This window comes from Ambystoma mexicanum, chromosome 12 (genome assembly GCF_040938575.1).
Source record: "Ambystoma mexicanum isolate Mex_15411 chromosome 12, UKY_AmexF1_1, whole genome shotgun sequence".
Classification (NCBI taxonomy): domain Eukaryota; kingdom Metazoa; phylum Chordata; class Amphibia; order Caudata; family Ambystomatidae; genus Ambystoma; species Ambystoma mexicanum.
Genome location: NC_090936.1, coordinates 1193517233 through 1193661411, shown reverse-complemented (window position 1 = coordinate 1193661411; position 144179 = coordinate 1193517233). Strand labels below are relative to the sequence as shown.

The 144179-nt window shown below is 47.8% G+C and overlaps 1 protein-coding gene across 1 annotated transcript; it reads right to left on the bottom strand.

The window, feature by feature from the left end:
- Window positions 1–140206: 140206 nt before the first annotated feature.
- Window positions 140207–141949, bottom strand: LOC138514748 (zinc finger MYM-type protein 1-like). The gene has a single exon (XM_069630132.1). It carries the CDS (start codon window positions 141947–141949, stop codon window positions 140207–140209), a length of 1743 nt encoding a protein of 580 aa, XP_069486233.1.
- Between the last annotated feature and the right edge of the window lie 2230 nt (window positions 141950–144179).

Below are 144179 nucleotides of genomic sequence, written 5' to 3'. Positions count from 1 at the left end.
AAACAGAGTGACTCTGCATGTGCGGAAACAGCATATTAGCGTGTAATCAGAGGAAAGGCCCTAAGCGCATAAGTGACATAACATGCCCTGGACGTTGGGCGTTGCCGTTCAGTATCGGGTTAAAGGTCTGTGTAGGACAACAGTGCACTCTACGTGCTTTTCGTGGGGATGGACGCATGAACTTCTTTGTGGGTTTGCACGCAAATACTTCACTACTGTGTTAGTGCGTACTTCTTGTTTTGGCGCGGGAGTTGCCTATGCGCACACGCGCCTGTGTTTTCATTCTTTCTACGAGGCAGACAGTGAGTCACGCACACATTTTTCATTCTGTGGTTTCAGCTCATAGTAGCCTACGTTTTCGTCTCATACACATTTTTTGTGTTGCTGGGTGCCACAACATACTGCGGGACGTTTTTCCATCACACATGGGCTACCAAGGGGTTGTGTGCACATTGTTTTTTGTTTTTGGCGTGCCTGAGCATTGTGTGACCCGTCCATTTTCCACCGGGGTCGCACTGAGCCTTGCTGGGGCAGTCATGTACATTTAACATCACGTACCCTGCCCACTCACTCAATTGCCAAGGTCAATTATCTGCTGCACCCCTCATTGCACCATTCCATCTGTGCCATGACTGGGAGGGGAACAAGTGGGAAGGGAGGCAAAGGTGGCCGAGGGGGCGAGGTGCTGGAGGTGGCAGAGGTGGACGAGGGATCTGGGGTTCCCAGGTCCAGGCAGGGAGGGACATGCCCCCTCTCAACAGGGTATGGTAGCTGCAGGGGCAGCTGCAACACCGACCACCCAGGCTCAGGGTCCTCATGTTATGTCTGTTGTAGTCGCGGCCCCGGCCAAGGGAGACCAAGGGGCACATGTCCATGTTGCCAACAGGCGTGTGCTGCAAGTACCTGCCACCAGCGCCAGCAAACCTGGGCCAGCAGTTCCATCTGCTGGCATGACCAGCCAGGGTCCGGTAGCTGCAGGGGCAGCTGCAGTGCCGGCCACCCAGGCTCAGGGTCCTCCTGCCATGCTTGTTGTAGTCCCGGCCCCAGCCCAGGGAGACCAAGGGGAACATGTCCATGTCACCAAGGCCAAGAGGCGTGTGGTACAGGGACCTGCCACCAGCAGACAGGAACACATGCCTACAGGGCCACCTCCACTCACACGATCAGTGGGTGATGCCTCAGCCCCAGCCACCATTGTTCCAGCCCCTACTGACCCAAGTGGTCCCAGCCACATAAGGACTACACAACCCTGCAGGAAGGGTAAGCGGGCAGTAGGCAAACAGGCGCAGTCCTGGGGCACGGCACAGGGGACTCGCACGGTGAGGAAGAGCAGCTTCAGTGATGCAGAGATCCAGATCCTCTTGGACTACGTGCGGCAACACAAGGCTGACATGCTTGCGCGAGCAGGTAGCACACATTCCCAGCGTATGGCCCACTGGCAGTTTGTCGCCGATCGCATCAGCGCCCTGGGCATTGAGAGGTGCACAGCTTCTGAGGTAATGAAGTGCTGGAATGACCTCCGACGCCGAGCCAAAGTTAAGTTGGGTGCCAACTACTCCTCCTCTCTGGTGACTGGAGGTGGACCAGAAGTGGAGGAAGAAGTACTCACTCCACATGAGGACATCGCTAGTCAGATGATTGATGCAGAGCTGATCCAGGGCATGGGGGATCTATCAAATTATGAGGCAAATTATGTGGCAATGTCTGGCGAGTGGTGATGGGTGTGTGTCAAGGACATGTGTATGTTGCGTCATGGCTGTGTGTTGATTGTTTGGCAATTCTGCATGCATTCACTTGACTACTATGGTGTACCATGTCATGGTGGTCTGACACATACTTGTTGTCCTGCATCCTACACATGTACGATGTGCTGCACTCCCTGACAATGGACATCTGCACACCTGCTCATTCCTCCAGTTACACCGTCTGTCCGGGACCTCTTGGCCCTCTTCCTGAGCAAACCCATAATGTCTGATGGGCTGTTACCAAATGCCACTCAACATTGTCCCTCTCTCTGCTCATCTCTGACATCTCTAAATGTTCACCCTGCCAGCGTAAACTCCGCTGGGTTGGCCTCCCTTTCCCCACGGCAGCCCGCAGTCTCCAGGGGACTGGTCATACATGTGGTGTGATAATGCTAGCAAATTATATGTGCTCCTACTCACTGTGCTCATCCTGAGCTGGACTGTGTGGGTTATTATTTTGTCTTGGGGGCAGTTGTTGTATCTCCATAGGACTGCAATATTAGCATTGGTTCACAGAGGGTACGGCTGTTGATTTCCTTCAAGGTAGAATGTCCACGGCACATTTGGGAGCTGTGGACACAGTTACTGCAAATCCATCTTCCGCATTGTCTTACCTATCATGGACTGTGATCATGCCTTCACTGTACACTCAGGGTCAATCACTTCTCACATTACAATCAAAGTGTGGTGAGGGTCTCTTCTTGGCAGTGGCCTCACTCTGGTATGGGCTCCATGTCTGGATTGGACTGGAGGTGATCCTTATCCAGTTCAGGTGCCACATATGGTGATTGGACATGTATTGGACAGGCTGCTCTCCACTGCCGGACTCGAGATCTTCTGGCATTGCTACAGCCCACCGGAGCAGGAGCCTCCCCCGACCTCTGCAGGAGCAGCAGGCTGCATCCGAAGGGCAGCCTTTCCACCTAAGTATGCTGATACTGCTACCCCTTCGAGCATTTGTTTTATTTGAATGAGATGCTCTTAGCGCACTAGGCACAGTATCTGACTCCATTTTTCTGGATATCGAAGCGCTTTAGCCTGATAGCGCTTATTTGCCTCAACTCGCCCTTGCAACTCTGATGTCCACAATAGCGCCATTGATTAACACGAGGCTCTAGCCAATCCACGATGGCCGCCTGTGTAGCTTTAACTTCTTGGTGCCTCCCTGCACCTTCCATCTGAGGCCATCACCTCCCTGATTGGCTGTATCACGAAGGATACTAGCCAACCCAACGCCGGGAGGCGTAAGCCGGCCCTTCCTGGAAAGGCCCTGAGGGCAAGGCCAGCAGCAACTGTCCTGTGACTGTCCAGTGCTGACAGGGCCAAGGGCCAGAACCCATGCTCGTCTGCATACAACTTCTCCGATCACCCCTGCTACCCACCAGACAAGCGGTAAAATACTCAGATCGACTCCATTCCACTGGGAATTACCCTACGTGCAACGCACTCTGACCGCACTCTGCACTTATTCTATCTAACCCGGCATTTCTGCGCCATTCCCGAACCCTACAACGACCTACTTGTATTCCCACCACCCGCTGGGGCTGCCCGTCATCACCGCGGGAGTCACTCTGCACATGCACCACTACGTTCTCGCTTCCACAATGACTTGCGATGCCACCGAACTGCTAAACGGCATTGTCTACATACTAAGAATCAGCTCTAAACCAACTTACCTGCCAGGTATACCCTCATGCTGCTCAGCACCTCTGTCTGCACGTTGCATCTAATTTTGTTGCGACACACGTATATAGACGAACAATAGCAACTGTTTGAAAATGCTAATTAAGCACTCACTGTGAATATTCGAATTTAGGTGGCCTAATGCTCTCATGCATCTGTTTGAAAAATGCCAATTAAGCCCTCACTGTGAATATTCGAATTTAGGTGCCCCCCCTACTGCAACTGCAACGGCTAGCGCCTATGCTCGCTCTTTGAACACTGTGCAAACTTGTTGTGCCTTATGGTCGTTCAATGACCACCCTGCATTTTTGTTGTGCCTTATGGTCGCTTATTGACCACCCAGCATTTTTGTTGTGCCTTATGGTCGCTTATTGACCACCCTGCAATCTAGTTGTGCCTTATGGTCACTTATTAACCACCCTGCAATCTAGTTGTGCCTTATGGTCGCTTATTAACCACCCTGCAATCTAGTTGTGCCTTATGGTCGCTTATTGACCACTCTGCATTTTGTTGTGCCTATGGTTGCTTATTGACCACCCTGCAATTTAGTTGTGCCTTATGGTCGCTTATTGACCACTCTGCATTTTGTTGTGCCTTATGGTTGCTTATTAACCACCCTGCAATATAGTTGTGCCTTATGGTCGCTTATTGACTACTCTGCATTTTGTTGTGCCTTATGGTCGCTTATTGACCACCCTGCAATCTAGTTCTGCCTTATGGTTGCTTATTGACCACCTGCTATCCTCCTGTGCCCCACCTAGCACACAATCATGCCCATAGCCATCTGCAAGCTCGCCGCCACCACCACCACACTGCTCACTCTCCTTGTCACACTCATTGCTCACCAACCCTACACATCATCCCGCTCCCAACTCGCACTCATGACACACAGCCCACCCCCCAATCCAACACAACCCACTGCCCCGGATACCTCACAAACTCACTCACATCGCAGTAACACACCCCCTGCACCTTGCACTGCCAGAATGTATAGACTGGATAGACTCAGAGCTCGCACACAGACCACAATATTCAGCACACAACCCCCACCCATTGAACTTAGAAACTACAGATTAAGCTCCCGCATCCTCTCCAAACACATCCCCCACATTGAATACTCTCTCACCCACAAACAACCACACACTAACCAAACCACACTCCTCAATATAACCATACATAACACAACAGTCACATCTACCACCCTCACCTCCATAATCACACCTCACATTAAATGTGCCCTCCTCAATGTTCGATCCCTCACAGCTCACGCATCTGATATTCATGACCTCATAACTAATAACAACATTGACCTACTAGCCATCACAGAAACATGGTTACACGAAGCATCAGGCCCAGCCGTCACTCTTGCACTACCACCTGGCTTCACCATACTCAGACAAGACAGACCTGAATGAATAGGTGGCGGAGTAGCCTTCATCTACAAGGAGAATCTTCAGCTCCGGCTTGTTAGTCACTCCTCGACCAACAACTCTGACCTCTTATCGACCAAACTCACCCTGTCACCCAACAGCACCATCAACATTCACCTACTATATCGCCCCCCAGGCCCCACCCCTGACTCTCAGGAAAGCATCATCCACATCCTCAGCAATAATATCAAAAGCTCCACCAAAACCCTTCTCCTAGGAGACCTCAACCTGGGATTTAATGATGCTAAAGACAAATCCGCAGTCGCCCTCTCCAAAGAACTTAACGACCTAGGCTTCACCCAAAAAGTAGAAACTCCCACTCACGCCAAAGGCCGTATTCTAGACTGGGTCGTAGACCATAATTGTCACTCCACTATCACCTCGATATCATCATTGCCATGGACCGACCACAACTGCATCGAATTCTCGATTCCTATCACCAAAAATCAAAAAACCTGCTATCGCTGCACAAGTCAGAAGCTCAAAACAACTCAAAGAGGACAACCTGCGCCCATACCTCAACACCCCCAAACTAGCACCCCCTTTCTCTAATGACCCCAATATTTTGGCAGACATCTACAAAGATGTCGTCACTAAAGCTATCAATGAAATAGCACCACTTGAATGGAAAAAAGAGAAGAAATCTCTACACACCAGCGCCTGGTTCACTGAAGAACTGCCCTCAATGCGATCCCATAAAAGAGCAGCACTAAAAAGCTGGCAATCCAACCCATGCAACAGCACCAAAAATGAGTTCAACTCAATCTCCAAGCAATACAAAACAGCTATCACTGATGGTAAAGCCAAAGCATTCAACGCACAAATCTCCAATGCCAAATTGCACACTAAAGAGATCTTTGCCATCTTCAATGAGCTCATCTCCTCCCACAATACCCCAGATGAAATAATCAAAGATGAAGCGTGGTGTGCCAGCATTCAATCGGCCATGCAACACAAAATTGACCTTCTCCAAAAGAAAATCAAAGACCTTTGCAAAGCACTACCTAAACAGACAGGTACCAAGCTTTCTAATGCCTCACCCTCCTCGTCGAAGCCAACCATACCTGACTTCTCTTTCAGGGATGTCACTGAAACAGAAGTTATCAATCTACTAAAAAATCTCAAACCCTTCCCCTGCAAAGGCGATATCTGCCCACCTAAACTTGTCAAAGACTGCGCAGATTGCTTTGCGCCGCTCTTTACAGCTTTTATCAATGCGTCTTTTAAAACAGGCATTATCCCTGCTAGCCTGAAAGAGGCATGGGTCCGGCCCCTCCTAAAAAAAAACTACCCTCGACCCCCTACAACCCAACAACTACAGACCAATAACCACAGTGCCATTTCTCCTGAAATTATTGGACAAAGCTGCATCTTGCCAAATCCAGCACTTTCTGGAAACCCACTCCATCCTTGGAACAAGGCAATCAGGCTTCCGGAAAGGACACGGCACAGAAACAGCCCTGGTGGACCTAAAAAATCAGATCACCCAAATCATGGACAAGGGCAAGCCAGCTCTCTTGCTCCTTCTAGATCTCTCGGCCGCTTTCAATCTAGTTGATCACAAGACCCTCACCTCACACCTCACACACTCTGCCAACTTCTCTAAAGAATCAGCCCTATGGGTCACCTCCTTCCTAGAGGGTAGAGCCATGAAAGTCTTCTCGGACATCGCCAACGCCACTCCCACGACAATCCACTGCGGAGTCCCTCAAGGTTCCTGCACTGCTCCCACACTCTACAACCTGTTCACTAAACCTCTTTTTGACAAACTCGACTCCTACGGCATCACATCCACGAATTACACGGACGACACACAAGTGCTTCTACCCCTCTCAGGGTCATACCACGACGACGCAAAGGCACTCCACTCGATCTACGCCATCATCCAGACCTGGATGGCAGTAAACGGCCTCTGCTTAAATGGAGACAAGACGGAAATCATGATATTGGGTCAACAGAGCACCCTAGACAAACTGGACACACTGTACGCTAACTTCTCCATTGACAACTCCATCATCCCTGTCTCCACAGCGGTAAAGACTCTGGGAGTATACATAGACTCCTCTCTATCTATGAACAGACAAGTCAGCGCTATCACCTCCTCATCTGCCCACACCACCAAACTCATAAACGCCATCAAGCCTTACCTTTCCAAACCCAACTGCCTCTCCATAGCCAGAGCAACCATTGGAGGGAAACTGGACTATTGCAATGCCCTCCTAGCGGGCACATCAGAAAAAAACCTAAACAGACTCCAAGTCACACAGAACAATGCACTCCGGGCTGCTCTCAGCATCCCAAGAAGAGAGCATATCTCCCATGCCAGACTTTCAGCCCAATGGCTACCGGTTAAAGAACGAATTACACTCAAAATCCTCACCCTCACCCACAAATGCCTCTCTCTCTCTGCCCCGTCCTACCTATCAGAGACCATCTCCAAACCCTCCTCCGCCTGCCCCACCAGAACGCAATACACCAACCTACTCTGCATCCCACGCATCAAAAAAGCCAAAGCCGGTGGCCTAAGCTTCCCCTACATTGCCGCCAAGACCTGGAAAGCTCTCCCTGCAGACATTAGGGCGGAAAACTCGCTCCCGATTTTTCGTAGGAAACTGAAGAGCTCTTTCCTTGCACAATAATGTGACCCCTGCGAATCCATGTAAATATACTGCATTGCTACTGTACAAATACCATATTCCCACTGAAAATAATGTATTCCTTGTTAACATTGCTTTATCTGTATTGTATTATTTGTAACTAAGACATGTCTGTAACAAGCGCCACGATGCCCCCGGGCTGACGTGCGCTCTACAAATCTGAATAAAATAAAATAAAATAAAGTTGTGCTTTCACTACTCCTCACCCCTGCTGATGTCCACGATGAATGATGGAATGCACTAGTCACCTGCCCAAACTCTGTCCTCAGGCACAGGCCTCTGAACCGACAGATTTACATGTGCACTGCATCCACGCCATACTCCACACTCGGGGGTTGGGAGTTGGATGTACACCTACAACCCACTTCACGCTATTGACACATGTTGTATGCACTTCCACTTCCACCTGGCCGCTACATACTCATGGGTTGTCAGTGTGTTGTGTTTGATTTGTGTGACGTTCACATTTGGTGCAAGGCACAGTCCCACTTACATCCAATAGGATCACCTCCAACGTGCATTTTGACTTGACTGATGTCGATGTGACATGGACTCATGGGACGTGTGTGTCCACATTCAACATTTCACTACAGCCTTGCATTTTGCCACCTTGAGGGACTTGTGTGTATGGAGTTTTTGTGTTGCATGTCATGTCATGTCACATCCCTAATTCATGGCTATGTGACAGTGGTATGCATGTTACTTCTGATGCAGTTAGCAGATGAAGGCAAGGCTATGGTACGTGACATATGTGTCTTTACATCATGGATGTTGGTGTATGGACTATGACATTCAGGTGCTCCATGGTTGGAGCAGGTGCTGGGCACCATGCACCAAATGTGTTTTTGCCCTTCCCACACATGTCCATGTTTTCTTTCATGCTGTCCATCACTTACATTGACTGGAGGCAGAGGAGGAGGTGGAGGAGGTAAAGGATAGTGAGCAACGACCAACCACCATTGGAGGACGTGTGGTGGTAGCCCATGACAATCCACTGGTTTTGCAAGCCATCCTGGACGTGACTCAGTCTGAGACAGTCTCTGAAGATGCCTATGGCTCCGGTGGTGAAACAGACATGGATGCCTCTGTGATGTTGCAGGTGAGTGCATGAAGTGTGGATCCTGTTGCATTCCAAGCGTCTGAAGGGGGGAAACCCCTCACAGGGCCAGTCTGTGTTGGTGCATCCATCTGTGGTGGTTATGGCTGCAGGGCCATGCTCCACAGTCTTCACTCCCGGGCCTGGGCCAGCTGATCAGTGGAGAGATGCAATCCTGCAGCCACAGGCAGCACCATCACATGAAGGGCCAGGTTAACTTGGCCAGGGCAGGCGTGGGGTCTGCCAACGCGGTGGCCGTGCATCAACTGGCTTTACTGTGTGGGAGCAGTCCATGTATGCTGTTGCATGACAACAGGCTGCTTCACAGCAAATGTTGGCTCAGGACATGGATAGGGTGGCCAATTTCATGATCCCCCCAGCTAGACCGGTGGAGCACCAGCAGCAGGCATTGCGTTCCACATGCCGCTCACACAGGCTGAACATGCTGGCCAGCAACAGGAGCCGACGGGCGGACCTGAGGGATCTGCGCGCATCCTTGTCTGCAAAGGGTCGGGCCCACATGGAAGCCCTGAGTTTGTAGTATGGGTCCCTCAGGACAACACTGGCTGCACATGAGTCATCTAGCAGTAGGCGGTCTGAAGAGCAGTTGCAACTGATGACTCATGCCATGCGTGCATTCCGTGATCTGTTGCATGGAGATCTCTGAGCCGTCAGGTTGCAGATGCAGGCATCTCAGTCCTGCATGGCCACTGCCATCGAGGATCAGACCAGGGACATATGTGGTGTACCTCCCTCGCCACTTCCACATTCAGATGCACCACCAGAGTATGACGACAACAGCGACAGGTCTCCTGATCCCTTATAGCCATGCGGCCCATTAACCCATGAACGGGTTTATTTTTTTACACATAATCCACACATGTGGGTGTTGGTGTGCACCCTGCATCTTCTCCGTCCTGGGTGCCCCCCACCCCCAAAGTCCCACATGGGCAATTTTGATTTTTCTCTTTATCTCTTTTTTTATTTTTGTGCCTATTGTGCATTTATGTGACAGTGTGTTGCTTTGTGTAGCATCCGAAGGCATCCGCTGTGGTTTCCAGCTGGGCCCATGCAGGCTCGTGTCTTGTCTCGTGTTGGTACCCTCCTTGTTTGTGCCTTGGGGTCCAGACACATGTGTGCCTTCTGCTTCCCCTTTCCATGGGCTTGCAAGAAGTGCATCGTGTGAAAGTAACTTACACATTGGGAATGGGCTGCCATGATATCTGTGGGCAGTCTCAAATCCAACATTTGTATACACCCCTAGTGGGAATCATGATTGTTTGTCCCTTTTGGTTTGTGTATTTAGTCCCATACTTTGTTGGTGTGTTAACTTCATTTATATGCTTATCTGTCTTCATTGGTGTTGGCCTTACGGCTGTATACAATTTGGTGATCCCATTGGTTGTCCGGAACACACATATGTCCAAGGGTGACATGCTCAAGTTGCTGCACATTGTAGCACGAGTGCAGTTGTGTGTGGTCACGGGAGGAGGGCTTCACTGTTGGGTGCTGTGTGTCTGGTATGTAGTACTGGCCAATTGTTGTTCCTGTGTACATTGTTGGGTTTAGTTGGCATGGTGGGTTGATTCATGGACTTGGTCCATTGATTGTTGATCACTTTGTGGCAGTGGTGTTATGTGTTGGTTATTTGTTTCTCTGCTTGGGAATTGCATGTCATGCAACGTTGTGTGGGACAGATGACATGAATTGTGTGGGGGTTTGGGTGACATACTTGCATTTAGAAGGTTGCTTTGGCATGGTGGGGGTTGGAAGCTCCTTCTTCCATGAGTCCCTTTTGTACACGCCAGATTTTGTTGCTTTTAGTGCTAGGGAATGCACACAATTTGGCACTTCCGAGGCCACATTCTCATGGTAGTAAGGCTTGGACAGATGTTTGTCCCTTTGTCATCATCGATTGTGCCTGGCATGTGCCAGGGCTCTGTGCACTGCATGGGAGTTGGATTTTAGGTGGATAATTGTGCCACAAGATGGGTACGGGCAGCCTCGCCATGTGCCCTTTCCCCTCCCATGCACAGCAGCCATGCATGTGGTTGAGGATGTGGTCCCCGCCGTGTTGCAACATTGTGCAGGACACATGCTGCCACAATGATCCTGCACACTAATGGTGGTGCATATAGTAGCTGCCCACCAGAGTGGTCAAGGAAGCGAAAGTGTGACCTTAGCTCTCTGAATGTGTGCTCCACTATGGCCCTAGTTGCAATATGGGCGGGGTTGTATCTCACCTGGGGTGGGGTTCCGTATTGGCGTCATCATGTAGGTGCTCAGAGGGTAGGCACTGTCCCCTGTGGAGGTGAGATGGGTTGTCAGTGATGTGGGTTAGTCTGCGTGAGACATGCACGCAATTGGCGGGCCATTTGTACTCACCAATGAGCCATGTGTCACCATGCCTCCCAGCTTCCAGGGCCCGGTGTAGGGGTGACATTCTCTAGATGAAACTATCGTGGGTGGACCCTGGATAGTTAACATATACAGAGGTGATGATTCCCTTGGCATCACATACAACCTGCACGTTGATGGAATGCCAAGGCTTGCGATTGTGATAGATGTGCTCTGTGGCCCTAGGTGGACGTAGGGCCACATGGGTGCAATCAATGGCACCAAGCACTTTGGGGAAGTGTGCCATCCCATAGAAGCCCTGGACCATGGCCTGCCTTTCTAAGGGTGTTCGGGCATGTATATGTATATGTGCCTGGGGACTGAGGGGCGTTCACTCATGATTGCCAACACCTGGTGTAGGCAGCGTGACTGCGCGGCCTGTGAAACACCCCCAACTATGGCAGTTGTTCGCTGAAATGACCCAGTGGCCAAAGAATGCAGTACATTGAGCACCTTTTCCAAGTGGCTCAGTGCTTGGGAGCACAGGGTGGGTGTGTGAGGTCATCCTCCCACTCAGTGACCAGGTCTAGGATGATATGAGGTGGAAACCTATACCTGCCATAGACCTGGTCATCAGGCATCCCAAAAAGGCTGGTCCTGGGTAAAAGAAATGTGGGGCCTTGCTGTCCTCTTCCTCATGCAGTGTCCCACGATCACTGCTGCGAGGAATGGTACATTAATTGTAGCTGTATACACGTGTCTGTGTTCGTGCATGTATTGTTTTAGGTGCGCGGTGATGCTTAAGCCTGCTTTTGCTTGGCGGATGTGTTTCCGGATTAGCGCGTCTTCTCCTGCGTCCACCCACAGAATGCTGCATCAAAATAGCTCTGTTGCAATCCAAAATAGAAGCTAAAAAGCAAAGTCTGACTATGAGCACCAACCTCAGCAAGCCTCAAGACTCACCGCCTATACCGTGTCACCCATTACAAATCTCCCCTGTCACTAGTAAGGAGGTAGAAGTCATCATAGCGAGCATGAAACCTTATAAGGTCAGGGGGATATTTGGAAATCGCTCTGTTCATCACATCCCTGATTAATGCATCCTTTGAAACCTGCTCAGTCCCAAATAATCTTAAGGAGGCATAGGTCATGCCTTTTCTAAAAAAAAAAAAACCTTGATTCAAATAACCGACCAAGTACAGACCTATAACTATAGTGCTGTTCCTTCTGAAAATCCTAGATAGGGCGGCTTACCTCCAAATTCAAAAGCATCTAGAAGACAACAACCTCCTAGACCTGCATCAATCAGGATGCAGGCCAAGACATGGCACTGAAAATCCAAATGGATTAGTTAAAAGATAAAGGAAATCTGGCCATCCTCCTGCTGCTGGATCTGTCATCAGCTTTTGATTTAGTTGACCACAATATCCTCACCAAACATCTGACTACAGCAGCCTCTTTCTCCCTGAATGCCGCTGTCTGGATTCAATCCTTTTTAGCAAACACAACTAAGAGGGTTTTTGCACCTACAGCATCTGCCAATCCAGTAGCAATCTTGTGCGGAGTCCCGCAGGGTTCCTGTGTCTCCCCCACATTATAAAATATATATACAAAGCTCCTGTTCGACCACCTTGATGACTTGGGTGTCACCTACACTAACTACACAGATGACACCCAAATCCTCATCACTCTTATAGGCTGCTATGACAAAAATACAAAAATGTTGAACAAAATCTATCTTCACATTCAGGTATGGATGGCCACCAATGGCTTTTGCCTAAATGATGATAAGACTGAGCTACCTATCATAGGCTCACAATCTCATATAAACAAGCTAGATACTCTCTACAAAACTTTCAACATTGATGGGAACATCATTAAAGTCTCATGCAAGGTCAAAACTCTAGGCATCTACCTAGACTCCACCCTCTCGCTCACAAGGCAAGTCAATGCAACCGCCTCAGCAACAGGATACACTACTAAGTTGATTAATGCCTGCAAACCTTTTCTATCTACCAATACCTGCATTACTCTAGCCAGAGCTCTGATTTGATCTAAGCTGGACTATTGTAACACCTTATATTTAGGCTCCTGTAAACGAAACCTGAACAAATTACAAGTGCTCCAGAATAACGCACTTAGATCTGCCTTAAACATCCCACGAACCATCCACGTTTCAGCAACAAAATGTGACACACAGTGGCTTGCAGTGCGAGACAGAATCACACATCGAACCCTAGTAATTATGCACAAACGCCTTTCCCACATGGCTCTAAAATACCTGGTCGACAAATTCATCTGGAACCAATCTACCAGACCTACTAGATCAAATTACTTACACTCCCTCAACATTCCTAAATACAAACTACAAAAAGCTAGCGGGTCTAGTTTCTCGGTGCTAGCAGCCAAGCTCTGGAAATCCTTGCCTACAGCACTTAGAGCTGAACCTTCCTTTTGGACTTTCAGAAATAAAGTAAAAGCGTGGCTTTTCCCCAGCAAAACTAAAATATACAAATCCCTCCAGTTCTGCTCATCTGTACCGCTTGATTAAACGCATATATGTTACAGTATGCTTTTGCGATCTGTATCACCTCAACTGTATCTTTAGGTCACATTGTACACTTTGCTTCTGTCTGGTATGCTGACTTGATATGTAACACAAGTCAACTTCCATTTGTTTCGCTTCTGTAACCGCTGCTTCCTTTTCAAGTATAAGCGCCCAGATACCCCAGGGTTAGGTGTGCTCTATAAATAAATAAACTAAACTAAAGTCCCAAAAATTTTAATAGGCCTGGAATGGAAATAAAGAATGATCCACTGAACTTTGCCAATCAGCTTCTTCAAGTCCCATCCAGCCGCACAGTGGGTTGGTATGTTTTACACCCAGGGTCTAAACTGGGGCCACCTTGGAGTTGAATTTAGAGTACAACATGTTGTTCTAGAAACTAACAGGCAACATTGCCCTTTGCTCTCCAAGGTTTGTTCCCCGAAACTAACAGGCAACATTGCCCTTTGCTCTCCAAGGTTCGTTCCCCGTTGCTGTTTTCCACCAGAAATATACTATGGCTACTTCTCACCTTTTTATTGATATTGGGGCACCTGTATCGTACAGGGAAGAAACAATATACAAAAAAAACAAAAGGTATCCAGTCTACCCGTCCCTATTCCACATATTCATAAGTGCCATGGTTAAAAAATCCACTGCAACCAACCAGAAATCTGTTAAAAAACAGGTTAATATTTCATCAAAAACATTTTATTAAAAAAACAATTCATATTACAGAACAAAACACCAGAGGTGACGTCCCTTTATCAAGTATCATGGATGCCCCAATACATTTTTTTGAATTGGGTCACATTTTGAGTTTAGTATATAAAGGTGACAATGGCCCTCATTACGACCCTGGCGGAAAGTGACTGACCGGACCGCCACAGCGTAAATAGCGTTTCCGCCATTGCACGAAGGAGCAAAGTGCGGCCCATTCCGACCCATCGGGCACGAGCACCACGGCATGGCGGAAGTGCAAAGTCCGCGATGGCGGAAATGACCCCAAAACGGCCCACACCGCCGCCGTACGGCGCCCTAGGTGCAATACCGCCACCCATCACAGCGGACACCGCAGTGTGCGCCTACCGGAAAGTACGGTGACCGGAAATATACGGAAACGGAAGTAAAAACATGGGCCCGGAACGGGAAACATCCCGCCGTACACCTATAAAACCACTAAAACCACACAACCACTAAAAACACTACCCTGAGACACACCCCAACCCGTCATCCACCCTAGCGAAACCAAGAAAAATGGGAAAAGTAGCGAAGAAAGCGTGCGACCGCAAGCGGCAGGTCCACTTCTCCCGTGAGGAACTCACCGTGCTAACAGAGACCCTCCAGGAGAATGCTGCCGTCGTCTTCTGCACACAAATGACCAGGACGGCACTTGCAAACAAGAAGGCCATATGGGCTCTGGTGGCACAGCGGGTAAGTGCGGTGGGGACCGCACCCCGCACCCCACAGCAATGCCGAAAGCGATGGGACGACCTGCGGATACGCGTCCGCAGCATACTCTCTGCCAACCGCAACATTGCCACAGCCACCGGGGGAGGTCCTGAATCACCCATCAAGTTGACCCCCTGGGAAGAAATCTGTGCCTCCACCATCGGAATGGAGAGCATAGAGGGAGTCGGAGGGATGGAGAAAGGAGTGCAGACATCCGAAGATTCAGGTAGGTGGGCCAGATAAAACAATGCCAAATCCACAAAGTCCATCCATGTGAAGTACCATGTGTCCACATAGTGCAACAGAAACACATGTCCAGGAGAACGTCCACACACATCGGCCTGATAGCGCACGTTAAAACCCACAATAAATACATAAATAATTAAAAACCCCTAAAACACGCACTACACGTGCAGCAGGTACACCCTAACTGCAGGCTGCCAAACAACTGCACCCTCACTCCACACACAAATGAAAGCACCTCCAAGGCCCCGACCCAAATCACCCTCAGGTACCACCCCAATGCATGTGATACAATGCCATTCCAATTCCCACAGACCCATCAATAACCCTCGCCCTCCTTTACTCCACCGCAGGGTCCGATCCAAACGACGAGCTTCAGGACACCCCTACCAGCACACCTGCAAAGAGGGCCAAGACCAACGGCCAAAGACCCTCCACCTCAGCTGCACGCATCAAGACACGGCAGCAGCACAAATCAGGTGGCAGCACAGAGGAGGGAACATCAACAGGCACCCCAGCAGCCAGCATGCCCACACCACCACCACCACAGGTCCCCCCAACGGATGCCACAGAAGGCACTGCCTCTGGTGGCAGCAGCACCATAGGTGACACCCCATTGATGGCAGCATGCTCCGACACAGAAGACGGGGATGTCGAAGTCAGATCCATCCATGACCTGTCCCAATCCCCCTGTCTGTCCCATCCCGTACAACATGAGGATACCACGCAGGGGCACCCACAAGACGACGACTGGCCATCCCCCACAAGCCCTGTGGCAAGGCAACATGAGGTCAACAGCCCCTCTGTGACACCCCCGCAAATGGCCATGGCCCAGCAGAGGCAACAGTCCCTCGACAAGTTAATCGTGCAACAGCAGCAACTGGCCACGCTCCTCAAGGACCATGCCGATGAATGTGGGGGCACTAAGGCAGACATAGAAACATCAACTGAGACACTCAGGGCAGAAATGGAGAGAGGTACAGAGACACTAAGGGCACAAATGGAGAGAAGCACCGAGAGCCTGGGAGTCCAAATGGAGAGAAGCACCGAGAGCCTGAGGGGGGAACTGCATGCGACGTCCAAGGACGTATGTGCCGAACTTGCCGCAGTGCGCCGTGTGCTCACTGAGCTCTCGCAAACCCTTAGGGACATGCATGGACGTGAGCAGGCAGAGACATCATCCATTGCAAGTTCCGTCCAGGGCAGCCCCCAACGTAGATCTGGGAGGAACCTGCGCTCCACAGGCAGGGGTGCCCCTGATACCCGCAGAGGGGGCTTGCAATAGCGACTGCCCACTGACAATGAGCATCTGTGGACACTGGTGTTCGGGGGGGAGGTAGGAGGGTGGAGGGGGTGTGTTGGGCTCACTTGGGTGGCGGGTCGATAGGGTGTACAACATGATATCACATATGCCATAAACAGTGCACGATCAACCAATGAGATGTGTGGACATTGATCTTTGTGTACTAGGCCATCATAGGCGTACAGTCCATATTGTGCATGTCCCAGACACACACGCACGAGTCCCGTGTCCATGTATCAGCCACCAGGCGTGAGTGCTAGAAGCATACATCAATGAGATGCTGACGAATGTCACGGCCCTCCGGTGCCTCGCAGACTCCTTGAGGTGCTGCCACATCCCCACCCTCATCATGACCATCATCAGGTGCTTGCAGTTCTGCGTCAGGGGGCATGGGCACATTTCTACGTACGCACATGTTGTGGAGCATGACACATGCCATCACCATCTTTGCAACCTTCACATGGCGGTACAGGAGTGCCCCGCCAGACCTGCTGAGGCAGCGGAAACGACCCTTCAGTAGGCCGAATGCCTGTTCAATGACTACACGGGTACGTGAGTGGGCATGGTTGTAGTCCTCCTCATGCTGGTCCCGTGGGTTCCGGACTGGTGTGAGGAGCCATCTCTTCAGTGGATATCCAGCATCACCTGTATGTGGACGAGAAACGTATGATGTGGAATGCCATTGCTACGTACGCACCCCCCCCCTTCCTGCCAGGTCATTGCCGAATCACATACCCCACATTATCATGCATGTAATGAGACTCACCGAGTAGCCAGGATCTGTTCCCTGCGTGTCGCTCCATGTAGCGTGGTATTGTAGAGTTCCTCAAGACCATAGAATCATGGGTTGATCCAGGGAATCTGGCACAACAATGTGTAATGATCCTGTTGGAGTCACACACCATTTGTACATTCAGAGAATGAAATTGTTTTCGGTTGCGGTACTGGGCCTCCATGGCATGTGGGACGACCAATTCCACATGGGTCAGTCGATGGCACCAATGCAACCCGGTATGCCGGCAAGTGCATGGAATCCCACTTTTGTGTTGGTAATTTCCTGCTCCGAGCGTGGTAGGGAGATGTAGTCGTCTGCGTGCTGCAGGAGGGCATCGAGCACTTGCAATAGTGTCCGTGAGAACAGTGGCTGAGAAATGCCATGCAACTGTCCGACTGTGTGCTGGTAGGTGCCTGTGGCCAGGAAGTGGAGTACAGACACCACCTTCAGTAGGGGTGGGATGGCGGTTGGGCTATCTATCATGCTGACAAGGTCAGCCTGTGTCATGTCCACAATGGCGGCTATGGTGTCCCGGTCCAGACGGTAGAGGGTGTGGATCTGCTCATCAGTGAGGTTGAACGGATGTGCTCGGAGGCGTGGGATTGCGGGCTGCCTGCGTGGTGGTAGTGGCTGTGCTGGCGGCCCTTGCTGGCCCTGCCTTGCCCTCCTCCTCCTCCTGCGTCTCCTCCGTGCGGCCGGTTGTAGTTGGTGTTCGTCTTCTTCTTGGAGTTGGAGTACTTGCAGTGCTATCATGTCCCCCAGGGCCAACATCGCGAGTCCTGCCGGTAGCATTTCGGTGTGGTTGTGGGAGGAGACTGGCTGTGCAATTTATGTGTTTTCAGGCTGTATGGCCTCCACCTGTGGTGATTCATTCCACCTGTGCAAACTGCTCTCCCCTTTGGCCGAGCACGTCCCGCACACAACGCTGCAATTCGGGGAATGGCATCTTGCTATTGCAATCATGTATTTGTACCCGATGGCCGTGTAACATTGGTTGATATGTTCATTCTGCTGTGGTCCCATTGTTTCACATACTATCTGTGCAGTCGCGAACAGACTTGTGAAGGGTCAGTGGTACGTAGTACTCGAGTAACGGTGGGCCCTCATGCATCACTGTACCGAGTTGCAACGACGGGCGGGGCGTCCCATTTGTGGGTGAAGGCAGTTGCCATTTTCACACACAGCCGCACTAGATGGATTAATTAGTGATTTCAAACGGCCACAGATGCCTCTTCGACGTGATGTTGCAAATGAGGAATTCGAAGGGCGGCGCTTTCGGTTTTCAGCTAGCGGCGAGGAAATGCCCACAGGTCTGACTGCAAATATAACGTACTATTGTTCAATGTCCTTGGGACAGGGGCCATGGCGAGGATGCAATGATTGATATGAATGGTTTGGGATGCGCAATAGCGACGTGGGCGATGAGGCCGGACGTTCCCAAATACATGTTACTTCACAACACTGGAATTACGGGCTGGGGCACTGTGGATTTTGCAGGCTGCATAACGCACAGACTCAATGGATATTTCTAATGTTATGTGAGTAAATATTCAGGCGTTTTAATCCCGGGATGAGGGAATGATGAATGGATGCATGGGCAGGTGATTTGATACAGAGTTTGCCATGTACAGGGCTTCTTGGAATCTATCCGCCTCCCCTACGCTATGTGATGCAGGGCTGCCATAGTGGGACCATCGTCTATCTGGCCTTGTTGAGCCCTCCCTGTCTCGACGCGCCCTCAGACACTTGTGTCCATGCACGTTACCAATCCCATCTGATGGATTCTGTTTTGACAGACGCATGCACAGGTACACTCGTTTGTGATGGTGTTTACACCTCGATATAGATAGTTATGAGTCGCAAGTGGTTTTTGGGTGGTGATGAACCTTTGGAGTGGGCTAGCATGCATATGGCTGTGGATTTAGTGTGATCATTGAAGTGAGTTGTTCGAATGTAGTTCTGATGGCCATTCTGTTCTTTTTCTTTTCTTTTGGTTGACAGGTATCTCCTCCCCTTTTGCCACTGCCATCTGTATGCCACTCCTGCAGATGGGTTTTACTCCCGACACCTGCTGCTTCGTGTTAATCAGTGGAGCAGCATTACGATCTTATGGGACGATCGCCAATGGGCCACATGCCCTTACGCAGTACTGGTGGCTCGGAGCAACATTTCGGCCTTTCAGCTGGACTAGTGCCTCCCCATTGGGACGGCCCTGCGGTTCTGTGCGCTTCCATGTTGCCTTTTCGTACGTGAATGTGGCTCTGTGTACCATGATGGAACAGGGCGTCACACAAGTAGTGGCTGGTCATTTCTTGCGGATGCAGCCCACAATGGTGAAATGTGTTTTGGAGTTCATGGCCTGATGGCTGTATGGGCTTGGTGATTTTGTTGTGCATTAAATTTCTATTCTGATTTGGCCCGTGTAGCGTTCTTCTTTGCAAGTGATGTGGCATATTCCTATTTGGGGAGCGATGTATTGTGAGGAGATCTGCATTGGGTTCCAGCTTCGGAGTTTAGTTGCGTGGTACTGTACTGGACGCGTTTGCCTACGAAGCCCGTGAGGTCAGGGATGGGGGCTGCCAATATGACTGTTTGAATGTTGTCATGCTCAGGGGCGGGGGATTGGGTTTTGTGTAACAGATGCCGGTCAGCCAGGTGGACTGGTGGAATGATGTGATTTTCGGAATATTGCTGGTCACAGGTGCCTGTGTTTGCGTGCGTTTCTTGGTGGGGGACTGTGGTCATGTCCATTGGGATGGCTTCTGTATTCGTGCCATCTGTGCCCTGCAGCTCCCATTGGCCCCTCTTGTGTTTCATTTGTTCGTTGGCATGCATGGGTGACTTGTACATTTCAATGGTTGCATTGTGACTTCATTGCACCTACGGGGAGTTGTACTTTGTGGGCAGGGAGCGGTGTACAGGCACTCAGTGGGGCCGTTTACGGTTGATTCGCGATGCCGTACTTCTCACCATGGCGGAATGGTACATTCCGCCATGCTTGATGGCGTTAGGTACATGTCCGCTAGGGTCGGAATTAGCGTACCCTTGCGCCATGGTGGTGTTTACGGTTTGGCATGGCGCGCGCACGCGTGCTTGGTGCAGTTAGCGTTGGCGTTCACTACGGTGTCGCTAATGGCTTCGTACTTTGCGGTGACGGGTCATAGTCGCACCGAGCGCTATTCGATGGCGGTATTGCATTTCCGCCATCGTTTTCCGAATTCCGCAAGGGTCGTAATGAGGGCCAATATCTTATACTACAACAACACTGAAAAAGAGAGAGACTTGTTCTGGCACAAATTCAGCCTAGAACTATCGAAACACACGTGCCACCCTTCGTGTATTTTCAGAGAGTAATTCAAATCCTTATAACAATGTAATCACACTCAATCCAGGTGTTATTTGATGATATATAATATCTAACACAGAAGAATTACTCGTTGTGAGAATGACCAAATCAAACAAAAAGAAAGTCTGACTAATGTGTCTATTTGGTCAGGCTGTAGGTCGACACATTGTGTTTCGGCCCCTAATATGATATATGTCTGTCCTAGGCATTCTCATATGATTGTCAACGGGGCCTTCATCAGGACATAGAACATTTTGTGGTAAATGTATTTTGTTGTAGATTTTCAAAACCCTTTTTTCTATGTTGGGAACTCTTTATTATTTCCACGTGTTTAGGGGAAATTCCTTTATATATTTTCTCTCTTAATAGATTAAATCTCTGCCAACATCAAAGACTTCACCTTCTTTTCTCTTCACCACATTACTCTGTGTATATATATGGTGGGTTTAAGTAGGCATCCTTCCTTACAGAAAGCTGGACACTCTTATGGTATCAAAGGAATACCTCTCACAGTATTTTCAGAGAAATGTAAAACAACTGGATGTCGATAAGAATCAGCACAATTGCGGTGAATAATTAAACCACCAGACTAGACAAGGTCAGGAAAGCCTAGTCCATACTTTGCATCCCTTTGTTTTCCTTTTCCCACTGTGTTCTTCCCTCGCTTAATTCTTGTCCCCTAGATCCTGACAGTCTGGCTTTGCAAAAGTAGTGAGCAAGATATGTATGTGAAGCCCCCAGAGAATGAAATAAAGCTTTCCAATAGATTTGCATGTTCAAACCTATTGGCTTAGCCATTGCTTACTAGTGTGGATTTGCTGTTATGTCCAATGCTTCTTTTGTCACTGTCTGGGAGTTATTACCAGGCGTGTACTGGGAACCAAAAGAGGCTCTGGAAATTATTTTAAAAGTGGCCCCATTTTACACATTTTCAGCAAGCCCAACCGGTTTCCCATGAGAACACGAGGAAATAAAATATATTACCACACAATAAAGGCCCAGCGTGCAGAGGCCTACCGGGAAATCTCCAGAGTGCCCCATAGGCCAGTCCACCCCTGGTTACTAGTATGTTTGTTGGAACACAGTCCAATCGGTTGGCATTTAGTATTAATGCAAGGCCCTGCAAGAGATGTTAGGGTCGGTTTGAATATGTGAGAGGCACATCTTCTGCCACTTTCCAGAATTGATGCACATGCCTCAGTAACAGTCAGGCAATGGAGAAGGTGCCAGACCTGGTGTACTTTAACATAACAGGTGTATTTGTAGAGCGCACATTCACCTCCAGGGGGCGTCTTGGTGCTTTTGACAGATAACAGATGTTTATTGTTAACCAACTTAATGGTACTTATTTTATTGATCTAAGAAGGCTGAAAGGTTGCATGGACCTACCGCGATTCGAACCTGTGACCATGAGGTCAAACACAGGTCCTTGTAGTGGGTGCATTAGTCCACTGAGCCACAGACCAGGATTGCAGAAGCTGGAAGGAGTGGCCCAGTCCAGGGGCTTGGATGGCAGGAAGAAGGGTGAGAAGAGATAAGGCAGAAGGAAATGGGGTGGATTAGGAATTTTGGGTGAAGAACCCGTGCTCCTGTGTGTTTGAGATAGTCATATGGCCCATGATTATCCTGTGACAGCAGGGCTGCACTTTAGGGAGCAGATGGTCCCCTCTCTTCTAAAGATGGGAGGGGTCCCAAGTCATGCTCTCTTCAATACCAGAATTCCTGGCTCTAAGTGTGGTGGTTGCTCCTTAGAGAGAGATGGTTAGGATTAGCTCTGCCAAGTCTCAGAGGGATTTAGGGTGCTTTGCCGCTTAGTGGAATTGACAATGACCTGACAGAGTTCTACAACCCATGAGCCGTTTCTCAGGCCGGTCTGCTGCCATTTTCTTGAACAGGGTCTGGAAGCACCAGTGTCCCATTATCCTGCTGAAAAGGGGAGCTGCTTGTTACAATTCTCCTCTAAAGTTCAATCGCAGCAGCATCTGCGTTGCTTAATCTTTCCCGAAGGGCAGTCAATCAGATATCCCCCAATTGGAGTCTGCTTGTGGCTGAGCCTGCCCCGGGGTATATACCGCTTATCGTAATCCCGAGCTCAGAGATCCATACAGTGGCTGTTATAAGGGGTCAAGTCCTAAAAGAAAAAGTGGGGAGACTCATTAACATACCAATTGAATGTGCCGTCACCAGAATACAGCATATCAAGATGCCCTCTGAAAAAAAAGGGGACTCCTGAAAAAAGTGTGGGGTCCCCGTCCACTCGTGTGTATCCTCGACTTCAGCCCTGTTTTACGGATACCAAAGATTGTGACCTTCCACACTGGAAAAGCCTGTCTTCTCTTGTGTGTGTCCTGGGTAGACTAGATCTCCCCAGTGGTCCCCAGATAGACAATAAGTAGATACCTATGGGTTAAAAGGAAGTGTAGCTCAGAGGGCAGGACAGATCTCCCAGAGTGGTTGGCAGGTGAATAAGAATGAGTTGCCTATATCTAATAGACTGCTATCATAATATATAGGTATTTATTTTGTAGAGCGGCAGTCACACCCTTTTGTTACAGTGAAACCTATGAACCATTGACTTTTGCAAACATTCTATTTTTAATAACTTTTGACTCGTTGGATAAAAATGCCTGAAATATATAATTGCCTAGCAAGCTCCCCGCCTAAACTGTACAATTTCGTGCAAATCTATGAAACGGTTCAAATGTTACTAAGCGCAGAAAAAAGAAATCTGTTTTCAGACCAAGCTCATTAAATTTACCATAGAAAAAAAGGGGACTTTGTAGAGTAATATGCAGAGCGAAAACAGCTGATGCTCCTTGTGCCATATAAGAATCAAATTGGGCAAAAAGCGGTTCAGACCCGTCTTTTGGTGTTTCGGTGTAGATGTATCCAGAGGTTATGTTCAAATTTAATGGGGAAGGGCTTCCCCAGGCCCGCCAATCATTGCTACATCTCCCATGGTGCACTGCAGCACAGAGGCTTTTCAGAAATGGTTGGATGCTATGGCCAGTTGGACATGGTCATTTACTACTGAAAGGGACATGGGCTTTGCTCCGTGGGACACTGACTGTTAGTCTATTTGCTGTGAAGTGGTTTACATCCTTGAACTTCCTAAACTGCAACCAAAGGCCATGGCTATTGTGTCACTTTTTGTTATCCTAATTGGTACAAAGTGGGCAGCAACCATTTTGGGTGTAAGGAACACTTAACGTGTTTCAATTATGAAAGGAACACTGTCCACTCAACAGAGGAGTTGCTAACTATATAGCGCATAGAACATTGAGTAAGACAGAAGGAGGACCCTCCAGATAGGGCTAGTGACAGGGGACTTGGAAATTCAGGAGGCCATTAACCCTGCAACCAGTCTGCGATTACACAACACTGGTAGTCCATAGAATACCTGAAAACAAGACTGCACTCCCACTTCATGATGTATGTGTGTGGGAGGAGGGGTCCCAGAACCCCAGCCCCATCGATTCCGAGTCAATACACACTTCCTGGTTGTATTTTGGCGCGGCTGCTCTGGGCACAGGGCCCCGGCCACGGGGCACCCGCGCAGGAATGCCCCCAGTGAACTGTGGCCCCCGAGGACGGCCCAGACTAGAACCTATTAAGACTCCATCTTGTGTGCCCACCAACTCCATTTTGTTTTCATACAATGGCAGGCCCAGCCATGAAACTAGAACGCAGGCCTGCAGCTCTCCCCTTGAGACGCACACAGCGAGTGACATATTCCCTCCCCCCACCTCCTCCCCTTTGTCATCCCTGCAGCTGTCCGGTTCTCATGGGAGACTGGCCGCGCGAATGAAACAAACTTCACACTGTATCTTCTGTCTTCTGTTTTACCTCATTGACCCAGCCGCGGCCCAGCTCAAGGCCTGGCTGCAGAAAGTCGTTTGTCTCTATAAACCTGCCCCCAACATGCAGACACAGGCCATCAAGAAAACCACCCCCATACTCTTTGAACATGCCTGAATAACTGATCGCGACCCTCAAGTGTAGTATGCCATCAAGATCCATTTTTATAAATTTGAGATATAACAGAGTGTAGTACAATGTATATATTAGATGTGTGATAGAAATATATTATAGTAGTAAAACGTAGAAGCAAATATAAAACTGGAAGTGTAAGCACAAGCTACCTCATTTTAGTTTGAAGTAACCACATGCCGAGAAGTGTGAAATCATAGCCAAGTATTCACATGCCCTGTGTGGTATAATTCCACTGTAATGAATGTGTGCAAAGCCTGTAAGTAAAGAAGTTGTGTAAAGAATCCTGTCTCTTCGTGCAACATAGGGCTGCATCTTAAATGAGCCCAACTGCCCTCCACTCAGCCCACCATGCCAAGATGAACCAAAGGGTATACAGTGGTGTTTGGATAAACTGACCCATACCCCGTAGTAAAACCTGCTACCACCATGATATATATTGCTTGCGACCTGACGTTTATCTGTGATGCACACCCCATTCCTGTGTCCCCATTTGAAGTACCAGATGAACATTCCAAGTGAGCCCGTTATTCTAACCTATGGGCCTTTTGAATAAATATGTCTTAGAGTGCAATCACTTGTTGTCGACCTGTTCACTAATAGATCTAACACCAGACCCATCGAGGAACCCTTAACCTCTAACCTGGGATAAATAACCTGAACTATGCATTCTATTCACTTCTGATGTTAGATTAATGGATTTCTAGATTTGCAGGACATAATGATTCCTAATTGTCAGATGAATCAGTATGTGTGGCCACAAGGGCAAATGTTAGCAATTGTTAGATAACTCAACATGTATCATTCTGAGAACTGTCTGGAACAGCAAGCCAGCCCGATGAGCCCAGCTGACCGATTGACCCAAGAAGCATCATCACAGCATGGCATGAGCCTCCGACAATCACCAAGCACTGACCCTATAGAGGCCATAAGTGACAGCCCTTAGCAACCAATCCCCACTTTCCATGTGCCCCCTAGGCCTCCCCATCACGGATGATGAAATTATGTCTTAAAACTGAACGGTAACATGTTTTCGGCAGAGTACTCTTGGAGGTTGCAAAGTAGATTTTGCTTACCCTAATTTAGATAAAAGATTTTTGTTATCACATGCACTTGGCCTTGGTCTCATTCCTTTCGGGGGGGTGTCCTATTTGACTCTCATTGGGAGTGTTTAAGTGCAATTTGGGGACCTCTCACTTTCATATGTCAGATTAGAAAGTGCCCTGTCTGTTGAGCTCTGTCCAGAAACAATCATGAATGCTCCAGAAACCAGACAGGTCTTATTCGCAAAACCATTGATCCTGTTGCTTGGATTAGACACTGTTACTGTTGGGGTTGTCAGGAAAGGTCCCTGTGATGAAAAGGGGTTCATATTGCATGTGCCATATTTGTGACGGGGGGTGGCGAACTGGGTGCTATGTCGCAATTTCATATGTATCCAGTGTAGTTAAATGTGAATGAGATATGTTGCTTTAGTGTTACTTTTTCTATAAATTGATACAAATTAGATTTGCATGCACGTAGAAAGATAACATGTTAAACCCACCAAATGAGAGATAAACGCGATTCAAACATGGTGTGGTACGGAGTGTCGTTTCCAAATGCACATGCGAGAAAGGGAGCCTGTCCTGATTCACCCGCTCTAATGGAAAGATATTATTTATTAAACACGCATGCACACTGAGGAACATACAAATGGAATTCATGAATCTGTATGTAGCAAGCTTCTATGAATACATGTAGAATTTGCAGCCACCAGTTTGTGCAGTGAATTGCAGGTGGCTGGGGAAATCTAGTTCTTCAGGATTGAGGGCTGGGGGAGGAACAATGATTAACCAAGCAGATGGTCAGCCGTTGAACAGAACACAATGTTTAATGCTTGGTACTTCCGCAGGAGGCATATGTAATGTCTTTAAGTGCATTGAAGTTTTGCAGAGAGACCCGGCCTTTTGTTTTGACCAGCAATAAACCTGGGGTGAAGTAACACTTGAGGCTTAAGTTATCGATACCCAGGAGTTTCAGTTGTATTCTCAGATGTGCTGTGCATGCTGAAATGGTAGTCATTTAGATTAGAATGTTCCAATGACACCAGTAAGCCAGGGCAGATGAGATAGATATTGCTATTTCAAAGAGAACCTGTTTATTCAGCCTTCCTCATGTCATTTGAAGTATCCATGCAAACCATGTGCAATTAGGAGTAAATGTTATGTTATGTTATTAGGCATTTATATAGCACTCCATATATCATTGGTGTGATCTCAAAGCGCTGGTAGGTTGAACGCCCTTGGGGACTGTGGTCCAGGTCAGTTGAAAGAGTAAGGTGGCATAGGGTATGAGATGATATGATTGGTTATTCATGACGCGCTTAATACCCAGAGGTTTCTAATCACGGAAGCGTGTATCGAAACTGTGTTACTCTGTGTCATCTTGCTTCCAAGGCGAGCATGTTGCCCCTGAGCTATCCTCCCAAGACCAAAGGCTTTAAGGGTGAATCGATTATGTGTGCAGCTGAAGTGACTTTGTGATGGTAGCTGCATCCTTGCAATAGGTGTGGTGGTATTTTATACCAGTAGAATATGTGCAGTCAGAGCGAAGGTCACCAGGACTGGGTTCTGGCTGCGTTAGGCCTGTTTAGGATGCTTATGTGTGCAGGTATGCCACATTCCAGGTGTTTAGCCTCGATTTACAGAGTGTTGAGGAGTTCATGGGATAATTTTCGTATGTGAGGATTTAGGCCGAAATTGACCAAGGGGTGTAGCTGCATTCTAGTTGTGTGTCGGTGTAGAGAAGAGAGTGAGCGTAGCGATATGAGAGGTGAGTGTTTGGGGCAAGGATTTGATCTAGCGGATTCGCTGTTCCAGAATGAAGGTCTGTTTTTGCGATTGATGCCTTCAGAGTGCACTTATTTGTAATGTATTTTCTGTCTTTGGTAGCGTTATTGCTCAGGGTTTTAGAACATTTGTCATCCGGTAGCAAGGTTTCAGCAGTCTTAGATGGTCATATTCAGCATTTATGGAAAGAGCCAGGTTTTTAGAACTTTGCGAAAGGCCATGAGGTTGTGGGTGTGTCGAATATGAGCGGGGAGAGAGTTCCACAAAGTAGGGGCTAAGGGTGAAAAAGCAGATCCTGGAAGAGTTGGAGGTTGGGATCGCTAGGAAGAGGGTAGGCCTTGATCGGAGGGTGTGTAATGGGAGGTAAGGTTTTATTGTTTCTTGCAGGTATGTTGGGCCAGTCTTGTGCACTGCTCAGTGGGTAATGCATAGGGTCTTGAAGGTGGCCCTTTGTCTGGCTGGTAGCCAGTGGAGGGTTCGAAGAGCGAAAGAGATGTGCTCTATGTGTCCCAGGGCGAGGAGCAGTTTGGTGGCAGCATTTTGGGCTCTTTGTAGTTTGTTGAGTTGGTATGCCGTTGCTCCCAGGTATAAGGTGTTGGCATAGTCCAGTCTCGACATAACAATTGACATAAAAGTGACGAGTCTGTTGGGGTAGGAGACGTAAGGAAAAATGCATATTAGAAGTTTGAGGTGGTAGTGACAGCATTTTGAAACAATATTGATCTGGCGGGAGAGGGTTAGGCCTGAGTCCATAGTGCTGCCGAGGTTTTTGACTGTATCGGAGGGAGGGGAGGTGGCCCGAAGGATGGGGGCCATGGGAGAGGTTGTGGGAGAAGGACAGTGTTGCCGCACACCATGATTTCAGTTTTATTGAGGTTCAAAAGGAGGTGGATACAAGTCATCCATCGGTCAATATCAAGGAACAAGCCTCAAGGTCAGGGCGTGGGGTGGAGTTAGTCTTGGGGATTCTTAGGATAATTTGGGTATCGTCAGTGTAGTTGTAACAGGAGAGGTTGCGTGCGTGGATGATTCCAGGTAGAGTGGTGAGATAGAGGTTGAAGAGGAGAGCAGACAGGCATGCACCTTGGGGTACTCCAGTGTTGACGAGGCAAGCAGTTGAGACAAAAGGGGGAAGGAAGACAGGTTGTTTCCTGTTGCTGAGGAAGGAGGCAATCCATTTGAGTGCTGAGCCACGGATTCCTAGTGAGTGGAGGCGGTCAAGGAGGATTGAATGGTTAACAGTGTCAAAGGCTGCAGAGATATCAAGAAGTATCAGTGCTGCGCATCCTTCAGAATCTGCTGTGACCTTGAGATCGTCCCAGATCTAGACCAGAGTGTAGTTGAGCTGGGAGTATGCAGTCCGGTCAATGAGTTTCACTAGAAATCTGGTGTTGGAGATCAGTCTGAAATTCGTGGGTTCATGTGGGTCGAGGAATGCCTTTTTTAGAAGTGGCTTGATGTGCGCAGTTTTAAGGGCTTTAGGGCAGAGGCAAGAGGTGAGGGGGTCGTTAAGTATAGCTCTTGCATGTTCTCCTGTGCATGTAGACGAGAATATTTATTTCAGAACAGAGGCGGGGCAAGGGTCGAGGGGTGATACGGAGAGTCTGCTGGCTCTTAGTATGTCAAGGAACTCGTTTCTGAAGATGGGTTTGAAAGAGTTGAAGGTTGGTCGATGTCAGGATTAGTCAGCGAATATGGCAAGGGAAATGTGCACTAAATCACACAGTGAATAGCTTCGAATTAAACTACGTGCACACAGGAACAACGACTCATGTATGCTAGAACCCAGGAGTGCAAATAGAGTGTGACAACAAAACCAATATATGAAAAGGGATGTGGGGTAAGCACCTGACCGCGAGGAAAGTCGGCAAGCGCCTTACCCCCAATTGCTGTTGCAGGTACTGACAGCGCTAAACCCACGTGGAGGGCAAGCAATGACAGGATCTGTGAACTAACACTCTTGATGGTATTAAATAAGGGAACTAAAGAACAGTACTCACGAGGATGAGATAAACCTCTTGAATGTCAGCTAGCCCACGAATCCTGTTGATGAAACTGGGACCCAGAAAGGCTATAACAGCAATGGGAGGAAAACTAAATACCTAAGTTGGAATAGTGATTACAAATTAGTGAGGAAAACATAAGCATTCACACAGGAGCTAGCTACAACCGCACACCACACCTAATAATCAAATGGGAAATAAATGCAGTAGTGCAATGGAAAACATGGAATGGATCCCAATAGAAAGTAAGGATCAGGAGCAGGGAAAAACGAAATAACCAATGCAAACTTCCCCCTACCCCTCCAAGGAAAAGACAGGAAGCTAATCTAAGAGGAAGGCTAAGGCATACGGGTTTACAGCAGCAAAGGACAGAGTCAAAGAAATATAGAACACAGACAAACTGGGCTGCATCTAAAAGGGGAAAGCACTGAGGAATGCTGCCTGCAAACAGAGGAAGACAAAAAGGGAATCAAGGGAGCAGAAATCAATTAGCGCATGAATCCGAAATCCAGGGCGGAGGAACAAGAAAACAGGAACTAGGAACTAGGTACAAAAGCTAAGATCAAGGAAAAAAGGGACTAGTCACAACAGGAAACACTGCAACGATGACCAGCGCTGGACTGAAGTAAGACTGAGGCTTTTAAAGCTGCTTAACGAGCACACACCTCATGTGTGCTGATTGCTGCACCTGCAGCCACAGGTGTTGCCTATCCTCCACCCAACCTTGTCCTGCAAGGGTGGAGGTGAAGCAGTGGGCCAGGCATTCTGGGAAGCATAGTCATTTGGTTAAAGAAGCATGCTGGCTGCCAAAAACCTGGAATGGATCCGGAAGGGAAGTAGCTTGGAAAATAGGGATTTAGCGCTCCCAATTCATCACAGCACTGTAGCATAAGGTTCGGAGGAAAAGTCCAGTAGGGAATAAACCCCAAATCATGCCCCCAAGTGGTGGGAACGGGAGCAAAGGGAGCGAGTCGTGACAGTATACCCCCTCCCACGGCCGTCTTCTGGTGCCCGCCACCCGCACGAGACATCTTCTTTCCATGATGGGAGTGCTTTTTCTTTGGAGGTGGCACTGATGGAAATGGTGGCCTGTGGGCAAAGGCAGATGGACTTCCATGATAGGAGCGTTTTGTCTTTGGAGGTGGCACTGATGGAAACGGTGGCTTCTGGTGAGGAAGAGACTCATGGTTCGAAGAAAGGCATGAAGGACTTGCAGGACCTGAAGCAGAGTTGGAAGGTCCAGGAAGCTCAGTCACTGGGAGTGGACACTTATAAGTCTTTGAGGAGGGAGGCAGGCTGGTGCAACATGCCTTAGACAATGGTAGAAGCCCTGTTAGCCTTTCTGCCGAGAGTGGACATGCGGGAGGTGAGGATATTGCTGGCTTCAGGAAAGGTTTATGTTCAGCCATTAGAGAAGGTGGCGGCTGAGGTAGAGATTCAGATTTTCTTCTGTCATCCATCTGGGAAAAGGCTTGTGGTTGAAAGTGACTAAGGTTTGACTGCACATGTTCTACGCCTTGGAGACCTGGAAGTCCAATGGGTTGTACAAGGCTGGTACTCCTGGTGACAGTCGTGTAGCCACTTTGTTGCACGTGGGATACAACAGCAGGGACGTTTGGCATACTGATAGGAGTGATAGACGCAGTACTTGGTATTTCAGGCACACTCGCAGAAGGAGCAATAACAGACACATTTTGAACTGCAGCAGTCATTCCCTTCCTTTGGCTACTAGTACCCAACTGGTGCTTCTTGGCGGAATTCTGTTGCACAAGTCCTGTAGGTAATACGCCGGTCTGCACCACCCCCTGTGCACACCCAGGTGAGTGGTTCTGACTCATCACTTGGTCCAGCTTGATGACTCTGAAGCGGGAGCTGGCAAAAGTCTCAAACTCTGATGCTGCATATTTAGGAGGCTCTGATGCTAAAGTGAAGCAGTTGGGAGAATCGTCTTGTGGAAAAGGCAGGCATTCTGGTGCTCCTCCTGAAGCAAAAGAAAGGCAGGCTAGACGTTCATCGACAGTAAATGGTTGGGATTCAGGAGGAATCGCTGGAGCAGAAGAAAATACAGCAGGATCTGATGGTGTAGACAGGTATACCTCTGATATTGGCAGCGAGGCTAAGCAGGATACAGGCGTCTCATGAACTGAAGGCAAATACTCAGTATACTCCGGGACTGAAGACATGCACTTATGATGGACTACCGGAGGCTCTATGCTGAAGGATGATCTGCAGGATGAGTCACTGTAGCTGAAGACAGGCAGGCCAGAGGAAACCTTGAGGCTGAAGGCATGCAAGCTGGAGCAATCTCGGTTGCTGGATACAAACATGTCCAGGTCTTTGGGACTGGCTCTTGAATAAATGGCAGACATGGCAGCGGTTCATTGGGTGAAGACACGTGTGCCAAAGATGACTGCAGGGCTGTGGGTTGGATCATAGAAGAGTCAATGGTTGTAGGAGGACAGACAGAAGTCTCAGAAGTTGACAGACACATTGGTGGCTCAGGAATGGAGGGCACCTTTAGGGCAGTAGACTCCTTGGCACCAGTAACCAAAGACTGAGCTGTACCCTTGCAGTCCTTTTCTTTAGTGGGTGACACAGAGTCTTTTTCTTTGTAGAAGTCAAAATCAACCAGTGGAATTACCATAGTAAAGTCTCTGTTAATCAGGATTTCGTCAATTGTCCATTCCTCTGTCTTAGCTTCTGAAAGAGGCAGATTTACAATCAACAGTTCAGGAATCGCCTGCCGGTTTTTTGGTTCTGTATACTGTGGAATGAGTCCATCAGAAGATGAAATCTGTACTGTTTCTGACTGTTCGTATTGATCAGAATTGGCAGAAGGAAGAGTGAACCCAGAGGTAACATCGTTTTCCACATCAGCTTGAACATCTACTTCAGTCTCAGCAGCTGTATCAAGAGCAGGGCCTAAGCCTACTGTAGTGACTGAATCTGTGTATGCCACCATTGTGGATTGTGTTTGGAAATCAGAAGCTTGCATGTGTGCTAGCTCAGAATTATGACAACCTGCTACACAGGAAATTGTAGGTAAAGGAGTGGCTTGTAAATCTTCTGCTAACTGCAATCCCTGACAAACAGCAGAACCATTGTTAGAAACTGTGCCCAGATTAAGCGCTGTGCTAGAAGAAAGACTTTCACTCCCAATAGATCTAACATATTGACAAATATCATGGTTTACCAAAGTCTCTGCACTCAGGGGCTGAACAGTGTTCACTTCATCAACATCAACGGATAAAGTCTGAGGTGTATTCAGTAAAGAGTGCAAGGTTTTATTCTCCTCTTGTAAAGAAATGAATTCTTGTCTTAACTCCTCAAGCTTAGCTCTTAGCATGCCCTGCATTAACTGTACATCACTATCAGTAGGCACAGGGGGAGGCATAGTGGCATCAGGGCTGGATCCTGCACTAGCAATCTGGATGTGCACCGATTGTGCATTGTCCTCTACTGCTTTCAGGTTCTGAGATTTATACTTTCTCTTACCAACTTGGTCTGTGTTTCCCTTAAGCAAACTATTGACATTAGACATCTTGGCATTAGGGACTACAGTATGTACTTGTGCAAAGGAGTATGCTTTAGACTGAGGGTAGAAAACAGAAGTTATGCAAGGAACCCCTCCATTCTTTATGTTTGTACCATGAAACTGTTCTATCTGAGGTGAAGCACAACTGGAATCATGGGATTCAACAACAGAGGTACTCTTGTATAATAAGTCTAACAGTGTGTTGTTTTCTGCGGCTAAGGCTTGCGCTGACATAGAATCTGGATCAAAACAAAAGACAGAACTAGGATCAGGCAATGTAGGATGTGCCATCCTATGGGAAAAATACTTTGCACGTAAATGTCCATTCGTGACAAGGAGTTCATTTAAGTCAGGACTAGTGATTTGATTGTCACAGGTAAATGTAGGGGAAGCTTTCTGTACAAACATGTTAGAGGCCTTGCTGCCTTTCTTTCTTAAACTTGCCATATTCAATGGGAATTTTGGGCTGGTCATTCTGTCAGGATTAGTCAGGCGAGTACAAAGGCAGCGAATATGGCAAGGGAAATGTGCACTAAATCACACAGTGAATAGCTTCGAATTAAACTACATGCACACAGGAACAACGACTCATGTATGCTAGAACCCAGGAGTGCAAATAGAGTGTGACAACAAAACCAATATATGAAAAGGGATGTGGGGTAAGCACCTGACCGCGAGGAAAGTCGGCAAGCGCCTTACCCCCAATTGCTGTTGCAGGTACTGACAGCGCTAAACCCACGTGGAGGGCAAGCAATGACAGGATCTGTGAACTAACACTCTTGATGGTATTAAATAAGGGAACTAAAGAACAGTACTCACAAGGACGAGATAAACCTCTTGAATGTCAGCTAGCCCACGAATCCTGTTGATGAAACTGGGACCCAGAAAGGCTAAAACAGCAATGGGAGGAAAACTAAATACCTAAGTTGGAATAGTGATTACAAATTAGTGAGGAAAACATAAGCATTCACACAGGAGCTAGCTACAACCGCACACCACACCTAATAATCAAATGGGAAATAAATGCAGTAGTGCAATGGAAAACATGGAATGGATCCCAATAGAAAGTAAGGATCAGGAGCAGGGAAAAACGAAATAACCAATGCAAACTTCCCCCTACCCCTCCAAGGAAAAGACAGGAAGCTAATCTAAGAGGAAGGCTAAGGCATACGGGTTTACAGCAGCAAAGGACAGAGTCAAAGAAATATAGAACACAGACAAACTGGGCTGCCTCTAAAAGGGGAAAGCACTGAGGAATGCTGCCTGCAAACAGAGGAAGACAAAAAGGGAATCAAGGGAGCAGAAATCAATTAGCGCATGAATCCGAAATCCAGGGCGGAGGAACAAGAAAACAGGAACTAGGAACTAGGTACAAAAGCTAAGATCAAGGAAAAAAGGGACTAGTCACAACAGGAAACACTGCAACGATGACCAGCGCTGGACTGAAGTAAGACTGAGGCTTTTAAAGCTGCTTAACGAGCACACGCCTCATGTGTGCTGATTGCTGCACCTGCAGCCACAGGTGTTGCCTATCCTCCACCCAACCTTGTCCTGCAAGGGTGGAGGTGAAGCAGTGGGCCAGGCATTCTGGGAAGCATAGTCATTTGGTTAAAGAAGCATGCTGGCTGCCAAAAACCTGGAATGGATCCGGAAGGGAAGTAGCTTGGAAAATAGGGATTTAGCGCTCCCAATTCATCACAGCACTGTAGCATAAAGTTCGGAGGAAAAGTCCAGTAGGGAATAAACCCCAAATCATGCCCCCAAGTGGTGGGAACGGGAGCGAAGGGAGCGAGTCGTGACAGTCGAGTGGGTGTGGGGGCAATGGGATCAGGAGGGGTCAGTGTAGGGTAGGGTTTCAGTAAGGTTAGTTTGGAGTCAAGGGTTGCTGTCTGGTCAAGTGCGATGTTGTACAGATGAAGCGAGAGGGACTCTCAGAGTGATTGTGTGGGGTCGATTGGGCGGAGGTGCAGGCAGGTTTCACGAATTCAGAGATGATCTTGTGGAGTTCTTTACTGCTGTGCCACAGTTCAGAATTCGTTAATGTATTAGGCTTTTTTGGCCTTAAGGATCTCAGATTTGTACTTACGGTGGTGGAGGGCAAACAAGGATCTGGAGGGGTTGGTTGTACAAGTTTGCCATTTGCGTTCAAGAGAGTTATTTTGTTTTTTGAGTGTCCACAGGAGGGGAGTGATCCATTTGGGGGATGGTCCTTTACGTGAGGTTGCAGGGCATGAGGGGGTGAGTGGAATTAGAGATTCTTCAAGGCAGGAGCATCAGCAAGGGGAATCCAGCACAAGGGCCATCAAGAGCTTTTGCAAAGGAATCCAAACCAAGATGTCGACACAGCATCAGCAACTGCAATAGAACCGATGCTCAAGCCAAAGTAATAGGAATCACATCGCTGTGGAAGAGGATTGATTAAGGTGAGAGGACTCAGGCCAGTTGTGACTTGTCATGAATTATGTTTGTATATGAATGTGTATCATGTGCTGATGTCATGACCTACCATGAACGAATCCCAAAGAGGGGTGTGCTATGAATATGATCTGAAGATGGTAGTTAAGAAGATAACAATGGCCAATGGGAATGGAAGAATTGAAGAAAGAGGGGATTTCTTTGCATAGGTTTTTTTCCAATCACCTGTGGGGGGTGGGTTGCAATAAAATAGATGGGAGAGTTTTAACTGTTGGAAGAAAATGTATATAATGTGTCAATTTATGTGGTTCGGCAAGACTTGGGTTAGTTTTACTTGACAGGGTCCTCTGCGGACAATTGTACAATAAACTTGCTTTACGTACAAAATGTACACTCGCTTCTTTAGTGGTGGGACTGCCTTGGGTTAAGGTGATTTGGGCCCCACTCCTGCTCTACTTTCTTCCTGTAAATATTGTTACGTTTACACACAAGTTGGATTACAAGGGATTGAGTAGGAGAGGCCCTTCAGCGAAAAAGCTGCACACAGCCACAGCGCCACATAGAAGACATTTCTGTAGGTTCACGTTTACTTCAGAGCCACACCACAATGTACTATGAGGATGCAAATGAGCTGAAAGGCTTGCTTTTTGCTCCATAGGAAATTACCATTGTTTTATAGGGCTGTGCTATTGTATCAACCCAAGATGGACAGCTCTCAAAGTTCCGACACCAACCGCAGATATGTTTCAACCCTAAGGCTTGACTTATAGGTAAATGGACTCGTTGAGCATAAACAAGTTCATCCGAACTCTGACAGTTTTCATAAATAGTGCTATCTATGCACACACCAATTTGTTCTACTTTAGAAAAGCTCATTCAATACAAAACACTGATGAGAATAATCACACAATGCTTTAACCAAGCATCTCAGGGTGTACTCATCATCCGCACCCCTTCCGCGGCTTTGTAAAATGGCATAGCATAAAATAGGCAAGGAGGGCACGCAGGTTTTGTTCCAGGGTTGAATCTGACTTAAAAGTCTTCAATGGTTGGTCCAAGTGTTCAAAAGGCAGTCTACTGGGCTTCATGCCTTCAAATCCACCTTGAAACCTGCTGCAGTAAAAAGGAAAGGACCAGAAAACAAGCCTTCGCAGCCTCCTCCCCAAGACTATGGAACCTCCTCCCCGTCAGCATCAAACTCACCCCCCGGCTCCTACAATTCAGAAAAGAACTCAAGACCCGCCTCTTCGAGGAGTCTCTCCTCCTCAACAACTAGGCCATCACTTCGCCCCTCACGCCACCTGACTCGCGAGCCACTGCCCCCTGTACTCCCTGCCACCCAATACAGCTGTACCCTTCCTCTGTGCTCCTCTGTATCCTGGCCCCCGCCTGTTTATCTGTTCTGTGGTTACCTCTGTAAAGCGCTCTGCTGCTTCTCGAAGCTAGGGCCACACCCAATGAATTCAATAATAATAAGAATGACCTGAATGAAATAAAAGGCATTTTTAAATGTGCTTCTTGAAATTATTGGTCAATGTTTTATGTTAAAATTGTGTTGTAGATTAATATGAATTTAACATGTTGTGAGAAAAATGAAGACTTTTTCATTGGGACATAATGAACCCATGCCCTGATCTAAGTGACCAAGGAGCACTTGAGGTCTCTGATAAACGCAGTTTACAATTGATTGAGAGCCCCCCCCCCCCAACCCCCCCCTCCGGATAGTTAGTATTTGCCATAGGCCAGCAGCTTTCAGCAAGTTAAAGATCAGTTTATGCCAGGTGTGGGCAGGAGGGACTGCCGGCCATTTTAAGTGACAGGCGGAAGTCGGGGCGGGGTCAGGGCAAGTGGCAGCCCCATGCCTCCTCTCAGCTGGCAAGACCCCGAGCCTTGAGACTGCAGTGAACTCTGAACTCTCTCAGTGCCTGGCACTTTCTACGGGCGCCTGGAACCATGTGAAAGGTGGGTTATTCGGGGTGAAGCGTGAAGCTGTGGAAGAAAGGTTCCTGAACAGTGCTGCAGGCCACGCGCCACAATGGATGAAAACAGGAAGGGACACTGGCGTTCCTCAGCCATGATCAGTCTGGCAGAGCCCAAGCATGCTGCCAGCAAACATTACATCCATTATTAAGGAGGCCTTTAATGAACGCTCATAGGCCGGGGGAACCAATAAGTTCTCGTCCCTGGGGATTCGGTGGGCTTATTTAACTCTGAAAACAGATTTCATCTGTGAAAAATATCTCAGCATTTACACTCAGACAGGAACATGAGGTTGAAGAAACACCACTGGCACCGCCAGCAAAGCGATGACACAATACAAGGACTTGCCGTTGCCCTTTTTTTGCAATGGTTCAATTGAAGCCCTGCAGCATGTTTTGTTTATCCGTCCGCAGATTGGTCTGATTCGCTGTTAAATGATGGTGCTAGCCACCTGATTGGTGCAGAAGATCTTCGTAGAACACCTTCTGGCCCTGATGTAGAATATGCTGTTTCAGATCTGCTTGTAAAAGGCCTGGAGAAATGGGAACTGTAAGATTTTGAGAGCATCTGTACTTAACTAAAGTCTATTTTTAATCCTTGCAATGATTCCAAAAACAGGACAAGTTAAAATGTTCTTAAATGTTCCGTAATGACGAATTGATAGTCATGTGCTTATTCCTTGAGATTGGTGTTGTGTATATTCAATATGTTTCTATTTGAATTTTAATGTGCTTGCGTATTTATATGTTGCTGTTTTGAGGGCATATTGCCGAAATCAAACATTATTTGATTGAGCAAATCACTTACGGTTGCCCAAGATCACAAGACTACTCTGTAATAATGCATGCAATTCCAATGCTGATGGCTTCCCGTCTTCCCTTTGGCTGTGCTGTTTCCACTAGATAACAGTACCACACTGGATCCCTCCAACCCAGCACGGGCTGCAGTGCTGATTGCTTCCTGTCCTCCCTTTGGCTGTGCTCTTTCTACTAGATAACAGGACCACGCTGTATTGGATCCCTCCACCCCAGCACGGGCTGCAGTGCTGATTGCTTCCTGTCCTCCCTTTGGCTGGGTGCTGTTTCCACTAGATAACAGGACCACACTGTATTGGATCCCTCCAACCCATTACTGGGTGCAGTGCTGATTGCTTCCTGTCCTCCCTTTTGCTGGCTGCTGTTTCCACTAGATAAGAAGACCATACTGTATTGGATCCCTCCACCCCAGCACAGGCTGCAGTGCTGATTGCTTCCTGTCCTCCCTTTGGCTGTGCTCTTTCTACTAGATAACAGGACCACGCTGTATTGGATCCCTCCACCCCAGCACGGGCTGCAGTGCTGATTGCTTCCTGTCCTCCCTTTGGCTGGGTGCTGTTTCCACTAGATAACAGGACCACACTGTATTGGATCCCTCCAACCCATTACTGGGTGCAGTGCTGATTGCTTCCTGTCCTCCCTTTGGCTGGGTGCTGTTTCCACTAGATAACAAGACCGTACTGTATTGGATCCCTCCACCCCAGCACGTGCTGCAGTGCTGATTGCTTCCTGTCCTCCCTTTGGCTGTGCTCTTTCTACTAGATAACAGGACAACGCTGTATTGGATCCCTCCACCCCAGCACGGGCTGCAGTGCTGATTGCTTCCTGTCCTCCCTTTGGCTGGGTGCTGTTTCCACTAGATAACAAGACCGTACTGTATTGGATCCCTCCAACCCATTACTGGGTGCAGTGCTGATTGCTTCCTGTCCTCCCTTTGGCTGTGCTGTTTCCACTAGATAACAGGACCACACTGTATTGGATCCCTCAAACCCATTACTGGGTGCAGTGCTGATTGCTTCCTGTCCTCCCTTTGGCTGTGCTCAGGGGCGTTGCTAGGGGGGGGGGCTAAGTGGGCTATAGCCCCTGATCTTTTGGTTGTAGCCCCGGATAGAATCTCCGGAGCTACAGCCAAAAGACTAGCTAGCCCCCAGTCCCAACAGTTCTGATATCAGCTTAGCCCCAGGTCTTTTCCAGACCTAGCAACTCCCCTGGCTGTGCTGTTTCCACTAGATAACAAGACCACGCTGTATTGGATCCCTGCACCCGAGCACGGGCTGCAGTGCTGATTGCTTCCTGTCCTCCCTTTGGCTGGGTGCTGTTTCCACTAGATAACAGGACCACACTGTATTGGATCCCTCCAACCCATTACTGGGTACAGTGCTGATTGCTTCCTGTCCTCCCTTTGGCTGGGTGCTGTTTCCACTAGATAAGAAAACCGTACTGTATTGGATCCCTCCACCCCAGCACGGGCTGCAGTGTGATTGCTTCCTGTCCTCCCTTTGGCTGGGTGCTGTTTCCACTAGATAACAAGACCACGCTGTATTGGATCCCTCCACCCCAGCACGGGCTGCAGTGCTGATTGCTTCCTGTCCTCCCTTTGGCTGGGTGCTGTTTCCACTAGATAAGAAGACCGTACTGTATTGGATCCCTCCACCCCAGCACGGGCTGCAGTGCTGATTGCTTCCTGTCCTCCCTTTGGCTGGGTGCTGTTTCCACTAGATAACAAGACCACGCTGTATTGGATCCCTGCACCCCAGTACTGGCTGCAGTGCTGATTGCTTTCTTTCCCATGGCTGCAGCAGAAGCTGATAGAAGATACTGTCCGTCAAATATCACGCGTGTGCACTGCATTGAATCCCTTCACCTCTATGTACTGATTAATTTCCCGTCCTCTCTGTGGAAATTAAAACCTTGCCATACACTGCCTGTCCAAAATCACAAGGCTCTGCTGAAATGAATCCTTCCATCCACCAATGCAGGTTGTTTTTCTGCTCTCCCCATAGAAGCAGAGAGCTCAGCATATACTCCTTCACAGAGGTCAGAAGGATAGGCTGTAATAAGAGCCTTTATCTCCCAGTCATGATGTCTTCCTTTCCTCCTTATTGAGCACTCATGCTAAGTGGGTGTGATGTTTGTCCAGGATCACAAGGATGCGCTGCAATTGATCCCTCCATCTCCAAGTGATGATTGCTTCCCATCCCTCTCTATGTACCCATAGAGAGGAAACTCTGAACACATAAGATCCCCTGAACATCACAGGGCACTGCTTGCTACAGTTAACCACAAGGCACCCTCTTGGACATCATCCCTTTGCACAGCTGCCGTGGTGTGTTTAAGTGCCACATCAAATGGCAGCTTTTGTTGCATAGCTCAGTTGTGGGATCTCAGGAGTACTGCTCTCCTGTCTAATTCAACTGATTACTCCCTGTCTGTTAATGTTTTGGGAGGTTTTAGGAATTAAGTGTTCATTACATTGCAGTATTACCTAAACAATATCAAACATCTGTTGCCCAGTTTCATAGCGACAGCAGTAAAAGTAATTTCTAATTTGTTGAATGAGTTTGGGTAGCCTATTCCGACAATATTGAGCTACTTGATTACACCATCATGGGGCTCCAGAGTTTGCTGGGCGCTTTGGGGGAGTATGCAAGGGGGAGCGATCTTGTGATAAACCCCACCAAATGAAGGATTGTTGCATTTAAGAGACCATTGAAGAGGGAGCCTTCGTGTATCTGACGGCTAAATGATCAGGTGTTACCGTTAGTCAATGAGGTTCGTTATTTGGGGTTCAAATTGAGGTCCTTTCCATCAAAGAGATACGTAACATCAAATATGGAAGGGAACATAATGCAATTGGTTTGCCAAATGAAAACATTCTGGGGGTAATTCATAGAATTCAGCGCACAAGTGGCGCACGCGGCTGGCGCACAGTGTGCGCGTGCGAATCCCTGCGCCAGCCGCGTGCGCTAAAATCCATTTCCGCGCACAGCGTATTCATGGATTCCAGCCACCAAAACCAGCCGTGGCGCACAGTGGCGCAGCGACCCTGCAGCAGCGCCAGTTACGCCCCCAAGAATGCCTCTCGTGCAGGGAAAAGCCATCAATATACCCAATCCAGCGCAAAGGGCTGCGCTAACCCTGTACCAGCACAGCAAGCGGGCTATGTGTATCACTGGGGTGCGCGGGAAGTACCTCACGCGATTCCATCAGGGTACGTGTATTTCGGGGTGCTATCAGCAGGGTTCGTGTATTTCAGGGGTGTGCGGGAAGTTCCACACGCGAATGGCCTGGGTGCGTGTATTTCAGGGGTGCGCGGGAAGTTCCACACGCGATTGGCCTGGGTGCGTGTATTTCAGGGGTGCGCGGGAAGTTCCACACGTGATTGGCCTGGGCGCGTGTATTTCAGGGGTGCGCGGGAAGTTCCACACGCGATTGGCCTGGGCGCGTGTATTTCAGGGGTGCGCGGGAAGTTCCACACGCGAATGGCCTGGGCGCGTGTATTTCAGGGGTGCGCGGGAAGTTCCACACGCGAATGGCCTGGGCGCGTGTATTTCAGGGGTGCGCGGGAAGTTCCACACGCGATTGGCCTGGGCGCGTGTATTTCAGGGGTGCGCGGGAAGTTCCACACGCGAATGGCCTGGGCGCGTGTATTTCAGGGGTGCGCGGGAAGTTCCACACGCGAATGGCCTGGGCGCGTGTATTTCAGGGGTGCGCGGGAAGTTCCACACGCGATTGGCCTGGGCGCGTGTATTTCAGGGGTGCGCGGGAAGTTCCACACGCGATTGGCCTGGGCGCGTGTATTTCAGGGGTGCGCGGGAAGTTCCACACGCGAATGGCCTGGGCGCGTGTATTTCAGGGGTGCGCGGGAAGTTCCACACGCGAATGACCTGGGCGCGTGTATTTCAGGGGTGCGCGGGAAGTTCCACACGCGATTGGCCTGGGCGCGTGTATTTCAGGGGTGCGCGGGAAGTTCCACACGCGAATGGCCTGGGCGCGTGTATTTCAGGGGTGCGCGGGAAGTTCCACACGCGATTGGCCTGGGCGCGTGTATTTCAGGGGTGCGCGGGAAGTTCCACACGCGATTGGCCTGGGCGCGTGTATTTCAGGGGTGCGCGGGAAGTTCCACACGCGAATGGCCTGGGGGAGCGTGTGCGTGTATACCAGGGGTGCGCGGAAAGTTTTACACGCGATTTCAGCAGGGTACGTGTATTTCAGGGGTGCCGGGGAGTCCTACATGTGATTTGACAGTGTGGGTCCTCCCAGGTGTTCCCTGTACACCCTCCACGGCCCCTGCAGGCAGCCCACACCACAGGGGACTACCCTGCATCCCTGGTCATGTCCCGCAGGCAGCCCACCCAACATGGGCATGCCCCCCACCAAAGGCACATGTCTCCTTGAACTAATGAACACCAACTCATGTCCCCTTGCACCCCCACCCCCCAGCACTGTGGGGCACCTGCCAGCAGGCCCCCACCCATGTCCAACTCATGTCCCCTTGCACCCCCACCCCCCAGCACTGTGGGGCACCTGCCAGCAGGCCCCCACCCATGTCCAACTCATGTCCCCTTGCACCCCCACCCCCCAGCACTGAGGGGCACCTGCCAGCAGGCCCCCACCCATGTCCAACTCATGTCCCCTTGCACCCCCACCCCCAGCACTGTGGGGCACCTGCCAGCAGACCCCCACCCATGTCCAACTCATGTCCCCTTGAACCCCCACCCCCCAGCACTGTGGGGCACCTGCCAGCAGGCCCCCACCCATGTCCAACTCATGTCCCCTTGCACCCCCACCCCCCAGCACTGTGGGGCACCTGCCAGCAGGCCCCCACCCATGTCCAACTCATGTCCCCTTGCACCCCCACCCCCCAGCACTGTGGGGCACCTGCCAGCAGGCCCCCACCCATGTCCAACTCATGTCCCCTTGCACCCCCACCCCCCAGCACTGTGGGGCACCTGCCAGCATGCCCCCACCCATGTCCAACTCATGTCCCCTTGCACCCCCACCCCCAAGCACTGTGGGGCACCTGCCAGCAGGCCCCCACCCATGTCCAACTCATTTCCCCCACCCCTGCCACCCCCCAGCACTGTGGGGCACCTGCCAGCAGGTCCCCACCCATGTCCAACTCATGTCCCCTTGCACCCCCACCCCCCAGCACTGTGGGGCACCTGCCAGCAGGCCCCCACCCATGTCCAACTCATGTCCCCTTGCACCCCCACCCCCCAGCACTGTGGGGCACCTGCCAGCAGGCCCCCACCCATGTCCAACTCATGTCCCCCACCACCCCCACCCCCCAGCACTGTGGGGCACCTGCCAGCAGGCCCCCACCCATGTCCAACTCATGTCCCCTTGCACCCCCACCCCCCAGCACTGTGGGGCACCTGCCAGCAGGCCCCCACCCATGTCCAACTCATGTCCCCTTGCACCCCCACCCCCCAGCACTGTGGGGCACCTGCCAGCAGGCCCCCACCCATGTCCAACTCATGTCCCCTTGCACCCCCACCCCCAGCATTGCGGGGCACCCTCCACCAGGCCCTCGCCCATGTCCCATCCATGCCCCCCTGCACCCCCACCCCCCAGCACTGTGGGGCACCTGCCAGCAGGTCCCCACCCATGTCCAACTCATGTCCCCCACCTCCCCCACCCCCCAGCACTGTGGGGCACCTGCCAGCAGGCCCCCACCCATGTCCAACTCATGTCCCCTTGCACCCCCACCCCCCAGCACTGTGGGGCACCTGCCAGCAGGCCCCCACCCATGTCCAACTCATGTCCCCTTGCACCCCCACCCCCCAGCACTGTGGGGCACCTGCCAGCAGGCCCCCACCCATGTCCAACTCATGTCTCCTTGCACCCCCACCCCCAGCATTGCGGGGCACCCTCCACCAGGCCCTCGCCCATGTCCCATCCATGCCCCCCTGCACCTGGGTCCCAACAATCCCCAATCATGTCCGTAATGGCCATCCTCCCCTGCCAAAAGGCCCAACCAACTATCACATCCACCCACATATCAAAGGCAATTACATGTTACACACCCAATGTAAATAATGCAAATGAACACATGTCTGTCACACACAATGGCTGCAAGTGAATGTTAAAACACCCAACATGACATGCATGAAAGTAATGAGATGATACGACACATTGAAGGATGAAAATAAAAATGTATTGAAAATCAACTAGAATGGAAATGAAATGAGAAAAACCACAAAGCAAAACAACAAAAAGAAGATGAATGTCCATGAAAAAAATCCAAAAAATCCAAAAATCCATAGAAGAACTATTTACAAGACAATCCCGGGTCCATGAGCCCAACCAAATAAAACCTAACTATGTCAACTAACTAAAAACTGAACTATATACAAAAAAGTGGCGCATTGTCCAATCGCAACCAAATAAAAAAAAAATAATTTAAAGGAAACCCACCACTAACTATATAACTATATACAAAGGCAGCGGGCTAGTCCGACGGCTCACTGGTTGCTGTCATGGGCCAGGGCATCATCGAACTCCCGTTCAATGGCTTGGAGGCGGGCATGTTCCCTGGCCCCGAGGTCCCGCAGGGATAATGCAGTGTCCAGCTCCAACTCCCTGCGAAGACCCTCGAGGCACTCAGCCCGCCTCAGCGCCCTCCGCATGGAGTCCACCGCCCTGACCATTGTGAGCCGTTCCTCCTCTGCCCGCTGCCGCTCCGCACCTATCTGCTGGCACAAACGCTCCCACACGGAAGCCACTCCCATTCCAGGGTTCTCCAGCCCTCCGGCCGATGCCTGAACCCCTGATGTTGATGGCCCCGAGCCATGATGCCTCCCACGTTAAGCACGACGGCATCCAGGCTGATGGAAACCACCGACGCCGTCGTGCACATGCCCTGCCCGATGATGCCGTCACATCCTCCATCTGCTGGGGTCCAGTTGCTGGTGTGTCCACCCCTGCTGGACCTCTGACTCCCAACTGTGGCAGGGATGGGATCCCCACCGAGCTGGCTGCATTGGTCAGGGCAGGTCCACAGGGGGCCCTGGTGGCATCTGGGCCGGAAGACGGCAAGGAGAACGACTGGCGTATAGTCTCCACAGAGGAGGAGAGGGCCGCCAGATTGGCCGACACATGCAGGAAACCCCCCAACATGGACGATCCCAATTGGGCCACGTCGGCACGGTGCTCTTCGTGATGACGTGCGTGCTCCTCCTGGGAAGCACGCACGGCATCACGAATCACAGCCGTGCGCATCGCGACCCCAATCAGGACCTTCTCCATACGGTCAGGGGTCCCCTCGTCCGCAGGTGGAGGGGAGTCAGATGACATGGACATCCCCTCTACCTGCGGACGGGCCTGGGACGGGGTATCCCTGCTGGTGCATGGTGGTGCACCCACAGGGTCAGGGACAGCGACATGCACAGGCCCCTCCACGGTGACCTGTGCTGCCTCCTGCCCCTGCCCCTGGACTGCACCACTTGCACCAGCAGGGATGCCCCCACCAGGCCCCATGTGCGCCTCAGTGGCGGCCTCCTCCTCCTCTGTGGAAACCACCAACCTGGATGGCTCCTCACCGTCTTCCGCCGTTGCAGGCCCCTGTGGGGGCTCACCCACCCCTTCCGCTGCAGCCGTGGGGGCATCCCCGCCGCCTTGCTCCACAGCGCCGTCTCCGCCCTCTTCTTCACTAGCCGCTGCGTAGAGGGAGACATAAAACACAAGCATCAGGGTACTGTACAATGGTCCCCTAGACAGGAAGCAATAGCAGATGAGTGCCACTGTCAAAGTACACTTCCATCATGTCCCTCCACAACACATGTGTCAGTCCAGGCAAAACACACACAGTGACAGTCATGGTGCATGCCATGGACATTTCCATACATGTCCAATGGACTCTCGAAACATACAATGTAATGGTACTCACATGCATCATGGGTCATGCCTATCACATGCACACCCTTCACCTCAGTCACATCCATCTGGCCCCGTACACCCCAATCACAGTGGATACAAGGAAGACTAGGCTGTATCAGTGAATCTGTACATTGTCACAGACATGTGTCATGCATCCATGGCATTCACAAGTCACAGACACGCAGGTCAGGCACACAGACATGGATACCATATATGTACCTGGCATCAGCACCCATCCCTCACCCCCACCCATGTCCAGGAACAGAGACTGCCATGCTCTCATGTGTACAATCTGCATAGGGCTCCCCATGTCGCATTTAAACACATGCAACGACCGTGCGGTTCACACATTGCTGATCGCACATGCATTACCATGATGTCCCTGCACACATACATGCGTACATGGCCTATGTCACACATACAGGCAAGTATCAGACAACCAGCACACTGCAACATGCCCTGTCTCACACAGCAATGCTTGGCCACTTACCGCTCAACTCCAGATGGGTCTCCCTCTCAAGGACCTGGGCGTGGAGCGCTGGGTGTACGCGTTCCAGGACCCTCATTTGGATGGAACTCATGCGGCCCCGGCCCCCCTCCACGAGGCGCCGGGCCTTTATGAGGGTCCTGGACCTCAAGTCTTCCCAGCGCTTCTTGACCTTCTGGATGGTGCGGGTTGCCACCCCCTCCGCGTTAATGGCAATCACACAGTCGGCCCAGATCCTCTCCCGTCCTTCCTTGTTGGCGCGGGACGATCCGAAGAGGGCATCATACTGCCCCAGGACTTGCTCCACCAGGACACCAACTTCGGTGGCAGTGAAGCTGGTGCCCCTCTGCCCCTCTGGCCGGGGGTTGCCACTGGTGCCAGATGTGGATGTGCCCGACATGGCAACCCCAGGGGCAGGAGTGGGTGGGCAACTGGGTCCTGGGGCTGGGCTGTGGAGCGATGTTATCCGAGTCGGGAGTCTTCTGTTCCAGCAGGGGTGGACACAGCAACTGGACCCCTGCAGATGGCTGATGTGCAGGCACCAAATGGCAGGGCACGGTGGCAGCAGGCAGGCAGGCAGGCAGGCAGCAGCAGATGGCACGTGGGAGGCTGCTCGGGGTACTGGGGGGCAGTAATTCGGCCTTCTGGGCAGGAGCGTGGTCTTCCGTGTGTTTTCGCGTGGCCAGCTTGATACGGAGTGATTTGGCACGTGAAAATCCTGCACGTCAGCGTGAAAATCGAGGAAAGGCCCTTAGCGCGTAAGCGCGTCAGCACGCGTACGCGATTTCATTGGACCAAAGGCCCTTACAGCGTAAGCGCGTCTGTGACTTGGAGATCCTGCGTGCCTTTATGTTCTGTACGTGCTTTTCGTGCGGTGCGTGTGTTTTCCATCCGTTGGGGTTCACACGCTATTACTTCACAGCGGGTGTTGGCTACGCGTTCTTCTACACGCAAGGCAGACGGTGAGTGGTACCCCGCTCCCCCAGGCCCGATCGCGTGAAAAAGTTCACGCGAACCCCTGATATACACGTAGCCCGCTCCCCCAGGCCCGATCGCGTGAAAAACTTCACGCGAACCCCTGAAATACACGTAGCCCGCTCCCCCAGGCCCGATCGCGTGAGAAACTTCACGCGAACCCCTGAAATACACGTAGCCCGCTCCCCCAGGCCCGATCGCGTGAAAAACTTCACGCGAACCCCCGATATACACGTGCCCCGCTCACACAGGCCCAATTGCTGTATGTTGCCACTTTTGTAATGCGCAGGGACGCTACCCCTGCCTTCGTGTGGCGGACGTGTTTCGGCTTGTGCGTGTCTTTCGCTGTGCGTGGCTTTGCCCTATTCGATTCCATGAATACGTGTGGTTCGGGTGCATGTGGGCGTTCCGTCTGCTTCCCTGCAGTACATCCCCAGTTACGCCCTTGTTTTCGCGAGTTGTTCCCCATTCCGCGCGTTACGCCCCGTGTTCCGCCCACTTTCTAGTGTATGCGCCGAGGTTGTGCGCTTTCACTGTGCGCGTCGCGCACGTCTTTCGGGATGTTGCAGTGACATGTGCGACATGCACGGGTTTGGCGCACATCCCGAGGTAAACACGCGCAGGGACTTCCATGAATCGCACGCGTGCGCATGCGCCTGTTTTTTTCCGCTTGCGCCTGCTTGCGCCTGCTTGCGCGAAGATTTTCGGCGCACGTTTGTTCCATGAATCGGCCCCTAAATCATGTCTATTGTAGATTTCCATTGACCCCATTGACAAAGTTTAATATTGGAAAGGTGATCCTTTGCCTCATTTACGGAGCAGATATAAACCCAGTAACAAAAATGTTGGACAAGGATGGAGGGTAAACTATGGAACAGGTACTCAGACTCAGAGGCTGCCTATAGCCTGTTTAAGGTGTTCATTGCGTCTGCAGTCACTGCGACACCACATGGAATGGAGAGTAATATCGTTGGATAGATTGGTTTTGGTCCCAATGCGGAATTCTTTATATAAAGATGTGAGAGCTATGCTAGAAGAGAGGTCAAGTCCATTTTTACATGATTTGAAAACAACGCTCAAGAAATCTTGCAGGACTGTAAATGTTTGGAAAGGGACATGGTATCCAATCCTATGTATGTGAAAAGATCACTGAAAAGAACGGATTGGATACAAACTATATATTAATTGAGCAACACATTATTTCAGTCATTGCCTCCTTATGAAAAACTGCAAGGTTACTTGTTGCGATACTTAAGGCGTTTCCCTAATTCTCATTGGAGAACAGATTTTCTCAGGGTTCGACTTAATTTACTGGCAACTAGACAGATTCTGCATGTCAGACACAAGGAAACAGTATGTTGACGATTTATGCACACTGTGTGGGAACAAAGTTATGCAGACTCTACATGTTGATGGACTGTTGGAGGACCCGGACATTGAGGGTAAAGCATTTTCTGAGATTTGTGGAAATGGGGAGATGGTTGGGTCGCAATCTTTCTGGGAAAGATTGATTTCTGGGCATGAAACTCTACTGACACTCGAGGTTCTGACATTTCTGAAAGAATTGGACTTGAATATCAGCTGAATTTAGGATACTGTCAGCCTCATTACGACCCTGGCGTTAAGGGTTTAACGGCGCCGTAAAAGGTGTCGGCGCCGTTAAACCCTTAACGCCTGATTACGAGGTCCCTTTGCGGGACCCGACCTTAACGCCTGCTTTTAGCAGGCGCTAAAGTAGGGTTCCGCAAAGGGACCTTAGTGCTAAGTACGGTGCCGCAATTTGCGGCACCGTACCTAGCGCCTTCCCCATTCCCATTGAGCCCTATGGGGCAAAAATGGGAATGGGGAAGGGCCCATGGTGAATGTGGAATTACCGCCCCGCCAACCTTGGAATGGGGCGGTAATTCCGCCATTCACCATGGCAGACCCCGGCATGGACCATGGTGCTAACAGCACCATGGTTTAGCGCCGGGGTCGTAATGAGGCCGATTGGGAATGAATAGTTGTAGATATACAGGAAGATTGTCTTTCTTTTTTTAATTTTATTAGTTTTATATCATATTGGTTATATATTGTGATTATGTAATATATTGATTATTGTAAAGGTTAAACTATGGGCCTCATTACACGGTAGGCGGAGGACCAAGGTGCTATTAGCACCTTGGTCCATGCCGGTAAAATACCGGCACCGCCTTGGTGGAAAGGGGAATTACCGCCTTGGTGGAAAGGGGAATTACCACCCTATTCCAAGGTTGGCAAGGCAGTAATTCCCCCTTCCCCCATTGCCCTTCCCCATTCCCATTTTTGCCCCATAGGGCTCTATGGGAATGGGGAAGGCGCTAATTACGGTGCCGCAAATTGCGGCACCGTAATTAGCACCCTGGTTGCTTTGCGGGTTGGTTTTTAACGCCTGCTAAACAGCAGGCGTTAAAGTACCTACCTGCAAAGGGACCTCGTAGTAAGGCGGTAAGGGTTAACGGTCACCGGTACCATTACCGGTGACCGTTAACCCTTACCGCCTTCCGTGTAATGAGGCCCTATGTTTAACTATATGCAATTTAAATAAAACAAATTTAAAAAAGAATGAATTTGGATGAAGGAACGTAGTTCTTGTTTCTTAATGCCATTCATGCAGTGCTATTACTTTTATTATCTTAAAGAAGTCTATATACACAGCCCCAACATCTGGCAACACGAGCCAGATGTTCTAAGAAGCCCACCTGGAAGGATCGTGTCCCCTACTTTTCATCGGCCCTGCCAAGAAAAACAGAAGCAAGAAGAGGGAAGAAGAGGAAAGGAAGAAAAGGGAAAAGTGAAGAAGGGAGAAAAGATCAAGCAAAGAAGAGAGACAAGAGAAGAGCCTTGCACTTACCCGAAAAACACCTTCTTGCCGTTGCCGCATCTCTCCTAAGCTCTCACCGCTATTGTGGAAGAACAAACACACAGGGTCGCAAGACGTCGCCCGCTCTGGGGAGAAACTTACCTAAGGTACACGACTCCTGTGGATGGGGTTTCCTAGGAACCCCTTCACCCTGGGAAAAAACATGTAGTAATGAAGTGCCAAGAAGTATCAATATACATTGGAGCAAAGAGAAATTACCCATGCACATGAAAGCAGTGGCATACCTTCATGGGACTACTTTATGATCAAAATACTTGAGGTCAGATTCACAGAATTCTTAGCGTGGTGCAAAGTGACTTCGTACTGGTGCAGCGTGACTTTGCATTGGCACCAAACGCCTTGATTTACAGAACAGTGCAAAGGGTGCTTTTGCATTGAAAAGTCACTGTGCACTGCAAAAATGCACTTTGTACTGTTCTATAAATCAGGGCGTCTGTTGGCAGTGCAAAGTCACGCTAAGTCAGGTCCTTGGCATCAACAGAAGTTATGCAGAAAGATATAGGGTGCCGTTTAACCACCGAAATTGCCAATAGGTTGTTGAGTGAATACCAACTCTGCAGCTATTCGGCTGCCTTTGGAGTTCTTCCAGTAGTTGCTGAACAAGAATGGGAGCTGTGGAGTGACCTCTACCCTGGCCGTTGAAGTAAACAGTAAGACAGGTACTTTTCTGAACCACTGAATTGCACTATCTTTTAGGAACACTAGTCTGGAGGGGATAATGTTCATTTAAAATACAATGCAGCGATTAATTTACTATAATGGATCGTGCCAATGCAGCTGAAATTCAAAATGGGCACAGTAAAACTGCTTTTCTATAATATACAATGCAGAAAGGCTTTCACTAAAGGTATTGCTGCATGCTGCACCTCAAAGTTGTCACACACAGCAAATACACACTGAGTAGAAAGATTTTCACACAGCTACCATTCTCAAATGTGACCTGTTCCACTTTGTTGGCAGAAAACAAAAACAGCTCTAGTTTAAGATGCAGTGGCTAAATGGAAGACATAGGGCCTCATTCTAACGGTGGCGGCCATGTTATGAACGGTGCCTGTGAGGCACTGGCACCGTTCATACCGGGCCGCCATATTACGAGTTGTGCTTGCGCGTTCCTGACAGCCCACCAGGTCTTACCTGGTGGGCTCTGCGGCACCCGCGAGCAGAACTGGTGATTTCACCGGCGTCGTTATCAACGGTGCCGGTTCAACCATGCTCCCCACCCCCATTCTGCCATATGGGGCCCTATGGGGCAGAATGGGGATCGGGAGCCCGGCATTAACACCTCCCGCGAATGGGCAATTACCAGCCCATTCATCTTGCAATGGGGCGGTTATTGCCCAATCGCGGGAGGCATTGCCGGTTGCGAACATGGCGGTACACGCCATGCTCGCAATGAGGCCCATTTTCTGCTTTATGGAGAAAACGATGATTATTGATTGGGGGCCTAATAACTTTATCAATTCCTCCAGTTCCGCAAAACACTACAAACGTGGCTCGTTCAACAATACCAGCTGGACGAACACAAATTCCTCTCTCCCTCTACGAACAGAACTGCACTACTGTTTAAAATATCAATGCCAATTCTTACACCCTCATGTTGTAAAGTGCCCTGCTGCTCTTGAGCTAGGTTAGCACTATAAGCGATAAAATATATAAAAAATAAAAAAGAAACTACGCTGTAAGGAGGAGAAAGCATCTGTATATCAAGAAAAGTGGACAAAGAAGAAACTCTTAGAATCAACATTCGCAAACTCTCTCTCCAAACATATGCTTCTACAAAATGGTCAACACTATCACAGAACTTTGAAACATAAAGTTCTCGTTCTTCATCACTGAAAACATGATTGAATCTGGGTCTCCTTTGCACATGGCAGCAAATGCTCTGGGAGAAAGCCAAGGCTTCCGCTAGCTGCACCTAATAATAAAGCTCACAAGAACACCTCAGAGGGCAATGGCAAAAGGGTGAGCAAAGCCCAGTGGGATCAGAAAGCTGGGTGGCATATGATAAAGAAGCCAACATTAAACACTTAGGAAGAGGACAGGTAGCTGTGGCAGGTCTCCCAGTCAACAATGAAAAACAACCTCTAGAAAGGTTGCATGATCTGTGTGTTGGCGTAATACTAGGCCATCATTGTGTGGGTTACACATTTTGAGGCCAAATTGGCCTTCAGTTGCTCACATACCTTTGTACAGAGCATGAATGAGGGCTGAAAGCAGGCTCTAGGCCACCTCCATCAGCAATGATAGATGGATTATGGGGGTAGGCAATGTATTGCACTTAAATGTATTTAGGGGGTAGGCATGGTGTTACACATAGGGGATTTTTGAGGAGGGCAATGTGTTGCACTTGGATGGATTGTGGGTGGTTGGCAATGCATCGCGCAGGAGGTATTTATGAGGGTGGCCAACAAGTTGGACCGCATCATTAGAAAGGAGGCCATTGCTCCTGCTCTTAGATGATTTATACGCATAGCTAAGGTTTATGCTCTGAATATCCATTAGGGTAGCCAACATTTTACACTTAGAAGACTTGTGTGGTTGTCCAATTTGCAGAACCCAAGAGGGTGACCCAGCTGCTGCTCTCAGAGGATTTTGTGAGGGTAGTCATTGTATTGCACAGATTGTAGCCTTGCACCAGCGGATCTCTTGTGATAAGACCTTGTATAGCACTTGGAATGGTTGTGCAATTAACCAGGGTGCTGTGCTTAGTCGGGTCCATGAGGGCGAACAAGTTATGAATTCTGGGCAATGTAGAATGGGTTACACCACATGGGATGTAGGTCCTGGCAGCAGGCTTCCTGAACGAATAAGTACGGACTTGAATTTTAGCCACTTCATGATAGCTCGAAGCATTCACCCACCATAATTTCCAAGTCTTATGTTTCAGAATTTGCAGACTGTAGAATTTCTAGGATTTCACTTGATTGTAACAAATGCGTTATTTCCCCTCGCTTTGGAATTAGCCAAAGCATAGCCATGCTCCTGCACATATCTCTGACGTCTCTAAGAAGTCAAACTATCAGCTGGCCCTCCTTAGAGGTATTCTTCCTTTCCTCACTTTCCCCCAGAAGCTCACTGTCTCCAGAGCTTTGGTCCCCTCTAGGCTGACTACTGCAACAGCCTCTTTCTAAATCTTTCAGCCTCTTCCCTCTGACCTCTACAACTTATCCAGAACAGGACTGTGAGACTTGCCTTGGCCCCAAGCCCATGGATCGTATCTCTCCAGCTCTGAAATCTCTTCATTGGCTCCCTGTGGCAGCTAGGATCAAGTTCAAGACCCTCTGCATCGTTAACAAGGCTTTCTGGGACCTGGGACCACACTACCTCAAACTCGCTCTTCCTAACCATATCCCTTCTCGAGCTCTCGTCTCATCCACTTCCAACTCTCTGAGGATCGGTCTCTTCTCCAAGCAGAGAGTTGGGGCAGATCTCTATCTTCGGCTGAGGGCTCCCTCTGGAACAGCCTCCCTGCCTCTCTGAAACTTGAGCAGAACCACCTCCGATTTTGGAAGCAACTCAAGACATTCCTCTTCTCTTCCTCTTTCTCTCTTCCTCTGCCCTGCTGATGTCCCGATTGCTCCAAGCACTGGTCACCTGGCTACCCTCTAAATTTAGGCCCAGGCTCCTGCATGTCCAGTTGCACCTTGCACTGCCTCCCAGGTCTCGCAGCATTTGTGGTCTGTATCTGCAACCCTACAGTCCCTTCTCTCTGCACTTATGAGCCACCTGTTGGCTGCACATAGCCACACGATGGCTGCACTTATTTTGTGTTATCTGCACTTCTCCCCCCGAAACCTCCTCGGCACTTCCCCCTTACACTTTCCTGCACTTGCTCAATCTGAATGACACAGGGCCTAGTAAGATTGTTGTTTTGTCCTCCCTATTTCCCCCTGCTTTTCTTGTCGTGCCTAGAAACACTTGTGTACAGGCACGTTATAAATGCAATATCATATCGTCTGCTTTCACATACAGCTGAAATGACACTTTGCACAACACTTCTGCCATAAGAATGTAGCTACCTTTCATGAAAAAAAAATGTGAACTCTATCTACACACATAATTGACTCTTCTCTTACACCCCTCCAACTTATTTCCCCTAGTGTATCTCTCTCCACCCACACCATTGCCAATTAGACATGGGTGGCTAGCAGGGACTCGGCCAAGCCCCCATAGCCTTTAGTGGCCATTATGCACACACGCATACTAGCACCTCCCAACTTTCCCATATTTCGGACTTCGGGCCCTCTGAGGGCATTCAACCTACAGCGCATTGGGACAATACCCATGGTCAACAAATGACAAAATTAAATGAAATTAAATTAAATGCCATTTAGACAGGACTTCTCATGGTGTAAGACTACAGGCTCAGTAACTAGTTTTAAATCAAAATAATAAGAATAGCGCTGTGAATGACGTCTACGCTACTGTTGTGAATGCTTGAATGAGTCATACAACATTGACATATTTGCAAATTATAGGATGTCCCAAATCACAGCCACGCCTGTTGAGCTCTTTTTTCAGACTGCAAGTTTCAGTATTATTCAAGGATACACGGTGAGGAGGCTTGTGCTTTCTTTAAGAGGCATTTGCATATGGATTTCTCCCTTTCTGAAATGGCAGGAGAGGATGAAATACAATGGTGGTTTAGAAATGTGCCTCGGGCATTGCCAGATTCAAAACTTCTCACCCTGCACCTTTCGGTGTTGTCATGCGGAACGTCTGCATGCCTCCCCAAGATGGTGCCCGCTGTTCTATCCGCCTCATTTCCGCTTCCGGTAGTGGAGACCTAGACCCGCTTTCATAGGGACCAGGATCCCAGCGCTCTGTGCGTCGCAACGTTCAGGTAGCCTTCCTGTTCGTTGACGCCCTATGTTCCTTCCCCTGGCACTCCTAATTTCTTCTGCTGCTTCTGCTTAATCCTTGCTGGGTCTGCTATGCCTTGTCCGTGCGCCCCCTTTCTCCTGTGATCCCTCCTTGTTGTTCCTTGGTCTTCCTGCCATACTTTTAAATCTTTCATCCTAGTCCTTCCATCTCGGACCTTCCATCCTGGTCTTCATCACCTTGGCCTGCCTCCATCCTGACCTCCAGACTCCTCATCCATCCTTCTTCCAGCATCTGGACTTCTTCTCCATCCAGGCATCGTGGAGAAGGGTTTTCTCCCCAAGAGGGTTTCCCTTCCAGAGGCTTCCCTGGAGGGCACTCACCTACCCGTTCAGCAGAGACAGGTGGTGAAGTGGCCTCCAGTGGAGACCGGCCATTATTCAGCAAATCCAGGAGCAGGAGAACCACCAAGGTAGTCCAATCACTGACAGGTTTTGCATTCGTCATCATAAGTGGGAGAGGTACACACAGGCATGGGTTCCTTTATTGTACTTCAAGACAAAATGCGCACCTCACTGATGATGCTCAAATAAGTCTGAAACAGGTCTGGAGTGGCTTATGATGTCACGCTAATGGATGTGACCTTGCTTATCTGAAGGATTGGATTGACCAAAACCAGTGGTCATGATTAATCTGAAACCTTCCATCCAAGACATGAAAACTAGTCCATCCCTAAGTACTGAACACCCTCTTAGCCGCCCTCTTTGGACGAGGCACTCCTAAGGGATCTAGGAAAAATATGATGTATTTTGTTCATTTGCTAGGACACGGACTAAGCCTGAAACGTAACTGCAATACAATGAAACTGCAACTATACTCGCATCGTAAACTTGGACTAAGCATGTTAAGTAACTGGACGTAACTAATATGTTTTTGCGCCTACATGTGGACTAAGCATGATAAGTAATTGGATGTAACCAATATATATTTGTATCTGATTGTGGTCTAAGTATGAAATGCAACTGGATGTAACCATCTTCTTAAGCACAAGACTAAAATGTAACTGGTTGTAACCATATTCTTAATCATAAGCGCCCATATGCCCAAGGGTTAGGTGTGCTATATAAATGTAATAAATAAATAAATAAATAAATAAATACATCAAGCGTATATTTTCTTTTCTTTAAAAGTGACCCTGTTTCAGAACAGAATGTAGCTGCCATGGTGCTTTTAGTTTAATGGCAAGCATATATGAATGCAGATCTAGAATCCCACTGGTCGTTATCAGCATGTGCTCTTAGCAGGTTTTGTTAGTGTGAGGTTTCCATCTGGACTCTTTGACAAAAGCCCATCCTCATCAACAAACATTATCATAGTCATTTCCGCTTTGCTCTCCTTCATACATGCAGTCAAAACCATCTTCCTCAATCAGCATCCCCAAAAGGCAGTAATCTGTCACATGACCCTGTGGTGTGACCCTTGAACCTTACCGCAACCTGCCAGACACATTTACGTAATGCCTGAGCCTCATAGCTCTGCGCTTCGCCTTCAGAGGACTCAACATGTGATGTGTACATACAACTGTTACAAAAACATTTCTGACCCTCCGCGTGGAATGGCTGGACAAGAAGGACATTTGATTCACTAGGACTGACACTTCTGTGGGAGCCTTTGCAGAGATACACATATATGTAATGACATGTGTCGTATGTAATCACTTACATTTTGAAGAAGAGTCTCACGACATGCTCCGTGGAAGATTTATGCTTATTCCTGTGATGTATTCGTTTCCCCATCTTCACATCACGTTATGATATTCGACAGCACATTGCAGTCTTTGCTCAGTCAAAGAAACTGGAATTCAAGTCAGAAAACATGTGTCTCCCGTGCATTTCCAAGAAAGATTGCCTGTGACAGAGGTTAACGTTCAATGTCTCATCTTAACAAGCATTCGGTGTGCAGTGAAAGATTCAGAGCATTTTATCTTCAGGCTTTCATCCATAAGTGAGTGGGCATACGGAGCGTCTTAATCAAACACCGAACAAACACCTGCAGTCTTTTGCTGCTCAGCATCAGGATAGTTGAAAGAATTTCCTTTTACTGAAATATCTGTAGATCATTCTCTCTAACTCACAGGAGCATTCACCAATGCATAGAATGTATAGTACAGTGTTTACCCAATATTGCATCCTCACCTGCACCGCGTTCAGCCAGATCTATCCTAGAGCACATAGCAGAGGATCCTGTTCACATGAATTAAAAAGTGTTCTGTCAAGCAATGTCATCAAACTGTGTGCTGTATCGATCATGCAAGTGTTATTTCGAAGCAATTTTTTGAGATGTAATGGCTTAATTGCAGCAACAAACGTACTATAAATTCATGACAGATGTAAAAAAGCAAAACATAACACACTGACTCACTTATTTTACACTCTAGTTTGTAAAATTGCCAAGCACGTAATCATTTATTACAAATCATCTAAAAACTCTTGATCCCTTATTATAACTGGCATGTAAATAAAGGTCAGGACAACATGACAAACATGGTCAAAATATTTTCATTAACCATTAGTGCAAATTATGCTCCCACCAGTCACATTAACAATGCAGTTAAGATGGATTTCTAAACTCTGACCTGGTGGGCAGAAGTTTGGGAGGACACCCCAGTTTAGTGGAACAGGGGACAAACCAGAACAATCTACGGTAGTTTGGCAGGCGGTCAAGACGGTAAGGGCCTCCTTATAACTGTGCCGGTCCGGTAACAATGGTGCCGGTAAGCCTACCGGCACCGTTGTTACGGGACCGGCACAGTACAACTCTGGTTTGGACCTGCCAGGTGGAATGGCACCCGGCCACAGAGTTTCACGGAAGCACCAGCGCCGTTATTAACTGTGCCGGTGCTTCCGTGGTCCCCATTCCCATTGAGACTGGGACTCAATGGCAATGGGGGCTTACAAAATGACTGGCACCTGAATTCCCGGCCGCTGGGTTTGTAATACTCCAGTGTTACCAGGAATTCAGGCACTGGTCTTTTTTTTGGTATCAGGTAATAATATCCATATATATATGGTCGCTGTATATAATGTCGCCGGGAAAAGGTCATGGCGACATATATGTGACCATATATATAAGGACAAGGGCAGTGGGGGTTGCAGGGTGTCCCACGCTCCTCATGAAAAATAAAAAAGGCTGTGGGGGTTGCAGGGGTGTCCCCCGCATATTCCATGTAATAATGTCCCCGCAAAAAACCATTTATTTCGGGTCCTATAATGAGGCCCTTAGTCTCAGGAGGGGTGAGAGTGATTGGACAACAAGCACACACAGTAAAACTCCACAGAATACACTTAGACAAGTGTATATCAAAAATACATGTATTATAGGCCTTATAACTAAACACGAATAAACCACAGTAATAATAAAGTGTTACCACACACCCCTTACACTATTTATCATATATACAAACGTGTTTCATCTAATGTGGGTAAGGGGGAGAACACAACCACAACCTGTCACCAAAGAGGTAAGTAAACACACTTATCACATTAAGCACTTCTTCAGAGTCGATCCCTAACATATGCAGTCCAGCCCTATGAGGAGGGGCGCCTTGTGCTCAAAAGTACAGCAGTGCTTTAACAACACGCCGTTGTGCATAAAAGCAAAAGTGGGTCTTCTTCAGGGAGCTGTAGCAGTTCAGGAAGGGGCTTTAGGCAATGAAGAATAATGACCTATTATTCAAGGAGGGTCTACACTTGCAGGTAGAGTGACTTTTGGATTTCAGGACTCGCTGGGGAGAGCAGGCTAGCCCAGCTAAAGTGAATATCATTTTAGGGATTCTCGTGCGTAAAGACAATTGGCTGTGCCAGGGGGCCACGGGTAAGTGATGCAAGTACTCACCGACCCTTGACACAGTATGGCCAAAACTTTAGCAGTCTAGTCCAGTTTTCTTGTAGGTTTAACCCCTGCAGTTACACGTCACTCCGGCTCTCAGCGGCAGTGGGACAGGACCATCATCCATGGCGGGACAGTAGCCTATTCTCAGCTCTCAAAGAAGAAAGCAATACAGTTCCAGTGTAGCACATCTCAGGGCACAGTGGGGCAGGTATGCCAGGCTCATACAATGACCGTCACTACAGCAGGGCAACACAGGGACCACAAATACTTGCGTCATGGTGCACTTCATAAATCCTGACCCAGAGAAGCTAGGACAATGAGTTTTGGCAGGACAGGGCCCAGGACCACAAGTTAACAATTAAGAAAGTCTTGAGTGCCAATTTGGGACAAAAGCGCTCCTATACGATACCCCGGGTTTGATCTGGTCAGTTCGCTGGATGGCCTAAGAACACTTCGAAAGAGACACTTCTCGAGGTTAAGCAAGAGGTGGTGAGAGTTGTTGGTCCCACTATGCCAAAGGGTCGAAGCGCCCTTGCAGGCCTTCTGTGATCAATGCAAAAGCAGGGGTCCGAGAGACAACATTGGGGTCATGGTGCCAAACCTTCCAGCACGTTTCCGGCAGTTCCACAGGTCTTCTGTTTCGTTTCAGGATACTTGGCTCCTTCTGTAGTTCGGTGTGAACTTCAGTTGATCGTCCTGGAATGGTAGAGCCCCTTCTCTTATCCAAGATAAGTTTTACGCTCAAATCTGGGATAGCTAATGGAATATCTGTTCTCTACCATGAACGCCAGGCGTGGGCCAATCGTGGCACACAGTGGTTCCAGTCATTCAGGCATACCAGACATACTGGCGCAGTAGTCTGGATTGGGACCAAACAGTCTGTGAGAGGCTGCATGCCCAAAGAAGGAATACCTGTGTCTCTCGACCTGGGGGAAGGCAAAGGGACAAAATGGCCAAAGGACAGAGCAAAAGACTGTGTGATGGCCATTTTTGGCACTGGCCACAGTCTTGGGCCAAACGTGGCAACGCGTTATGGTCTATCAAAAAGAAGTAAAAATACTTTAAAAGTAAACTGCGGTCACCAGTTCATCCTAGGCACACTTGTACAATCACAGAAAAATCATTAAAGGGCCGTAGGGCCATTAAACATGAGTGCCAATATGCGCGGTACTGTAAGGTACTTGGCACATAGATAAAAAGTTACCAAGAAATGGCAACATAGTCAAAGACTAAGGGAAACATAGTTTCCTGTTACTGACAGCCTGAAGGACGTGCAGTTCCCCCATAACAAATTAGGAAAAGCCCAGGGAGTGTAGATGAAGGCTGTGCTCCACTGGAAAAAGTCAGGTTAGTTTAGCCAAACAAAAGCAAAAAGTTTGGGGGGGTCCATAAATGGAGGAAAAAGTACACCTAAGGGAAATCTTTCCTAACAAAAACCATGCTAACTATGAGAACGTATACAGACCAGGCCCTACATGTTTCGGTCCAACACACAACATTCATGGACCTTCAAAGGGGCTACTATGGGATCAAGACCTATAAACTAAATTGAATGCTCACACTCACACATAGACACAATGGGCCTGATTTACAAACAATCTTTTAACATGGGAAAGTCCCGTTGAAAACATTTGTGTAAATCAGGCCGTATGACAAGCACGCTATACACACAACCAATTCATTTACGTTTTCCACCAATACTCCAACAACAAAACACTAACACATCATTGCTTCCAATAGAAACCACCAAATCGATCAACAAGTGTCAATTCATTTAAGCACAATAATCCAACCATTTATACGAAATGCACAGATGATATCACAATGCACAGTTAGGTATTACTGCACTTCAACATGTCAAGTGTAGTACATGTTGCCCACATGTTCTAATACCCAGTCTTTATCATAAAACCTCCTTAGTTAATTATTTCGATGTTAATAGTGTCCGCCATCTCTGTTGACATGTCCTTTCTTATTATTTTCCATTCCAACCGGGCTCCGGCAACCCAGCTACAAGCAGCATATATCTACTGGCGTGGGCCATTGCGGTTCCTGCAGCAAAATTGCCCCAGCCAGTTTATGGGTACACAGCGGTCAGTGGATTGATATGCTGGTAGCAATACATTGAAGAATCTGGTTCAAATATATGATCCCACTGACCAGACGGTTTAGGCATGGTCCGGACAGATGGTAATCCCGGGAGGATAGCTCAGGGGGCAACGTGCTCGCCTTGAAAGCAAGACTACACGGAGCGCCACAGGTTTGATCCCCAGGTTTGCGCTTAAAAACCTCTGGTTATGAAGCATGTTATAAATAACCTATCATAATCATAAGCTTTGAAGGTTTAAATCTTTGCCTGAACTCTTTTGGATTCAAGTGGATACACTAGACGATCAAAGCTCTTATTTTTTTCAGTGAAAGATGTTACTCTACTACTGCAGTTTGTAACTCATGGCTTCCCAGATGCTTTGGACCACAACTCCCATCAGCACGAGGCACCATATTCAGTGGTGAGGGATAATCGGATTCAGTGTCCAAAACATCTGGAGACTCCGGGTCTACCAACATTTTAGGCCATTGAGAACTTTGAGACTCTAGAATCATTTTGAGAATAACCGAATTTGAGAAATATACTGGATTTTTGGAACTACCATTTGGTAGTGACTGGATAGTATTTGTGAAACATGTGACATAAGTCAGTGCAAGTTGCTTAGTTGCAGTGCTCGAGCACACATCTGCAGCTGTGGCTGCCGGCAGCCTGTGCGGGCACTGCCACTCCTGCTTTAGTAGGACAAGACCATCACTTCTACCGGCCTCAGATCTTTTTGCTTCTGGGGTACAGAATTAATTCCCACTCACTTCATCAGGGTTTCAACTTTTGAAAAGAAATGGTTGCCCGTCCGCAGAGGTCGCTTTGCATCCTTCCCAAATCTGCAAGTTTCAGTTAATGAGGAACTGTGGAAAATACCCTCTCCTGCAGTGTTCTTACCCTCACTATGCAGATGGGACTGATATTTAAGGAGATGCCAGCCTCCTCAACCTAAGGCTTGTCCTGGTCTAATTCCACACACAAATAAGACGTAGAACGCCCAAGGTGTTACATTTAAGTTCAAGTGTGACAGTTAACTTGCACTTGAGGAAATGTGATTTTGTTCTCAAAATGTAACCCTTATAGGGACGGTTGGCAACCCTCTTGGCGGCCAAGTGGAGTCCTGGTTCTTAGAAGAATCCATTTGCGTTCCCTCAGACTGTCATAAATGCTGAAAAATTGAGTTTCATAATTGATACAAGTCTCGGGAGGATAGGTCAGTGGCAACGTGCTCGCCTTGGAAGCAAGACGGCACGGAGCAACACAGGTTATATCCCCAGTCCGTGCTTAGAAACCTCTGGGTATTAAGCACGTTATAAATAACCTATCATAGCATATCATATATCATATCAACCACCTGCAGTAGCCAATCAGAAATCTCTCTTAACTGGTTCAAAGTATCTTGATGAGAACTTATGGAGTATATACATCATCACCATAATAGGAGTTTTCCACTAAGATGGTGCCTCCTGAGCGCTCCCCTGTGGTCTAACGGAGGAAAATACTACGGCCAATACTCTGGCCAAGAACTTGAAGAATTGTGCCCTACGTTAGTTGCTGCAACAAAACAAAAGGGGTGATGGCTGGAAGGTTTAGCAACCCTCCAGAGCACCTTTGTTCACCTGCCAAGCCCTTACAAAAGGAAAAAGACCATATGCATGAGGCTTGGACCCACCACATAAGGGTCTGTCCAGCCCAAAGTGCATGGTCACATGCCTTCTGCTTGAGACCACAAGCATTCCCGTTAGGTGCTGCCAGAAGGAGAAAGTGGGATGCTGGGAGACCTCTGTGTGGCCAAATAAAAGGGCTCATTGCCACAAGGAGAAAGGAATGATGTTTATAAATATAGGGCCTCATTATGACCCTGGCGGTAGCCGTGCCCTTATTAAGGGCGCGGCTGCGGCCGGTAATTATTTTTTACTGGGCCCATGGAAAGGGCAATTACCGGGTCATGCCTACCAGACAGAAAATTCAGCCCAATCTCCAATATTCCATAAATAGCAAAACACAATTGAATTAACTTTGCTACAACTCACCAAGAACATTCAACAGCATGACGTGCCCACTCCACACCCAGTTACAGAGCACAGACTCTGGAACGACTTCTATGATGGACAACTCGAGGAATTTCAATGGATTTAGGAGGAGTGGGCGCTGACACATCACTGGACCTAACCGGGGTCTTCAGAGTGGTATCACGCCAAAAACAAACTATCCGAAAAACTGAGGCCGAAAACATCTCATTTGTTTGTCAGAATTTGTAACTTAAACAATGAATAGATAGTGGGTTGGCTAAGGGTATAAAAGAGGGTGGTGGTTGTAGGGGATCTTGGGGGGGTCTCCCCCTACATAACAAAAAAGACAAAACTGAAGAAATGTTGTTTTCCCCCACTATTTTAAGGGGGATGCATTCAGCACCGTCGATCATGAGATCTTTTTGGATAGATTTAAGGTGGCTAATTGTGAGCAAGCCGTCAGTCAACAACCCTGGCACTTGGAATTCACCACATCCGATAAGCCACCCAGCAGCCGGTCTAGCAGTAAACATTAGGTGCTATAAAGACTTGGCCACTCTGGCTCTTTGAGAATCGCATTATGTTCCCAGCTCTGGGTATCAGTGGTGGGTTGATGTTTACTCTTCATTTAGACCCCAATTAGGGGTATCTGGGCACAGCATCCACCAGTCATCCCCAGAGCTTGGCCCTCTCATGTTCACCTGCCTCCTGGAACTGTCATACATGTCACACAGCCAGGGGTCCAAGTATCACACTATTGCATGCCTCACTCGGTCATCACTTACACATTCCACACAGCATAACAGACAGCTCACACATAAAGCACCCACTTCCCAAGCAACAACAATCCAGGCAGTAACTATTCAGCCATTCTCCCTTCCAAGGTCGATCAATTGCAAACCTTTAAATTGGATGATATTATCACCTGCTAAACAAATCCAGTCTGGATCAGTCCAGCCCATGGACCACAGACATAGGGCTCCGCAAGACCCTCCCAAATGACCATCACCAAGAATGACCATGAAATGGAACCAAGAACTGCAGGAAACTTGACATCATGGTTAAGACCACCAGTACAGACAGTAGTGCTTACCTTTAACCAGTGGTCAGACTGGATCCTCACTGGCCCCTCACTGCATGGGTCTATCCCATATGTGGAGAATGAAGGAGACCTCAGGAGACCTCTGAATCTCCCCAACCACTCTGCTCACCGTTTCAATCTCTTACACTCTTGCACAAGTCTGCAGGCCCACTGCAACCTAATTCTTGCTAGCAACCCCACCACACCAAACACCTCTCCCCTATTGCAGTAACCCCACCGTTAACAAGATTAGTGGCTCTTCTGGGAGTCCCAGCACTGCCAGCTAATGCATGGCTGCCTATCTCCTCTCTACAAACATACTAGCAGGTGTCACTGCAAACGACACTGCAAGAAGCATGCTGGCACGCCGTGCGTGGGTATTTCCAACCTGTACCCATCAGCCTCCTCTGGTTCCACACCAGCATCTCTGCTGCCCTCCCATTGAACCATAACCCTTGTCCACCTCTCTTCTGAAATCATGCACCGAGAGCTCCCTCAAATTGATAGAAGTGTGCTATATAAGACAACTTAACATTACCTTATCTAGTGTTACAGCGCATAGAAGGGAGTATGGAATCCAGCATGCAGCGCTGTATAAAAAGTGATAATATTATTATTCCATCCGTGTCCAGAGGGCGATAAAATGAATATTTTTTAAATATGCCTCTGACCGTAGAGTGGCTTCTCCTCACCCGCTCTCTGGTGCTGTGTAGGTGCTGTTCGATGTGATGTGATATGGCATTTATAATGCGCCTATACACAAGTGTTTCAAGGCGCAATGCTGTTTGGTTTGAGTTGCAGTGCTCCTAGCTTCAGGGACGTCATTTCACCACAATGTTAAAGGCAGTGGAAGTGACATCACACAAACCTTAACCCCGGATGACATCCTGTGATGACATTTGACCCAACCCCGAAGTGACAGCACTGGAAGTGATGGAACACCACCTTTCTCCCCTTGACGAAACAGGAAGTGACATCAATATCCCCTACACAGAGCATATCACTAAATTCAGAAAAGAGACTCACTGGTTAGAAATAAAGGACAGAATCTTACTCAAAACAGTGTCTCTCACTTCCAAATGTCTGAACAATCTAGATCCTCCCTACTCCCAAGACAGAATGTTCGGAATACAGTCAATACCAGAAGCTATTGACTACACTGTAAACATTCTGATTGGCTGAGAGGAAGTAAATGCCAATTTTAAATATACATTGGCAGATGGACGTATTTCAGCAATGTGGTATCTTTCTTATTAACTATGTTGACGATACTCAAATGAGGGCAAATCTTTTAGCAAGTAGCGATATACCAACAGTGCCAGGAAGGGAATGCCGAATGTCTATAAAGAAGTGTTCGGGTTAGAACTATCCAAAGGTTACTCCTGATAAAAGCAACATTCTAGCAGTCAAAACCACCCTGGAAATCAATCTCCTGGCAGTCCTCTTTTGGTTCCTTCATCAATCCAGCCTGCGAGGTTAGCAGTGTAGGAAGTTTGAGAATGACTCTTGATACAGAACTTACCTTAGACACACAGGTATAGCTGCTGTATCTAAGTCCTGATTTGTTTTCCCTTGTTAACTTTTACCTGACCAGTATTGGCACTGAACACCTTTGCTCCAGCTCAGATTTGAGCAGCAGCATTTATCTTCGACTCTCAGCCAAGCTGTTGCTACGACTAGAGAAAGTTCAGGCAATGCGGCATTGAGGATTCTACTTACAACAACATGAAAGGGATCACACATCACCTGGTCTGGTCTCTCTTCATTGAACCCCGATCAAAAAATGAATCATCTTGAAGGCCATGGCCCTCATTAAGAGTTTGCCGGTATCCTGCCAGTATTATTATTATTCGAATGTCACATGCAGACTGGATGACATAGAATTAGTAAGGGTACCCTCTTACAAATACTAAGGATTGCATGTGGAACATTCCCTGAAGTGGGCTAAGCATTGGACAGAAACGAAAATGAAATGCAACAGAGCAGTCAAAGCAATTTACCACCTGAAAAAAACGGACAATGATGAGTTAAAACGACAATCTTAGCTTCCTGCAAACAAAACACAGCAGTGAGTCATTTTGTGAATATATTAGTACCCGCCTGATTAAACCGGAATAGGACAAAATGGCCGAGGGAAAAAAGTCTGAAGCCCAAAAGTCTGACCCCTATGTGTTTGTATTTATATATATATATGTGGCGGGTAAAGTTAATAAAAATGTATAGGTTTAAGGTGGGGGGGTCTATGGAGAGTCTCCCCTACATATAAATATGCAAACAAATAGGAAAGAAAAAAAAACAAAACCGACTTTTGGGACTCAGACTTTTCCATTCGGTAATTTCACGCAGATCCATTAAACCAACCTATCTGACATCTATTCGACCAATCCGACCAATCTAATCCGATGTCTCCTACTCTGAGGCCACGAGCATCGGACTGTTCTACTGTGCCGTGTCCTCTGCACCTACTCCCATGGAGGCCCCCAACTATCCTCACTCTCTCCACACTCCCCCCTCCCACGAACTGTTCCATTAAAGTTTCTCTGCCACACTCCAGCGTCCTCACAGGAAGAACCACCTCACTTCTTTCTCCTGCCCAAGCTACCTCCTTGCCAACCCAGCATCAACTTCCAGCACTACCGATACGCCTTCACCTGCTCCTTTTGCTTCACCAGACAACTACCACTTCCCTCCACTCTCTCGCCCCACACTCTACTCCTCTTCCCGGCCCCTCCTCAAAACCCTCTGCTTCATCATCATGACCATCTCCACACTTAACCTTCCCTCACCACCCCATCCCTGATTGTTCCATCACCCATCTACCACAACCCACCACCCCAACCTCATCTATCCCCTAACTGTTGAAACCTCCAGCGTCATCGACATCGCCTTATGGAATGCACGATCTCTCTGTAACAAAACAGCCGCTGTTCTGGACCTGTTGCTATGGTTAAACCTTCATTTCCTGTGCATCACCAAAACCTGGATCCCAACCTTCAATTCAACTGCACCTGCTTCACTCACTTCTGCCTCCTCTTCCTTTACCTACGTCCCCCGCCCCTCTGGCCGTGGCGGCGGCATCAGTCTTCTCTTTCTCCCCAAGTGCCTATCGACCCCCTGTCCAACACCTCTCCCAGCCTTCCCCTCTTTTGAATACATACCTGTGTAAAATCCCCCCCCCCACGTTATATCCTTTCTCATCATTTACCATCCTCCTTGTCCCCTTGCATCCTTCTATGATGACTTTGACCACCTTCTCTCCCTCATCTCCCCCAGACCCACGCCCCTAATTGTACTTGGCGACTTTAACCTCCATCTCTCCACCACCCACCAAACCTCCCCCCTCTTATCTATACTTGACTCCTACCTTCTTACCCCCCTCCCTATGTCACCTACTCACTCTTCTGGCTCCACTCTTGACCTCATCTTTGTCTCTTCTTTCTCACCCTCCTCGGTTTCCAACCTCCCTAACTATCTATGCGACCATGCTCTACTCTCCTTCTCCCTCACTCCCCCTGTCTCTCCTCTTACTCCCCCTTCTTCCTCCATCTCTTTCTCCCGGCGTGACCTGTGTAACTTTAACCTCTCTCACTTCTACGACACCTGCAACTCCTCCCTCCCCCTCTCTCCCACTTTTATTCTCTTTCTGCAAATGACACTCTCTCTACTCTATCCTCTTCCCTCTCTTCCAGTCTTGACCAACTATACCCTCTAACCCCCTTAGGCCCCTCCCGCACACCCGCCCAACCCTGGCTTTCCTCACATTTTCTATCCATGCGTCACCTGCTCTGACGTCTTGAAAAACGCTGGCTCAAACACCGCTCACCAGCAGACCAAGCCTCCTACTTCTCTTACCACTCCCACTACAACGCTTGCATCAGCTCAGCCAAACAATCCTAGTTCTTTAACCTCCTCCATTGGCAATCCTCCCACCCCCACCGAATCTTCCAAACCTTAACTAACCTTCTCTCTCCTCCCACCCCTGACCACTCCGTTGCCTCTCCTCTTTCACCCTCTGACTTCGCAGACTTCTTCTTCTCCAAGATACTCACCTTACGCCAGAACATTTTAAGTTCCCCTTCTTTCTTTCCCCCTTCCCCATCTCCCACTACCCCACCCGCTGTCACGCTCACCTGATTCCCACGGAGGCGCAGGTCTGGCTTCGAGTGCTGATGCTTCTTTAATGGTGAAGCGCAGGACTCTGAAGATGGACTCTCTGGCTTGCAGGAATATTCCCCTGTGCGTATAAAGGGAGTATTACCTACTGACGGAATAATGCTCAAGCCTCCCACTCCCTTCCAACCCTCCATGATCCCCTTCCTCGATTCCCCGTGAAGTCTCACCTTAGGGTCAGGAAGGATGAGTTCTCCATCCTGCTTCTGATGCAGGGGCGCGTTGAAACCCAGTTACTTCACTGGATTGAGATTTGATGGGAGTTCAAATAAGCTTGACTATTCAGGTAAGGCGCTGTAAGAGTTCTGTAGCAAGTTCAAAAGTTAAAGCTTAATAATAATGTTCATTGTCTTTTTGCAGCAAGCGCTAACGCTTATGTCTTTTTCCCCTTAGGGGCCGGGGTTCGGAATGCCGGAGATATGGCGCCAACCCGAAGTGAAACGTGCAGTTCCAGTAGATGACAGGTAAGTTCTGGATGAGCGTTCGGGTAATGTCTTTGCATTCGCTCATTCAATGTCTTTGTCTTTTTTCCCCGTAGGGGCCGAGGTCCGGAATGCCAGGAAGCGGCAGGACCCGAAATGAAATGGGAATGACCCAACAGGTAAGTCTTAGAAGGAAACTGAGCTTTTCCTATTCCCTTCCTTCTCTCACCTTGTGTTCTTGTCTTTTTCTCTCTAGGCTCTGGGAAGTGGCTGCGGATCCGGATGATCGCTGCTGAAGATGGAGGTGCCCAGGAAAGGTGAGTGAAATGCAGCGCTGCAGCGATCGAAGCGAAATGCTTTTAAAATGATGTCTTCCCTTTCAGGATTGTCGGTGTGATGTCTCCGTGATGCAGCTTTAGCAGGTAAGGTCTTCTTTCTCTCCAATTCCCTCTTAGCAGGTGACCCAGGATGCTGACAGGCGTGGCTGAAGTCCAGATGCAGGAGCTGACACGGTAAGCGTCCAGCTGCGAGGAGCAGAACAACGCGAATCGTGAGTTGCTGATCGGGCGTGGTTTAAATAGCTTTGGAGGAAGTTCCAGGTATGTATCCTTCCACTGATCAGGTATGTATCCTTCCCCGACCACACCCAGGGGAAAGTAGTCCCACGGGTAAAGTAGTTCCATTCAGGCCTCAAGAGGGCCTGGATGTAGCAGCAGGGTCTGCATCAGGTAAGTGCACATTAAAACACTTGAACACATGTCTAGCTTTATGAGCCTGGCGCCTAGGGCGCCAGGAAAGGGGTCCAACATGAGCCTGGCGCCTAAGGCGCCAGGACTGTATCCAAAGGGCCCGAGCTTGGGCCCGCTGGCACTTCCCTGGGGGGAGTGATGCCTGCCTCTGGGGTTGCTGGGTCGGACCTGGCTCCTTGGAGGTAGGCATCATGACAGTACCCCCCCTCAAGGCCCCTCCCAAGGTTGATCCCTCCGGGGGTTTTGGTTTGTTCGGAAATCTCCGGTGGAACCTTTGTATTAACCGAGGTGCGTGAACATGGTTACTAGGCTCCCACGATCTCTCCTGAGGTCCATATCCCTTCCAGTCAACAAGATAGAAGAGTTTGGACTTTAACACCTTGGAGTCTAAAATGTCTTTAACTTTGAATTCTAATTCCCCATCAATTTGAACTGGGTCTGGAGGCTTGGACAGTCGGGTCCCTGGTTGTACTGGCTTCAAAAGTGATGCATTAAAAACTGGATGAATACGCATGTTCGACGGTAAATCCAGTTTAAAGGCCACGGGATTGATTATAGCCTTGATGGGATAAGGTCCTATGAATCTGGGATTGAAGGTTCGCGGGCCCTTGAGGGGTAAATGTTTCTTTGCTAGCCATACCTGGTCTCCTACTTGGTAAGGAGGAGTTTTACTTCGGTGCAAATCAGCGTTTTCTTTATACTTTTTCTTGGCTTGCTGTAGATGAGTTGCAGCTTCTTTGAAGGCTTGGGTTATTGTGGAATGCAGATGATTTACTGCGGGCATTTCCAGGGTCAGAGGTGGATCTAGATCAGAGGTCCGAGGATGGTGACCATACAAAGTATAAAAAGGAGTTTGTCCGGTTCCAGAATGCACTGAATTGTTGTATGCATATTCTGTGATCCAAAGGATGTCTTTCCAATTTAACTCGGATTGGTGTAACATGCACCGAAGATATTGCTAGAGAGTCTGATTGGTTCTTTCAGTTTGTCCGTCGGTCTGGGGGTGGTGGCTGGTGGATAACCGCACATCTATTTGTGCTAGTTGGCAACACTTCTTCCAAAAATGGGAGATAAACTGACTTCCACGATCCGAGACTAATATGGAAGGGAAACCATGTATGCAAACTATATTCTCCAGAAATTCCTTGGCCAAGGTGGAAGCTGAAGGCAAACCTTTTAAAGGGATAAAGTGGGCCATTTTGGAGAATAGATCCACAATTAGAAGGATAGTGTTGTAACCAGCACAAGGAGGCAGGTCAGTTATAAAGTCCATTGACAAGGTGTGCCATGGTGCCAGTGGAATATCCAAGGGTTGAAGTAGGCCGGCTGGCCTTTTCTTTTGACCCTTGTTTTGGGCGCAAATTCCGCAAGACAATACAAAAGACTTTATGTCTTTTCTCCAAGAAGGCCACCAGAAGTGGCGTTTGATTTTTTCCTCCGTTTTAGCGATACCAGGGTGTCCTTAATAGTTTGCAATGAAGTTAGGCCTACGATTCTTTGTTCAGGTATGATTGGCACAGGTTCTAAACTCGAATTGGGTTCTTCCATGCCAATCCGGGATAAGGCGTCCGCTTTACCATTCTTGCAGCCATAGGTAATTACAAAATCAAATTCCGCAAAGAATAGAGCCCATCGGAGTTGTCGTGAAGATTGAGCTTTGGCCGTCTTAAAATACTGTAAATTTCTGTGGTCCGTAATTACGGTGATGGTGTGTCTTGCCCCGAGAAGGTAGTGACGCCAAGCCTTGAAAGCAGATTTAATAGCCAGCAACTCTTTGTCGGTAATTGCGTAGTTGATTTCAGGAGGAGAAAATTTCCTGGACCAAAAGGCCACAGGGTGTAGTTGGTTAGTTTCTGGGTCTCTTTGCGACAGGACAGCTCCCATGGCCGAACTGGATGCGTCGGTTTCCACAATGTAAGGGAGATCTGGGTGCGGGTGCTTCAATATAGGTGCAGAGGTGAATTTGGTTTTCAGGTCCTGAAAGGCTTGTTCGGCCTCAAGAGTCCATTCAAAGCGTTTGTTTTTCTTTGGGAGAGCTGTGATGGGTTGGACTGTTCGGGAAAATTCCGGGATGAATCTTCGATAGAAATTGGCGAAGCCGAGCATGCTCTGAACTCCCTTCACCGAGCTAGGAGATGGCCACTTGAGGATGGCGTCCACCTTTCGCGAGTCCATTCGGACTCCTTGAGGTGTCAGGATGAATCCGAGAAACTCCACTTCTGTGGTATGAAAAACACATTTTTCGAGCTTTGCAAATAGTCTGTGCTGGCGCAATTTCTCAAGAACTGCCCTAACATGTTTTCTGTGATCGGATTCTGAAGAAGAGTACACCAGGATGTCGTCAATATAAACAATGACACAGACGTCGATAGGTTCCCGAAGAACATCATTCATAAAGTACTGAAAGGTGGCAGGTGCATTGCACAAACCGAAGGGCATCACCTGATATTCGAAGAGCCCAAATTTGGTGCGGAATGCAGTCTTCCATTCGTCGCCTTCTTTTATACGCACCAGGTGATAAGCTCCTCGGAGATCTAACTTGGTGTACACACAAGCGTCTTTCACCTGATCGATAAGCTCAGGGATCAAGGGCAGAGGATAACGATTCTTAATCGTTATTTGATTTAGGGCGCGATAGTCTATACATGTTCTAAGGTCGCCCTCTTTTTTCGGCACGAAGAACAGAGCTGAGGAGACAGGAGACTTGGACGGGCGAATAAAACCATTGGCTAGGTACTGATCTAAATACTGACGCAAATGTAGGTTCTCAGGTTCCGTAAGAGCATAAATCCTACTACAAGGTAGTTGAGCATTGAGTACCAGATCGATTTGGCAATCATAAGACCGATGGGGAGGTAACGTGTTAGCCTGTTCTTTCTGAAAAACGTCTTGGAATTCTTGGTATTCTGACGGTAGCTGTACAGGGGTGGAAGTTGCTGAGGCTAGACCCATAACTGGATTTCTTGGGTAACAAGTTGGTTCACAATCAGGAAAACTTATCTTCTTTGCTCGCCAGTCAATTCTGGGATTATGTGTTTCTAACCAAGGAATTCCAAGAATTACTTGAAATTGTGGGGCCTTGATCACATCAAACACGATTGCTTCCCGATGTCCATCCTGACCCACCAGTGTCATTTCAACAGTGGAATGCGTTACAGGCCCTGAGGCTATTTCGGTTCCATCTACTGTAGTAATGACATCTTGGGTTACTTTCGGGGGGAGAGGGAGCTTAATCCTGGAAGCCAATTCACGGTCTATGTAATTTCCAATAGCTCCACTGTCGATGTATGCTTTTATAGCATGCAACAGCTGAGGCTGTTTTGGGTCCACGAGCACCATTGGCATGACAAAATGCGAGGTCAAAGAGTTTGTTTTCAAGCTCGGCAAGCGGACCCCTACGCTTGTCGGGCTAGGTCGTTTCCCGAATCAGGTGTCAAAAAATCGTTATCAGTGGCTCCAACCACCTTCTTAGGTGGTTTAACCGGACAATTTCGAAGAAAGTGACCAGAAGTCCTGCAATACAGACAAAGTTGCATTTGCCGCCTTCTCTCTCGTTCCTTCTGCATTAATGGTCCTTTAACACCGCCGATTTGCATAGGTTCGGATACGTCGGTACTCTTGGAGTTAGCGTGGGTTTTGATCGGTACTCGGGTTTCGTACTTGAACCGATCTGCTTTTCTATTTTGAAGTCTGTGATCAAGTTGAACCACCAAGTCTATGTAGTCTGCGCAGACCTGGGGTGGATCTACTATCTGAGCTAGAACATCCTTAAGCTCTCCGCGCAGGCCTCGATGAAACAATGTGATCCTTTTGTTTTCTGGCCATCCAGTTTCCACAACCAGTCTATTAAAGGTGGCAACGTAGGACAGGAGATCCTGATTACCTTGTCGTAAGGATAGCAGTTCGTTATCAAGGGCCTGTCCTTGAGAGTGTCGAGCAAACAATCTTTCCATGCTGGCCTGGAAACCCTGAAATTTCTGGAGAATGGGATCATCCTGATTTACCAATGGAATAGACCAATCGGCAGCACTGCCACTGAGGTAAGATAGTATAAAGGCTACCTTGGTCTGGTCGTTAGGGAAGGCCCCGGGTCTGCATAGAAAGTGTAAACGACATTGGTTCATAAAGACGGCATATTTCTTGGGATCCCCCGCAAAACGATCAGGCGGGGCCAAAGGCATGTGTCCAGGTAGATTGATTTGTACCGCGTTATTCAAACCCATTGATGTGGAAGTACCTCCGGAATTAGGTAAAGGAGTGTGCCCTGCCTGGGCCTGCAATAACCTTTTGGCCAGGTCATCTGTTCTTTCCTTGGATAGGATCAGTTCCCTTTTGAGAGCGTTAGTCTCCTGGCTGGCTGAGTGCACTTCTGCCCGTAATTCCCCCAAAAGCTGGGCCAGCTGATCTGTCTCGGAAGTCTCCATAGCGCCCGGGTGGGAAATTGTGGGTAGGCTTCGCGTTCTGTCACGCTCACCTGATTCCCACGGAGGCGCAGGTCTGGCTTTGAGTGCTGATGCTTCTTATGATATGATATGATATGATATGGTATTTGTAACGCGCCTATACACAAGTGTTTCAAGGCGCGACGAGGCAGGGAGGGAGGGAAACAAGGGGAAGACAGACAAACGATCCTACTAGGCCAGGTGTCATTCAGATCGCGCAAGTGCAGAGGTAAGGGGAAAAGGAGAAAGTGCAGGGGGAGGAGGTGGGGGGGAAGTGCAGTACAAGGTAAGTAGCGTAATAAAATAATAAATAATAAATAAAAAGGGCCAGCTGGTGGCAAGTGCGAGGTAAGTGCAGAGCAAGTGCTGAGAAGTGCTGGGAAGGGGGGCTGTAGGGATACAGTGACAGTCCCACAGTGCAGGGGGAGCCAGGGAGGCAGTGCAAGTGGAGAGTGGCTGGGCCCTGGACCGAGGTCGCTGAGGGTGGCCCAGATGCAGGTTTAGTGCAGAATTCAGTGGGGAGTTAAGCAGGTTTAGCAGGGGAGAGGGAGAGAGAAGGCAGAAGCGAAGAGGAAGGTTTTGAGGTACTTCCGGAACCGGAGATGGTTCTCCTCAAGTTTCAGGGAGGCAGGAAGGCTGTTCCAGAGGGAGGCCCCTGCTGCGGAGAGAGATCTACCCCCAGCTCGTTGCTTCGAGAAGCGGCTGACCATGAGGGAGTTGGAGACGGATGAGCGAAGGGCTCGTGAAGGAAGATATTTAGGAAGAGAGAGTTGAAGGTATTTAGGCCCCAGGCCCCAGAAGGCCTTGTGGACAATGCAGAGGGTTTTGAACTTAATCCTCGCAGCCACTGGGAGCCAGTGAAGAGATTTCAGTCCTGGAGAGATACGGTCCCTGGGCTTGAGGCCAAGGACAAGTCTCGCAGTTCTGTTCTGGATAAGTTGCAGAGGGCGGAGAGTGGAGGCAGGCAGATTAAGATAGAGGCTGTTACAGTAGTCCAGCCTTGAGAGAACCAGGGCTCGGGAGACAGTGAGCTTCTGGGGGAAGGAGAGGAAGGGAAGAATACCTCTGAGGAGGTGCAGCTGGTAGTGTGACTTCTTAGAGACGTCAGATATATGAGGAGAGAAGGAGAGTGTGGAGTCGAAGATGACCCCAAGGTTTTTAGCCTTGCAGGTAGGGGCGGGAAGGGGGCCAAGGGAGGCCGGCCAGAGAGCTGCAGGGAAGGAGGGAGTGGGTGTGCCGATGAGTAGAATCTCAGTCTTACTGGCGTTAAGGCAGAGGTCATTGGCAGCACACCATTCCTGGATAGCAGACAGACAGTCGGAGATGAAGGAAGGAGAGGAGGAGGCCGAGGGTAGCCTGAAAATGAGCTGGGTATCGTCCGCATAGCACTGGAAGTGGGGGCAGAGAGCGGCGATGCGGTGGGCAAGGAGTGCCAGATACTGGTTGAAAAGCCAGGGAGAGAGGTTGGATCCCTGGGGGACACCACAGGTGGAGAAAAAGATGTCAGAGAGGAAGGAGCCCATTTGGACCTGGGAGGGTCGACCGGAAAGGAAAGAGGTCAGCCATGCCAGAGGCTGACCAGTGATACCCAGGTTATCACGGAGACGGTTGAGCAGGATGGCATGGTTGACAGTGTCAAAGGCAGAGGAGAGATCGAGCAGAATGAGAACACAGGGAGTGTTGGAATCGAGGTTAAGGAGCAGGTCCTCACGGATGTTCAGGAGAGCAGTTTCCGTGCTTCTGGCCGCTCTGAAGCCGGATTGATGGTCATGAAGATTACCAACAGATTCAGCATGGAGGTTAAACTGGGAGATGGCCAGTTTCTCCAGGAGTTTGCCCAGGAAGGGAGTAATGGAGATTGGGCGATAGTTGGCCGGGCAGGAGGGGTCGGAAGAGGGTTTCTTGAGGAGGGGGTGCACAAGGGAGTGCTTGAGGGGGGATGGGAAGACTCCAGAGGCGAATGAGTGGTTGCAAAAGTCAGCCAGGGCAGGAGCCAGGGAGTCGATGTGGTCCTTGATGGTTTTGGAGGAACAGGGGTGAACCTGTTTAGACGAGGCTTTCATAGATCGGACTTGTCTGGAAACCTCATCAGCAGAAAAAGGTGGAAAAGCAGAGAAGGAGGGCGGAGGGGCTGCTGCAAGAGAGCAAGAGGAAGAGCCGGGAAGAGAGGGAGGGAGGAGAGCAGAGGAGAGCGAGGACAGGATGTCCTGAGTTTTTGAGATGAAGTGCGAGGCCGGTGCAGTGCAGAGGGCCTGGGAGGGGACAGGAGAGGTAGAGACTGCAGCAGGGTTGGCCAGCTCCTTGCAGATTTTAAAGAGTTCGGCCGAGTTGTTAGATGCCTCAGAGATGCGGGCTTGGATAAGGGCTCTCGTCTTGGTGAGAACGGAGAGCCGGTATTGCCTTTGGAGCAGGCGGCAGGCCAGTTTGTCAGAGGATGAACATGAAGCACGCCATTTCCTCTCTGCCACCCTGCACTTGCGTTTTAGGGTGACGAGATTTTCTTTATTGGTGAAGCGCAGGACTCTGAAGATGGACTCTCTGGCTCGCAGGAATATTCCCCTGTGCGTGAAAAGGGAGTATTACCTACTGACGGAATAATGCTCAAGCCTCCCACTCCCTTCCAACCCTCCACGATCCCCTTCCTCGATTCCCCGTGAAGTCTCACCTTAGGGTCAGGAAGGATGAGTTCTCCATCCTGCTTCTGATGCAGGGGCGCGTTGAAACCCAGTTACTTCACTGGATTGAGGTTTGATGGGAGTTCAAATAAGCTTGACTATTCAGGTAAGGCTCTGTAAGAGTTCTGTAGCAAGTTCAAAAGTTCAAGCTTAATAATAATGTTCATTGTCTTATTGCAGCAAGCGCTAACGCTTATGTCTTTTTTCCCCTTAGGGGCCGGGGTTCGGAATGCCGGAGATATGGCGCCGACCCGAAGTGAAACGTGCAGTTCCAGTAGATGACAGGTAAGTTCTGGATGAGCGTTCGGGTAATGTCTTTGCATTCGCTCATTCAATGTCTTTGTCTTTTTTCCCCATAGGGGCCGGGGTCCGGAATGCCAGGAAGCGGCAGGACCCGAAATGAAATGGGAATGACCCAACAGGTAAGTCTTAGAAGGAAACTGAGCTTTTCCTATTCCCTTCCTTCTCTCACCTTGTGTTCTTGTCTTTTTCTCTCTAGGCTTTGGGAAGTGGCTGCGGATCCGGATGATCGCTGCTGAAGATGGAGGAGCCCAGGAAAGGTGAGTGAAATGCAGCGCTGCAGCGATCGAAGCGAAATGCTTTTAAAATGATGTCTTCCCTTTCAGGATTGTCGGTGTGATGTCTCCGTGATGCAGCTTTAGCAGGTAAGGTCTTCTTTCTCTCCAATTCCCTCTTAGCAGGTGACCCAGGATGCTGACAGGCGTGGCTGAAGTCCAGATGCAGGCGCTGACACGGTGAGCGTCCAGCTGCGAGGAGCAGAACAACGCGAAGCGTGAGTTGCTGATCGGGCGTGGTTTAAATAGCTTTGGAAGAAGTTCCAGGTATGTATCCTTCCACCGATCAAGTATGTATCCTTCCCCGACCACACCCAGGGGAAAGTAGTCCCACAGGTAAAGTAGTTCCATTCAGGCCTCAAGAGGGCCTGGATGTGGCAGCATGGTCTGCATCAGGTAAGTGCACATTAAAACACTTGAACACATGTCTAGCTTTATGAGCCTGGCGCCTAAGGCGCCAGGACAGGGGTCCAACATGAGCCTGGCGCCTTAGGCGCCAGGACTGTATCCAAAGGGCCCCAGCTTGGGCCCGCTGGCACTTCCCTGGGGGGAATGATGCCTGCCTCTGGGGTTGCTGGGTCGGACCTGGCTCCTTGGAGGTAGGCATCATGACACCCACCTACTTGTCTAACTTAACTCTTGTCTCTCACTCTGTTGTTTCCCTCCTCCTGTCCAAAACACACCCAATTGCTGCCCCCTCTGACCCTCTCCCCACCCCTCTGATACCCAAAATGTACCCTCTCCTCATACCTTATCTCACCTCCTTCTTCAACATCTGTCTCACTATCGCTACCTTTCCTTCACCCTTCAAACACGCTACAATCATCCCTATCCTGAAAAAACCCTCTGCTAAGCCCCTCTTTGCTTCCAACTTTTGCCCCATCTCCCTTTTACCATTCCTCTCTAAACTCCTGGAACACCTCGTCTACTCCCAACTCTCAGCATTTGTCTCCAATCTCTCTCTCCTCCCCCCCACCCAGTCTGGGTTTCACCCCAAACACTCTACTGAAACTGCTCTCACCTCCGTTCTTAACTCCCTCCTCACCGCTCGCTACTCCAAACACTCTTCCATTCTCATCCTCCTTGACCACTCAGCCACCTTTGACACCGTTGATCACCCCTTACTCCAAGCCACTCTTTCCTCCTTTTGTCTCAAAGGCTCTGTCCTCAACTGGTTCTCCTCCTACATAGCCAACTGCTCCTTTGCTGTCTCTTGGGGCGGTCGCATCTCCCCAACCCACTCCCTCGACTTTGGCGTTCCCCAAGGTTCTGTACTTGGCCCTTTTCTCGTCTCGCTATATACCATCTTCCTAGCCCCTATCATCTCTTCCTTCGGTATCTCCCACCACTTCTACGCCGATGACACCGAACTCTTCCTCTCCTTCTCTTACTTCACTCCTGACATCCACCTTCTACTCTCTTCCTGTCTCACTGCCATCAAATTCTGGATGTCCTCCCACTTTCTCACCCTAAATACTGACAAAACCAAAGTTGTATTCCTTCCTGCCAACACACTACCTCCCCCCAAACCGCCTCCTTTCATCCTCTTTCCCCCTGCACAACTCCCCTCTCTGCCTCTACCCACAATCTCAGCCTCCACTTCAACTCGAACCTCTCCTTTACTCACCACATCTCTCTCACCTCTCGTGCTTGTCGCTTCCATCTCTATAACGTTTGCAAAATTTGATCTTCCCTCACCTTTCACGCCACCAAACTCTAATTTCCTCCTTCTCTCCCACTTTTATTCTTTTTATAGCCTCTTTGGCCTCCCTGCCTCACATCTACCCCCCCTTCAACCCCTCTACCATTCTGCTATCCGTACTCTCTGTTCCCTCTCTCCCCATGCCTCCATCTTCTCCTCTCTCTCCTCACTTGGCTGGCTCTCCTTTCACTCCAAACTCAAAGTCAACTTCCTCTGTCTCATCTTCAAATCTCGTCATGATCTTGTCCCTCCCTACCTGTCCGCCCTCCTCTCATTCTACTCCCCCTCTCGCCCCCTCGGTTCTGCTGATCACTCCCTACTCACTGTCCCACCTGCACCTTGGACCCCTTTCCACTTCCGCTCCTTCCAGCTCCTTGCCCCTCTCCACTGGAACTCTCTGCCTCTCCCTATCCACTCCATCTCCTCATACTCATCTGTCTGCTCCTCCGTAAAATCCCACCTACTCCAACCTCCCTCCTGACAACTCTCTACTACTTCTCATCTGCTTTATCCTACTCAGGTTTTATTCCAATGATCTCAGAAAATTGTTCTGCATATTGTTCTTGGTTCCTTGGCTCATATGTATTATATTGCTTCTTATGTATTCTTGTTGTTTCATGTAAAGCACTTTGGCTTAAAGCGCTATATAAAATTTCATAAATACAAATACAAATACAAATCTTGTAGTCTACACTAACAGTGCAGTACAAGCTTTTGAAATTTTGCATTAGTGCAGCTTTGATCGCCCTTGGTGCCCACAGGAGGTCTTTGACGTGAAGCACGATACTGTCGCTTATGTGGTTCTGAAGCATTAGAAACTATAGAACATTTATTAATTGAGTGTGAAAGTTTACAATGCTTACGATATAGTTGTGTCAAATCTTTCAATAATCGTATCAACCTTACTGCATTGTGGGAATTGTTCATGAGTGGTTGTGACCATCATTTGATTCACCATATGGTAACATTTTATTGGAAATAAATTGTATCCAATTGAATTCTTATTTATTACCAATGTATTTTAATCTCATCCATCAAATTATTTGTAAGTAATTTTATCTGACTTTTTAACACATTGTACATACAGTACCAGCGATGACTTTGTAATATAGATGTAATTACCAATTGTGCTCTGTGTATTGTTACTATATGTACTTTTAATGTTAAATCACATGTTATGTTTTATTCTTTGTTGTATATACAAAAACCTTTTTGGTTACAAGTATATACTAAACAAATGAATAAATAGTGGCAAACTGCCCTTTCCATCTCTGCCTCCCAATATCCCCTGTATTAACAGGAGATTACGGGGGCAGAGAGCCGATAAGTTCCCATTCCCATGGAATCTCATGGGACTCCTTAGAAGGGGATTGTATGAATCACCGGCACCGTTTTTACCGGTGCCGGTGATAGAGGCATTTCTTTGCCATTAGGGGGGCCTATTCTACTGGCAGGTCGGGTCTGCCAAGATATCCGTGGCCCCACCAGCACACTTTAAGTGTGCTGGTCAGGAATAAACTGCCAGAATTACTGGTATTGTTTTTCCGGACCGACACACTTGTAATGAAACCCCAGGAGATTGTTACAGAAAGCTCTGCATGATCCGACACTGGCCTTTCGCACACACAAGTTTCAGCCTTACCTTTAATTTCGATCCTGAAGACCGCAAGTGGACGGAAAACTCTGGCAAGCCATTTATGGAAAAGGCGAGTCGGACTAATGTTCTTTCTCTGTGCCCACCATGAAAGAGTGGAATTCCATACCTCCTTCCTATTGGAATGAGAGGGGTCTTCTTTCCTTTAGGAAGTAGTTTTTGAGAGTAGCAGTTGGATGTATTATCCCTAACTCCCACCCCCTCACTGCTGTCCTACTGGAACAGTAGGAGAAAAGCTCTGCATGTTACCCCCTGTAGTGTTACTATACAGCATCGAGTGTACGAGAGACGATATGCACTCACACAGCCGTACCGAATGTACCCTCATACTGAAAGTGTGGCATGATGCCATGTGGAAGGATGTCAGCATGCACCATTGGACATCATGGAGCTCTGAGTGAAACCTGATGAAGGCAGGGTGATGTCATAGCACAAATATACGAAACATTACTGAAATAATAAGAAAATACTTAAGAGAGGCGATGTAACTAAAGTGACAAGAGAAACTTGTACGAAATGATAAAGTAATCATGAATGCGAAAGAAGACAAAGTAACTTTCTGAACAATAAGTGTAAATGTGCAGTAACGCAAGATAGAAAAGACATATAGAAGCTTGCTATAGTGGCATATATAACATGGCTAGGATAGCCATAATTGGAAAATGGACGCCATGTTAAGAATCAATTCAGCCACCTCAGAAACAGATCAGGGTTGAAGAGTCAGGAGACGCTGGAAGAACAGCTTTGTGTGCAAAACAAAGAGGAGTCTATATTGTCTTGGGATCAAGAATGCTATTTTTAAGGAATATCTGCAAAGCACAAAGGGAGGCAGCCATGGACAAAACATATTTCTTAAAGAAGAAGAAAACATCGGCAAGATACAAGTATTGGACAATTAAACATTTGTAAAGTCTATACAAGGTCGAGTGAGGAAGTCTCTAGAGGTCAAGAAGAGCAATGACACTCAGTATAATTAAATCAAATAGTAGAAAATAAGTGGTCAAAATGGACAAATTCCTGGTCTCTTCACACGTAACTCAGAACTAGAAAACAATGAATATTCATAAATCCTCACATGAAGATAACGATGTGCTTAGACTCCATTGAATGTCCCAGGACAGAGAGCGGGCTGCAAGGCCTTCTAGAGACGGGAAACTTTGGCTCATGGCCAGACTGATGAGAGATGACGGACTAATTATTGGGAAAGTGGGGAGTAATCAGACATGATTCAAGGACCTGGATTTCAGTTTCCTTACGTGCTGCTAGCCGAGCCGAAAGTCCAAAGTTGGGTGGAAATGCCAACCAATCAGTGGGTCTATGGGGCAAGCTGCTTTACAATGTTGCACATACCAATCCGCTGCCAGTTTGTTCACTACAATCAGTATTATGCATATTCAGAGGTAGATCGAGGTGTGTCTTACAAATAAGAGATAACCAATGAAGTACTAACTCATATACATTCTATAAGTAGATATGTTCCCCTAACCAATACCTCTGATAGGTTTTACAGTTTGCCACGTAGGATGGCATCTCTGTGTAATCAAGTTTGTGTGTGAGTGTGCTAGCATCAGTCCGATGTCTTCCAGTTGACCCTGCTTTATTAAACTGAGAATAAAATAGTACTTTGCCATATTCTTTGAGTTTGTGCAGTTATTTGGTCTGAGACTTTTATTGGTAATCCCATCTAGAACAAGAGTCGCTTCAAGGTTCTAGAGCACAGTTTGATGCATATCTTTCAACTTAAATGTACCCTCATTACATTGGTTACATATACCTTTGTAGTGTTACCACTTCATTCCTACCGCTATACCACCAACATGCCCTCATGGGGAACATTACACTTTTAGGAAGATTCTGAATACATACATACTCTATCTGATGTTTTTCCTTCTACCATGGCTATGGTCAACTCGCTTGTCCACATGACATCATCCTGATCTAAAATAGTTCCTGTCCCAGACAGAGTTCCCCAAGGACATGTGCAACCTTTACATGGATACATGGATCTGCAGGGTGCTCTCCTCGCACACCAAAATCTCAAGGTTCATTAATGCACAGACCACACACGGTTTTACTGAAGCATCTCTTCCACTACCAATAGCCTCTGGCTCCAAGACCGCCTTGGACTGATCCAAACCTGGTTGCTTGGCGGTGGCCACAAGCGGAACTCAACTAACATTCAATTTGTCTTCAGCTTGGATCACTTTAAAAGGAGGCGGTATGTTGGTATAATATTGGTATTATGGCATTACGGTATTTATTGGGTGTGGACCTAGCTTTGAGAAGCCACTGGGCACTTTACAGAGGTAACAACAGAACAGATATACAGTGGGAAGTGAGGAAGTAGAATACATAGTGGCACAGTGCCAGACCTACATTGGCTGCCAACAAAACCTGCATCATCTTCAAACATTCTGCATCGCCTAGAAATCCAACTTTGCAGCCGTTCATCTTCACCAGCAGAAAAGCTTGTCTCTGGAAGCCAACGCTCTACAAGGCCAGCTGCGTAGAAACATGTATGAAAGAATAAACAAAAAGACAGCATTACTGTAGCTTTATCCAGCCTTGGCCCAACACGCTCACATCAGGCCAGTAAAAGAACTGAACACTCAACACTTCATGCACCAAATCTGGCCCCACAAAGCATATGCACCCCCGCGCCATTTGAGCAACTTCATCTTCTTCCTGCTTCCTCTTTACCCCTTGTTCAGTTTGAACAACTGACCAAACATACCGGCATGCTGCCTTTGCCCAGCGCTGGTCTTGAACATTTTTCGCATGCACTAATCACGCATGCACTAATCATGCATGTGAGCAGGCTGTTGTTGGCAGTGGTTGCTGTAGTATCCCTGGTCGCGGAGTGGGGCCTTGATTGCTGTCCCCTGGGTGCCCCGGCAAATAAGGCGCAAACACGTAGCTATGATTAACACACCTTTATTCCTCACTGTACAACATAACTCTGCCCCTTCCCTTTCCTGTACATCACTTCCCACCCCGCCCCCCAGGCGCCACCCCCCTCCCGAACTACAGCATCTGACATGACACCCCCCCAAATTAAACAGTTACAACATCCTTTAATCTATATCCTTGATGAGTCATCTTGGTCTTGTTTGTGCTCATTGAGGCTTTGTGTTCTGTCTCTCTGTTGTTTGTACAATGACCTCACACACCATTTTGAGATGTTTACCTCCTTCAGAGTCTTACTGTCCTTGATAGGAGTCATCTGATGAGTAGTTTTCTATGTTTCCTCGAGGACTACACCTCCCCACTAAACCAGCCCATGTCACACTCCGGAAGTGTGATGAATTTCATGTTACTTGTTTTTGATCTCCTTCGGAAGTGATCATTGACCCTTTCCCTGCCGTTAGGATGAGTGGATCCTCGTGGTATGCAGCTGTGTGCTTGCTGGTGGTTGGCTGTCTTACGACCACTGTTTCTCCCACCTCCAACAACATTTTTGGAGCCTTTCTCTTGCCGTCCGCATATTCTTTCATCTTGTCTTTTGCTCGTCCATCATTCTCCCAAAGGTCACTATCCCCTTGGTATTGGCGGGCCTCGCCTTGATTTTGCGGCAGTCTTATGTGAATGTTCTGACCAAACATTGCCTCCGCAGGGCATTTCCCAGTCGAGCTGTGTGTTTTGCTCCGATAATCCCTTAACAACTGATGAAGTACCTGTTCATAGGGTTGTCCCGTGAGACGTGCAATTTGAAGAGCTTGTTTCAAGTTTGACATAAAACGTTCAAGCATTCCATTCGCCTGCGGCCATAATTGTGTTATCTTGCGATGATGAAAACCCATGTATTCACTGAAGTGTTTGAAGTCGTGGCTCATGAAAGGGGGCCCATTGTCTGTCCTTACTTGTAATGCGATTTCCATACGCTGTGAAGATCCTGTCCAGCACCGGGATGACTTGACGTGTCGACATGGAGGCCACCAATTGGTCCTCTGGGAATCTGGAATATTCTTCCATGACTGCAAGCACATATTTCCAAACCCCAATAGGGCCAAAGAAATCTGCTGCGACCAACTCCCATACTCCTCTTGGGAATCAAACTCATATGCATACACAAGCCCTTTAAGACGAGGTAACAATACTTTGAGATAGATCGGGATGCAGAATATACTCAAACATCAATAATCAAACTGACTCAGGAAGTTGGCAAAGTGTGTCAGTTTTATTATCAATTATCTAAAACAGGGAGTTACAACGAACATCAACTAACTCGTCCGATCTTCTCACTCAATGTATTTCATAGAAAACAACATTCTTATACTAAAACCTCAGCATCATTGACGTGAATCTTTGTTGCAAACTATAAAAACCTACTTGGGGTTGTGATAGGACTACAGGGAACCTCTAGGTATATATTCCATACTTGTTGGGAAGGTAATTGGGTCTCTATCATCAGGTGGGGCAACTAAGTCCTTCTCTAGTACAGGACACTACGAACGTCATCAAATACACATCCCATTGGTTTTAAAAACTATAGGGCTGTCTACTACTTGTCCCTCTATTATTGTTTGGCACCCTTGTACCCCTCTGTAATATTCCACCTAGGCAAGCAGCACACAGGCAAACATCCAGATGTTGGTGTGCAAGTCATAACCATAGCTTCCCACCAATTAGCCTGTCATCAATCATCACTCATGCAGTATGCCAGTCAATTAAGGGTTTGAATTTGGCCTTGGAAATGTTTTTTGTGCCTGAAAATAAGAGGGAGTATAGGCATACTCTGTCTCTCGGTTTTGATAAATCTCAACTCAATATCTATGTCCATCCATCCACGTGACTTTAGACCATGTTTCAGAGCCTTTCTGTATTTAAAATACTATTAAATGAAGAACCTATGACGTCTTCAATGTTCTCACTCCTCGTCCAAGACAGGAGTTTGTTCTTTTCACACCTTCTGTAACTACTGCATGAACATTCAGACTTCCTGGTGCTGGGCCAACAAAACCCTCTCTTGATTCACCCCTGAATGCCGATTGCTTTTCCAACGGCGACACGTTGAAAGACTTTCTTTTCGCTGGATCTAGTTCTGCTAAAATGCGTTGTGGAATCATCGATAGTCCATACATTCCTATGCATATACGTTGGCTCATCGCCGCAATATATTCATTACATAACTAGCCTTTAAGAATACTTTGTCTACTTGTGTTACTGCATCCGTACATTTGTAAAATAACTTGATATCTTCTTCATTTATTTCTGTAGCATGAGCATCTTCATCTCGAGCCCGAAATGTTGCTCATCTTTAACAGCTCCTCCTTTGTTTCTATAGAATGTCTATATTCTTCAGCCTCTTCTTCTGAGTGCATCAGCTCTGCTCTGTATGACGTCACCAGGCTTCTCTTTTGCTCAGTTTTCACACTTCTTCCGGGATTTCATTCAAATGGCCATCACAATGTCTTGAATGCTTCTATGGCTTCCTCAATGGGAATCTTACTTCCAAGATTCTTTCTGGTATCAGTATTTTCACTGATACTGCATGTGTCTTCCCAAAATATAGGCAGCATGGGAGAGGAGCTTTGGGTGGAGGTACCCTCTGGGTGATTAATCGACCACTCTCTTATCAATCTTCACATCTAGACATCCTTTTCTGAAGAAATTCTTTGGGAACCACATCTTTATAGCTCCTTTCAGGCCTCCTGCTGCTTTCACATGATCATCTTTATTCCAAGACATAAGCATGCATTGTCCACTTGGACTGCAGTAGATCCACTTCCCCACATACTTCTTTTCATTTTTTGGGTACAGGAACTTCGTTCCCTCAGGTGCATGAATACTGGCCTTCAAATAGTCTCTTATTTCTTAACCTGTTAGCTCTTTAGTCATCCATCCTGATTGAACAGCAATCATAATCTTTATTCCAATTGCCTACTTCGCAGTCTTCTTGCATTGTGTGATAATTATCCTGATCACACAAAATCCAAGCAAAAACATCACTATTAGGGCTCCAAGTAACTTCAACATGCCTGCCATCCATTGTGGAACCCTTGAGAAGATTGATCCAAACCAACTGTCATCAGCAATGTCTTCCACTTTGTCTATCATCTGGACGTGTAACTTCATCAGCATCGTTATGGCCTCTGTCAAGTTGTCATTCTCGTCATCATGAGAAGGTATAAATGTGCAACATCATTCTCCAATTGTGGCACAAACACCTCCATCCATAGCTGTGATCATATCCAGGACATATCTATTCTGAAGAGTCATCAGTCGTATGGCTCTCAGCTCTTCCTTGATAGCATTGAATCCCTTTACAGTAGTATTAATCGTCTGCAACATTTCCCATCTGGTTAGTATTTGCATCCGTCTGGATCCTGGGCATGAAGACTATTGTGCATATCGATGATGTCTTGCTGAACAATCTGTGCTCTTAGGGGATAGAGTCAAAAGCTTCTATTGACTTGGCTGAGAAATAACTCTCTCTCTTCATTCTATTAAGGAGTTCAGCTGATCTCTTCTTCCTCAGGTGAGCATCTGCTTTCCGAAGCTCACCAATGTTCAAGTCACTTTTAGGAATCACCAACACTGGAACATGGATGTTTACCATAGAACATAGTCCTCCCCTTTCTCTGGGCAGCTTCATGTAAGCTCTGGATCCACAAGCCCAGTAGTGATCCATTAGTACTGTTGTTCCAATTCTTATTCTCTCTAAGTTTTCTCGTACCATTGTTTCTGAAACACAGCTTTGCATTCTCCAGAGGCACTATCTGCAATGGATCTCCTTTGTCTTCGACCCATGTTAGTACTTTAGCAAGTGTAGGCCATAAAGGTTTGCATCCGTTCTCCACAGTGTCAATAGTTGATGTGTAGCGGATAATTACTACCCATGCTCTGCAGATAACCACTCCTTCTTCCTATCCATCTGGAGAAAGTACTGATCCCCAAATCTGCATTTGGTCTCTGTATTTACATCTTTGAATTTCTTCTTCAGATTTGCCTGGACTCTCAAGTCTTCTGTTCCCCTCCCGTCTGATTACAGTCCCTTTCACTCAAGGCTGTTTGTATCTTATCAAATGATTTTTAGTGTGTGATCTTGCGCTTGTCTTTGTGTCTTGAACATAATCATCTTCATCTGGATATGTCACTTCTGTTGCCCATAATAAGTAAGCCGTTTGGCCCACAAACTGACCTATTGTCCAGCAGAGTGCAATGCGTGATAGACAGTGTGCTGCCTGCACATCTATTTCAATGGCTATGAATATCTTAGACTTACCCATACTATAAGGCAGGAGTGCACATACATAGCATTCCTAGAGGTTTGTTTGCCCACTTCTTTCATAGCTGATACCACATTTTGTTAGTTACCCAAGTGTGCTGCACTATCTAGGTAGTCATTTAAATAATGATCATCCTCCTTTGCACTTCACTTAGGTCTCTTCCTTGCCTCATGAGCTCTTATAATCATCTCATGAAGTATATCAGCATAGTTCCTTCTTACTGGGAGAATCATAGGAACATTTGTCTGTGGAATCAGTGTTGTTACATGTGCTACTGGTGTAGGGACAATCACATACGGCCTTAGCGGTCTTACAATCGCCATAGCTGTACCTTCCTGCTGCATAGGAAGATATACAGAAACTACTGCTCTGTTTGGATCGATATGGTAAACAGTATGTATCGTGAGGGAGAAAAGAATAACAATGAACATAACACATGCATATATCATATACCAATATGTCCATTTTATACAGAAATAGCTTCTTGCACGTCATGGTGCTCTTTTGTTGTTTGCTACATTGTTGTTACTATCAATGTTAAACATTTTACCTGCAACTACTTTTCAGGAAGGAAAAAACAATCTATCACGGGTCGATTCCTGGGATGCCTCAGAAATATAGTATTTTTTTAATCATCCAATAAGATCAGGATGCTCTTCAATCAAGAAATAAAAAGACCATTGCAAGCAGTTTGTGTGCGCCCTCGTCAGATATGACCATCTGTACGTCCTGTAATATACTCAGGTAACTGGAGGATTTGCTCAATCATAGTTGTGAGCAGCATCCTCGCGATTGGACCATTTGTAGGATCTTGCAAGACCATGTGAAGGTCAGCACTTCTCCCCACTAGTGCAGGATATGCACAAAGAATGAAGAGGAAAACAGCAAAAATGATCCAATGAATGTTGCCATTTGGCACTACCATAAGTGCCTCCAAAGAGAAACTCAGTAAGAAAGGAATCTGGGAACTGCTCCCTTTTCCAGGCATCAAAGATGAACTTGAGATCTGGCACATTTCTTCTTCTGGATCTCAATGCCTCACAGTCCAATGCATTGAAAACTCTGTGGCTCAAGAACAATAGCTTTTTCACTCCTTGCTTAGCAGCTCCAAAGAGTGTCTCGAAAGAACCACAGTCCAATGTACTCTTTATCTGTCTACTGGACAGTCTCTGCATCCTTCTTCCTCGTCATCGATCTAGTATACACATGCTGAACTTCTTCTCTGTGGCTTGCTTCCGAATGAGGTGGGGGGGTGTGGGAGTCTCTCCAGCGTAGACTTTCATGTATCCCAGGTGCAACCAAGCACGTCGCCCTAGGACCTTCACTGCTGATGGGGTTACGTCCTCTACTATGAAAGGACCGTTAAAAATGGGTTGGTGCCATTTGTGGATAAAGTTCTGGTTTCAAACTTGTTGTCCGGGAAACCATTTTGATAATAATAGTTCTTTAATTCTGGCTGCTGTATGGTCTTCATCTGTGTTCTGAGCCCGACACCCCATTCACTTTACTCAGCCTGAAATGACAGAAATACTTGTACTCATACATTTTAAGTAGGCACGTACCTCACATCCTAACAATTCTGCTGTTGTCTGGGCATCACTTCTAGTCCTCGATGGAGGAGTGAGAGGCGTTCTCATTATTTTCCTCTTTGTTACTAGTTCATGGGGTGTGAGATAAAGGTCAGAGCCTGGTTGATTCCTCAGTGCATATAATGCAAGAGGCCGTCAATGCAGCCATCCTTTTTCCACTGTTAACTTTAGCTTAGCTATCCTTTCCTTGAGCAGACTGTTGTGTCTCTCACATACTCTGTTAGCTTGCGGGTGATAAGCAGAAGAAAACCTATGTTTTATGCTGAGAAATAAGCTAATTTGCTCGAACACGTCATTGACAAAATGTGGGCCATTATGTGATCTCAATAACTCACATATTCCCCGTCTAGGAAATACTTCTCGGACTAAAAACTTTGCAGTGCAAGTGGCATCTGGGTGTGTACATGGACCAGCCTCAATCCACCTCGAAAATTGGCACACCACCACTATCTGATATCTATAAACATTACAAACTTGTAGCATGTCAACATAATTAATATGTAAATGTTGAAAAGGACCATTTGGTCGAGGTATGACTCCTCTAACTATTCGCAACGTGTGCCCAGCAGTAAACTTTTTACATATGATGTAATTTACTGCATAAAAAGCAACGTGCCCTAACTAATTTGGTACAAACCAATCCTCTGCAATAGTTTCTGTGAGACTTTCCCTAGTGACATGTGTAGGGTAGTATAGCTGTTCCAGCACCACCCTTAATAAGGCTACATGCATCACCGGTCTACCAGTGCTTTCCTGTCGCCACAGTGCCTCGGAAGGGGATAAAGAACTCCCCCTTCATGTCCACAGGTCATTCTCATCCTGTGGGGCTCCATCTTGAACTTCCATCAATTGTGTCTTCGATAAATTATTAAAGCATTCATTTACTATTATCATCACCACCCTTCTTTCATTCACCTCAGTAGTATCAAAACTCATTATATCAGGTGAATATGCAACTATTTTTGCTTCCTCGTCTGCGGCTTGGTTTCCACGTGAAATAAAGTCTGTTTTCTTTGTCTGCGCTGCGCACTTGACTATCGCAATGACTACTGGGAGCTGCAGTGCCAGTGCTGCTGCAGAGTCTGTCCAATAAAGCAGCGTGTTTCACTGGAGTGCCGTCCACTCGGAGGTAGCCCATACTTTTCCATCATGCTAATCCTGCATGCACTGTTGACGTAACATAGGTGGAGTCACTATATACGGTTAGTTCCTGGTCCACGGGTTTCTCTAGCGTGACAATCAGTGCCACTAATTCTGCAGCCTGTGCTGAAAATTGAGACGTAGTTGTTCACTCGTTATTACTTCAAATTCCCCATTAGCCTTGTGCATTACCACAGCAGCCCCTGAATATCTTTGCCCATCAGTTTGATTGATTCTTGAAGAACCATCAATAAAGAGAATCTCGCCAGCTGCCAAAGCATTTTCTTTCACTCTCGGGATCTCATCATAAAATTCCTCGTATTTCGAACAATCATGAACATGATCGTCTTCTGCCAGTGGTTCAGCTACAAATGTGGCAGGATTTACTGTTTTACAATTTAGTATTTTAATAGCTGGATTTGACATAACTACCTCATAAGCCAAAGCTCTTTGAGACATCAGTCTACCTTTAGGTTTTTCCAAAACAGCAAATAATGCATGCTCAACAAACAAGGTCGTGGAACACCGCATTACTATGCTAGCAGACTTCTCAATAGAAAATGCAGCGGCTGCCAAAGATTGTTCGCAAGAGAAGTGACCTCTCATTACTGGGTCCAGAATCCCACTGTAATATGCTAAGGGCTTAAATCCCAACGTAGTTCTCTGCATGAGTACCGCAGTCATAACGGTTCAATTAATGTGCATGAATAGAAAGAATTCCTCCAAATAATTAGGAATCCCTAAGACTGGAGCCCTGCAAATTTCCTTTTTTAACTCATCAAGCCCTACTTCCATTTCCTCAGTCCATACTATTTTTTCCTGGCTCTGTTGTGCTTTTTTCAGGGCCTGCAACAGTGGCCTCGTGTATGAACTGTAATCAAATACCCATGATCTTACATACTTCACAATCCCAGAAATTGCTGCATGCTCTTTATCGTGTGTGTGTGATTTTGCTGTTTTCTAAATTGCCTCAGCCCTTTCAGGTGTGACTTTCTTTCCTTCATGCGAAATGAACTGACCTATTTATAACACATCTTCTTGGCAATACTGTAATGTTTCTTTGTTTACTTTGTATCCTTTCTCAGGCTAAAATAATCATTAGCTTAACTGAGTCATGTCTGCACTCTTCATCTGACATGCTACAGACCAAAATATCATCTACATATTGAAAAACAACACTCAGCAAATCACTTTTGCTTAAGTCCATCTGTGGAACTCTATTGAAAATTGATGGAGACTCACAATACCCTTGAGGTTCTCTTGTGCTTTTCAACTTAGTCTGACAAAACGTAAATGACGTCAGATCCTGAGAATATTTATGGAATGCGATTGAGAAAAACTCATTTTTCAAGTCAATCACGTGAAATATCGTGCTTCTTGGGGAATACTACATAATATCATCACCGGATTAGGAACTAGAAGAACCTAAGCCTCTACAATCTGATTAATTGGGTGGATGTCTTACACTAAATGAAACAAGCCTCCCTTCAATTTTTTCACTGATACACCACAGTATTACATGGTGACTCTGACGTCACTAAAATACCTTGATCTATCATGGCAGATATCATCTTAAAAATACCCTCATCTGCCTCTCGAGACATGGGATACTGTCTACAACACCTTTCAATAGGCCTACGTCATAAGGGCCCGTAGTCCATAAAGAAACTGGCGCTTTTGCCATGTCCTCTTCAAAAAATGTGGGACAATGCTGCACTATCATCATCCTCTGTGGAATCTCCCTTCTTTCTTCCCTAACCCAATATGTAATGATCATCTCAAATACTACCTCGTCATCAGATGGGTCATTCTAAAAAATGTCCTCATCATTGACGTCAGTTAGTCTGTAACCCTCTCCAATAGCAATTACTGTACTCCATGATCTGCCATTATCATCAAATTCTATTAGCATAGCCAAAAATTACTACAGCTGCTTGTAACTCCAAGTAATGGATCTGTCCCCCCTCTTTGCCCATGGGAATTTCTGGTATGAAGAGAAATTCATTGGGTATTCTCATAGTTTTACCCACTAAACCAGGCAGCCATGTTAACAGAATGCGTACCCCATAACGAAACACTTCTGGTTCTAATGGTACTCCTCGTATGGCTATCTGCCCTTCAAATGCATAATATATTCACTCACATTTAAATAATGTATTCCTGGCATTCCACACACGAAACCTTCATCAGTAAAAGATATCATCATGTTCAACTTCATCATTAACTCTCGACCCAGTATATTAACTGGTGGCTGTTTTCAATACAATAATGGAACAGACATATAACATTCTCCTATAGAGACTGGCAATTTTTCTGTAAAAGGAACTCTACTTGTAGCTCCTTTGAAACATTGAGCATTCATGGATTTACCCGATAATACAAATTTCCCCTCCCATATACATGAGCGAGTTGCACCTCTGTCTACCAAAAAAGAAAAAAAATTGCCATCTATCGTGATATCAACCATTGGTTCCTCTTGATGATTTGGAGTTACTGATTGTACTGAACACATCAAGTCACCCAGTGAGCAGTCCTGTTGTGGGTGCACACTTATTCCTGTGCCCGTGAGGATTCTCACCCTCAATAGTGACACCCCCTATCATAGGAGTCAGTAGCTGTCCTGTATTTGCCCTCTGTTGTATCTGCATGGATGCATTTTGCGATTGCCCTTGTGTCAGATTCAATGGTGCTTGCTGTGGTTGCAAAGCCTGTTGCATTCTCAGTGCTTGCGCTTGATACACTGTTTGATCTTGGGCAAATCCATCCCTACTTAGGGAGATGTATGCAGGCGGACAAGCGGTCCCCCCTCTTGAGAACTGCCCATTCTGCACATACCCTTGGCTCCCACATGTCCGTGCTATATGTCCTGTCATTCTACATGTCCAACATACAGGAGGGAGTCTTCTGACATGTCCGCCCTGCATGCCCTAGTTATCATTCTGCATGGGCTGAAACCCACCTCGGTTACTCTGAAAGTTTCCCTGATTATTCTGGAAGCTTCCTCTTCCGCAGAGATTTCCCTACCTCATGGTATAAATCCATTCCCGCTTGATCGACCTGCCTTTGGGTATTCACCTGCAGCATACCTGTTGCTTGCTGCGATCGTGAGCCTTCTCCACTAGTTAACATTGCCCCTTCTATAGCATACTTCAATAACTTTTTATGTACTAACTTAGCCTCCTCAATCTTCCTACCATCGTCTCTCTTTTGATTTTTGTCCTGCAACAATCGGCAATGATGCGCTATGGTCAGTTGTATTTCCGGCCATGGATTTGCTTCCATACCCACCAGTTTCTTGAGCTGCCTCTGCACCTTGTCTGGTAGCCCTTGACATAATATATGATAGAACTCTGGTATAGATTTTCCCCACGGCTCGCGCGTTTCCATAGACCATTACTCTTGGAAATTCTGAATGTAAACAAGCGGATCCTCCCCTTCCTGCATTTTACGTGCCATTATAGCGCCCATATCCGACGTATCAGGATATTGTACTCAAAGCGCTTTCAAGACTGCCGTTCTACAATTATTAAATGGCGCTCCATCATGAGCTGTGTTCTGGGCAGTGACACATGCATATCCTGCTCTCAAACAAATGTCATCAGCTCTCTCCCCAAGTATAGCCTCTAGAAGACGCTAAGGGCCTGATTCATATAATGTTTTCCTATGGATTGCACCATTATAAAACACTTGTGAATCAGCCCCTTAACGTCCCCATAGCTAGTGTATTGCCTCATGTCATTTTCTCTAATTCATAGATCCATTTTGCAGTAACTGACGTCAAACTCCTAAATTGTCCTTGTTCATTTGGGGCCATTGTATGTACTGTGGTCTGACTCCTCCTTTTTCTAACAACGGAAACTGTGAGATCCCAAAATCCCACTCATCTCCCATCGTCTGCCTATCCATAGTAGGGACAATGGTTCCACACCGTCTTCTTCCTGGTAGTGATCTCAGCCTGCTCACATAATGTGGTGAGTCCCACCTCACACTATGAGATTGCCCTTTAGGTCAATCTGCCCGTGCCAAAGGCTCTGGCATCCTCGGTTTAGGTAGGTCCAAAACTGACCATCTAACTTCCCTGTCTGTAGGAGACCACCCTTCAGGACCACATGCACTAGCTTCCTCCTCCCCACAGAAGGTTTTTTGTCTTCATCTGACATATCTGGTCCCCAACTAGTGTGGCTTCCCTCTTTATCATATCTGTTTAACGTTAATTTGTCCAAAGACAAGGCTCTGTGCTCGAGGCTAAACAAACCTGCCTCTTTGCCTCGTGTCGGAGCACCTTCAAAACGATAATTTATTCCTTTATTTTTCAATTCCCTTTTGGTCTTCATTTCATGATAAACTTTATCGATTTTTTCTCCAATGCTTCTTACATCACAATTATCCTCTAGATCTCCTCTAGATGGCCCTGGCATTGGTTCATGTGTCGGGAAAAATTCTTCTATGTCCCCCCTTGCTACTGCTGGATTCGGTTCCATTTAACTCTTTCTCAGTGTGATCAATGTTGTATGCCCTTTGCCTTCTCTTTCGTTCCATCTCTTTGTCAAGCTCTCTTTGTTTCTTTGCTTCCTCCCTGACCCTTTCCTCTTCTTGTCTTTTCATCTTTCTTCTCTCACTTTCCCTGTGTCTTTGCATTCTTTTATCTCTTAATTTCTGTTCCTCCTCTTCTTCTCTTTTCTTTTCTAGCTTATCTCGTTCTTCGATTGCTCTTTGCCTGTTATCATATTTTCGTTGCTGTTCTATTTCCTCTTTTCTTAACTATTCATCTTGATACAGTTGTTCCTGTCTTTGTCTACTCTTTCTTTTGGCCTCGTCTTCTTTTAATCATTTCTCTCTTTGTTATCTTTTTTACCTTGTTCGTCCTGATCTTCCTTTTGCCTTACTTCCTCGATGCTCTTCCCATCAAGTTTGAGCAATATCTGACCTCTCGTTCTGTATGAGCGCTACCTTGTCAGTTTTGTCTTTTTCTCCTTTCCATCTCTTTATTTCTCTCTCCATATCTAGAGACATACTTGGTTAATCACTTCTCTCCTTGTCCCGTGGGACTTTAGGGATCACATCTCTTTCTGGAGTCTTTTCTGGACCCTCATCGCTGCTACATGCAGGTGACTTATATGCCGGGTTGGTATACCCTGGCTCTGCCTTAACATCTCTTAAAGGATATAATCCTTCATCCTTGGACAATCGCCATTTACTTCAGATGCATTAGGGGGAGCAGAAGGGTCAACACCCCAATCTTTACACTGGTTAAGCAACCAGTCTTCAGGAGGTGGGTCTTCCCGTTCCTCCCAGTACATCTTCCAAAAATCTAAGCTAGCTAATCTTTTTTCTAACCTTTGTGCATACTGAGTGTAAGTATGTTGTCATGTGTTGCAAAACTGCTTTAGAAAGTGATCCCCCTTTTGGCCATGGGATGAACATTTTATCTGCTGTGCCCTTAACTCATTTTGCACTGTACTGCTTGAGCTTGGGTGCGTTTTTTTGGCAACTGTCTGCACAATTGCATAAGCGGAGTAATATCCTCCATCATGACTTAGCCACAATCGACTATCACTACTTACCGTTATTTTACACAAATAAATGCTTTCCAGAAAAATAATACAATATGAGCGTGCACCAATCGTCACAGATCTGTTAAAAAGCAGGTTCCAGGCTCTTTAAGATTTCTTCAGGTAAGTTTATTTCCAAGTTCTTAGTTACAAATCCACATGAAGACATAAAGGACATAAGCTGTGGCAACACCAGCTTCCATCACCCAGGGCCAGCCAGCTTTAACTGCCTCTACACAGAACACTCACTCAGAATATTCCATCATCCACACATAAACATTCCACATGACATCTCAAGCTACCTCACCTCAGACAGGCACAATACAACACACCTCCCTCCTTTACTACACCATACATGCACAGAACAAGTCACATACCAGAACAACACAACTACCACCTTCCAAGATGTACGCACGCGTAACACTCAACTGGCAGACAGACACTTCCACGGCCAAACCCAACCATCAAAACATCACACCCTGACAAACTACATTCCATGTACCAATAACAAAAATACTGTCATCCATCTGCCTGTTCCTGCCACCAACAAGCAACTGGGCTCTCACCCCAGGACCTGGCCAACCCTGAAACTGGGCTACTTCACCTACATTCCTGAACAACCACAAGACTGCTACACCTCCTACTACCTTCCCCCGCCTACAACAACGCGGGTGTCCAGGCTGCCACCCTGGAACCCCAGCAGGCCTCTAGACTGCCACTCTAGAGAACTGAGACCTCAAAGCCTCCAAAAAGACAATCACAACCTCACTCCAACAGGGATTCACAAAGTGGAAACATACAACATCACTGAGATCACAAACACCCATGGTCTTAATACCATACTCATTACACCAGACCAGGATGTACAAACCTTCCAAACACATTGGGAGCGGTGGCCACGCACTCCCAATGCCAACATCAATGACTGGTAAAAACTAAACGGTCTTACAGCAAGGAAAACATCCTGACCCAAAACAAGCTGTGAACCCTTGGATACAACAAAATCCACAATAAATACCACAAGTAACATAGAAAACAATTTACTCATCATCTCAGGACTTACCACACTCAATACCGACGGGTCATTACCAGGCGTCCCCAGCTACCCCTTTACCACCAGCTACCTACTGTCCAATGTGATGAGAAGGATAAAAAAAAAACCTAGAGGAGGTGCTACCTCCCTCACAGAACAACCTCATCGCTGTTCAACCTTTACCGGAATTAGGTAACCCCTATAACCAGACCAATCCCCTCAAATGAAATTAGAAAATCCTAACATTCTTAATGAAAGAGTCGAGGCGCTACCTCACTCTAGAACAATCGCATGGGTGTTCAACTTTTACCACGACAGGTAACTACCCAAACCAAACCAAAACAATATAAGGAAAACTATATACCTCAATGACATTACCCAAACAATTCAAACTATGCATTTCACACTGCAACACTTCCATGCTGAATGTGAGTTCAACCAATACCCAACACTCACTGACTCTCTCCAACCTATCTGAGTCACATTCATCATAACATGCATTCCAAAGTCAAAGAATGCTGCAACCATATGCTGTAAACAATGCATAAACTGCATTGAAAACATTTGCGTTGTGCACATTTGAATACAAAACCATGTTGCTCATAGTAAGTAAAATCCCCAAAATTAACACTTTTATGAACTAAAACGTCCATAGCCATTTGTAGGATCTTAAGCGAACCTATGAGTCCATAGCCATTTACACAGGCTCTATTGACATGTGCAATATAGCTGAAAATCCTCAAAATGATTAAAGCTATCACACTCATACACATACCACCCATCTTACACTAACAGCAATGATTTATGCACATTAGTGTCCATGTGCCATGGTGCTTGGCACTCGAAACCTGCAATTCCTCAAAAGAAGTATGCTAAATACCCTTCAATACAACATATTACCACACTATATTGTCACCGTTTCCCTTACCCATTTGCATAACAGAACAGCGCAGTTTAAGATGCATGTATATCTTCTATAAACACAAACTCATTTGCCTCCTCGCAGTGCCCCCATTCTACAGATTCATATCGCACCAAGGCACTCGCCATCCTGCACATGCAAAATGCTCCGTCAGTTTTAAATATTAAAGTTCCAAACTACCCAACATTATGGCTGTTACTCTCTGCACAAGCCTATACCCCACCATACTGTCATGACCTAAAAATGTCACCTTATTTGTTGGCCGCTACCTGTCGCCTCACTAACTGAGACAGAGCGGCATGCCAGCATCACAATCCGCCAAAAATGTCTCTTTTGCCAAGCAGAGACCACAGCATTTGGCACCTAAACAAACCATGTCTCTTGGATCCGATTCGTATCATAGGGTTCCCATGTTCTAAGCATTGTTCATTCCTGCCTTAGTATAGCTGCACACATATTTTGCTTCCGTCCTTCTAAGAAACATGTCTTGCCAAACGTCAGATTCCTTAAAGTACTTTCCCTTTTACATCCTCAGGGTAAACAGCACTTATAATTCGAAGCTCTAACAACAGCACATTCCAAAGAACATTCTACGCTTCACCATCTCCCCCTGCTGCATGTGTGACATCATCAGTCACTACTGCTCAGCAGGGCTATGCAGAGCTTCATAGGCCAACGGTCGTTCACTTCCCAGGAGACCTCGCCACGAAAAGCACATAAATCACCAGAGGTTTAGACAGCCAAAAACATGATGTGCACGATAAGCACAGTACGGTGCTGCCAGGCTCCCATAACTTCAAAGCCTGCAATTATCTCGTGAGAAGGACACTGTTTAAAACAACAGCTCCACATTGCTATGAGTGCACAAGACATGGGAGTGACGTGTAGTCAGGCAAACAGGCCTCCTTGTTCATGTCAAATTCACATCCATTTCCCAAACACAGAGCAGCGTCTCTTTTTTTCTATTGCCATTCTAACTTTAAAAAAAACGTAGAGTAGCATCACATTCCTCCCAGTTGGCTGGCTCTTCATTACATCTCACGGAGGACCAGGGTACAGCGTTTGCTTTCAACATCAATTTCCCAGTATTGCCAGTATTATCTTCCACCTGCTGGTCCAGCGCCATCTCCAGCCCCCAGGGTAGAGCTCTGCCTCCTACTTAGGAGCTGCCATCCAAAAAAGGGGCCTCTTTCTTGGACTTCCCCTGAACCCTGGGATGCAGTCCTCCTTCCTGCTCCTGGAGCTGATCCCTCTGCAAAGGGGCCCAATTCCTGTTCCTGCCCTGCGCTCTGGGGAGCCATGTCAGGGCTTCTCCCTGAAGACTCCCTGGGGCCCAGCTTGCCCACTACTTATGTGCGCTGGTCCGACCAAAGATGGGCTTTAATCCTCCGGCTCCCCCTGCACCCTGGGTGATGGGATTTACAGTTTTTGGGGGCAGGGTTGTCCTTCTCCAGAAGCTTGTCCTTCCTGCACCCCCCGCAGCAGGGTCCTCAGTCCATCAGCTTGTGGCACGTAGGTTACCAAAGACCGACTTGTCGCCAATGTTAAAAAGCAGGTTCCAGGCTCTTTAAGATTTCTTCAGGTAAGTTTATTTCCAAGTTCTTAGTTACATATCCACATGAAGACATAAAGGACATAAGCTGTGACAACACCGGCTCCCATCACGCAGGGTCAGCCAGCTGTAACCGCCTCTACACAGAACACTCACTCAGAATATTCCATTATCCACACATAAACATTCCACATGACATCTCAAGCTACCTCACCTCAGACAGGCACAATACAACAAGATCCAAGCCTCTTTATCACGTTCTTCTTCAATCTACCTAACAATGATCATTATTGGTCAACTAATAAATAAATAATAACATTTCAACTCTCTATATTCTCTACCTTAGTCTATTTCTTCCTTGTTTCTCAATATTTCATTTCTTCACCACATACATCATATACAATATAGGAACAGGCAGACTGGCCGGCCCACATATATCTTTGTCAACGTTCCTCGTGACCTTTATTCCTGCCCCTAAAAATGACTCTGATAGGAGGATGAACAGTCTTCTTTAACGATCCTTGATCGTTTGTAGCCTAGGTATATCCACTTGGACTCTAGGACGAGTTCTTCTAAACGTCCTTGACGTAGGATTCCAGGCATATCATATAGATCACTCCTCATCTACATGCATTAAACTATGATACTCCTCGTCTTCACCCATGAGGCTCTTCATCTTAAACCAAAAATATAATATCCCAACCAACCCTCCGTTACTCTTTCCTCGTTATCACTCTTCCCCCCTCAGTGCTCCTTCAGTTTGCCACCTCACTCAGCCTACTCACCATTCGCCTTTTCACCTTCCGACACTCAGGATAGTCTCCTCCTCAAACAGCCTTTTCAACCTTCGGTCTGCACAGCTTCCTTTAAAAGTCAGGAGGAGATTCTGCCAGAAAAAGAAATCTTACACTTATACTTGCATGATTTCTTAACTAATGGCCGCTATCTACAGGGAGTTTCAGGTTCCTCTAGCTAAATGGCAGAGGTCATCCAATATTTCCGGAACCCAAAAGCTTACTATGTCGATGGATTTTGAACCTTCATTTCTCTGCTACCTCCTGAACTTGTATGCCGAGACAAGCCCTTTAAGATGAGGTAACACTACTTTGAGATAGATGGGGATGCAGAATATACTCAAACATCAATAATCAAACTGACTCAGGCAGTTGGCAAAGTGCGTCTGTTTTTTTATCAATTATATAAAACAGGGAGTTACAACGAACATCAACGAACTTGCTCCATCTTCTCACCCAATGTAGTTTATAAAAAAATGCATTCTTATACTAAACATTCATCATCATTGATGTCAATCTTTGTTGCAAACTATAAAAACCTACTTGGGGATGTGATAGGATTGCAGGGAACCTCTAGGTATATGTTCCATACTTGTTGGGAAGGTGATTGGGTCTCTATCATCGGGTGGGTCAACTAAGACCCCCACTAGTGCCGGACACTACAAATGTCATCAAATACACAACATCCCATTGGTTATACAAACTTTAGGGCTCTCTAGCATGTGTCCCTCTATTACTGGTTGGCACCCTTGTACCCCTCTGTAATATTCCACCTACGCAGTCAGTACGCAGGCTAACATCCTGGTGCTGGTGGGCTGGTCATAACCATAGCTTCCCACCAATTAGTCTGTCATCAATCATCACTCTTGCAGTCTGCCAGTCAATTAAGGCTTTGAACTTGGAATTGGAAATGTTCTCTGTGCCTGAAAATAAGAGGGATTATAGACATACTCTGTCTCTTGGTTTCGATACAGCTCAACTCAGTATCTATTTTCATCCATCCACGTGACTTCAGACCATGTTTCAGAGTCTTTCTTTATTTAAAACACTATTAAATGATGAACCTCTGACGTCTTCAATGTTCTCAGTCCTCATCCAAGACAGGAGTTTGTTCTTTTTCACACTTTCTGTATCTACTGCATGAACATTCAGGTTCACAGTGGCCTTGACTTTCTGTTGCTGGGCCAGCCAAGCCTCCCTTCACTTCACCTCTGAATGCCGATTGCTTTTCCAACTGCGACACATGGAAAGCCTTTCTTTTTACTGGATCCAGCTCTGCTAAAATACGTTGTGTAATCGTCCATAGTCCATACATTCCTATGCATATACTTTGGTGCATCACCGCAATCTATTCACTACATAGCCAGCCTTTAAGAATACTTTGTCTACTTGCGTTACTGCATCTGTACACTTGTAAAATAACTTGATATCTTCTTCATTATTTCTGTAGCTGAGCATCTTCATCTCGAGCCCGAAATGTTGCTCATCTTTAACACCTCCTCCTTGTTTCTATATAATGTCTATATTCTTCAGCCTCTTCTTCTGAGTGCATCAGCTCTGCTCTGTGTGACGTCACCAGGCTTCTCTTTTGCTCAGTTTTCACACTTCTTCCGGGATTTCATTCAAATGGCCATCACAATGGGCCTCATTACACGGTAGGCGCTAAAAAATGTGATTTACCGTCATGGCGCTATTAGCGTGTCCGCCATCGTAGGAGACCGCTAATAGCGTTCCATTACGAGTTAGCGGACACGCGCATAGGGCCATGCCGGTAAATGACCCTACCGCCATGGCGGAAAAGCACCTTACCGGCTCCGACCAAAGTGCTGATAGCACCTCCGCCCTCATGCTGCACGCTATTAGCGGTCACCGCTGTTAGCGGTCACTGCTATTAGCGGTCACCGTAAAACACCGGAACCGGAAATAGCGTCATCGCACCGGAACGGGAAAGAGCCCGGCGGCCATCTTTAAAAACACAATCCATTGCCATCCCCTGCACTCAGGACCTGCAGCAACACCACGACTGGCAAAACCACATCCCAGAAGAACAAACAATGCCCAAGGCCCTAAAGAAAGCCGATGCGCGCCAGCGCAAAGAACGCTTCTCAAACGAGGAATTGAAAATGCTGGCAGACACCCTGGCTGCAAATGCAGACGTAGTGTTCGCTAGCGACATGCGGCGCCCGGCACTCCTGAGAAAAAAGGAAATCTGGGCTGATGTGGCGCAGAAAGTCAGTGCGGTGGGCTCCACCCCCCGCACCGTAAAGGACGTGCGCAAGCGGTGGGATGATCTGCGCCTCCGTGTACGCAGCATTTTATCGGCCAACAGGAATCTGGCCATGGGCACAGGAGGCGGAGGTGGATCCCCGATGAAGATGCAGTGGGAGGAGACATGTGCCAGCACCATTGGCATAGAATCCATCGAGGGAGTGGGCCGAATGGAGTGTGGTGTGGCAACAACGTCAGACGGAGGTGAGTGACCACGCAAGACACAGCAATGCCAAGCATGAGTCCCTAACCCAAATGTGAATTGGGAATCAGCTAATGGATGGGGTCATCACACACACATGTACACAACCCTGCATATATGCCCTGCACATCCCCACACAACCACATGCATGCAGCACCTCACACACGTGTCACCCTGACACATGTCCGGATGACCCACCCATCTGGCCAACAACCTGCAGGCCCAAAGTAGATGTCCAAATCCAAAGAACTGCAGCAACAACAACATATGCATGATGCACGTTGACCCATCACTGATGTTATCCCTGTCTTGCTCCCCCACAGGGTCACAATCTGACAGTGAGGAGCTGGACTCTGCAACGCAGGCCCCACCACCCAAAAAGCAGTCCAAGGGAAAGGATGCAGGCACCAGGCCCAGTACATCGAGGGGCACTGGGATATCTGGAGTGGCCCAGCGTTCAAAAGCCACCCACGCAACGACCACACCAAGGGTCGAAATGCCATCCGACACTGTGGCAGCACCCCCACCACCCACCCCACCACTCAGGAGCCAGTGCCAGAAGGCACGCCGTCCGCAGCCAATAGCTCCGTTGGGGAAGCAGCAGCCACGGCACCTATGAGTGATGTGGACGACCCATGTCCGACACCGGAAGGGCAGCGTACACCCAGCCCCCAGCTGTCCCCACTCCACAGCCCATGCAACACATCCAATGGCAGCATCCATGAGGTGCATGCCGGAGATGCAATGGATGGGTCATTCAGTCCCGTGGCGAGCTCACCTGATGTCGGCCACATGCAGCAAGCTGCGCCGAGGAGTAACAGGGGCAGGGCCGCAGACGACACCATGAGCCTGATACGCCAGCGCCAGGAGGAGCTCAATGCCCTGGTTGCCCGGCAAGTGAGCGAGGCTGCCTCGACCAGGGAGGAGATCCGGGTGTTGTCAAGGGACATGAAAGCTGCCATGGACAGCAACACGACGCGCCTATGTGACGAGATGGCCGCTGTGAGGCAGGTCCTAACGCGCATTGCTGAGGCGATGGAGAGCATGCGTCACTCACAGGGAGCAGATCAACCAGCCACGCCCTCGTCTACTAGCTCCGACCAGACAACCATCCTGCGCAGGTCCAGCCGGTCCTTGCGGCGGTCAGACTCACAACCCCCCAATGGTGGTAGTGGAGGAGGGAAGTAGGGCCAGCCTGTCCCTGTTGACACTTGGGAACTAATGCAGCACTGATGTGCACACCATGTTCGGTGGAGTTGTGGGGGGAGGGGGGTGAGGGTGTTCGGTGGAGTTGTGGGGGGAGGGGGGTGAGGGTGTTCGGCGGAGTTGTGGGGGGAGGGGGGTGAGGGTGTTTGGGGGAGTTGTGGGGGGAGGGGGGTGAGGGTTGTTGGGGTGGAGGGTACATGCACGTTTGAATGTCATAATGCTCAATACACACGTAATGGCATGGATAATCACATGACTGGACATTGATAATTGTGTATGTGTGCTTTATTGTTGAAGGGTGCACTGTGATTATGTCCTCCATACACCCCGTGCCCTGAGCTGAACACCAATTGCACCCTCCTAATCCATGTGCATCAGAAACAATGGTCTATCAGGTGCTGCCGCACAGCACGTCCCTCATGGGCATCGCCACCTGCATGACCTGCAGCCCCCTCTCCTCCATCCTCATCCCCGTCATCATCCTCAGACGGTGGTCGCAGTTCTATGTCAGGGGGCATTGGCACATTCCGTCTGATACACATATTGTGAAGCATGACACATGCCATGGTGATCTTGGCCACCTTCTCATGCCCGTACAGGAGTGCCCCGCCCGACCTGCTGAGGCACCGGAAGCGTTCCTTCAATAGGCCGAATGTCTGCTCGATCACCACGCGGGTACGGGTGTGTGCATGATTGTAGTCCTCTTCGTGCCTGTTCTGTGGGTTCCGCACAGGGGTAAGGAGCCACCTCTTCAGGGGATAACCTGCATCACCTGCATGGGTGCAACAATGGGTATGTGTAAGTGTCTACATAATGTGGAGCGTGCACATATCACACAAACAAACATTGCATATTCAACGACATCCACTGATCCAAGCACGCATGGCAATCAGGGTAACTGCAATGTGGGAAGGTGAGGTGGTCCTTGCAAGTGGACATGCACCATGCATGCATACAGCAGGGATTGCCATGTCCCGCCAGAGTTTAAGTGATTTGTGTTTCCTGGCCCTGGCAACGTTAGTGCCACACTGCTAGTACACTGCCATTCCTTAGTTGATGTCCCCATGCTGTTTGATGGCAATTCTGTGGTGGGGTACGGGTGTGCCTCACCACAATGGCTACAGGGGATCCATTTGTATGCACTCATGTGCGCGGACCATTTCTGATGTTGTTCAGCGTACATTTCAGTTGTGATTTTGATATGCATGTTGCTGATTTGTGTAATGGGGGAATGGTGTGTTGTGCGGTGTGCATGTTGTTTGGAATGGCCTGTTTGGCGTAATGGATTGATATGTTTGCCGTGGCACTCACTTCCGGCATGTGGTTTTGTCTCTGGTCCATTGTGGGCTGCCTCACTGTACAGTGATGCAAATATGTATGTCCATTCTTCTCATGACACAAGTTCACGCCCAGTTGGAGTATGCATCTCCCCCCCATTCACGCCCAGTTGGAGTATGCATCACCCCCCCCACTCACAATCCACATCACACTGACATGTGGTCGGCCTGCTACTCACCAAGTAGCCACGAACGTTGTCCAGCATGTCGCTCCATGTATCGTGGTATTGTCGAATTCCGCAGGACCATTGCATCATGGGTTGAACCGGGATATCGGGCACAGCAATGTGTGATGATCTTATTGGAGTCACATACCATTTGGACGTTGATGGAGTGGTATTGCTTTCTGTTACGGTACACTACCTCATTGGCATGTGGGACCAGCAGTTCTACATGGGTACAGTCGATGGCCCCGATGCAACTTGGGATGCCTGCCAGTGAATGGAAGCCAACTTTGGTGTTGGAGATCTCCTGGGCAGTCCGTGGCATGTATATGTGTTGACTTGTGTGCTGCAGGAGGGCATCGAGCACCTGGTTCAGTGTGCGTGAGAATACTGGTTGTGATATGCCATGCATCTGACCTACCGTATGCTGGTAGGTGCCTGTGGCCAAGAAGTGGAGCACTGTTACTACCTTCAGTAGAGGGGGGATGGCAGTACGGATGTCAATGAGACTCACAATGTCGTTGTATATCATGTCTACTATGGTGGTGATGGTATCCCAGTCCAGACGGTACAGGGTGTGTATCTGCTCAGGGGTTAGGTTGACTGGACTGGCTCTGATCCTGGGAATTGGTGGCTGCCTCTGTGGTATCACTAGGTGCACTGGTGCTGCTTGCTGCGCCTGTCTTGCCCTCCTCCTCCTCCTCCTGCGTCTCCTCTGTGCTGCCTGTTGTTGTAGCTGCTGCACAGCAATCATGTCCTCTAGCCCATGTAATGCTGCTAGTATTGCATCCATCTTGGTGTGGGAATGGGTGTGGGGAGGGGTGTGGTGTGCTCTTTTGTGCTGCCAGTCTCCATTGCCTCCACCTGTGCTGATTTTGTCCACCTGTGGCAGGTGGGAACTCTGCTGTGCTCTTTTAACGTGTGGTTCGCGATGCCGGTATTAGCGCCTTGCCGGTAAGGGTTCTTTGGGTCTACTACATGCCGGTATTGCCATGTACGCATGGCTCGTGATGCCGTGATATTAGCGCTATGCCGCTATTTCCGGTCTGAGGGGCTGCGCGCTCACAGACTTGCCGCTAATAGTGCCACCGTACTTTGCGGTGCCGCTAATAGCGGTATGTCCGGTTCGTGATTGGGGAGGGGATTTACCGATACCGGTAATCCCTTACCGGTAACGGTATGTCCCTACCGCCTACCGTGTAATGAGGCCCAATGTCTTGAATGCTTCTATGGCTTCCTCAATGGGAATCCTACTTCCAAGATTCTTCCTGGTATCAGTATTTTCACTGATACTGCATGTGTCTTCCCAAAATATAGGCAGCATGGGAGAGGAGCTTTGGGTGGAGGTACCCTCTGGGTGATTAATCGATCACTCTCTTATCAATCTTCACATCTAGAAATCCTTTTCTGAAGAAATTCTTTGGGAACCACATCTTTATAGCTCCTTTCAGGCCTCCTGCTGCTTTCACATGATCATCTTTATTCCAAGACATAAGCATGCATTGTCCACTTGGACTGCAGTAGATCCACTTCCCCACATACTTCTTTTCATTTTTTGGGTACAGGAACTTCGTTCCCTCAGGTGCATGAATACTGGCCTTCAAATAGTCTCTGATTTCTTAACCTGTTAGCTCTTTAGTCATCCATCCTGATTGCACGTCAATCATAATCTTTATTGCAATTGCCTACTTCGCAGTCTTCTTGCATTGTGTGATAATTATCCTGATCACACAAAATCCAAGCAAAAACATCACTATTAGGGCTCCAAGTAACTTCAACATGCCTGTCATCCATTGTGGAACCCTTGAGAAGATTGATCCAAACCAACTGTCATCAGCAATGTCTTCCACTTTGTCTATCATCTGGACGTGTAACTTCATCAGCATCGTTATGGCCTCTGTCAAGTTGTCATTCTCGTCATCATGAGAAGGTATAAATGTGCAACATCATTCTCCAATTGTGGCACAAACACCTCCATCCATAGCTGTGATCATATCCAGGACATATCTATTCTGAAGGGTCATCAGTCGTATGGCTCTCAGCTCTTCCTTGATAGCATTGAATCCCTTTACAGTAGTATTACTCGTCTGCAACATTTCCCATCTGGTTATTTGTAACCACTTAGTATTTGCATCCGTCTGGATCCTGGGCATGAAGATTATTGTGCATATCGATGAAGTCTTGCTGAACAATCTGTGCTCTTAGGGGATAGAGTCAAAAGCTTCTATTGACTTGGCTGAGAAATAACTCTCTCTCTTCATTCTATTAAGGAGTTCAGCTGATCTCTTCTTCCTCAGGTGAGCATCTGCTTTCCGAAGCTCACCAATGTTCAAGTCACTTTTAGGAATCACCAACACTGGAACATGGATGTTTACCATAGAACATAGTCCTCCCCTTTCTCTGGGCAGCTTCATGTAAGCTCTGGATCCACAAGCCCAGTAGTGATCCATTAGTACTGTTGTTCCAATGCTCATTCCTGGTACGTCAAAGATTCAACCACAATTCTTATTCTCTCCAAGTTTTCTCGTACCATTGTTTCTGAAACACAGCTTTGCATTCTCCAGAGGCACTATCTGCAATGGATCTCCTTTGTCTTCGACCCATGTTAGTAGTTTAGCAAGTGTAGGCCATAAAGGTTTGCATCCGTTCTCCACAGTGTCAATAGTTGATGTGTAGCGGATAATTACTACCCATGCTCTGCAGATAACCACTCCTTCTTCCTATCCATCTGGAGAAAGTACTGATCCCCAAATCTGCATTTGGTCTCTGTATTTACATCTTTGAATTTCTTCTTCAGATTTGCCTGGACTCTCAAGTCTTCTCTTCCCCTCCCGTCTGATTACAGTCCCTTTCACTCAAGGCTGTTTGTATCTTATCAAATGATTTTTAGTGTGTGATCTTGCGCTTGTCTTTGTGTCTTGAACATAATCATCTTCATCTGGATATGTCACTTCTGTTGCCCATAATAAGTAAGCCGTTTGGCCCACAAACTGACCTATTGTCCAGCAGAGTGCAATGTGTAAGAGACAGTGTGCTGCCTGCACATCTATTTCAATGGCTATGAATATCTTAGACTTACCCATACTATAAGGCAGGAGTGCACATACATAGCATTCCTCCTCAGAGGTTTGTTTGCCCACTTCTTTCATAGCTGATACCACATTTTGTTAGTTACCCAAGTGTGCTGCACTATCTAGGTAGTCATTTAAATAATGATCATCCTCCTTTGCACTTCTCTTAGGTCTCTTCCTTGCCTCATGAGCTCTTATAATCATCTCATGAAGTATATCAGCATAGTTCCTTCTTACTGGGAGAATCATAGGAACATTTGTCTGTGGAATCAGTGTTGTTACATGTGCTACTGGTGTAGGGACAATCACATACAGCCTTGGCGTTCTTACAATCGCCATAGCTGTACCTTCCTGCTGCATAGGAAGATATACAGAAACTACTGCTCTGTTTGGATCGATATGGTAAACAGTATGTATCGTGAGGGAGAAAAGAATAACAATGAACATAACACATGCATATATCATATACCAATATGTCCATTTTATACAGAAATAGCTTCTTGCACGTCATGGTGCTCTTTTGTTGTTTGCTACATTGTTGTTACTATCAATGTTAAACATTTTACCTGCAACTACTTTTCAGGAAGGAAAAAACAATCTATCACAGGTCGATTCCTGGGATGCCTCAGAAATATAGTATTTTTTTAATCATCCAATAAGATCAGGATGCTCTTCAATCAAGAAATAAAAAGACCATTGCAAGCAGTTTGTGTGCGCCCTCGTCAGATATGACCATCTGTACGTTCTGTAATATACTCAGGTAACTGGAGGATTTGCTCAATCATAGCTGTGAGCAGCATCCTCGCGATTGGACCATTTGTAGGATCTTGCAAGACCATGTGAAGGTCAGCACTTCTCCCCACTAGTGCAGGATATGCACAAAGAATGAAGAGGAAAACAGCAAAAATGATCCAATGAATGTTGCCATTTGGCATTACCATAAGTGCCTCCAAAGAGAAACTCAGTAACAAAGGAATCTGGGAACTGCTCCCTTTTCCAGGCATCAAAGATGAACTTGAGATCTGGCACATTTCTTCTTCTGGATCTCAATGCCTCACAGTCCAATGCATTGAAAACTCTGTGGCTCAAGAACAATAGCTTTTTCACTCCTTGCTTAGCAGCTCCAAAGAGTGTCTCGAAAGAACCACAGTCCAATGTACTCTTTATCTGTCTACTGGACAGTCTCTGCATCCTTCTTCCTCGTCATCGATCTAGTATACACATGCTGAACTTCTTCTCTGTGGCTTGCTTCCGAATGAGGTGGGGGGGTGTGGGAGTCTCTCCAGCGTAGACTTTCATGTATCCCAGGTGCAACCAAGCACGTCGCCCTAGGACCTTCACTGCTGATGGGGTTACGTCCTCTACTATGAAAGGACCGTTAAAAATGGGTTGGTGCCATTTGTGGATAAAGTTCTGGTTTCAAACTTGTTCTCCGGGAAACCATTTTGATAATAATAGTTCTTTAATTCTGGCTGCTGTATGGTCTTCATCTGTGTTCTGAGCCCGACACCCCATTCACTTTACTCAGCCTGAAATGACAGAAATACTTGTACTCATACATTTTAAGTAGGCACGTACCTCACCTCCTAACAATTCTGCTGTCGTCTGGGCATCACTTCTAGTCCTCGATGGAGGAGTGAGAGGCGTTCTCATTATTTTCCTCTTTGTTACTAGTTCATGGGGTGTGAGGTAATGGTCAGAGCCTGGTTGATTCCTCAGTGCATATAATGCAAGAGGCCGTCAATGCAGCCATCCTTTTTCCACTGTTAACTTTAGCTTAGCTATCCTTTCCTTGAGCAGACTGTTGAGTCTCTCACATACTCTGTTAGCTTGCGGGTGATAAGCAGAAGAAAACCTATGTTTTATGCTGAGAAATAAGCTAATTTGCTCGAACACTTCATTGACAAAATGTGGGCCATTATGTGATCTCAATAACTCACATATTCCCCATCTAGGAAATACTTCTCAGACTAAAAACTTTGCAGTGCAAGTGGCATCTGGGTGTGTACATGGACAAGCCTCAATCCACCTAGAAAATTGGCACACCACCACTATCTGATATCTATAAACATTACAAACTTGTAGCATGTCAACATAATTAATATGTAAATGTTGAAAAGGACCATTTGGTCGAGGTATGACTCCTCTAACTATTCGCAACGTGTGCTCAGCAGTAAACTTTTTACATATGATGTAATTTACTGCATAAAAAGCAACGTGCCCTAACTAATTTGGTACAAACCAATCCTCTGCAATAGTTTCTGTGAGACTTTCCCTAGTGACATGTGTAGGGTAGTATAGCTGTTCCAGCACCATCCTTAATAAGGCTACAGGCATCACCGGTCTACCAGTGCTTTCCTGTCGCCACAGTGCCTCGGAAGGGGATAAAGAACTCCCCCTTCATGTCCACAGGTCATTCTCATCCTGTGGGGCTTCATCTTGAACTTCCATCAATTGTGTCTTCGATAAATTATTAAAGCATTCATTTACTATTATCATCACCACCCTTCTTTCATTCACCTCAGTAGTATCAAAACTCATTATATCAGGTGAATATGCAACTATTTTTGCTTCCTCGTCTGCGGCTTGGTTTCCACGTGAAATAAAGTCTGTTTTCTTTGTCTGCGCTGCGCACTTGACTATCGCAATGACTACTGGGAGCTGCAGTGCCAGTGCTGCTGCAGAGTCTGTCCAATAAAGCAGCGTGTTTCACTGGAGTGCCGTCCACTCGGAGGTAGCCCATACTTTCCATCATGCTAATCCTGCATGCACTGTTGATGTAACATAGGTGGAGTCACTATAAACGGTTAGTTCCTGGTCCACAGGTTTCTCTAGCGTGACAATCAGTGCCAGTAATTCTGCAGCCTGTGCTGAAAATTGAGACGTAGTTGTTCACTCGTTATTACTTCAAATTCCCCATTAGCCTTGTGCATTACCACAGCAGGCCCTGAATATCTTTGCCCATCAGTTTCATTGATTCTTGAAGAACCATCAATAAAGAGAATCTCGCCAGCTGCCAAAGCATTTTCTTTCACTCTCGGGATCTCATCATAAAATTCCTCGTATTTCGAACAATCATGAACATGATCGTCTTCTGCCAGTGGTTCAGCTACAAATGTGGCAGGATTTACTGTTTTACAATTTAGTATTTTAATAGCTGGATTTGACATAACTACCTCATAAGCCAAAGCTCTTTGAGACATCAGTCTACCTTTAGGTTTTTCCAAAACAGCAAATAATGCATGCTCAACAAACAAGGTCGTGGAACACCGCATTACTATGCTAGCAGACTTCTCAATAGAAAATGCAGCGGCTGCCAAAGATTGTTCGCAAGAGAAGTGACCTCTCATTACTGGGTCCAGAATCCCACTGTAATATGCTAAGGGCTTATATCCCAACGTAGTTCTCTGCATGAGTACCGCAGTCATAACGGTTCCATTCATGTGCATGAATAAAAAGAATTCCTCCAAATAATTAGGAATCCCTAAGACTGGAGCCCTGCAAATTTCCTTTTTTAACTCATGAAGCCCTACTTCCATTTCCTCAGTCCATACTATTTTTTCCTGGCTCTGTTGTGCTTTTTTCAGGGCCTGTAACAGTGGCCTCGTGTATGAACTGTAATCAAATACCCATGATCTTACATACTTCACAATCCCAGAAATTGTTGCATGCTCTTTATCGTGTGTGTGTGATTTTTCTGTTTTGTAAATTGCCTCAGCCCTTTCAGGTGTGACTTTCTTTCCTTCATGCGAAATTAACTGACCTATTTATAACACATCTTCTTGGCAATACTGTAATTTTTCTTTGTTCACTTTGTATCCTTTCTCAGGCTAAAATAATCATTAGCTGAACTGAGTCATGTCTGCACTCTTCATCTGACATGCTACAGACCAAAATATCATCTACATATTGAAAAACAACACTCAGCAAATCACTTTTGCTTAAGTCCATCTGTGGGACTCTATTGAAAATTGATGGAGACTCACAATACCCTTGAGGTTCTCTTGTGCTTTTCAACTTAGTCTGACAAAACGTAAATGACGTCAGATCCTGAGAATATTTATGGAATGCGATTGAGAAAAACGCATTTTTCAAGTCAATCACGTGAAATATCGTGCTTCTTGGGGAATACTACATAATATCATCACCGGATTAGGAACTAGAAGAACCTCAGCCTCTACAATCTGATTAATTGGGTGGATGTCTTACACTAAATGCCACAAGCCTCCCTTCAATTTTTTCACTGATACACCACAGTACTACATGGTGACTCTGACGTCACTAAAATACCTTGATCTATCATGGCAGATATCATCTTAAAAATACCCTCATCTGCCTCTCGAGACATGGGATACTGTCTCCAACACCTTTCAATAGGCCTACGTCATAAGGGCGCGTAGTCCATAAAGAAACTGGCGCTTTTGCCATGTCCTCTTCAAAAAATGTGGGACACTGCTGCACTATCATCATCCTCTGTGGAATCTCCCTTCTTTCTTCCCTAACCCAATATGTAATGATCATCTCGAATACTACCTCATCATCAGATGGGTCATTCTTAAAAATGTCCTCATCATTGACATCAGTTAGTCTGTAACCCTCTCCAATAGCAATTACTGTACTCAATGATCTGCCATTATCATCAAATTCTATTAGCATAGCCAAAAATTACTACAGCTGCTTGTAACTCCAAGTAATGGATCTGTCCCCCCTCTTTGCCCATGGGAATTTCTGGTATGAAGAGAAATTCATTGGGTATTCTCATAGTTTTACCCACTAAACCAGGCAGCCATGTTAACAGAATGCGTACCCCATAATGAAACACTTCTGGTTCTAATGGTACTCCTCGTATGGCTATCTGCCCTTCAAATGCATAATATATTCACTCACATTTAAATAATGTATTCCTGGCATTCCACACACTATACCTTCATCAGTAAAAGATATCATCATGTTCAACTTCATCATTAACTCTCGACCCAGTATATTAACTGGTGGCTGTTTTCAATACAATAATGGAACAGACATATAACATTCTCCTATAGAGACTGGCAATTTTTCTGTAAAAGGAACTCTACTTGTAGCTCCTTTGAAACATTGAGCATTCATGGATTTACCCGATAATACAAATTTCCCCTCCCATATACATGAGCGAGTTGCACCTCTGTCTACCAAAAAAGAAAAAAAATTGCCATCTATCGTGACATCAACCATTGGTTCCTCTTGATGATTCAGTACTGATTGTACTGAACACATCAAGTCACCCAGTGAGCAGTCCTGTTGTGGGTGCACACTTATTCCTGTGCCCGTGAGGATTCTCACCCTCAATAGTGACACCCCCTATCCTAGGAGTCAGTAGCTGTCCTGTATTTGCCCTCTGTTGTATCTGCATGGATGCATTTTGCGATTGCCCTTGTGTCAGATTCAATGGTGCTTGCTGTGGTTGCAAAGCCTGTTGCATTCTCAGTGCTTGCTCTTGATACACTGTTTGATCTTGGGCAAATCCATCCCTACTTAGTGAGATGTATGCAGGCGGACAAGCGGTCCCCCCTCTTGAGAACTGCCCATTCTGCACATACCCTTGGCTCCCACATGTCCGTGCTATATGTCCTGTCATTCTACATGTCCAACATACAGGAGGGAGTCTTCTGACATGTCCGCCCTGCATGCCCTAGTTATCATTCTGCATGGGCTGAAACCCACCTCGGTTACTCTGAAAGTTTCCCTGATTATTCTGGAAGCTTCCTCTTCCGCAGAGATTTCCCTACCTCATGGTATAAATCCATTCCCGCTTGATCGACCTGCCTTTGGGTATTCACCTGCAGCATACCTGTTGCTTGCTGCGATCGTGAGCCTTCTCCACTAGTTAACATTGCCCCTTCTATAGCATACTTCGATAACTTTTTATGTACTAACTTAGCCTCCTCAATCTTCCTACCATCGTCTCTCTATTGATTTTTGTCCTGCAACAATCGGCAATGATGCGCTAGGGTCAGTTGTATTTCCGGCCATGGATTTGCTTCCATACCCACCAGTTTCTTGAGCTGCCTCTGCACCTTGTCTGGTAGCCCTTGACATAATATATGATAGAACACTGGTATAGATTTTCCCCACGGCTCGTGCGTTTCCATAGACCATTACTCTTGGAAATTCTGAATGTAAACAAGCGGATCCTCCCCTTCCTGCATTTTATGTGCCATTATAGCGCCCATATCCGACGTATCAGGATATTGTACTCAAAGCGCTTTCAAGACTGCCGTTCTACAATTATTAAACGGCGCTCCATCATGAGCTGTGTTCTGGGCAGTGACACATGCATATCCTGCTCTCAAACAAATGTCATCAGCTCTCTCCCCAAGTATAGCCTCTAGAAGACGCTAAGGGCCTGATTCATATAATGTTTTCCTATGGATTGCACCATTATAAAACACTTGTGAATCAGCCCCTTAACGTCCCCATAGCTAGTGTATTGCCCCATGTCATTTTCTCTAATTCATAGATCCATTTTGCAGTAACTGACGTCAAACTCCTAAATTGTCCTTGTTCATTTGGGGCCATTGTATGTACTGTGGTCTGACTCCTCCTTTTTCTAACAACGGAAACTGTGAGATCCCAAAATCACACTCATCTCCCATCGTCTGCCTATCCATAGTAGGGACAATGGTTCCACACCGTCTTCTTCCCGGTAGTGATCTCAGCCTGCTCACATAATGTGGTGAGTCCCACCTCACACTATGAGATTGCCCTTTAGGTCAATCTGCCCGTGCCAAAGGCTCTGGCATCCTCGGTTTAGGTAGGTCCAAAACTGACCATCTAACTTCCCTGTCTGTAGGAGACCACCCTTCAGGACCACATGCACTAGCTTCCTCCTCCCCACGGAAGGTTTTTTGTCTTCATCTGACATATCTGGTCCCCAACTAGTGTGGCTTCCCTCTTTATCATATCTGTTTAACGTTAATTTGTCCAAAGACAAGGCTCTGTGCTCGAGGCTAAACAAACCTGCCTCTTTGCCTCGTGTCGGAGCACCTTCAAAACGATAATTTTTTCCTTTATTTTTCAATTCCCTTTTGGTCTTCATTTCATGATAAACTTTATCGATTTTTTCTCCAATGCTTCTTACATCACAATTATCCTCTAGATCTCCTCTAGATGGCCCTGTCATTGGTTCATGTGTCGGGAAAAATTCTTCTATGTCCCCCCTTGCTACTGCTGGATTCGGTTCCATTTAACTCTTTCTCAGTGTGATCAATGTTGTATGCCCTTTGCCTTCTCTTTCGTTCCATCTCTTTGTCAAACTCTCTTTGTTTCTTTGCTTCCTCCCTGACCCTTTCCTCTTCTTGTTTTTCATCTTTCTTCTCTCACTTTCCCTGTGTCTTTGCATTCTTTTATCTCTTAATTTCTGTTCCTCCTCTTCTTCTCTTTTCTTTTCTAGCTTATCTCGTTCTTCGATTGCTCTTTGCCTGTTATCATATTTTCGTTGCTGTTCTATTTCCTCTTTTCTTAACTATTCATCTTGATACAGTTGTTCCCGTCTTTGTCTACTCTTTCTTTTGGCCTCGTCTTCTTTTAATCATTTCTCTCTTTGTTATCTTTTTTACCTTGTTCGTCCTGATCTTCCTTTTGCCTTACTTCCTCGATGCTCTTCCCATCAAGTTTGAGCAATATCTGACCTCTCGTTCTGTATGAGCGCTACCTTGTCAGTTTTGTCTTTTTCTCCTTTCCATCTCTTTATTTCTCTCTCCATATCTAGAGACATACTTGGTTAATCACTTCTCTCCTTGTCCCGTGGGACTTTAGGGATCACATCTCTTTCTGGAGTCTTTTCTGGACCCTCATCGCTGCTACATGCAGGTGACTTATATGCCGGGTTGGTATACCCTGGCGCTGCCTTAACATCTCTTAAAGGATATAATCCTTCATCCTTGGACAATCGCCATTTACTTCAGATGCATTAGGGGGAGCAGAAGGGTCAACACCCCAATCTTTACACTGGTTAAGCAACCAGTCTTCAGGAGGTGGGTCTTCCCGTTCCTCCCAGTACATCTTCCAAAAATCTAAGCTAGCTAATCTTTTTTCTAACCTTTGTGCATGCTGAGTGTAAGTATGTTGTCATGTGTTGCAAAACTGCTTTAGAAAGTGATCCCCCTTTTGGCCATGGGATGAACATTTTATCTGCTGTGCCCTTAACTCATTTTGCACTGTACTGCTTGAGCTTGGGTGCGTTTTTTTGGCAACTGTCTGCACAATTGCATAAGCGGAGTAATATCCTCCATCATGACTTAGTCACAATCGACTATCACTACTTACCGTTATTTTACACAAATAAATGCTTTCCAGAAAAATAATACAATATGAGCGTGCACCAATCGTTACAGATCTGTTAAAAAGCAGGGTCCAGGCTCTTTAAGATTTCTTCAGGTAAGTTTATTTCCAAGTTCTTAGTTACAAATCCACATGAAGACATAAAGGACATAAGCTGTGACAACACCAGCTCCCATCACCCAGGGCCAGCCAGCTTTAACCGCCTCTACACAGAACACTCACTCAGAATATTCCATCATCCACACATAAACATTCCACATGACATCTCAAGCTACCTCACCTCAGACAGGCACAATACAACACACCTCCCTCCTTTACTAAACCATACATGCACAGAATAAGTCACATACAAGAACAACACATCTACCACCTTCCAAGATATACGCACGCGTAATACTCAACTGGCAGACAGACACATCCACGGCCAAGCCCAACCATCAAAACATCACACCCTGACAAACTACATTCCATGTACCAATAACAAAAATACTGTCATCCATCTGCCTGTTCCTGCCACCAACAAGCAACTGGGCTCTCACCCCAGGACCTGGCCAACCCTGAAACTGGGCTATTTCACCTACATTCCTGAACAACCACAAGACTGCTACACCTCCTACCACCTGCCCCCGCCTACAACAACGCGGGTGTCCAGGCTGCCACCCTGGAACCCCAGCAGGCCTCTAGACTGCCACTCTAGAGAACTGAGACCTCAAAGCCTCCAAAAAGACAATCACAACCTCACTCCAACAGGGATTCACAAAGTGGAAACATACAACATCACTGAGATCACAAACACCCATGGTCTTAATACCATACTCATTACACCAGACCAGGATGTACAAGCCTTCCAAACACATTGGGAGCGGTGGCCACGCACTCCCAATGCCAACATCAATGACTGGTAAAAACTAAACGGTCTTACAGCAAGGAAAACATCCTAACCCAAAACAAGCTGTTGAACCCATGGATACAACAAAACCCACAATAAATACCACAAGTAACATAGAAAACAATTTACTCATCATCTCAGGACTTACCACACTCAATACCGACGGGTCATTACCAGGCGTCCCCAGCTACCCCTTTACCACCAGCTACCTACTGTCCAATGTGATGAGAAGGATAAAAAAAAAACCTAGAGGAGGTGCTACCTCCCTCACAGAACATCCTCATCGCTGTTCAACCTTTACCGGAATCAGGTAACCCCTATAACCAGACCAATCCCCTCAAATGAAATTAGAAAATCCTAACATTCTTAATGAAAGAGTCGAGGCGCTACCTCACTCTAGAACAATCGCATGGGTGTTCAACTTTTACCACGACAGGTAACTACCCAAACCAAACCAAAACAATGTAAGGAAAACTATATACCTCAATGACATTACCCAAACAATTCAAACCATGCATTTCACACTGCAACACTTCCATGCTGAATGTGAGTTCACCCATTACCCAACACTCACTGACTCTCTACAACCTATCTGAGTCAGGTTCATCATAACATGCATTCCAAAGTCATAGAATGCTGCAACCATATGCTGTAAACAATGCATAAACCGCATTGAAAACATTTGCGTTGTGCACATTTGAATACAAAACCATGTTGCTCATAGTAAGTAAAATCCCCAAAATTAACACTTTTATGAACTAAAATGTCCATAGCCATTTGTAGGCTCTTAAGCGAACCTATGAGTCCATAGCCATTTACACAGGCTCTATTTACATGTGCAATATAGCTGAAAATCCTCAAAATGATTAAAGCTATCACACTCATACACATACCACCCATCTTACACTAACAGCAATGATTTATGCACATTAGTGTCCATGTGCCGTGGTGCTTGGCACTCGAAACCTGCAATTCCTCAAAAGAATTATGCTAAATACCCTTCAATACAACATATTACCCCACTATATTGTCACCGTTTCACTTACCCATTTACATAACAGAACAGCGCCGTTTAAGTTGCATGTATATCTTCTATAAACACAAACTCATTTGCATCCTTGCAGTGCCCCCATTCTACAGATTCATATCGCACCAAGGCACTCGCCATCCTGCACATGCAAAATGCTCCGTCAGTTTTAAATATTAAAGTTCCAAACTACCCAACATTATGGCTGTTACTCTCTGCACAAGCCTATACCCCACCATACTGTCATGGCCTAAAAATGTCACCTTATTTGTTGGCCGCTACCTGTGGCCTCACTAACTGAGACGGAGCGGCATGCCAGCATCACAATCCGCCGAAAATGTCTCTTTTGCCAAGCAGAGACCACAGCATTTGGCACCTAAACAAACCATGTCTCTTGGATCCGATTCGTATCATAGGGTTCCCATGTTCTAAGCATTGTTCATTCCTGCCTTAGTATAGCTGCACACATATTTTGCTTCCTTCCTTCTAAGACGCATGTCTTGCCAAACGTCAGATTCCTTAAAGTACTTTCCCTTTTACATCCTCAGGGCAAACAGCACTTATAATTCGAAGCTCTAACAACAGCACATTCCAAAGAACATTCTACGCTTCACCATCTCCCCCTGCTGCATGTGTGACATCATCAGTCACTACTGCTCAGCAGGGCTATGCAGAGCTTCATAGGCCAACGGTCGTTCACTTCCCAGGAGACCTCGCCACGAAAAGCACATAAATCACCAGAGGTTTAGACAGCCAAAAACATGATGTGCACGATAAGCACAGTACGGTGCTGCCAGACTCCCATAACTTCAAAGCCTGCCATTATCTCGTGAGAAGGACACCGTTTAAAAAACAGCTCCCCATTGCTATGAGTGCACAAGACATGGGAGTGACGTGTAGTCAGGCAAACAGTCCTCCTTGTTCATGTCAAATTCACATCCATTTCCCAAACACAGAGCAGCGTCTCTTTTTTTCTATTGCCATTCTAACTTTAAAAAAAATGTAGAGTAGCATCACATTCCTCCCAGTGGGCTAGCTCTTCATTACATCCCACGGAGGACCAGGGTACAGCGTTTGCTTTCAACATCAATTTCCCAGTATTGCCAGTATTATCTTCCACCTGCTGGTCCAGCGCCATCTCCAGCCCCCAGGGTAGAGCTCTGCCTCCTACTTAGGAGCTGCCATCCAAAAAAGGGGCCTCTTTCTTGGACTTCCCCTGAACCCTGGGATGCAGTCCTCCTTCCTGCTCCTGGAGCTGATCCCTCTGCAAAGGGGCCCAATTCCTGTTCCTGCCCCTGCGCTCTGGGGAGCCATGTCAGGGCTTCTCCCTGAAGACTCCCTGGGGCCCAGCTTGCCCACTACTTATGTGCGCTGGTCCGACCAAAGATGGGCTTTAATCCTCCGGCTCCCCCTGCACCCTGGGTGATGGGATTTACAGTTTTTGGGGGCAGGGTTGTCCTTCTCCAGAAGCTTGTCCTTCCTGCACCCCCCGCAGCAGGATCCTCAGTCCATCAGCTTGTGGCACGTAGGTTACCAAAGACCGACTTGTCGCCAATGTTAAAAAGCAGGTTCCAGGCTCTTTAAGATTTCTTCAGGTAAGTTTATTTCCAAGTTCTTAGTTACATATCCACATGAAGACATAAAGGACATAAGCTGTGACAACACCGGCTCCCATCACGCAGGGCCAGCCAGCTGTAACCGCCTCTACACAGAACACTCACTCAGAATATTCCATCATCCACACATAAACATTCCACATGACATCTCAAGCTACCTCACCTCAGACAGGCACAATACAACAAGATCCAAGCCTCTTTATCACGTTTTTCTTCAATCTACCTAACAATGATCATTATTGGTCAACTAATAAATAAATAATAACATTTCAACTCTCTATATTCTCTACCTTAGTCTATTTCTTCCTTGTTTCCCAATATTTCATTTCTTCACCACATACATCATATACAATATAGGAACAGACAGACTGGCCGGCCCACATATATCTTTGTCAACGTTCCTCGTGACCTTTATTCCTGCCCCTAAAAATGACTCTGATAGGAGGATGAACAGTCTTCTTTAACGATCCTTGATCGTTTGTAGCCTAGGTATATCCACTTGGACTCTAGGACGAGTTCTTCTAAACGTCCTTGACGTAGGATTCCAGGCATATCATATAGATCACTCCTCATCTACATGCATTAAACTATGATACTCCTCGTCTTCACCCATGAGGCTCTTCATCTTAAACCAAAAATATAATATCCCAACCAACCCTCCGTTACTCTTTCCTCGTAATCACTCTTCCCCCATCAGTGCTCCTTCAGTTTGCCACCTCACTCAGCCTACTCACCATTCGCCTTTTCACCTTCCGACACTCAGGATAGTCTCCTCCTCAAACAACCTTTTCAACTTTTGGTCTGCACAGCTTCCTTTAAAAGTCAGGAGGAGATTCTGCCAGAAAAAGAAATCTTACACTTATACTTGCATGATTTCTTAACTAATGGCCGCTATCTACAGGGAGTTTCAGGTTCCTCTAGCTAAATGGCAGAGGTCATCCAATATTTCCGGAACCGAAAAGCTTACTATGTCGATGGATTTTGAACCTTCATTTCTCTGCTACCTCCTGAACTTGTATGCCGAGACAAGCCCTTTAAGATGAGGTAACACTACTTTGAGATAGATGGGGATGCAGAATATACTCAAACATCAATAATCAAACTGACTCAGGAAGTTGGCAAAGTGCGTCTGTTTTTTTATCAATTATATAAAACAGGGAGTTACAACGAACATCAACGAACTTGCTCGATCTTCTCACCCAATGTAGTTTATAAGAAAATGCATTCTTATACTAAACATTCATCATCATTGATGTCAATCTTTGTTGCAAACTATAAAAACCTACTTGGGGATGTGATAGGATTGCAGGGAACCTCTAGGTATACGTTCCATACTTGTTGGGAAGGTGATTGGGTCTCTATCATCGGGTGGGTCAACTAAGCCCCCCACTAGTGCCGGACACTACAAATGTCATCAAATACACAACATCCCATTGGTTATACAAACTTTAGGGCTCTCTAGTATGTGTCCCTCTATTACTGGTTGGCACCCTTGTACCCCTCTGTAATATTCCACCTACGCAGGCAGTACGCAGGCTAACATCCTGGTGCTGGTGGGCTGGTCATAACCATAGCTTCCCACCAATTAGTCTGTCATCAATCATCACTCTTGCAGTCTGCCAGTCAATTAAGGCTTTGAACTTGGAATTGGAAATGTTCTCTGTGCCTGAAAATAAGAGGGATTATAGACATACTCTGTCGCTTGGTTTCGATACAGCTCAACTCAGTATCTATTTTCATCCATCCACGTGACTTCAGACCATGTTTCAGAGTCTTTCTTTATTTAAAACACTATTAAATGATGAACCTCTGACGTCTTCAATGTTCTCAGTCCTCATCCAAGACAGGAGTTTGTTCTTTTTCACACGTTCTGAATCTACTGCATGAACATTCAGGTCCACAGTGGCCTTGACTTTCTGGTGCTGGGCCAGCCAAGCCTCCCTTCAATTCACCTCTGAATGTCGATTGCTTTTCCAACTGCGACACATGGAAAGCCTTTCTTTTTACTGGATCCAGCTCTGCTAAAATGCGTTGTGTAATCGTCCATAGTCCATACATTCCTATGCATATACGTCGGTGCATCGCCACAATCTATTCACTACATAGCCAGCCTTTAAGAATACTTTGTCTACTTGCGTTACTGCATCCGTACATTTGTAAAATAACTTGATATCTTCTTCATTATTTCTGTAGCTGAGCATCTTCATCTCGAGCCCGAAATGTTGCTCATCTTTAACACCTCCTCCATTGTTTCTATATAATGTCTATATTCTTCAGCCTCTTCTTCTGGGTGCGTCAGCTCTGCTCTGTATGATGTCACCAGGCTTCTCTTTTGCTCAGTTTTCACAAATGGCCATCACATTGTCGTGAATGCTTATATTGCTTCCTCAATGGAAATCTTACTTCCAAGATTCTTTTCAGTATCAGTATTTTAACTGGTACTGCATGCGTCTCACACTCTGGTTCCCAACATATAGGCAGCATGGGGGAGGAGCTTTGGGTGGGGGTACTTGGCTCCACCTCTACAGAATTCTGACATGTTCAGGGTGTCCAGTGTGTGTGATTAGGCAACATGTGAGTTAGTCACGCAATTGGTGCTGCACCATTGAGTCAAGACCAGTGTTAGGCGATCCTCTGCACACCAGGCCACGACACATCAGAACACTGCTCACATTCCCCCAACATCTCCTCCCAAGCTTCGAGGCTCATGTGATTCGGTGAAGCCACAGAACCGAAAGCTCCGTACCGTTGTACGGGCTCGATTGCAACCCTTTCTGCATTGGCAACTGCCTTGGAGAACGTATTGCAGAAAGGGCGGCCTTACGTCTCCACGCCGGTCACGTGATACGCTATGGCGTTCCCCATGTGATCTTGGTGGACGTCACATGATCCAGAGAAGTCACGTGACCCAGGGGCGATCAGTATAAAGGTCTGAGAGACAGAACGCTCATTGCTTCTCAGCTGGCTTCGGACACTGTTTGGCGTTACATCTTGCTCCTTGTTACCTTGATCACGGAACTCTATCTCGGACTCCCTTGGACACCCCTTGGTACTTTTGCTTGGAACTGTTTACCTGTTGCCGGATATTTGGACTGCACCTCGACTTGTCTTTGGATCATCCCTTGGTACCTTGCTGATCTTCTACGCCTTTTCCCTACTGGGGATTCAAGTCAAGCCCTGACTCCCACAGGTGGCTACCCTTCATCCACGCTAACCTGCGGTTCTACTATTCCAGGGACCGCCGCATCTAATGAGCCTCGAACCTCCCTACTAGGTTACCTGGGTCTCCCTTACACCAGATAGGTAAGACACTTTAGATTCTTTTGTTTACCTGCCTGTATTGTGATTGCCTGGTGCTTAACCTCCTTCCTTCTTGAAAGCAGCATCGGTGTTCCAGAGGCTCCGTGGATCTGGGAAGACATCTCTCACCTGTGGCCTCAAGGGTCGCACAGCGGGTTTCTATTTCGTTCCCCTGTGCGTCACTTGGGGACGGAGGTCTCATCGGTCTACACGACACTCAAGTCAGAACAGACTGAGAAGCCGTATAGTCGTGTTAGACGATGCAGGGATCCACGGACGAACCCATAACTGCTTTAGTTCAGGCAATTACAATACTAAGGGCAGACATGGCCGCCGCGAACACAGTGATCCACCAAAGGCTGGATACCATACAGAGCGTTCAGCATCCCCTTCCTGCAGACCCGGAGTTTGGAGAGGGCAGCTCCTCCCCTACACCGCCAGTACCGACTCCAATAGTCCTCCCAACTCCTTCCCCCCTGGCTGCTCCTGAACGTTACCAGGGTGATCCCAAGACATTCAGAACCTTTGTTAACCAGTGCAAGTTACATTTCTTATGCAGGCCTTTGGCTTTTCCCACGTCCACTGCTAAGGCCGCCTTCGCCCTTTCCCATTTAGCTGGAACAGCTGCCGCTTGGGCTAATCCCCTGTTAGAAAACAATAGCCCGGTTCTTTATGACTTTGATTTGTTGGTCCTAGAAATGTCCCGAGTATTCGATACTCGGCACAAGGCACAGTCTAGGGATTTGGAGTTGTTGGAATTGACTTAGGGCAAAAGAACGCTGATAGATTACATCACCAGGTTTAATCAGCTAGTTGCGGAAACATCATGGCCAGAAAACAAGCGGGCGGTGGTCTTTTACAGGGGGTTGAGTAACACCATGAAAGACGCTTTAGCTGTAATCCCTTCTATGCCTACTCAGTACCAGGAATTGGTTGATCTCGTCCTGCAGGTAGATGCACGCCGAGCGGAGCGTAGAGCTGAATCGGGGGCCTCCTCCTCTCCTCCTCTTGTTAATACTCCCGTTTCCGTTACTGAAGAACCTATGCAAGTTGGAGGGGTACGCAGTCCTATTACAACATCCGAGAGGGAACGAAGAAGGGTTGATAATGCGTGCTTTTACTGTGGCACCACTGGACATTTCGTGAAAGAGTGTCCTCGACGTCCCAAGAAGAGTCAGGTTTTTCGGAGGGCTCGACCTTAGAACCGGAGACCAGGTCGAGTGTCCCATCTTCTTCTCCGGGAACCCCTCTTACCTTTGCTCGTGTTCAACCTATCTCTGTAAAGGCTACTCTATGTCCCTCTACTGGCCTTCTGCATGCAGTCAATATCGTTATTGATTCTGGTGCCACTGGTAATTACATAGATATTGATTTGGCCCATTCCCTCAATCTACCTTTAGTGGTAAAAACACGACCGGAACCTGTCCAAGCCGTAGACGGCTCCGCATTGATTTCTGGTCCTGTTAGACATCAAACCGCACCCCTCTTGTTGAACATACAGGACATACACACAGAAACCTTGAGTTTTGATTTGATCACCGCACCTCAATTCGGTATCATACTAGGGATACCTTGGTTACGTGAACATAATCCATTGATCAATTGGCAAGCAGGCACTGTACTCTTTGAGTCCGATATTTGTCAGAATTATTGTCTTCCGATCCATCAAGCCCCTGACACACCCTCTCGGGTCTTGGGAGCCCTAGCACAACTCACACTGACGGTTGACGATCCAGAAGTCATACAGTCCCATACTGTTGGGGGGTTGGTGTCTGGGATTCCGCCAGAATATCTGGCTTTCGAATCTGTTTTCGATCGAGGCTCGTCTGAGGTACTTCCTCCACATAGACCTTATGACTGCCCAATCGAATTGCTTCCTGATTCCACCGTTCCTTCGGGCAGGATCTACTCTCTGTCTCCTTCGGAGGAACTGGTGTTAAAAGAATATGTACAGAATGCCCTGCGTTTGGGTCACATCCGCCCCTCCACTTCACCAGCGGCAAGTCCTATCTTCTTTGTACCTAAGAAGGAGGGGGATTTACGTCCTTGTGTGGATTATCGGCGTCTTAACGCGATCACCAAGAAGGATAGATATCCCATCCCGTTAATCACTCCACTTTTAGATCATTTAACACATGCTACCGTTTTTACCAAACTTGATCTACGCGGCGCATACAATTTGGTACGCGTTCGTGAGGGAGACGAGTGGAAAACTGCTTTCTGTACACGTTACGGGTTGTACGAATATCTTGTCATGCCCTTTGGCTTATGTAACGCCCCGGCCACGTTCCAACGGTTCATGAATGACATTTTCAGGGATATTCTGGATGTGTACATGGTTGTATATTTGGACGACATCCTGATCTTCTCTCGTGACCTGGATGATCATGTAAAACACGTCCGAGAAGTATTAACCCGTTTAAGCAAACATTCCTTATTTGCCAAACCTGAGAAATGTCAGTTCCATAAGACCTCGGTTGAGTTTTTGGGTTTCCACATCACCCCTGGGGCGGTATCCATGAACGAGTCTAAGGTCAAAGCAGTCTTAGATTGGCCAGTACCTCAAACACTCAAGTCCTTGCAGGCCTTTTTAGGATTCGCCAACTTTTATAGGCGTTTCATCTCTTCCTTTTCCACGATTGTAGCCCCACTCACGGCCCTGACTAGTCCTCGGGTGCCATATCAGTGGCAGAGAGAACAGCAGGAGGCTTTTGAGACTCTGAAAACCGCCTTTACTACCGCACCGGTACTCCAACATCCCAATCCGGATCTTCCGTTCATAGTCGAGGCAGATGCCTCTTCCTTTGCCCTCGGGGCGGTGCTGTCACAAACGTGTCCTAATACCGGCAAGTTACATCCAGTGGCATTCCACTCCCGTAAGTTTTCCAGTACTGAGTCTCATTATACCGTTACGGAAAAAGAACTCTTGGCGGTCATGGACGCGTTCCGTGTTTGGCGTCATCATCTTCTGGGGGCTAAGTATCCTGTCACAGTATACTCCGATCATCGGAACCTACAGGATTTGGCCTCCCTGAAATGCATTAATAGCAGACAGGTCCGATGGCATCTTTTCTTTTCCTCCTTCGACTTCCGTATTATGCACCGTCCTGGAACGGCGCATGGGAAGGCGGATGCCTTGTCACGTTCCCCGGGGGGGGTCCAATTGCCTATTTTCCCCGACACTGTTCTCGAAAAGAGTCATGTGATTTGTCTCTGTACACCCTCATTGTCACTGATAGACTCGGTTCGATCCTGGACTAGCGATCATTCTGACCAGTTGCGAGAATGGGATCCGGTATATTCTGATGGTTTACCTTTCGTACATGAACGCCTGTTCCTTCCTACACCTGATACACGTAATCTTGCCCTTGAGTGGTCTCATGACGCCCCCTTTAATGCCCATCCCGGACAAGAGCGCACTTTAGACCTTCTCAAGCGTTGGTGTTGGTGGCCTTCTATGAAGCGCGATGTGGAGTGTTACGTCAGGTCTTGTGCGGTATGTGCTCAGGCTAAACATCAAAGGGGTCGACCGATTGGGTTGTTGCTTCCGCTTCCGGTACCTCCCAAGCCCTGGCATACATTAACGATGGATTTCGTTACCGATCTCCCCAAGTCGAAAGGCTTCGATACCATCTGGGTAGTGGTGGACACGTTCACAAAAATGGCCCGTTTTGTCCCTTGCAAAGGTGTCCCTTCGGCCCCTGTCTTGGCGGACTTGTTTTTTGAACATGTGTTTATGCTATTCGGCCTCCCTTCGGTCATTGTTTCCGATCGAGGTTCACAGTTCACCTCTCGGTTTTGGAGATCCTTGACGAAACTATTGGGCATTGATACGAGGTATTCTTCGGCCTACCATCCGGAGACCGATGGTCAGACCGAAAGGACGAATCAATCGATGGAACAGTACCTTCGTTGCCTCATATTGCAACACCAGTCCTCTTGGTTGGCCGTTTTGCGGCTTGCGGAGTTTGCGTATAACAATGCGGCTCATTCAGCTACTGGTTATTCTCCTTTTTACGCCCTCTATGGTCAACATCCCAAGGTTTTGCCGGTCCCTGATGCCTCTGGTTCTTCGAATCCTGCGGCCACGACATGTCTTAGGGATCTTTCTGCTGTTCATGCGAGTACAGTGGTTCATCTCACTGAAGCAAAGGCCTCTATGAAGGCCCGTGTGGATGGCAAACGTCGTGCTGCTCCCCCTCTGGTGGTGGGTTCTAGGGTCTGGTTATCTTCCCGACATCTTCGCCTAGTGGGTTGCCGGAAATTGCTGCCTCGCTTTGTCGGGCCGTATGTGATCTCACAGGTTGTTAATCCGGTGGCTTTCCGTCTAGTCCTCCCCAGCTCTTGGCGTATCCATCCTGTGTTTCATGTCTCCCTCCTCAAACCCTGTCCTGACTCAGTCCGTCTTCGTACCCCTGTTGCGCCGGTGTCCTTGACCTCTCCTGATGTTTTTGAGGTATCGGCCATTTTGGGTTCTAGATGGTTTAGGGGTAGGCTCCAGTATCTGGTGGATTGGACGGGTTACGGCCCGGAGGAGCGTTCGTGGGTTTCCGCGTCTGATGTGAACGCCCCGCGGTTGGTAGCCCGCTTCCATAGGGATCATCCGTCCTGCCCACGGGGTCGTGGGCCGTTGGGGGGGGGCTATGTTAGGCGATCCTCTGCACACCAGGCCACGACACATCAGAACACTGCTCACATTCCCCCAACATCTCCTCCCAAGCTTCGAGGCTCATGTGATTCGGTGAAGCCACAGAACCGAAAGCTCCGTACCGTTGTACGGGCTCGATTGCAACCCTTTCTGCATTGGCAACTGCCTTGGAGAACGTATTGCAGAAAGGGCGGCCTTACGTCTCCACGCCGGTCACGTGATACGCTATGGCGTTCCCCATGTGATCTTGGTGGACGTCACATGATCCAGAGAAGTCACGTGACCCAGGGGCGATCAGTATAAAGGTCTGAGAGACAGAACGCTCATTGCTTCTCAGCTGGCTTCGGACACTGTTTGGCGTTACATCTTGCTCCTTGTTACCTTGATCACGGAACTCTATCTCGGACTCCCTTGGACACCCCTTGGTACTTTTGCTTGGAACTGTTTACCTGTTGCCGGATATTTGGACTGCACCTCGACTTGTCTTTGGATCATCCCTTGGTACCTTGCTGATCTTCTACGCCTTTTCCCTACTGGGGATTCAAGTCAAGCCCTGACTCCCACAGGTGGCTACCCTTCATCCACGCTAACCTGCGGTTCTACTATTCCAGGGACCGCCGCATCTAATGAGCCTCGAACCTCCCTACTAGGTTACCTGGGTCTCCCTTACACCAGATAGGTAAGACACTTTAGATTCTTTTGTTTACCTGCCTGTATTGTGATTGCCTGGTGCTTAACCTCCTTCCTTCTTGAAAGCAGCATCGGTGTTCCAGAGGCTCCGTGGATCTGGGAAGACATCTCTCACCTGTGGCCTCAAGGGTCGCACAGCGGGTTTCTATTTCGTTCCCCTGTGCGTCACTTGGGGACGGAGGTCTCATCGGTCTACACGACACTCAAGTCAGAACAACCAGGGAACCACACTTTTTGTCTCAACACCCTCTTGGTGGAGACAATACCTCTGTGGCCCTCATGGACTATGCCCAATGCTGTCTTCTGCAGTTGGGTCATTACTACCAATTTGTGGCAATTGAGCAGCAAGTTCTCCTCTGATAATGCAAGTTCTTCCTTGACATGAAGCATACCCTGAATGTCTTTCCTCTCCTGTTCCATTTCAAGGCGACTCCTTTCCTTTGTCCTTCTCCATTTTCCTGACCGTAGTCCTTCGATTATTATTCGGCAAGCTCTGTCCGCATCAACTTCTTGATTGAATCTTGTGAATCCCTTGAGGAATGCCTGTTGGGTCAGATACCTGATGTATCTGTCGGCCACTGATGGTATTGGCATGTCATCTATGATCAGGTGTCTCGATAAGAAGTCTGCAGGGTGGTCTGTGTATGATTTCAAAAGCATAGACCTGTAGTCTCAGGCCACCCCGGGCAATCCGCAGGGTCATTTTGGACTGTGGGTTGCCATATAGAAAAAATAGTGCTCAGTGATCTGTACTGATTTTGAAAAGTTTACCGTATATAAATAGATGAAAATGTTTGCAGGACCAAACTACTGCCAGGCTCTCCTTCTCCACCTGCAAGTATGATTGTTCAGTCTTGGATAGACTTCTACTTGCGTAGGAGACAATGGGCCTCATTACGACACTGGCGGAACGGGTTAAACGGAGCCGTAAAAGGTGACTGCGCCGTTCAACCCGTTCTGCCACATTATGAGGTCCCCTCGCGGGACACGGTAAGCACGCCTGGGAAAACCAGGCGTGCTTACCGGGTCCCGCGAGGGGAAGAGGGAGCAAACAACGGGCCATCTCGTAATGGCCCGTTGTTTGCTCCCTCGCCCATCCCCATTAGGGCAAAATGGGGATGAGGAGCACGGCATTACCGCCACCCGCGAATGGGCACTTACCGGCCCATTCAACTCGGGTGACGGATGCGAGTTCAGCGGTAGTCGTGCCTGTAATGCAGGCACGGCTACCGTTCAAACTCGTAATGAGGCCCAATGTTTCTTTGCGTGGAGTTGTCTTTGTCCTTCTGCGCCAGTATCGCTCCCAGTCCCACCGGGCTAGGATACACAATTAATTCAGATTAACGGTCTGCATCAAAATATGCTATGTTCTCTGCTTTTGTGATGCATTGTCTGATGTTCATAAATGCCTGCTGGCACTCTGTTGCCCAATTGAACGCTACATGTTCTCTGGTGAGGTTATGTAATGGTTCGCGGATGGTGGCAAAATCTCTTATGCAACTCGTGCAATAACTTGCAAGTCCTAAGAATGACCGGAGTTCAGAGAGACTCGATGTGGCAGAGTTTCGTTGAGTGCTTTCACCTATCCGGGTCTGAAGTCATGCCGTTTTCAGAATATATGTGTCAAAAGAATCTTATTGGCCCTCATTACGACCCTGGCGGAAAGTGACTGACCGGACCGCCACAGCGTAAATAGCGTTTCCGCCATTGCAAGAAGGAGCAAAGTGCGGCCCATTCCGACCCATCGGGCACGAGCACCACGGCATGGCGGAAGTGCAAAGTCCGCGATGGCGGAAATGAACCCAAAACGGCCCACACCGCCGCCGTACGGCGCCCTAGGTGCAATACCGCCACCCATCACAGCGGACACCGCAGTGTGCGCCTACCGTAAAGTACGGTGACCGGAAATATACGGAAACGGAAGTTAAAACACAGGCCCGGAACGGGAAACAACCCGCCGTACACCTATAAAACCACTAAAACCACACAACCACTAAAATCACTACCCTGAGACACAACCCAACCCGTCATCCACCCTAGCGAAACCAAGAAAAATGGGAAAAGTAGCGAAGAAAGCGTGCGACCGCAAGCGGCAGGTCCACTTCTCCCGTGAGGAACTCACCGTGCTAACAGAGACCCTCCAGGAGAATGCTGCCGTCGTCTTCTCCACGCAAATGACCAGGACGGCACTCGCAAACAAGAAGGCCATATGGGCTCTGGTGGCACAGCGGGTAAGTGCGGTGGGGACCGCACCCCGCACCCCACAGCAATGCCGTAAGCGATGGGACGACCTGCGGATACGCGTCCGCAGCATACTCTCTGCCAACCGCAACATTGCCACAGCCACCGGGGGAGGGTCGGAATCACCCATCAAGCTGACCCCCTGGGAAGAAATCTGTGCCTCCACCATCGGAATGGAGAGCATAGAGGGAGTCGGAGGGATGGAGAAAGGAGTGCAGACATCCGAAGAATCAGGTAGGTGGGCCTAATGAAACAATGCCAAAACCACAAAGTCCATCCATGTGAAGCACCATGTGTCCCCATAGTGCAACAGAAACACATGTCCAGGAGAACGTCCACACACATCGTCCTGATAGCGCACGTTAAAACCCACAATAAATACATAAATAATTAAAAACCCCTAAAACACGCACTACACGTGCAGCAGGCACACCCTAACTGCAGGCTGCCAAACAACTGCACCCTCACTCCACACACAAATGGAAGCACCTCCAAGGCCCCGACCCAAATCACCCTCAGGTACCACCCCAATGCATGTGATACAATGCCATTCCAATTCCCACAGACCCACCAATAACCCTCGCCCTCCTTTACTCCACCACAGGGTCCGATCCAAACGACAAGCTGCAGGACACCCCTACCAGCACACCTGCAAAGAGGGCCAAGACCAACGGCCAAAGACCCTCCACCTCAGCTGCACGCATCAAGACACGGCAGCAGCACAAATCAGGTGGCAGCACAGAGGAGGGAACATCAACAGGCACCCCAGCAGCCAGCATGCCCACAACACCACCACCACAGGTCCCCCCAACGGATGCCACAGAAGGCACTGCCTCCGGTGGCAGCAGCACCATAGGTGACACCCCATTGATGGCAGCATGCTCCGACACAGAAGACGGGGATGTCGAAGTCAGATCCATCCATGACCTGTCCCAATCCCCCTGTCTGTTCCATCCCGTACTACATGAGGATACCACGCAGGGGCACCCACAAGACGACGACTGGCCATCCCCCACAAGCCCTGTGGCAGGGCAACATGAGGACAACAGCCCCTCTGTGACACCCCCGCAAATGGCCATGGCCCAGCAGAGGCAACAGTCCCTCGACCAGTTAATAGTGCAACAGCAGCAACTGGCCACGCTCCTCAAGGACCATGCCGATGAATGTGGGGGCACTAAGGCAGACATAGAAACATCAACTGAGACACTTAGGGCAGAAATGGAGAGAGGTACAGAGACACTAAGGGCACAAATGGAGAGTAGCACCGAGAGCCTGAGAGTCCAAATGGAGAGAAGCACCAAGAGCCTGAGGGGGGAACTGCATGCGACGTCCAAAGACGTATGTGGTGAACTTGCCGCAGTGCGCCGTGTGCTCACTGAGCTCTCGCAAACCCTTAGGGACATGCATGGACGTGAGCAGGCAGAGACATCATCAGTTGCAAGTTCCGTCCAGGGCAGCCCCCAACGTAGATCTGGGAGGAACCTGCGCTCCACAGGCAGGGGTGCCCCTGATACCCACAGAGGGGGCTTGCAATAGCGACTGCCCACTGACGATGAGCATCTTTGGACACTGGTGTTCGGGGGGGAGGTGGGAGGGTGGAGGGGGTGTGTTGGGCTCACTTGGGTGGCGGGTCGATAGGGTGTACAACATGATATCACATATGCCATAAAAAGTGCACGATCAACCAATGAGATGTGTGGACATTGATCTTTGTGTACTAGGCCATCATAGGTGTACAGTCCATATTGTGCATGTCCCAGACACACACAGTGCCACGAGCGCCGTGTCCATGTATCAGCCACCAGGCGTGAGTGCTAGAAGCATACATCAATGAGATGCTGACGAATGTCACGGGCCTCCGGTGCCTCGCAGACTCCTTGAGGTGCTGCCACATCCCCACCCTCATCATGACCATCTTCAGGTGCTTGCAGTTCTGCGTCAGGGGGCATGGGCACATTTCTACGTACGCACATGTTGTGGAGCATGACACATGCCATCACCATCTTTGCAACCTTCACATGGCGGTACAGGAGTGCCCCGCCAGACCTGCTGAGGCAGCGGAAACGACCCTTCAGTAGGCCGAATGCCTGTTCAATGACTACACGGGTACGTGAGTGGGCATGGTTGTAGTCCTCCTCATGCTGGTCCCGTGGGTTCCGGACTGGTGTGAGGAGCCATCTCTTCAGTGGATATCCAGCATCACCTGTATGTGGACGATAAACGTATGATGTGGAATGCCATTGCTACGTACGCACACCCCCCCCCGCCCCCTTCCTGCCAGGTCATTGCCGAATCACATACCCCACATCATCATGCATGAAATGAGACTCACCGAGTAGCCAGGATCTGTTCCCTGCGTGTCGCTCCATGTAGCGTGGTATTGTAGAGTTCCTCAAGACCATAGAATCATGGGTTGATCCAGGGAATCGGGCACAACAATGTGTAATGATCCTGTTGGAGTCACACACCATTTGTACATTCAGAGAATGAAATTGTTTTCGGTTGCGGTACTGGGCCTCCATGGCATGTGGGACGACCAATTCCACATGGGTGCAGTCGATGGCACCAATGCAACCCGGTATGCCGGCAAGTGCATGGAATCCCACTTTTGTGTTGGTAATTTCCAGCTCCGAGCGTGGTAGGGAGATGTAGTCGTCTGCGTGCTTCAGGAGGGCATCGAGCACTTGCAATAGTGTCCGTGAGAACAGTGGCTGAGAAATGCCATGCAACTGTCCGACTGTGTGCTGGTAGGTGCCTGTGGCCAGGAAGTGGAGTACAGACACCACCTTCAGTAGGGGTGGGATGGCGTTTGGGCTATCTATCATGCTGACAAGGTCAGCCTGTGTCATGTCCACAATGGCGGTTATGGTGTCCCGGTCCAGACGGTAGAGGGTGTGGATCTGCTCATCAGTGAGGTTGAACGGATGTGCTCGGAGGCGTGGGATTGCGGGCTGCCTGCGTGGTGGTAGTGGCTGTGCTGGCGGCCCTTGCTGGCCCTGCCTTGGCCTCCTCCTCCTCCTGCGTCTTCTCCGTGCGGCCGGTTGTAGTTGGTGTTCGTCTTCTTCTTGGAGTTGGAGTACTTGCAGTGCTATCAGGTCCCCCAGGGCCAACATCGCGAGTCCTGCCGGTAGCATTTCGGTGTGGTTGTGGGAGGAGACTGGCTGTGCAATTTATGTGTTTCCAGGCTGAATGGCCTCCACCTGTGGTGATTCATTCCACCTGTGCAAACTGCTCTCCCCTTTGGCCGAGCACGTCCCGCGCACAACGCTGCAATTCGTGGAATGGCATCTTGCTATTGCAATCTTGTATTTGTACCCGATGGCCGTGTAACATTGGTTGATATGTTCATTCTGCTGTGGTCCCATTGTTTCACATACTATCTGTGCAGTCGCGAACAGAGTTGTGAAGGGTCAGTGGAACGTAGTACTCGAGTAACGGTGGGCCCTCATTCATCACTGTACCGAGTTGCAACGACGGGCGGGGCGTCCCATTCGTGGGTGAAGGCAGTTGCCATTTTCACACACAGCCGCACTCGATGGATTAATTAGTGTTTTCAAACGGCCACAGATGCCTCTTCGACGTGATGTTGCAAATGAGGAATTCGAAGGGCGGCGCTTTCGGTTTTCAGCTAGCGGCGAGGAGATGCCCACAGGTCTGACTGCAAATATAACGTTCTATTGTTCAATGTCCTTGGGACAGGGGCCATGGCGAGAATGCTATGATTGATATGAATAGTATGGGATGCGCAATTGCGTAGTGGACGATAAGGCAGGACGTTCCCAAATACATGTTACTTCACTAGACTGGAATTACGTGCTGGGGCACTGTGGATTTTGCAGGCTGCATAACGCACAGACTCAATGGATATTTCTAATGTTATGTGAGTAAATATTCAGGCGTTTTCATTACGGGATGAGGGAATGATGAATGGATGCATGGGCAGGTGATTTGATACAGAGTTTGCCATGTACAGGGCTTCTTGGGATCTGTCCGCCCCCCCTGCGCTATGTGATGCAGGGCTGCCATAGTGGGACCATCGTCTATCTGGCCTTGTTGAGCCCTCCCTGTCTCGACGCGCCTTCAGACACTTGTGTCCATGCACGTTACCAATCCCATCTGAAGGATTCTGTTTTCACAGACGCATGCACAGGTACACTCGTTTGTGATGGTGTTTTCACCTCGATATAGATAGTTATGATTCGCAAGTGGTTTTGGGGTGGTGATGATCCTTTGGAGTGGGCTTGCATGCATATGGCTGTGGATCTAGTGTGATCATTGAAGTGAGTTGTTCGAATGTAGTTCTGATGGCCATTCTATTCTGTTTCTTTTCTTTTGGTTGACAGGTATCTCCTCCCCTTTTGCCACTGCCATCTGTATGCCACTCCTGCAGATGGGTTTTACTCCCGACACCTGCTGCTTCGTGTTAATCAGTGGAGCAGCATTACGATCTTATGGGACGATCGCCAATGGGCCACATGCCCTTACGCAGTACTGGTGGCTCGGAGCAACATTTCGGCCTTTCAGCTGGACTAGTGCCTCCCCATTGGGACGGCCCTGCGGTTCTGTGCGCTTCCATGTTGCCTTTTCGTACGTGAATGTGGCTCTGTGTACCATGAGGGAACAGGGCGTCACACAAGTAGTGGCTGGTCATTTCTTGCGGATGCAGCCCACAATGGTGAAATGTGTTTTGGAGTTCATGGCCTGATGGCTGTATGGGCTTGGTGATATTGATGTGCATTAAAATTCTATTCTGATATGGGCCGTGTAGCGTTCTTCTTTGCAAGTGATGTGGCATATTCCTATTTGGGGAGCGATGTATTGTGAGGGGATCTGCATTGGGTTCCAGCTTCGGAGTTTTGTTGCGTGGTCCTGTACTGGGCGCGTTTGCCTACGAAGCCCGTGAGGTCAGGGATGGGGGCTGCCAATATGACAGTTTGAATGTTGTCATGCTCAGGGGCGGGGGATTGGGTTTTGTGTGACAGATGCCGGTCAGCCAGGTGGACTGGTGGAATGTTGTGATTTTCTGAATATTGCTGGTCACAGGTGCCTGTGTTTGCGTGCGTTTCTTGGTGGGGGACTGTGGTCATGTCCATTGGGATGGCTTCTGTATTCGTGCCATCTGTGCCCTGCAGCTCCCATTGGCCCCTCTTGAGGTTCATTTGTTCGTTGGCATGCATGGGTGACTTGTGCATTTCACTGGTTGCATTGTGGCTTCGTTGCACCTACGGGGAGTTGTACTTTGTGGGCAGGGAGCGGTGTACGGGCAGTCAGTGGGGCCGTTTACGGTTGATTCGCGATGCCGTACTTCTCACCATGGCGGAATGGTGCATTCCGCCATGCTTGATGGCGTTAGGTACATGTCCGCTGGGGTCGGAATTGGCGTACCGTTGCGCCATGGTGGTGTTTACGGTTTGGCATGGCGCGCGCGCGCGTGCTTGGTGCAGTTAGCGTTGGCGTTCACTACGGTGTCGCTAATGGCATCGTACTTTGCGGTGACGGGTCATAGTCGCACCGAGCGCTATTCGATGGCGGTATTGCATTTCCGCCATCGTTTTCCGAATTCCGCCAGGGTCGTAATGAGGGCCACTATGATTTGTGCAGTTCGGGATATGTTTAATAACATTGTGGATTTCAGCTTGAAAAATGTCTGCCTCAAAGGACAGCCTGAAGCTTAACCTTTTGCATCTGTAGAGCCCCAAGTGCGTTTTGAAAGTTGTGATATGCCTGCTTTCAGAGCTTAGTACTAGCTGATGGTACCCTTTTTACAAGTCGAGCTTTGAAAAGACTTTGGCCCTCATTACAACTGAGGTGCTAAGTGCACCAACTTTACCACCATGGTGTAAACTACGTTTACACCATGGTGGATGGCGGATTTACCGCCCCATTACAAGGTGAGTGGGGCGGTAAATCCCCATTTCCCATTTTCCCTTCCCCATTCCCATTTTTGCCCCATAGGGCATAATGGGAGTGGGGAAGGCGCTAATTACGGCACCGTAAATTACGGTGCCGTAATTAGCACCAAGGTGCCTTAGCACCATGGAACTTAACGCCTGCAAAAAGCAGGCGTTAAGGTGGGAATCAGGCGTTAAGGGTTAACGGTGGCGTTAACCCTTAACGCCTGAGTTGTAATGAGGGCCTTTGGCTCAGTTTAGTATTTGAATCATATCAGTGACGGATGGGCCCAGGTGTCTTTCTCTTTTAATGGCTTGGTTCGCCCTCGCATGTCTCTTGGGGAGAGGGAAAATGGGGAATACCCAGGTTGTGGGGCCCACGGCTGGCTCTATGATGCCTTGTATGAGGAGCCTGTGCAGGTCCTCTTTGACTTGTTGCTGGATATTGATGGGTACCCCATGGTAATGCTGAGCTACAGGTTGAATATTTTCATTGATATGTAACTTGACCTGACAGTTCCGTGGCTTCACAACACATTTGAAGAGTGTTGGGTGCAGTTGGCTTATTTTGTCCACTGGGTCAATGTATTTGTAAACCATCAATTTGTAGAGATCATGGATTAAACCCATGTCCACTGCTCCCTCTCCAATATGCATCCACATTCTGTTGAGGTGGAGATTACATGGATGGGAATACTTTTTTCTTGTGGTTTGTGTCTGCATTGGGCGTGAAACTGTGCAAGACATTTTAAAGGTACTTTTGCCCCGTACGGGTATATGGCCACACTGGTTGGCCAAAGTCAGGATATGTCTGGCAGCGCCTTGAATACCTGTTCACTGATCACGTTAACTGTGGTGCCAGTGTCTATAAGAAACTCAATCGGCTTCCGAGGGCTGTTGTCGGTTGCTGTTTTGTTGTCTAGTGCATATAAATAGCCCTTCTACCTCTTGTCTCCTTCAGAGGAGCTCACCTCTGTTTCGGACATGGATTGTTCCACCAGATATCGGATGTGTCATCTGGTGTGTCGTTCTGGTCATGTTGCGGCTACTTCATACCTTCTTCTCTCCCTCTCTCTCTCTCTCTTCCCTTCCTGGCCTCTCCTCTCCTGATTCTTGGTCCCTTCTTTTCCCTTCCCTCCATTGTCCGTGTATCTGAGCTGCCGTCTGTGATACTTGGATTGCCGTTGTGTTGCTCTTTACCCTTGAACGACTGCCCGCTCCTTTCTCGGCTTCTCGCACGATGTGGCATACTGACTTGAAATGCTTTTCTTCTCAGCAGGCAGAACACCTTTGTCCAATTGCTGAGCAGCTTCCTTCATGTGGGAATTTGTATCCACATTTCAAACAGAATTGTTCACCTGGAGCCCTTGGTTCCCTCTGTAGCTGATGGACCATCTCTGTGTTGTTGTAAGACCTTTGGGGCTATTGAAAATTTCCACTAGCATCTCTACCGCCAGTTCTGTTCTTGCCAAATCAGGATTTCTTCTAATGTCCTGGATTTTTGCAGCAACTTGCATTGAAAGTATTGGGATTCACGCCCTGCAATGATCTGTGCCTCCGTAATTGAGTAGTTGGCAAAGTCACAATGTTTCATTTTTGTGCGCACCCTCATGACAAAGGCATCCATGGATTCTCTCTTCAACTTCTTGGTACTATGAAATGTGTGCCTTTTGTAGTCCGCATTTGTATGCATAGTGAAATATGTGGCCAAAGCTTCCTTTAAATCTTGAATGGTGTCAATGGGGTCAGCGGGCAACTCATCTATGACATCCCTTGTGACTGGCCCCACCGCTAATTTCAGCAAGCATTGCTGTCGAGCATCTTCCAGAGGTCCTGTGGCCCCAACATACAGATCAAAAGCCCTGATCCACCTTGCCCATTGTGGTCCCATATCACTTGTGTCAGACACATCAAATACCCCTGGCAATTGTACTCCCTCCAAGGGAGATGTAGTGGATCACTCTCCTTCCCACTGTCGACCAGCGTGGATCTTTCACTGACTGACTGGGTGTGAAGTTACTCCTCATTGAATATAAAAGGCCTTCCAGTGTGTAAAATGGGCGCCACTGTAGGCTCACCCACTGGCGTCACCAGGACGTGTTGCGTGGCCGCCCGACACAGGCGCAAGCACCGCTGTCTTCCGTAGGCTGGGAACGATGCCTCTGTGAGGCACGAGCACCGCCTATCTGATCCCCGGGCCACTCCCCCTGGATTGTCTCAATGCTGCGGCGCCGGGATGTAAATCGTGAAGCCCTGTAGCGCAGGACTCCTTCCTCCTATCCGCTGACAGGTGGATTCACAGTCGGGCTGTGAGGTGCACGCCTGCGGTTGCCACTGTAGTATCCCTGGTCGGAGAGCAGGGGAGCCGACTTATGAATTTCCCGGGGGGGGCTCAAATACAGGAAGTGACATCACTGGCCATGACCGAAAATTTGCATATTGTCGCCAACTTGGTGCAACGGCGCGCAGGGGTGGGGTCGCGCGCAGTGCAGAACAGTGGAAACATTGGCTAGCATGTACTGCATATACTAAAGTCAAGAAAGAAGGAGATTTAAGCCTTCAAGTTGCATTCCAGTAAGCTATCACTGCCCCTACTCCACCCCTCTATAATCATCCAGGTTGTAGTAGCCCTCCCTCAAAAGGCAGAGCAACATGGGAGAATGAAATGATTGCTAAACAGAAGGTACAGCTGCAAGGTGGAGTACCACCACCACAAAAAAAGTTCCCAATTCAAGGGAAACGAGAAGTAAAGACGTTTACCGATTAAAAACTACCAAGCAAGTGCTGCTGTAGAGGAGAACAGGTGAACTGTTTTTATTGCAGCACCTTCCCCAGGCTAAATGTATTTTTACGGACAACAGTTCGTTGAATAAATTCATCTGCAATGGCCTCAACATCCAGATGTGCAGCTTCATCTTTGTGTCCATGCAGCAAAGCAACAGCATTTAATCGAGCTTGGCCCATTGTAGCCCTCAGGTAGGTTTTGATGCGCCGAAGGCATGAAAATGAACGCTCCGAAGAACAAGAGGATACAGGGATGGTTACTGCAATTTGAAGCAGTCGTGCCAGTTCTGGGAACAAATTGCGCATAGGACGAGCCCTTTCACCTTGGAACAAGTCAAAGACATCCTGAAAACACATAACCGGAGTCTTATCCCTCTGTATAAGTTCAAGGAACATATTTCTATGCAACTCTAGATTGCATTCATGGAAGTCAGTCTTATAAAAATTCATGACATAATCACTGGAGGCATTCCCTGTAACAAATTGTTCAATGTTAACCATATGGTCACATGCAGTTGTATTGAAACGTTCTGACAAAGCTACCAATGTAAGGTCCATGAGTTCATAATAACCTTGTCTATAGAGGTCTTTGGGAGACTCAAAAACATGAGGAACTGACCCTTCATCCAGGCGCCGTGGGATTTTCCTGGCCCTTCTTTGCACAAAATGTTCCTCTAGTTCCACATCTAAATCATTGGCCGCTGATGTGGTTTTTGAGAAGAAGTCTTCAAATCCCTCACGCAGTTGTGCAACTATGGTCTTAAGGTTTTCAATCATAACCGCTGCTTCATGGAACCTTAAATTGACCTTCTGTAGAGCAGTGTTCACAGTTTCAACACGGGAAAATACCAAGTACAGAAGATTAAGACCTAGATAGGTTTCGAGTTTATGGAGCTGCAAGTGCAACCCATGGGCTTTTGCTCCCGCTTCATTGTGGTCACCGGCTGCAAGTCCCAGAAATTCAATTACAGAACTGTAGTTAGCTAGTACAGTCTTCAAAGATTTTGCTTGAACGGTCCATCGGGTAGGGCAGAATGGAAGCAGTTTGACACTCCCTTCTTCTTGACAACGTTCAAAACAAGCAAGCCGTTTTGGGGAATTTCGAATGAACCCAATCAATTCCCTTACAAAAACCAACAGATCCCTGAACTTGGCAGTGCCCATAGCTGCATCCTGAACTACTAAATTCAGATTGTGTGCAAAGCAGTGCACATAAATAGCTCGTGGTGCCACCTCCTGCACCAATGTCTGCAAAACATGTCGATGTCCAGCCATATTGGAAGCACCATCATAACACTGCCCCCGACAGTTTTCCATATCATAGCCAAACCTCAGGAGAACATCTTTTAAAATGGCAAACAGAGTTTGTGATGTAGTGCTAGACGTTTGATAAAAGCCCAAAAAAATCTCCTCTACCTGAAGATCCTCTTTTGCAATACGAAAGACTACAGAGACCTGCTCTTTTATTGACACATCAGCAGTCTCATCCAAAATAATCGAAAAGAATTTTGCATCATGAATCTCTTTCATTAGGCCACGGAGCAAATTATGTGACATAATTGCCAGCATTTCATTTACTATGTCATGCGACATCCATTTGTATTCTGTTCTTTGAAGCCAAGTTTGAAGTTCTGGGACATCTCTGCCACGAAGCGACAGAATTGCATTTAAATTAGAATCCTCATCAGTATGGCCCCGAATTGCAAGACCTTGCCGAGCTAAAGCCAACAATGTGGTCAAGATATTCAACAGCGCACTTCTGTTATCCCTCATCTGCTTGAGGTGGCCCAACGACAGAGCTGCTACAACATTTGTACCCCTTTCCACAGATACTAGCACCACTGCAGCCGCCCGATGAAGATTTGAAGTCTGATGGCCGTTACATCTCTCTATGGCCTTCTTAAAATTATTAAAGCCATGTTTATAGGCCCCATATCGCCATCTCTCTCTTACCCATCTCTCTCTTACACAGAGTTTACACTGGGAATAGGCAGATGAGGGGAGGGGGAGCAGGCTGACTGGACTCCACACACCACCCTACTGCAAGCGCTAGCTGCCAGATCTTCATGGGCTCAGCGGAACTCATCAACCACAAAACGGTCCTTCTACACCATGTGGGTGCATGAGCTCTGCATGTATGCAGTCTCTTGGAGCATTTGAAAGCAGAACGCTCCTCTCTTGGTTCAGTCTATCCCTCCCCTGTTGCTTTCATCCTCCCTCTTGTGCACCCGCTCTTACCCTTAACCTCAGAGCTATGAGACTGCTCTACCACTGTGCGAGTGCTGTACAACCAACATAACCAGCCTAACATGATATAAACACACTTGATTGGCCACTCCATTCCCGTGCCTCCTGTTACCAACATCATTCACCTTTATACACAGTCTGTCCTGGACTGCCACTCATGGCACAGGCGTTTTGTCGTTTTGACCAGTGTTACTGAATGAATGTTCTCAAGTTGCATCACATTTGACACAAGGCAAGGTGGGTGAACCGGGAACAAGGGTGGAGCCGGACTGGACGGGGGCACAAACCCTCCTGCCCCCCTGTATTCCACCACTGCATTAGTCTCCTGCCCCCCTGTATTCCACCACTGCATTAGTCTCCTGCCCCCCTGTATTCCACCACTGCATTAGTCGGCCATTGTGCCTCTGAATTTTCTTGCATGCAATTCAATGAATCTTGTAACAGTTACTTGTCCTTTTATATTTCTACATCAACAATGTTTAAATACGTTAACGCAATACACATCTAACGCAGGTCACCATTGAAGGGCACTTGCTAGTCATGAGGTGACAGATTAGGCCTGTGCACTTGAGGCTGTACTGAGGACCCCCCCCCTTCCCCCAGCCAAACGTCTGCGCTACTGCCAAAAATAGCGGAATCGGTTGTGCTGCAACGAACGACGCTGCTGCTCCGTCTATGGCCAACGTTTGTGGTGCGTTTGCCTATTTGGGCCCTTTCATAGCTCCTCCATCTCTCCGTATTGATCACAATTTGCATATGCGGATTGCCTGCATATTTGTCTCAACGCCTGCAGACGGGAGATGCCTTACGTACAAAGTGTACTCCTTAAGACTACATTCAGAACATGAGGATGCAGAGAAAACCAGCAGAATAGCCTTTTCCCTGATTGTCCCTGCATCCTCGGATTTAAGAATGAGGGAATTTACTCGCAGGTTAACTCTGGGTACAAGCTCAATCCAGGAAGTTAGTCCATCCTTGGAGCTCTCATTTCTGGGGCAGGTAATGTAACTGGTGCACACCAGGGGCGCCGAGTACGGGGGAGGGCTATGGGGGCTGGGGCCCAGGGGGCTACGGGGGCCGGGGCCCGAGCCCCCCCCCGGCAAAATCAACAAACATTCCCGCCCACCCCCTAACACCAATAGGAGTCCTAGAGGGGGGGGGAGGAAACGGACAATAACTATCGTACTAGGCCTGAGGGTCCCTGATTCCTCTCTTGCTAAGGCACTGAGGGTCCCTGATTCCTCTCTTGCTAAGGCACTGAGGGTCCCTGATTCCTCTCTTGCTAGGGCGCTGTGGGTCCCTGATTCCTCTCTTGCTAGGGCACTGAGGGTCCCTGATTCCTCTCTTGCTAGGGCACTGAGGGTCCCTGATTCTGCTCTTGCTAGGGTACTGTGGGTCCCTGATTCTGTTTTTGCTAGGGTGCTCTGGGTCCCTGATTCTGCTCTTGCTAGGGCGCTGAGGGTCCCTGATTCCTCTCTTGCTAGGGCGCTGTGGGTCCCTGATTCCTCTCTTGCTAGGGCGCTGTGGCTCCCTGATTCCTCTCTTGCTAGGGCGCTGTGGCTCCCTGATTCTGCTCTTGCTAGGGCGCTGTGGCTCCCTGATTCTGCTCTTGCTAGGGCGCTCAGGGTCCCTGATTCCTCTCTTGCTAGGGTGCTGTGGGTCCCTGATTCTGCTCTTGCTAGGGCACTGTGGGTCCCTGATTCCTATCTTGGAGCGCATTGGGCCCCATATCTCCCTAGTTAAGGTGCTGTGGTCC

Bases quoted from the DNA above. Each gene is read 5' to 3' on its own strand.
- LOC138514748 (XM_069630132.1), bottom strand. From the start codon at position 141,949: ATGAGGGATAACAGAAGTGCGCTGTTGAATATCTTGACCACATTGTTG.